We start from the raw sequence: 144179 nt of genomic DNA, 5'->3' as shown, positions 1-144179 counted from the left end.
CCTTAATCTTGGCCTTTCAGACCCCAAGGATCTCAGGGCCACTGAGGTTGCCAACAACATTTTGAACCCAGGTTTTTTTTGCAGCACATTCTCGAACCAACCCACAACAAAGACAGAACGCTTGATTGGATTGGAGATTTAAACTGCAACACATCGATAAGCTCCCATTCCGCCTGCGCCTGGTCCGACCACCACATCATCATCTTTCATATACCGGCCAACAACCCTTACCCTAAACCTAATATAGCACCCCCTATTCCTACTAGAAACAAAAAGGACATCATTAGGGACAAATTACTCCCTCTCATCTTACCCATTTTCAACAAATGTGCCACACAGCACAATGACCCTACAGTCCTAGTGGACACCTTTAATCAAACACTGCTCAAAGCCATTAATACCATAGCACCCCCCACGGAAAACTAAACAACGAGCTCATTTGAATTCTTGGTTTACACTGCAACTGAGAGCACTATGCAAAGAAAAACGCAAGGCTGAAGCTGTATGGAAAAGCCTTCATTGCGTAACGAATAAAGACAACCTCTTCATCGCTTCCCTTAATTACAAGGAAGCGATCGTACAAGCTAAAAAAGAGACTTACAACCTACGCATCTCGCAAGCAGAATCTAACACGAATGAGTTATTCAAAATTCTTAAAGAATTAGAATCCCCCTCGCCCATCCTAGACACATGTAGTAAAGACAGGACATGGTGCAATAATATCCAAAATGCCCTCCTCTCTAAAATAACCACCTTACAATCCAAAATTAATGCCAAACAAAACTGCCTTCTCACCTGTACCCAATCTAAACTCCTGACACCTAAGACGGACACCCCATTCTTCACTCACGCCACTTTCAGCTTTGTACCTCTCACCATCTCAGAGGTTGAAAAAATCATTAGCAAGCTTAAACCTTCCAACTGCCAAGGTGATTCTTGCACTGCACCCATCATTAAGTAATCAGCACATGACCTTGCCCCTTTCATCACCTCCTTTATCAAATCTTCATTTCATTCTGGCATTATCCCTGACAATCTCAAGGACTCATGGGTCATCCCCTTGCTGAAAAAACCTACTCTGGACCTGTTGATACCGTCCAACTACAGATCTATCACCACGGTCCTGTTCCTTCTAAAAATAATAGACAGAGCAGCATATTTACAGATCCAGAAGTATCTGGAAACTAACAATTTACTTGGCACGAGACAATCTGGCTTTAGACTGAAGCACGAGACAGAAACAGCCCTACGAGATCTCAAAACCCAAATTGAGGATTTAAAAGACAATGGCAAACTGGCCCTCCTACTTGATCTCTCAGCAGCTTTCGATTTGGTCAATCACCAAATCCTCTGCCATCATTTGAAAACAGCTGCCCACTTCTCCGAAAAAGCCACTAGTTGGATCAGCTCCTTCCTGTACAACAGACACATGAGAGTATTCTCACCCACCTCATCTGCAGATCCAACTCCGGTACCCTGTGGAGTGCCACAAGGGTCCTGTGTATCTCCCACACTTTAGAATGTATTTACCAGCCCTTGTTTGATGTGCTTGACTATCTGGGTGTTACCTACACCAATTACGCTGATGACACCCAGATACTCATTCCTATCACTGGTGATTACATGGCCGATTCCAAAGCTCTAAATGACATCTACCAAGTCATCCAAGCTTGGATGGCTCAACATGAGCTCTGTCTCAATGATGACAAGACAGAGCTTCTCATCTTGGGCACCCAACAGAGACTCAACAAGCTTGACCCTTCTTTCAACACCTTCAACATTGATGGCAATTCGATCAAACTGTCCAAAGATACAAAAACTCTGAGAATCTATCTTGACTCCACACTCTCCCTTAATAGACAAACTAATGCGGTGGTCGCTGCCTCTGCTTACACATGTATGATTATCACAGCCTGCCGCCCATTCCTTTCCACACAGAATTGCATCATTCTAGCCAGGACATTGGTCATGTCCAAACTCGATTACTGCTATGCACTTTATCAAGGCACTAACCAACGCAATCTCAACAAACTCCAGGTTATTCAAAATAATGCTATTAGAGCGGCCCTTAATATTCCCAGATCTGCACACATCTCCGAAACAAGGAAGAGTCTACACTGGCTCTCAGTGGCCCTAAGGATATCACTGAAATCCTTGGCCCTCACACACAAATGTGTAAAAAACCAGGCCCCCATCTACTTAGCCTCTCGGTTCACTCAGTATATACCTTCACGGTCACACAGATCTACCCAAGCACACTGCCTCACCAACCCAAGATACAAACTTCAGAAAGCCTGGAGGTGTTAGCTTCCCAGTTCTAGCCACTAAACTCTGGAACTCATTGCCACTCACCATCAGATCCTTGCCGTCACCAATTTTATTCAAACAAAAAGCTAAGCTCTGGCTATCCGCCACATGTGAATAAACTGCCACCACCTCAAATTCTGACTCTTGCCGCCCTATCACTTGAAAACTTCCGCCTTGCCTTGCACTGCTATGTACTTTCTCTAACTTGCCCTCTGTATGATTGTAACTGTAACCATCGCATTTTATGTACCTATTGTTCTAAGATACGCGCCTGGTTGCCCTCGGGTCTGGTGCGCTATACAAATGCGCTATACAAATAAATAAAATACAAATACAAATGAAGAATTTTCAGTATAAACGATGTGCTTTGTATGAAGTTCAGTGGCGTTGAAGTGAGACGGACTATTGCATCACTGCTGATTGCCATGACTCCCCATTTTTTGTACTTGTCATTAAACAGACTCCCTTTGCCAAACCATTGAGTTGTCCTTATTGATTGGTATTGGAGTAACAAATCTGCACCCCCATCCTTCTCAAGGTGCAGCTATCTTGTCTCAAAGTACCTTTGGAGCAAACCCCGACTCTATAGGCAGGCCGGGGGTCTCCTCAGTACACTTGGTAGCAGAGGATGGTTATCAATTATCGATTATTGATTTGAAAAAGACACCCATTGACCGTTGACATAAAGTATCTCTAGGTCTTCGGCAATTTCACGAGTTCTTTGCCATTCGGCCGAGTAGACCATGAAGCTCCACGTAGACAGTGGTAGATTAAAGAGAAGTACTGCAGACGTGGGCCAGAAGGGACCCGTGTTCCCAAAACATCCCTTCCCATTCCTACAGGCAGCTGAGCGGGCGAAAAGTCAAAGAAGGCAGTAACAAAGGCGGTGATCCTGAGGGTCCAGAGAGGAACCATGCGAACGGTGAGTGAAAAAGACTAATGTTCTGGCAAAAGTGCATCCTTTAGAACAAGTAACGGGAAAAGGTAATGGAGGGAGGTGGGAAAAAACGAAATATAGTTAAAATTAAAGAAGACTATATATATATATATATATATATATATATATATATATATATATATATATATATATATATATGAAGGGATAATGACTCGAGAGTAATAAAAGTAAACAAAAGGTTACCGGGGTAGACACCCAAGAAGAGAGAGGATACAGGGGCAGACACCCAGGAAGAGAGAGGAAACCGGGGCAGAAACCCGAGAAGTTAGAGGATTTGCCTTATAACTACGCTTTTAATACAAGCGGCTAGAAGAAATGTGCACCCAGAGTCCCACACAATAGGGAACAGATAGACTACCACAACGTTTAAAGAGGTTGTGAAAGGGATATCTTTACACCCCATGAAGTGGTAATAATTAGAGGCAGAGATATCTATGTCCAGCAGGTGCCTGTCTAGTCTTTCAAGCACGTCTGTCTTACATGTTTTGTTGTGACGTCATATGTTAAAAAATAATTAAGAAAACAGATTTGAATTTTGTGCGATTGGATAGCTGAGATAGAATCACATATGAATTGATGTTTTTTAAATAAATCAGAAAGTTTAAAATTTTGTGAACATTTGGATTGGAGCTCATATTGTTAGAAGTTGGTTAAACCACACGGAAACGTTGACAAGTGTTATATAAAAAGAAAGGGAACAGATTTAAGCATGGAAGACATGACTCCATTGGCACACTTATGCAAGCAGTTGCCAAAAACCGCCCCAAGCTAAAGAAATACAGTAGCGAGTGGGTTACGGGTATTGCTCACAAAATGTTTATGCCATGGCCACAAAATGGGTCTTTATCTAAAGCCGTTTTACAACATATGACGACATATTTTCATGCCACATATACAGGCAAGAAGTTAGAAAAACACCTTGCTGTTCTCAAGTTGTGGAAAATGTATGAACAGGGAAAGGAGGAAAAGCTGCCAACAGATTGGATACTTAATGTATGCACAGAGGGGGGTGATACGCCTACCGTGCCACCTGCCCCACCCAAAACGAAAGTTGAAGAAATTAAGGAAAAGGGATTATATCCGCTAAGAGAGCTTAAAGCAGCCACGAGGTATAGCAACCCCGCATATGAGTCACCTACACATAGTAGTGACGAAAATCAATGGAAGGATAAGGATAAGAATATTACCTCTGCAGTCCCAAGGGACAAGGAGAGATGCAATGACAAAAGAAGAGATGGGGCACAGACAAGTGCATCTCTCGACAACACTAGAGAAGGGAAGCGATGGAAGGGAAGCGAATATAGAACTGATGATAACTTAAAAGACGAATGGATGGGAGGACACATTTTGTTGAAACTCAATGGCAAATGCATTGATGACACAAACCAAAAGGAGAGGTTAGATGAGACACGAAGAAAAGGAAAGAGAAGGAGTTTAGAGATGAAAGGATAAGAAAGAAAGACAGACTAAGGCGAGAACAGCTATATCACAAAGAGCAAGGTAGACAGCTCGATCGCTCCCAAGAACAGCCAAGGATCAAGACAGACAGAAACAGCAAAGGTTAGAGCAAGAGCAAAGGATACGTGAGAAAATAATTAAAAGATGAAGAGATGAGGAAATGCGAAGGGCAGATGAACGTAGAAATAAAAAGAGAAAGTAAGAAGATAGGGTCAGAGTAGAGGCGAGAATTTGATGATGACGTGCAATGCAAGCGAAGACAGAGAGCATACGTTCTTCAATATTTAGGGAAAGAGGTTAAAATACCCGCTCCAGTTGTAGTCTGGGAAGACATTGAAGAATTCTTTCCCGAGTACGATTCACTACCAGGCACGTCTAGGGCAAATATTGATGATGACTTCCACACAGGAGCATCGGAGAAACGATCGATAGAATATATGATGAAATGGGGCTAGAACAAATACCCCAAGGGGAGGGGGAAGACGAGTGCCTAGAGAGCACTCAACTGTATGACTCTGAGGATGTCTCCCGAGGTAGTGGGAACAGGAAGCTATCCCTGGATAGATTAGAAATAAGTAGGAACAAAGAGGACACGAGAAGTTGCACTAGTTGGGGACAGACAATGTCCGACTCCGAAAGGGAGGAGTGTGAAGAACATGAGGAAGAAGGAAGGAACAAAAGACGACTCCCGAGGGAAAAAGGATTAAGGTGGTAAGACAATAGCCAATCTGCACCAAGAGCATCAGAGTCCACCATGCAGCCTGACCGATATGAAGAATTATCTCACAGTCACGGGGTGTGTCTTCGCCGCCCTATGTGGACAGACTATGGGCATTACCAGGTAGACAGCGATGCAGAAATGTTACCCCTGCAATAGACAGGATAACAATGAGAGAAGAGAGAGAGGGCTACATGTTCCAATTTCCGTTGCTCGAGAAGGGGGGAGTAAGACCACAATATATACCATGGCTACACTTGGATCGAGAAAATTTGAAAAACAAGCTTCCAATGCTGACATCGGGAGCTGGAAAGTCGGTACATGAGTTAGAAAACATGACAGGAGGAAACAGTTAGCTATAGGGGATATCAAAGGTCTCTTAATCGCCATACTTGGTGAGAGAGAAGACAACGTGTGGGTACGAGCAGGCTACCCTGGTGTAACCACAATTAATACCGTGCATGACGGAGCTCTATTTATCAATTGTAGAGCCACAGTATGGAAAGCGCTGCGAGTACTATAACCAGACTCTTCTTATATGGGAGCTATAATGCCGCGAAAGATGAAGGAGTCTGAAGATCTGTTAATTTACATACAGAATTTTCAAGACGCATGGGTGATCGAGACTCATGAATCTTGGATGAAATCTATAACTGTGTTTTACCATATATTGTGCCAAGGGTTGCTAGAGCCGATACAGAAACAACTCAAGAAATACAGTTGACCATTGCACATTACTGTAGATTACTTCAGGAAAAGTATCGCAAAAAGGAAGCAACTCAAAAGGGTGAGGAAGTGAAACTGGTGCAAAGGAAATTGTCAAAGTATGCTCTTGAGGGAGCCATGATAACTAGCACAGCTGAATCAAGCATGCAGCATGTGGCTAGTCCACAGCAAAATAATCAAGGCAATACAGGGTTTTATTCCAGGGGAAGAGGATTTAGGGAAAGAGGATGACAGAGCAATCAAGGAGGTTCCCAAAACAATCAAGGAGGTTTTCAAAATACGCAAAATGCTAACCAAGATATGTCAAATGGGCAAATGATCCGACCACCGCCAGTATGTTGGCTGTGTGGAATGACAGGTTTTAGCGCGCACATACAGAAATCAAGGCTTGATGCAAAGCGGCCAAGGAACAGGAACAGGCATGGCAAATCCACCTGTAGTTTTACAGCAAGGTGGTGCACAGAATCACACGGTACAGCAACAAGCGCCAGGAACACAACAAGGAAAAGCATGGGGAATTTTCCACAAGGACAATCCCAACAGGAACTGCTGCAACTATCGCAGACAATGAGCACAGAGCAAACCATGAACCCTGGAATGGGGGGTAACAGTGGGAATGGGGGAAATGCACCGGCACATGGTGGGCTAAAGCTGTAGATGGACTAGAACAGCTCACTGGGAACCCTGATGTATTCTATCCTATCAGTGACACCAGACCCTCACAGGGAACCTAGGGTGGATGTCATTATAGGGGATAAAGAATATGCCTTCTTAGTTGACATGGGTGCAACACGCTCGTGCATACGTGAAGGCAAGTTTTTCTTGTCCGGCGAGGGCATAAATACTCAGAGTTTCACAGGAGCGACAAGTTGTGTTCTCTTTACAAATGCACTCCCAGTCTCTATAGGAGAGTTCAAAATGAATGTGCCCTTACTATACACGCATCAGACACCAGTAAACATTTTGGGTCAAGACTTGATGACGAAGTTACACATGACCTTCTCATTTACGAAGGAGGGCATAGTATGTTCAAATCCAGGAATGCACATAATCAGAGCATACGCCGGACACCCAGCCATGAGGTCTATACCGCTAGAGCCAGAAATATTTACATATGGTATGAATGTGCTTATGGCAGGGCTGCCAGGCCTTGCAGACAGAATCATGACAACCCCTGATGAGTTCCTATTTAGACCAAGAATACCCATGAACGAGGAGGAAGAACAAGTATTTCCCTTGATGATACACACGGCTGCAGTGAAAGGGACAGTGGCCTTGATTGATGGTTATGACGACGAGGGCCGACAATGGTGCGCAGTAATCGCCATCGAAGAGGGATATCGATTGAATGACGTCACCAATTACGAGCTGTTTGAACAACAAACAGATATGGGAGAGACAAGGGTGGAAGTGAGTCTCAACTGTTGGGTAAAGATGATTAAAAGAAAAGTACCTCAGAGAATGATGTTGGCACAAACCCGTCCTGAATATTTTGATGACAACATGGCCAAGGTGCCTGTCTCAGTATGGACTACAGGACCCTATGACTTAGGCCTCTTGAAGGGGGTTGGAGAAGTGAAGATTAGGTTGAAACCAGGAGCAATTTTACCCAAGGCAAGGCAATACCCCATGTCCAGAGAGGCAGATGAGGGTATTTTTAAGACAATTTCTGCCATGATAGAGCAATGCATCTTAGTGACATCAGAGTCGTCATGTAATACGTCACTGTACCCTATGAAAAAAAGTAAAGGGGGGTCGTGGAGGCTAATTCAAGACCTTAGGCCAATAAACAATATTGTTGAGGCCGAGTTCCCTCTAGTCCTGAACCCGGCTACAATTCTATGTAATTTACCTGTTGAGGCAAAATATTTCACAGTGATTGACCTGAAAAATGCATTGTTCTCAATCCCATTGCACCGTGACTCACAAGATCTGACGTCATTCACGTTCAGAGAAATGTGTCTGAAAAGCACAAGGCTGCCACAGTCTCCATCTATCTTTAACAGGGTCCTGCAGATGGACTTGAGCAATATTGCACTAGAACGTGCTGTCCTGCAATACGTGGATGATATCTTAATTTGCAGCACCACAGAAGAGCAATGCAGGCACAATTCTGTTCAGCTATTGACTATACTGGCTGAGAAAGGATACAAAGTTGAAAAGGAAAAGTTACAATATTGTCAACATGAAGAGCTTTACATAGGCCAGTTGATCTCACATGAAGAAAAGAAAGTGACCCCAGAAAGAGCTGAAGCCATATTTAATATGGCAAAGCCACACACAATAAAGCAGATGCAGAGCTTTTTAGGCCTATGCAACTATGTCAGGGCATGGGTCTTCGACTACAGCTCTTACACCAAGCCTTTACTTCAAGCCCTAAAGAAGGCCCAAGTGACGAAAGAAAAGATTGAATGGTCTGAGACCATGGAGAAAGGGTTTACTGAACTCAGAAGAGCCATCTGCACAGCACCAGTTCTAGGGATCCCCAATTATGCAGAGGAATTTTACCTGTTTTCACACACAAATGGCAGCGTCATGACAGCAGTGCTCGCTCAAAGAACCTTGTTGGGGTACAAGCCCTTGGCATATTACAGCTGGAATCTGGACCCAGTGATGAGAGGCCACTTCTCGTGCGAATAAAGTTTAGCTACCGCAGAGTTCGCCATCGAGAAGGTGATAACCATTGTAATGGGATGCTCAATGACGTTGTATGTTGAGCACTCGCTATTTGCCATTCTGGAGAAACCAAAGGGCACATTGACATCTCAGAGAGCTTCGGCTTATGAAGTGATCTTATCAAATCCATTGATTAAAATAGTTTGATGTAAGATAGTGAACCCAGCTATGTTTATAGCAGAGCCAGTCACTGAAGGAAAGCCCATACATGATTGCACAAATTCTGAAGAATTCTATGATGAAATCCCCAGGGTAAAAGAAAATGCCTTGGCAGGAGGAGAGATCGTCTTTATCGATGGTCTTCGCAAATTGACCAAAATGATGGGCAAAGATACACAGGTGTTGCTGTAATGAAGCACACAATGAATGGAGAGTTTCGAGTGCTTCTTAGTGCACGAATACCCTCTGAGTATTCAGCACAGGCTGCAGAATTATTGGCCTTGATACTCGCCATTGAGAATCACGCAGACCAGGAAGTAACAGTGTACAGTGACTCTGCCTATGTGACGTCGACAGTGCACGCAGGCTTAGCGAGCTGGAAAAGGAGGGGCTACCTCCGAGTAGACGGTACGCCAGTGCAGCACGCAGCCTTATTGGACAGGCTGATCAAGGCACTACAACTCCTAGTGGGCATAGCAGTCGTGAAATGCGCCGCCCACACGAAAGGGACGGATTTTATCTCACGCGGAAAATCAAGCAGCAGACACGGAAGCCAAGCGTATGGCATCCAAAAGTGAGACGATCATGGAAGTGGAAGTTATCCATTCCAACGAACGAATGATGGTTACACGAAATGCACCTAAAAGTTACAGTGATTTGGAGCAAACAAAGCTAATGGAACTCCAAGGGGAGGCACCGCAGGAAGAGAAGAATATGTGGAAACGTCAAGGTTGTTCTTTAAACCCCCCTAACAGCTTGTGGTGAGAAGACAACACTGGTAAACCAGTAATGCCTGTAGCCCTATTAAAAATAGAGCTGGAGAAGTTACATTACCCGGTGCACATGACAAAAGAGAACCTAGCACCAACACTTGCAGAAGACTGGTTTATACCCAATTTAACCAAGCATGTTGCATTGTTTATAGTGAACTGTATAATTTGCCAGCAATTTACGGTGGGGCACACATTAAAAGTAACGAGAGGAATCATCCCAAGGCCATATGGACCTTTTGAACACCTGCATGTCGATTACATCAACATGATTCAAGTATGTAATGGGTACAGATACTTAATTTCTGTAGTGTGTCCATTTTCTAGATGGATTAAGGCAGGTCCATGTACACACCCAGACTCTACCTGTGCTGCCAAATTCTTAGTGAGAGAAGTGTTCCCCAGATGAAGGGTATTTGAGGTCATGAGGTCAGACAATGACCCTCATTTTGTCAACGCAGTGTTCGAGCAGATTAGCTTGATGCTTGGTATAAAGCACAAGTTCTCGTCGGCGTATCATAAACAAGGTAATGGGATCTGTGAGAAGCTCAACAGATTGTTAAAGGAAAGGATAGCCAAGTTGAAGCTTACTCTAAAGAAGGGATGGTTGCACTGCCTTCCACTGGCACTGTATGCTCTTCGGAACCAACCTGGTCCCGACCATCATCTTACGCCATATGAGATAGCTACAAGAAGGAGAATGAGAACTCCTCTGACACCCCAAAATAGAACTAGATGTGATGCCCAGTCAACAGGAGAGGTTTTAGGATCTGAAATGCAAAACTATCTGAACTGCATGACATCTTGCCTCACTGTAATTTCAGATCATCTGCAGCAATGATGAAAAGGGTGCAGTGAAGCACAGAACACACAAGGAGACACTACAACAGACCAAGTTCAAGGTCTACGTGTTCCACCCGTCTTCCATGGAGATGCCGTCCTTGTAAGGAATCACACAAGGAAAAAGTGGGACGAGCCAAGGTTCAAGGTCCTTTTGCAGTGGAGGACTGCACTCCGTCTACCGTGAAACTACAAGGCAGGAGAGCTAGGATTTTTCACAGTGATATAAAACCCTACATCGGAGAAGGCCCCTTGCCTGCACCCCAACAAGAGGAATCGACGAGCTGCGGGGAAGAACCACAGCACGTACAGACGAGATGCATGACGAGGAAGAAGGACGCATGACCAGCCAGACAAAGACAAAGAACTTTTTGCAAGTTGTGGCTTTTATTGGACACTCCTCTAAGCAAAAAAGGGGATAAGGACATAAAAAACAGGCACTCTGTGCATCCTAGTCACAGGGTGAAGATGAAAATTGCATGCACAAGCCACAACCCAGTCGGATGACTTTGAATTTTGGACTAAGAAACACTTAAGCCTTGAGAAAAGAGCATGCACAATTTTGAACAAGGGAACTTACATTTGAAGCAAATAAAGTAGCCCAACTCGTTTAATGCTGAGACACTCTTCGGAATCACTTATGGTGTCCCACAGAAGAGACATCACGAAGGACATAATAATTTACCTTGATCTAGTGCTAAGATCATACCCGTCATTGGTAGGGAGGCTAACCAGTGTCACTGACTTCCTACAAGATTCTGAAAACGAATTGCTGAACAATTTATCCTACTCCCTGAGTACAGTGAGCAAGAATCAAATGATCCCAACAGAGACGGAAATAGATGATCATCAACACACTGTTCTTTTGCATAATTGAAGACTGTCCAACTCTTATCGGGAGAACAACAGACACACTCCCATTTCTTCGAGATCCAGCAAATACAGAACATTTGAATCATCTTTTAAATAAGATAATCATTCTGGTTGCACTCCATGTGACCGGACAGTGCAGACATTGTTCACATTTGGGAGAAAACAAATAATCCTGAACCTCAGCAGGGCAGGACGGTTGTCCCTGTCACCAGAAGACACAAGGTTGGCCAATAATGTTCTCTTTTGCCTAGTCACTGACTTTCCAGAGCTAGTGGGGAGACCAATCGATGTTGATGCCCTCACCTTCATCAGAGTCCCAGTTAATATTGCACAGATGGGAATGCTCTTACACAGAATCGTACTCCAAGCGGAACTTTCTAACCATCAGAGGAGCTATCTGAGGAGATTCTAGGAACTTTTCACCGAGGGACAGATCAAGGAAGTGGTGCCGAGAACTGAAATTTGTTGTTATTTTTGTCCCTAATCCTTCATATTTACCGGCATACACCATGTCCTCAGGATTGAAGCAAATAAGAGGAGTGGATTGGGAGCTTACCTATTTTGAACATGCACAGTAAAAGGACTCACTAAAATGTTATAAGTTTGATTTTTCCCATAGTCTAGCAAAGAAACGGTATCCTAATAAAAAGAGACAATTCGAAACTCACGAGAGGGAGGACACTTGTGAAATACTGAACACTCTTAAAACACAGAAACAATAAACACTGACATTTGCTGAATGATCGAGATGGGGGTCCAGAACAGCAATCTGGTCCTCCCACAAGAAGGGAGCCAACCCCGCATCTCTGGAAGAAAATGCTGTCGCCTGACCTACAGGGGCATAATGTACCTATGCATCGTATTCATTATTGTTTTACTGTCACTAACAATCAGAACTGCATTCTTTATTGGTGCACAAAGCGTCCCAATTTCAGTACACCCACCTAATGATGCACACATAAAACCCACATAGGCACCCAGACCTTATATAGTCATTCCAGTCCCTAGAAGATCTGACGATGGAGTGAATGAACTTGAAATGGATGTGATTAGCAATGATACACACACACTTGTGGTAATGAATGAAATAAAAAGCCAGAGACAGGATCAACAAGGGATGAATGAAGTAACATTATTGACAACTACACGCACGCAAACACTGAATGCACACGAAACAGGCCTAGTGTCAATGACTGCAGAACCACACACCAAATCAGCAGAGAAGGAGAGACTGCCTGCCACAAGAAATTCCACAGAAGATGTTGTAAGAAAACAAGAAGTAAAACAAAAACCAACAGGAGCAGTTATATCAGGAACTGAGAAACACTCTGTACAGACCTAAATGATAGTAGATTCATTAGTTCTGCACATAGCCGAGCTAGGGAACTACAAGAGGAACTGAAGAACAAAATTGCGGAGATTGTATCACTGAGGTTGATCCCAACGCAAGGGACAAGTACTAGTTCCACAGTACAACCATATACTAGACCAATTCCAGAATGGATACAAACATTTATAACCCGGCAGAGTAAGATGTGAGCTGCCAGACTCTTGTCCACTCAAATGGCGCAGATGAGAAGGCCTGCACCATGGACCAGAATACCTGAGAATCCTCCAGCAAGGAAAAGCCATACTGATGCCTTTAGGGATGTGGTCTTAGCCAACTAAAGGAAAACACTAAGAATGAAGAGATGTATGCATGGAGATGACAATGAGCTCCACCACTAGCTGGACAGCACAGCTCATCTGGGAAACAACATTTGGTACCAGAACATGAAAGAAGTTGGAAGATGAAGTTCAGAAGGGGAATGGTTTGTTTGCGCTCTCCAACCATACAGCATGGGGAAGTCTAAGATCTTCATAGCTGTAGAAATCGATGACCAGACAGCATACTGTATGTCACACGTAGCAATGTGCAAAACCAGAGGCAAGTTCATGGGTAGTGATGGCTCTCTGAAATGGGCAACTGAAGCAACTGATCCAAATGAAGACGATTATGTCCAGGACATACAGACAAGAAACAATGGAAAGACAAAACATATTGTGATAAGATATGAGAAGCCTGGAGTTAAAGGAGCAGAGATTAGAAGAGAAGAAAATCAGAAGCTAAATGTCCAAGGAAAAACTCCAGAATAAGCTTGGAGATGGAAGAATAGAGGCCAAATGCAAATTTGGGGAACAGTGCTTTCACCAGCCGGATGGGAAAAAGGAGTAGTGATTTGCAGAGCATGGATGGTCTTCGGTCACTACGAGCCAACCATCAACATAGTACGAAATGGATGCAAGCCATTATGGTGAAAACTTGCAAAACCACTCACATTGGTCAAAGACAGAAGAGGACCCTTGCAGATAGTGCCTCTAGAAAGCCCAAAGTTTTGCTTCAGGAACAATGGCACAAGGAAAATGAGAGAGAATCAGAACTGTTGACAAGTTTTTGACGCTCCAGGAATGGTACATGGAACTGCAGTGATTATGGATCATTATTGGGCGTGTGGATCCAAAGCATACATCAGACTGCCAAGAGACTGGGGAGGCATATGCACGATAGTGAACGTCCACGTTCCAGCATTGGTGATCCCAAAAAGTGACCTGAATATTGACAGTTTCCCAAAAGCAGATGCTAACCTGAGGAAGAAGAGATCTGTGGAACTGATAACTCGAATGAAGAGAGAGAACTACTTCTCTGCCGAATCAGAAGAAGCTTTTCATGCAATCCCATACGAACACAGGCTGTTCAGCCTCACCTCATCAGTGTTCGCAACAATTTTCATGCCAAGATTCCAAGTTGGAGCAAATACTAAATGGTTACAGATAACCACACAGGAGTTACTGCAGACCATCAACACGACAATAAAAGGATTCAATTAAATTAAGGAAGAATTAAGAGCCATCCGACTGATGACTCTCCAGAACAGGTATGTATGTGCTTGACATGATCACAGCTATGGATGGAGGAGTTTGTGCAAAAATAGGAGAATCATGTTGCACATTTATACCCTCTCACAACGAGGAAAATGGAACCTTAACAGAAGCCATAGGTATGCTGACGAAGCTGCAAAATCAGATGATCGACGAAACTGTTGAGGTTGATGATGACAGCTGGTTCAGATCACTATTCTCTTGGATCCCACAATGGATGGCAGACATATTCAAATTTTTAGGAGCACTGCTAGCAATGATATTACTAGGATTTTGTGTTATCAAGATAATAATCTTGTTATGCCAGAAAACTGGGAAGAAAGCTATAGGGATGAAGATCATGATTGATGTCAAGCCAGAATGGAAGCCCAAAGACCTGACTGATGAAGAAATAAGAGACTTTGTGAAGGACAGCAGGCACACACCAGAAGGTACAAAGTTCCTCTATCCCAGGAAGCACAGAAACTATGTGGGAAGGGTGGTTTACTGTAGCCCAAATGGACAATGCCAACTAATGACATGGAATAAAGACGAACATGTAAGGATAGCAGGAAGCCTGAAAGGAGTAATAAAAATATGGAATCCAAAGAGACACTTCTTCAAACCATCATGCATAGATCCAGAAGATGAAGAAGGAATGAACCCATGCGATGGAGTGAAGATAAATATAGAAGAATTGAGTGAATTGCATCCAAAGGAGGAGGTGAAAGAGGCTGATGAATCGCCCAGAGGGGGGAGTGTAGAGGAGGTCCCAAATAAAGCCTGCACTCCCATCACCCATTTTGAAGTACCAGGAACATTCACACCAAAATATGTGAGGGATGATGAACAAATAAATCAGCAGAGAGCTGCAGTAGGGCCTATGCCCAGTACCCATCAGAAGAGCAACACCTAGTGAAGCACTAATAACCAGACAACCATAGACAGGTTGGTATCCATTGAGAAAGCCCTACCAACAAATGAAACAAAATGAAGATTGCCTAAGTAACATCCCGGAAGAAAGCAAAAAGGTCTTAATGGAACACGAATGGTGACAACTTAAGAGCCCGGACGGACTCACAGATAGAACAAATAACGAACCAAGAATGACACAAGGAGATGAAACGCCAAGAGAAAAGAGATTGTGAGCTTCTAGTGAAAGGAAGCTGTCAAGATGTAAGAGAGTTAAGCTGTAAGCAAAATGACTACAGTCGATCAGTTTATGCCTGAATATATACTTGAAATGCAAGAAAGCTAAGAAAACTGTACGGCATGCTATGCTCAGTAGAAGAATAGCGCGGCAAGTGCCATGTTTACATAATTTACCTCAAAACGAAGCACAGTATTATAAGTGCAAGTCCACTTTACATGAAAAGCAGAATCATCTTAGGTTACTTTAGGCCAAACAAGACAAGATTCATATTCTAGCAAAATAAGAAGAGATGGCTGAATCGAAACTCAGCAGATGCAACTCATGCCAAAGGAGCCAAGGAAGGAATGAACAGTAGCTACGTCTAATTGAAAATTAAGAACAGAATATCCTGCCTCTGAAAGGTCAAGATAAGGAAGCATAAGCAGGTGGCAAGCCGAATAAGAATCAGAATCAAATACAGAAATTGCGAGAAACTAGACAAATTCATGGTGTCTACATCACGTGATAAGCCAAGCGAGGAGAAGCGTGTGCATCTGCCCAAGCAAGAGAACTTTTCCAGACAGAAGATGCAGTTTTGATGCTAACCACAGTAACATAATTGACATATTGTTGCTGACGTGATGATTGCTTGTAACCTTAATTGGACGATGGCCGGGTAGCTAAGCAGGCACTCTGCACCTGGCTGTCCATTATGCGTGTTGCTAAGCTTAGAGGAAATGTATGCATGGGGTTTGTGCCACCATGGACCAAATAGTCTAGGGTCCTATAGGTAGTAGAACCAATGGTACATCGTACTTTTGGTGACGTCCACAATAGTCATTTTGAAGGAAGGGCTTAGATGCCCACCTGACAGTGTTTTACCCAATCCCTCACTCCGTTACCATATACAGATATAGCACCTATATTAAAGTTACCTTTTCCTAACCAATAGAAATGCTTATTATCTTTTGAGTGTTACACATCAGTTAGGATGAATTTTCAGTATAAACTATGTGTTTTGTATGAAGTTCACTGGAGTTGAAGGGAGACTATCACATCATTGCTGATTGCCATGACTCCCCGTTTTTTGTACTTGTCATTAAACTGACTCCCTTTGCCAAACCATTGAGTTTTCCTTATTGATTGATGTTGGAATAATAAATATGCTCCCCTATCCATCTCAAGGTGCGGCTATCTCGTCTTAAAGTACCCTTGGAGCAAACCCTGACTCTATGGGCCGGCCGGGGGTCTCCTCAGTACAAGGAGTTTAAATACCACATGACCTATCCATTGACTCTCAGATTGAGTGGCTCACAGGGTGGTAGATTATTCACTGACCCAACTGGGGCATGGGACTGGTTGGAAACTGTCAGCCCAAACCATAAGGGGAAAGCGATGGGGAAGAACAGTGATCCAATCCAAGGGAAGATAAGTCTCCAATCAACAAAATGCAGTCAAAAGATGCGGGAAGAAACAAAACATTAGACATGCAAACCAAGAAACATGAAGAAGTTGAACATTGAAGATCTGACAGCACTGGAAAGAATGTACAGAATAATGTGTCCAGCAGCTGTAACACATATGATTTAAGTAGCTGTGACTGACTGAAGGGAATCAGAGCAGAGTGGCCATTAGCACAGCCCCACACATGTTGCAAGTCCCTTGTCAAGGACAAGGACAAATATTTTTGAGGTGTTGTGGTCGACAGATGCTTCATGGTGGGGGAAGCATGGGGTGGGATGAGTTCAAGGAATTTGGGGGCAATATTTGTTCACGGTTTATTAATGTTGGGTTTGTTGGTAGGGTATGGTAGATACACCAGGGGGGTTACAAACTACGGCACACAACAACGATCTAAGCCTTCATATAAAGCAGTTAGCACAAGGGATACACAGATTCAAAAGCAGGGTCATGGGTGAGGAATGTAGAGTATTGAAATGTCTCACATGGAATATAAATGGATTGAACGATGAGATTAAGAGAGGGCTGGTCACTAAGTATCTCAATATATAAAGCAGATGCAGTGCTCCTGCAGTAGACACATCTGATGGGTTCTGAGTGCATATTCCTGTGAAGGGGTCAGTATGAAACTGGTGAGACATGCAGGATACTATAAGGGCTCCAGGAGAGTGGCAATCTTCATGAAACGCACCATTACAATCAGTGTAAGACCAGTGAAGAGAGATACAGATGGAAGGTACATTCTGGTGACAGGCGACCTTTGGGGGGAAACAATTGCCATATTAAGTGTCTATGCACCAGTACCCTTACAGTGGGAGTTACTGTAAACAGTTCAGTCATTACTTGCCATGCACAGGGAAGACCTGACGATAGTGGGCAGGGACTTTAATGATGTTATTCAGGGAGACTTACACAGTTGTTCGCAGAGGGATGGCCTCCTCGAGATATAACTTGTACTAAACTAGTGACATTCTTTGATGCAACTGGACTGAGGGATGTATGGAGAGGGCTGCACCCCGGGGAGTGACATTTCTCATTCTACTCTGGAGTACCCGTGTCACTGTCACGCTTATACTACATTTTCATACCATGCACCATCGTGTGAAAGGTCATAGTAGCGGAGTATCTACCGAGAGGCATTTTGCATCATGTTCCGCTGTATGTTTCGATCAAGGGGAAGGAACTGAGGGTCAAGGGGAATGGAGGCTCAATGAGTACTACCTGGGCACTGAGCCAATGCTGGAGGAGTTGGGGGAATGTAGGGATGAATACTGGTGTACTCTTTGGGTGGCGTATGCAAAGGTCTTCAGGGGAAGGACGAGGGCAACAATTGGTCACTATCAGAAATAAAGAAAAGCCAAATAAGAGGCTCTTGAAATAGAGGTAGAACAGAGAGAAAGAATATACACAGAGGAATATGTGACAGAAATGAAGGGGGCACTGCTGAAAGCTATTGCCCAGTACAGGTTTGTGGTCACAGATGAGGCTAAACAGGCATACTGGTCTATGAAGGCCAAAGTGTACGAAATAGTGGACACAGGTGTGAAGATGCTAGCATGGCTAGAAAAGAGAGAAGAAGAGTCCAGATGGGTTAGGGGTATAAGCAGTGATGGGGAGAAACATACACTCAGGGCAAACAAACCGCCAACGATGGTGGTTAACTCTGATCAATACGTTGATGTTTGTTATAATGAAGCCCAATAAAAATGTATTTATAAAATAAAGAATGACATATCAGGGCTTGCAGTAGAATTAATCCGGGGGCCCTGGCATTGAGAACGAAGGCCACTAAGCATTTTACTTCCCCCTGACATGAAATATTTTACTCACCGGTGTTGCCCAATCAATACCTTCTGCTGGATCCATTAGTCATCGTCAAATGTGTTCATCTGCTGAGTCGATGTAATCCACATTAAACTGAGCGGGTGGCTTTGGCTCCATCTGCTTTGTCATTGCAGCTTCTGGACCGCACTTCTGTGGTGCTGCGCCTTAGGGTGTGGGCACTGTTTTTTGCTTTGGCCCCTGTGCAGCATCCGATGTAGCTCTAATGGCTCCTGTTGCATAAGAGGCAGCATAGTGCCCTACTTGGATGCTGACACACTTGTTGAATTTTAGTGGAGTTCTCAATGGCGCATGTATGTATCAAGGCAATTATTACTAGCTAACAGTGTTTAACCATTCTTAGAACCTGACTCAATGCAACATATTACCATATACTTTATTGTCAAGGTAAATGTCTCATCATTTTCATACAATGCAAGTCATCACTATTATTGTATGCTAGATTCTTGACTTATATATGGTTGGGCAGAATTTTAAGAATAGTGCTTATTTTTCTATTTTCTACATGCTTTGATTACAAGACTTGGCACAGTGTATGTTTGTGCCTGCTATATAATGACCTAATGAACATTTCCCAAAATATTTTGTTGTGTAAGGAGACTTCTACCTCTTCCACCTCCAACTTAAAACGTTCCAAAAGAGATTATCTATCTCCCTCCCAATCAAAAATGGACCCAGGTAGAGAAACAATTTTGATGGAATTGAAGGCTTTGAAACCCTTCATGGCAAAAACTAATGCCAAGCTTCAACAATTAGGCAATAGGTCGCCTTCCTTCTAGTCTAGAATAGGAGAGGTGGAGAGAACAAATACTGATGCTGAGAATGTAGTTTAGAAAGTTTCTAACTTAGAGACGCCATTCATTGTCATCCAGAAACACACTGAGGAGTTGGAAAATAGGAATCGATGGAACAATTTACACCCTTTTGGCCTTCCAGAAGGATAAGACCCTAAAATATTCTTTCATTTTTTTTTTTACCAAAGCTTCTCAATATTAAACTTTCCATGGTAATTAATAGTGAGCTACACACACACAGGGTGCAGGTTATCCAACGTTCTGCCCACCCCGCACCTTGATTTTCCTACTTCTCAAATACACCCAGCTACAAATGATTATGTGCAAATTAAAAGAGAGTAAACATCTCATCTGTAATGGTCACAATATTTCCAAAAGTTTTTTGAAAGCAAAAGCTACATTCAGAAAATAATTCCTGTCTTTCCAGCCTGTACTGAAACTGTTAAGTGCTAGATACAGATTAGTTCACCCATGCACTTTCAAGGTTACCATCAAAGAGAAAACTTTGGTTTTTGATGGTCCCTCTGACCTAAACAATGTGATTAGGTTATGCAAAGTGGAAGGTATGGACACATCTCTGCAGTGGTTGGGCTAGCATCCTTTTATGTCTAGATCAATTAATTACTGGAATGTTTCCTAATTGCCACTGTTTAGCTTGGTAATAACGTCTTGTTATCTTATCTAGCAGGCGGGTTAGAGAACTGAGTCAATCTTTCTTTTAGTTTAGGCATTTTTTCTTCCTGGTGACTTTCTCTAATATGGGATCTCTCTGTATAGCGCTTGACTTATTTCTTATGTTTTTATATTTTGGTATATTTTTGTCTGTGTTATTACCTCAAGTGTTGCAGTCTTGCATTCCCTTAATTTTCCCTGCTGTTCTGTACCCTTTATTTCTCTTTAAATGGGCATATATACTATATTGTTAGCTCATCCTTACTTTTTCACACTGGATACTAAATAACACTGATAAACTATAGTAATTATGAATGAACTGTTTTAATGTGGTATCTATTCATATTCTATTTATTAGAACATTACTTGGATTATTAAGGGGTTTAATGAGCCTATCAAGAGGCAAAGAGTATTATAATATCTCAAAAGATGTAAGCCATCTATTTCATGTCTACAGGAGACTCATTTATCATCATAGAAATTTATGAAACTAAAATAAATCTGGGTGGGTGAGCTAATTCCAAGTAATGCAGGGTGAAAAGAATGGTGTTTCATCCTGATTAACAAGATTATAAAATATGACAGAAAGCTTTGGATGATGAAGGCTGATGGGTGGTGATCAAATTAAGAATTCATACTCAAATCATGTGCGTTCTTTATATATAGTCCCACAATTGGGGATTCTGAATTGTGGGCTAATATTGAGACATTTGTATTAGAATCAGATTTCCCGAATCTAATAGTTTGCAGTGATTTTAACCTAATTAATGATTTTCTTGACAGAAGATCGAAATGTATATTTAAAAGCTGTAAAAAGCATAAACAGTTTTTACATTGCTTTCTCAGTTAGGTTAAGTAGACACATGGAATTTTGCCCACCCATCAGATATTGATTTCACTTCCCATTCAGTGCCACATAATACATTATCCTATATTGATTAGATTGGCATAGCTAAGTGTCTTTCAGTAGAAGCAGCAGATTCTAAAATAGGAATATTATTATTTCTGACCATGCCCCTCTCATCAGTAATCTTGACTCAGAAGATCTAAAGAATATGCTAGGAGATGGAGGTTTAATAACTCCATTCTTTGCAATAACTTATTTAAATAATCTTTTTAGCACCATTTAAAAAAAAATATTGGTGAAGCTATTGCTCCATTTAACAATTGGGGTGCATATAAGGCTGCATTAAAGGGGCATATAATGTGGTTAATTGCAAGAATACAAGACGTCTATAACAAAATGATTCTAGGACTCTTATAATAGTTGTCTAAATGTTCTAGAGGAAAGATACAATGATAAACCAAATTATATTATATTCAAACATATTATTTCCTTATGGGTTGATTTTAATAAAAGTTTAACCCAACAAGTGTGTGGTGTATTACTAAAATACAAAATCAATGTGTATCAGACCTTCAACAAAGCAAGTAAAGCAATTGTATCATATTTAAAAGTGACAAAAGAAATACACAAAATCACCTCAATCAAGCATAAACACTGTGTTATGACTTCATCGGATAAGGACATATTAAATGTGTTAATGGAATTTCTTAAAGACTTATACTCTTCAGAACATGCTTACATTCATATTGATTTCAGGACCTTTTCTCATAAAATAAATAGGACTTCACAATCTGAGCTCATTATACACTCCTATTAATATTAACACAATTGATAAGACTATAACAGTCTGAAAGAAAGGTGAAGCTCTGGGCTTTGATGGGAGTTCTGTTAGTTTATATTCTCACTTCCTGCAGTACTGACTCCTACATTTCTTGGATTGTTATATCACGTTTCTAAGGTCAGTACTGTATCTTTGAATACTATACACTGTAATATCTTTGCAAATTGTTCAAACATAAAAGCCAACTGAAGTGATCTGATTTTAAATAAATTGCTGTAGTCTGATTGGGTGGGCTTGGTGTGGTAGAGATTTTTGTCCTCCAGTACTAGACCTTTCGTTCATTTAATCCATTTGGTTAATAGAAATAGAGATTGATTGCACTGAAAATGCCTTTGAAAGAATGGAACATGACGATCTATTTGTATCACTAAATTGGCATGGATTTGGAGAATATTTTATATCCCTTATTAGACTGTTATTCTCTTGTCCCAAAAGTTCAATTTTTATTCGTGCTCTTTTTTTTCTCCCTTCTTTTTGTTGATGTGTGGCACTCACCAGGATTGCCCGATATCACCCATTCTCTTCTTGATATTTTTTGACCATTTTTGGAGCTCATCAAGCGTGATGACAACATAGCCAGTGTTATATTTGGGAATAAAGGGATCACATTTCCGGCATATGCAAAAACATATTTTAATCTTCATGAGCAATCCAGGTTTCAATGTTCAACAGTGAATTGACTCCATTATGCTTTTCTCCCCAGTCTCAGGATACATACAAGGATAAATCAGAAACATTTCCTCTCAACTCATTTTCAATCAAACATAAATTAGACACATGCGTGCTGAAGTGGAGCCAATATGTCACACACATACTTGTGGATTTCAATTTCTTTTTCACTTACAGATACAAAAAAGCCTAACATGGAAACTCTATTAATTAGTCTTCAAGATGCTGCTGTATCTTGGACCCCATTATCTTGGACCTCATACCATCATCTTGGACCCCATGCCATTTTACTTATGACACGGTAGATTATCATTCTTTAAAATTATGCTTTCCCTATTTTCCTGTACAATTAAAGTATGCTCCCTTTCCCACTTCCTACTTCTTTATTAACATCAATCAACACAATTGTGTTGTATTTTCTATGGGGAAATAAGAGAAAAAGAATTTCTCCTAGTACATTTTAAGAAATATAGTAGTATTGGTGAAATGAAATTCCCTGACTTCGAAGGCTATCATAAAGCTTTTATTATTAAATCAGCACAAAGTTGGTTCCTTCACGAAGAATGCATAGATATGCCAATATGGCTCCATGTTGACAGAGAATTGGTGTTTCCTTTTTCTACTAATTATTTATCCTATATTTTATAGGGCCAGGTGTTTTTCATCATATTTATGGGGCAACAAATACATGCAATAAATGGGAGGGTGGTGCTGTGGAAACCGTGGCTATGATAAGGAATTTCATTTATATTTCAATTCTTTTCTGGCACTGAGGTGTTGCCCTTTGAGGAATTACAAACATTTTCTTCTCTCTCAAACTCTGCTTTCAGTAAGTATTTGAAGTTATTAAATGTGTGTCTTGATCACCTAGATTATTTTACAGATAACACATTGATTGTGGAACCTGCTAGATTAGGCTCTAAGAGCACAACTACTTCATGCAAAGCATCTAGCTATTATACAATAATATCTAGTCAACTATTAATGGATATAAAGTGGTCATCTAAACTGCAATGGCAGACTAATTGTGAAAAGATATTTGACAAACCTACCTGGACCTCAATTTGGAAAAAATTTAAACATATTTCAGTGTCTACTAATATTTCTCAGACTCTTTTCTTTTTCATGCATAGAGATTTTTCAATCCTGCTAACCATTTTAAATGTTAATATTGTGGTTGATAGGTATTGTGGGTGTGCCATACCAATGTTGTTTTGTTTAAACATATGTTCTTTGAATGCTTTTTTGTTTTTACATTTTGGCCTCAGGTATGGAAAACTCCAAATCACATATTAAACATCAATGTATCTCTTACTTTATTTAATATACTATTTGGCACCCCCTCCTTGAACTTAATGCATGTCAAGTATTCCTACATATGTTTGATCATTTCATTCTGGTAGTTATCTGCAACTGACTGGAAAGATTTTTTTTAGAAAATGTATATTTATGGTTGGTGAGTAATATTTGAAATATCCACATATTAGAAACATGTGTCACTAATTTACCTACTTCTTTTAAGAAATATGAAATGAAATGGCATTTAGTGATACATTATTTATCTTCTCACAATTCTGCCAACTCAGATCTAACAAGTGACCATTCACGTATGTTCATACTGTATTGTAATACTCCTTGTTATAAGTATTCCTCTTTTTGGTTACAGTATTTATTGCCAAACGTTTGTCGCTGGATTCATATTGCAACATCTCGACCACCTTTCCTACTGTTTCTTACATTCCTGTGTTTTGTATGTGTTGGTGTTGCTATAGTTTTCATCTATTTTTCTCAGTTTTACCCTCATGGTTAATTCATCATTTCATCAATAGTACATTTATGTGTTGTGGTTTATTGAATGTTCACCTGTTTACTTGTTAAATTACAATTTACAATAATTCTTGTTGTAATGAAATGTAACCTGTAAATCGCATGAACTTAATAAAAATCAGTTAACAAAAAAAAAGAAATTAACATCTAGGCTTGTTGGGCTTTAGAGAACATCTTCTCTGTTAAGGTTAGAAAGTCAGAAACCTGTCACCCATTACACATCCATCAACATATAATTAACTTCCACTTTACACTCATTTGATAAACTGGGTATTTCGATGAAATAAGACAAAATTAGTTGCATGTTTTCCTGCATGTGACAAAAGTCACCAGTAAAAGACTGGAGAACAAAACGGAGAACACAAGCAGTAGTATTGCTGTATCATTAATATAGCCTACCTTTCAGTTTTTGTGACTAATCAAATACAACTGTATATTGGGTCAGATCCTTGCACGCCTCACAGTTTGAAAAGAACGAAACGTGAAGGGAATGGAAGCTACTGCCAGTGCATAAGGAAGCAGTCGGTGGGGCACATGCAAAAAGGCACTCTGGGGTATCTAGTTGTGGTAACTAATGCTGATGGGAGTGGAAATGGAGGGCACATGGTGAGTAAATGAGGGAAGCCCCCCTGAAGCATGTCCAGTGGGTAGGACTGCTGAGGAAGGAATGGCAAAGTGGATCAGATAAAGTTCCAGAGGGTGCCATGGGGAAAGGAAGACTCAGCAGTATTGTTGAAGCCAGTAAGGTGGCACGTTGAAGTGGAATGGATGTGGAGAGTGTTGTATGGACAGTGTGTGGGGTAGGGTGTCCCTGGGAAGTGGATATGTTGGTAGGGAATGTGATTGTAGCATGAAAGAATGCAATGAAAAGATGAGTCACATTGTTGGCACTATGCAAAGGCTGCATTTACACTTCCAATACGTAACTGATCCCTATTGTGAGAACCAGATCCCGGATATAGACCTTATGACACTATACTTGGGTCTCTCGAATCTAGTGAGCTTTCATGCTGAAGATTATAAAGTGAAAAAGCAAACTTTGTTCCCCAGGTGTAACATTGTAACATAGTTGATACATTGTGAAAATATGAATCTGAAAGGAAGATGATCCTGATGGAATTCCAAGCTCTCTAACATGCTCTATTGCCCATGCCATTGAACATGCATTTATGGAAGCTCTCTCCAGGGCAGTATGTCTGCTTGACACTGGATATAATGTCTATATAATGTATTCCTTGAAAGAGAGTAGTGGTGGAAGGCCATACTTCAACTCCCTTCTTAATTAGGAGTAGGAGTGTGGAAGGCAGTTTGTTGGATTTCTCTCTTCTTGCTATGTAAACCATGAAACAGGTGACAGAAAAATGAAGAACTAATTCCTTGTTTACATTGATGCCATTTTCAGTAAAGTCTAAACTCTAAACTACACCGATTAAATTAAAAAGAAAACTGTTCAATTGAGCGTGAGCTTCATGTTGATGCTGTATTCATTTAATCAACTGATTCAGAAGTGGTATTTTAATATTAAGAAATATAATGCATCAGAAATTGAGAAATAATCCATTGACGTTTTCACTGCCACCCAACTGGTACCGCAGTGTGACTGGGTGAAAAACATACGTTTGTGCCAGTGGTGTGCTACCCGTAGCTGGCAGGTAGGTCAGGGCTTCCAGCTGCCTATATAAATTTAGCATATAATACACATGTGATTGCTTAGGATGAAGTGGTTAGCCTACTGGGGCTTCTTTGTATTGCTCACTGGTGCATGAGAGCACTCAATGTATTCCCAGCTAGGTGTGTGCTGTGTAAATCCCACACATAGATGCATGCATATGCTTTCCATGCTATACTGAAAAGGTCAATTATATGGACTTGCTGTATAATTACCATCATTGTATGGGCTTGAACAACTCAGAGACTGGCTTCGAAACAAATATGTATTTGTTAAACAGAGGCGGTTGAACTCTGCAAGAAGTTAAAAGCCAGTTAAACAGGATGAAGACCTCCTTGTGTATTCAGGATTCAGGATTTGGACTTTATCTCTGTCACTGCTACTGATACACTTCTCTCACATATGGAGGGGTTCCTCCCTAGATCATTAAATCCAAAATGGGATCTTTATATGATTTAAGATCTCACTTAATTGCTATAGGATTTGTCAGGTAATTGGGAGAACTGTGTAGGTTTCTTGGATTTGCTTTTTCGCTGTTGTGGAGCTAGTCACCTGAAGTGTCAATTTTTTCAGACAAACATTACAGCCTTTTGCAAGTGGTGGGCTTTGTTCTAATCAAAGAACTTTATCGGTCAAAAAGTGATATTTAAAATAATGACTTCCTTTAAGCGTAATAGCCAAGTTGGAATTTCAAATAGTACCACCCTCAATACTCAGGTTAAAAGAAATATCGAATGGATTATGCCTGCCTATAAACAGGTGATAATGGCCACATTTTTCTGACAAACATTTTTGAGAGCAGCACATTACAAGTAGGATAATTGTTGCTTCTATTTCACACCTGCGAGATTAGCATTGTGGTCAGGAGAACTGAGCCTGTCCCTCAGATGCAGTTGCTAAAACTCCCACACAAAACCATAAGAAAGTATCGTGTAGAGACTGTTGAACTTCTTTCCCTCCCTCCCTCCCTCCCTCCCTCCCTCCCTCCCTCCCTCCCTCCCTCCCTCCCTCCCTCCCTTCCTTCCTTCCTTCCTTCCTTCCTTCCTTCCTTCCTTCCTTCCTTCCTTCCTTCCTTCCTTCCTTCCTTCCTTCCTTCCTTCCTTCCTTCCTTCCTTCCTTCCTTCCTTCCTTCCTTCCTTCCTTCCTTCCTTCCTTCCTTCCTTCCTTCCTTCCTTCCTTCCTTCCTTCCCTCACTCTACTTTGCACATGTACCTGCCCAGTTGTGGCGAACTGGATCTTTTGCCAGTGTGAAGAATCTTTCAAACAATATTGGCTGCTGCTAAATCACAAAATCACAGAAATCTGCCATCAGGGGCCGCTCTAATTTGTGGAATCGTAAGGGTTGGAGCAAAGAAGTGCTGTGCGCAAGGGTGGCCACTTTTGGTTCCCAGTCCACTCCTGGCCGTGTCCTCCATTTGTGAGTGGAATACCAGCAGATGGATAGGACACTTTGCAGGACGTGCACATTCAACTGGATTTTCAAAGAGTTAGGTAGTTTTCCCTACCACAACTATAATGTCCTCTGATTCCAAAAGTCACACAGCTCCCTGCTGCAGTGGACACAGGTGCTATATGTAACATACTGTAAAGTACACAGAACCTGCACAATACTTACCTAACAGAACAGAATCACTGAACATCACACACTGCCAGTGTATCACATGTCACACAGGCATGGCATACTACTGTACAGGTTGTAGATCTTTCACATCACATATGGTACAGGTCACATACACGGTATGATACTGTATAAAACACACCTTGCACTTCATATACTGCACACGAAGGAGATCTTGTCAAATGCATACTGCAAAAGCCATCATCCTTATATATCATAGACTGTATACATCATATAAGGCCCAGGTCACATGCCCAGCATATTGCATACTTTTATTTATTATTCATTTATTATTCATTTGTGTTGGTTATATTTTAACCATAACATTGTTAAGATAACACATTAATAATTTGATGTAATACAGAGGAATAAAAATGCATTAAAATGCATACAAATATATACAAAAAAACAGGGAGTAAAACGATACTATATACAATTACGACCTAAAGATAATCTCGGAATTCCTTATACAACAAACAGGACACATTGCAAGTTACACACGTATCTGAAGGAAATCGTACCACGGCGAGAGCGAGATGTAATGAGACTGATCCATTGTGTAACATTTCCCATCACAGAATGTCTAAATCAACTCTTTGTAAATTCATAATGAATTTGTTAAAACAGCAAAAATGTGGCATGCTATTTTTGCAAGTCTGTGCAAAAAAGGACAAGCATACTCGCCGTACAGTCTATCAACAAATGCTGAAACGTTACTTTACAATCGACCAAATGACAGAATCTACAAGTGGACGATCCTGGGCTCAACCCACCCCTTATGTCATTGATATCCCCCGTTTTTTGGACGTTAAAGAAGAACCTCATTAAATCACATCTTCGGCTCTTATCCGGAAACTGCATGAGGTAGGGTTCAAGACATCCCCTTTTTTTGCAATGAGATACCAGTTGAAAGTATAACTTCATGTTCAACACAGCCTCCATTGTTTTGGCCCAATCATCATATTGAAGACATTTCTTAACTATTATTGGATTGGATATAAGAGCATCAATTGTTAAGCCCAGTTTTCCTAGTATGTCACAACATTCCTCTTTTAAATTGGACAAGAAGCCTAACTCTAAGGACCCCTGACTTAAGCCTTTCCCTAATATTGCGTATAAAGTAATGTTGCACACGTGAAGTTTCCTACTTATGGAAAGCTGTCTCCATTCTACAAGACTTTCCACTGACTGTATGCCCAATTCATATGGAATAGCTACTTAAGGGACGGATTTAGACAAACACTATAACATAGACTGCCAAATCAGCGCAACAACCTTGCCCAGAATGGGAACAATTCTAGGCCATAACACAATTCGGGAATGGCCTTGGAGTTATAAAAGTGAAGTATTGGAAGCAGTGAACATTTCTCATATTTACAGTCAACTTTTTTTTATTTGTGTTATGTACTTGCCCCCTTTCCCCTTTAAGAAATGGCGATAATGCAGTTTTTTAGAATTCTCGAAAATAGGAAACCCTAAATATCTCATAGTGGTCCTAGTGGCTAACTTCTCATGGTTCAAAACACATGCATAGGCCATAACGGTTGTATGACTACTTAGCATCATTAAAACCAGCCTTGGCATTCATTTTCAAGCCATTCCTCACAATGTATTCACTAAAGGCAGTTAGCAAGTGCTGCAGGCTTCTTGGGGTATGGTCGAGAAGCAGAAAATAGTCCACATACGCTATCCAGCAGAGTTCAACTCATTCAGTTTTGGGGGCGTGAATGTAGATTTCTCCAAAGAACTCCCAGTGTCTGCCAAATATAAATTAAAAACGATCAGTGAGAAGATACACCCTTGTCAAGGGCCATTTTAGATGCCTTTGTAATGATAAATAAGAACTTCTCTATTAAGACGTACTTGAACTCGAGATCCCTCATGGAGATTAAACAAAATAGAGGCAAGCCCTAATGGGATCCCTAGATCAATTAATTTCAAACATAGCATAGTTCTATCAACTAGGTCATTCACCAAAGAGAGGTCCATGGCCGCGATAGAGATAGGGGAACAATTCTCCTTCCAAGATTTCTCCTGCATGATTGTCAATAACATACCTCCGGCATCTGTAACCACTTCTTTCCTAAACCCAATTTGTTGGGACAGCAAGATGTTGTGCCTCTCCGACTGATCCTCTATGTATTTTAATACTAGACCTGCAAAGATCTTTGAATCAGAATTTAAATGCAAAATGGGTCTATAGTTTGTGGGACTGGACCTTTTCCCTTTTTAATAAATAGGCACAACATAGGAAATGTGCCCTGAAGTGGGTATGGACCTAGTGGAGATGATGTCGGTGAACGATATATACAAAGCCTTTGCCCGTAAATCCGAATTCCCCTTCAAGATCGCATTAGAGAGTAGGTAGGGTTGGCAGCTCCAGAAGGGCTTGCTCTCTCAATTCGAGATTTGATCTCTGCAATGTAAATTTGAAAGTCCCATGAATGATCTTTTAGACAATGTGATCCCAGCGTAACACGTGGGTTTGCCACAAAAAGGAAACAAAAATGGCCCTCACAGACCTCTTCTGAGATAGCCGTGGTTTGAGACGAAACTTAGAAGAATTCCATGGCATTCATCAAAATCTAGAATTGTCTCAACCTACCGTCTTTCCGAGCCTTGCACATATGTTCACTGTTTAGTTTAGTTTAGTTTAGTTTAGTTTAGTTTAGTTTAGTTCCTTTATTTGTACCGCACACTGAACCCTCAGTGCACTTAAAGCTTATAGAGGAGTTACAGATTTTGAACAAAAAGATAAACAGATAATAAAGATTTTTGTGAAGCAAGGATATACACAAAGTACAACAACAGAGATAAGTGTAGGTTGACCATGGTTACAAGGTGGTCGTGGATGGGAGAAGCAAAATACAGCGTCAGGCAGGGGAGTTACAATAGGTGGGGGTTCCAGATGGGCCAGAAGCTGAGCATTCTTGGAGTTTCCCGAAAAGCCAACTCTTTACTTTAGCTCTGATGTTCCAGAATGCAGGTTTCGTCCTGAGGCTGAGAGGAAGGGCATTCCACTGTTTGGCAGCTAGAAATGGGAAGCTCTCTCCCCCTGCTCTTTTTAGTGGAAATCTTGGGACGGTTAGACAGTACGAGTATATGGCTCCAGTTGGTCTAAAAGTTTGGTGTATGTTGAATTTATCTGCTAGGTCTTTGAGGGCGGTGTTAGGTAGACACTTGTGGGTGATGACAAGGGTGCAGAGGGCGATTCTGTCCCGTACTGGGAGCCAGTGGGCGTCCTGCCTGAAGTTAGTGATGTGTGTGGATCTCAGTATACTTAGAGATGCTCTTAGGGCCTTAGTGCTGAACCCCTGAAATACACGTAGCCCGCTCCCCCAGGCCCGATCGCGTGAGAAACTTCACGCGAACCCCTGAAATACACGTAGCACGCTTCCCCAGGCCCGATCGCGTGAGAAACTTCACGGGAACCCCTGAAATACACGTAGCCCGCTCCCCCAGGCCCGATCGCGTGAGAAACTTCACGCGAACCCCTGAAATACACGTAGCACGCTCCCCCAGGCCCGATCGCGTGAAAAAGTTCACGCGAATCCCTGAAATACACGTAGCCTGCTCCCCCAGGCCCGATCGCGTGAAAAAGTTCACGCGAACCCCTGAAATACACGTAGCACGCTCCCCCAGGCCCGATCGCGTGAAAAAGTTCACGCGAACCCCTGAAATACACATAGCACGCTCCCCCAGGCCCGATCGCGTGAAAAAGTTCACGCGAACTCCTGAAATACACGTAGCACGCTCCCCCAGGCCCGATCGCATGAGAAACTTCACGCGAACCCCTGAAATACACGTAGCCCGCTCCCCCAGGCCCGATCGTGTGAGAAAGTTCACGCGCACCCCCGGAATACACGTACCCCGCTCAATCGCGTGTGTAACTTCCCGCGCAACCCCGAAATACACGTGCCCCGCTCGCACAGGCACTATTGCTGTATGTTGCCACTTTTGTAATGCGCGTGTCTTTCGCTGTGCGTGGCTTTGCCCTATTCGATTCCATGAATACGTGTGGTTCGGGTGCGTGTGGGCGTTCCGTCTGCTTCCCTGCAGTACATCCCAGTTACGCCCTTGTTTTCGCGAGTTGTTCCACATTCCGCGCATTACGCCCCGTATTCCGCCCACTTTCTAGTGTATGCGCAGAGGTTGTGCGCTTTCACTGTGCGCGTCGCGCACGTCTTTCGGGATGTTGCAGTGACGTGTGCGCCATGCACGGGTTTGGCGCACATCCCGAGGAAGACACGCGCAGGGACTTCCATGAATCCACTTCAAAATCTGTAACTCCTGCTTGCGCCTGCTTGCGCGTAGATTTTCGGCGTACGTTTGTTCCATGAATCAGCCCCTTAATAGCTTGGGCCAGCCTTAGCCACACGCTGGGGGTTTGGCATTTCAGTTAACATGATAATATTGCTCACAATAGAAATTGGGCCCCTCCCCACATTGCCCGGCACATTATTATTTGGGTGATTGTTAGTAGAGTCAAGAGAAACCATGACTGTCGCCTCCTTGTCTTGTTTTTTGGTAAAAAGGTGATACATGGGCAATCCCTTCTTTACTATTGAGATGTTATCGCCTAAATCATTTCTCTTCTGATTTTTTTTTATTATTCTTGTTTTCCCCTTATGTTTCAATGCTTCGGTTAAGGTACTGGAAACATCGAAACCCTCACCCATACAGGGGTTATCACTGACTGCAAGACAGTCCACTCCTTCCCCATCAGACACCAAGACAGGCTCATAATCCTGCGAATCACCCATTTCCTCCCTTACTATGTTCCTCCATGATTTACGGGAAGGCCTATTGGAACCTTTCCCAGACATCAATTTTTGTATTTGATTCCTTTTCCAGCCTTTTTTAGATAAAGCAATAGGGACCGGCAGAGCGGCCTCAACATGCACAGGGCTCTTTGTCCCACACCCACTCCCTGTTTTGCACCTAATTCGGCCAGATCCTGCTTTCCCGTTTTTTATTTTCAGCGAGGGCTATTTACCATAATATCTCTGGGAGCTTCCAAGAAGCCCTCCCGCGTTAATTTGTCGGTGGCCTCATACCCATTGTTTACTTTCTTGGTACATGGGCACACACATGATCTTACGACCCCCGCACTCTGGAAGTTAATCAAAAGTATAACAATTGCTCTTAGTTTGCTTGATGAGTTCATTCATAATCGAGTCCAATGTAGCGCACCCCCCACCGCTCCCATCTACCACCCCTGCGCCAGAAGGGGCTTGGGTTGATGGAAGCTCTTCCTCCACCCTTCCCCCCATTCCAGTACATGTTCTGACATGGGCAACAGGGACGCTTCCCTTCTAGAAAAATGGGATGTGTATCCAAGAAAGAAAAATGGTTCCCTATAGCCTGCTGTTCTAACAACTGCAGACTATCAATATCAACATCCCTCTCTCACCCCTGCTCAGGCGGAGAACTGCCCAAGCCCATTAGGAGTGGCAATGACACGTCCCTTCCAAGCTCATATAAAGTTGTATCTGTAACTGGGGGGGGTGGACGAAGGGGGAGGGGGAGGGGCATTGTCGTTCGCATCATGTTCTTTACAGGAGTGAAAACCAGAGGAGCGGACAAAATATTGTTGTACATCCCAATTGATTTCCCTTTCCTTGTGCAGAGATATGGCTTCATACTCATTGAGGATTAACTGTACTACACCACTGACATGACCACACGCACCCTGCCGAGCAGTAAGAGGCCAATACCAGGATCAAAAAACAACAAAAATAAAGTGGCTCACCCTTTCAGTCCACTAGCCCGCTAGCAGGTACTCTGCGGCACTCTGGGTTCCAAGCGCGTGGTTGCCCCTGACCCCGTGCCTTTATAGGAGGTGGAACAGCAAGGTGGGCATGGCTTCATGCCGTATTAGTTTTACACAAATATTTTTTAGTCCACAATAGAATAGATTCTGAAGGCAATCCAGCGACGATCCAAACAGCGTGTCCAGGCTAACAGGCACTCTGGGGAACTCCGGGTTGTGCGTGCGTGGTTGCCCGTCACATTGCCTTTATCGGAGGTGGAACAGCAAAGTAGGTGTGGCTTCACGCCATATCAATTTTATACGCATATTTCTTAGTACACAATATAATAGATTATGAAGGCAATCCAGCAGCGATCTGAACAGCGTGTCCACGCTAACAGGCACTCTGGGCAACTTCGGGTTGCACACGGATGCACGCAGCCCTGTGCCTTTATGGAAGGTGGAACGGCAAAGTGGGCTTGGCGTCAAGCCGTATTAGCTGTACATGAATATTTTTTAATTCACAATAGAGTACATTCTGAAGGCAATCCAGTAACGTGTCGAGGCTACAAACACTCTAGGGCACTCCAGGTTGAGCACCCAGATATCGCAAACTGCATGAGACATAGGCCTAACACAGCACATACTTCACAGGACATAGACCCTGTGTACTGCGTATGGCACAGAACATAGGCTGGGAATGTATAACACAATGCAAAGCAAAGATACCTAATACATCACCTGCTAAACTCGACACTTGCACCACATACTGGGGTGTGACATGTATGCCAATTAACCTTTCAGGGGGAGTTCCATATAAAAACGTTTTTGATGACCAGGTTTATATTACAGCATTTAGTATGGGCACTCATGGGACATTGAAGCAACACATGCAGCTTTGTAGCCCTATCTAAGATGAACTATCCCTACATTATAAGCACTGAAACTAAGTCTGACTCAGTAAACTAAGTACTTACAGCGTTAACTTTCCCAATCCTGAATCTAATATAATCAACTTTGATAAGGTCACCCAGATATTTATTGATGGGCTATTTATATTTGTTCACTGAGAGGTACATTCAGTTTGAGGACACATTATAATCGAATGTCTTCATTATCAGTGCTACTGCCAGTTTCACCTCAGTGGTGCCCATCATCAATGAGACCACACAATCAGTATAGTGTGACCACCCGAAAAAAAGGGATGGTTATCTATTTCTGTTGAAATAAACAATGTAGCACTCAAACATGTCCAGTTGTATGATTTTCTTCTAGCTTTCGTATGCCTTCTAAATCCTGGCGACAGTAGTGTTGGTCCAACTGCAATATTTTATTGAGCCAAACTACATGCTGATCACTGATCAGGCAGGTTTTAGGTCATTTGTTAATAAAAACTGTGTGTTCTTTTGAAGCATTACAGCCAGCAACAGCAGGATCAATTGCAGTAGTTGACAGCCACTCAATATGGTATCGAATATGGTATTGTCTTCCAAATTGAAGATGTAGACCTACATGAGGGTGATTGTCACCTAGCACATAATGGAGATCTATGTTACAGACTTTAACTTGATTAATTATTATAAAATGTGCAGCAGTGGCGCTTCACCTGGAGTGTCCTCTGACATAGCTTGTCCTTGTCTCCTTGACTATTGCCCAATGTGTGTACATCAGAAGGGGAAACTTGGAATCAACCCTTTAAAGGCGTTTGTCAAGATCACTGATTGCTAGAGATCTGGAAGCTGTAAGTAGGAGAACAATGAAATGCAACCTCCTGCTTTGGTTAAATCCTGGAGCCAACATTTTGGGAGCTATTTGGCTGTTGCTTGTAGCTTAGACGGGCCTGGTTACCTTGACACATTTAGCAACAAGGAGCTGTTTTTTTTTGTTTTGTTTTTTGCCAGGCCAACTGATGCAGAATACACACATCTATGTGAATTGCCCTCTGTGTTTGGGACAATCAAGAATGAAACATTAGTACTCATCTATACAACATTTAGAGCATAAGAGGTCATACATAATGGACACAATTATATATTTACATCTTATGTGGAAATTACAAACTCTTTGACCTGCCAAGATAACTCCTGGTAACTGGTTAATGCTAGATACGCAGGAGCTGCTTTTAGCTCCTGCTAATCCAATCTAAATTTCGATTACTGTAATAATAATAATAATAATAATAATAATAATAATAATAATAATAATAATTATGCAACCCATGTGGGGTATCTCAGTGCAGACTAATCTCCACTGTAATCCACTCAGGAGAGAATTCCGCCTGGTAATCTAATCTGCTTGAACGGGGTTATTTCTGTCTTAAACTCAGCAGATTTCCTTTGAATGTACCAGTTCCTCCCAAAATAACTTGGTGACATTTTCAGACTAAATAGATACGCATGCCATACCTTAAGCAATCATAAAACAAACGTCAACGCCATCATTAAAAGCCTTTGTGTGACATCATGTCAGTGCATGTTACACGATTCTTAAAATGTGCACACTTCACGTAAAATCAATGTATCTTTCATTCTGCATGATTTCTCTAGAACATTGCTTCCCAGAGCTAGATCTCAATAAATACCCTAATAATACTACAACTGATAATGATAATCACAATAATAATTATATTAATAATCAGAATAATCACAGGACATGTTTGACATCTTGGATTATAGTTTACTTTTTAAACAGAAGATTAGAATTCGAGATATTCACAATTCCACAGAGTAAGGAAGAACATGTTGAACATTCTCTTCCTGTAATTGTATTTGTCTGTCCACTTTATAGATATTGATTTCTTAGTCAGTTCAAATTGCACAGCTGACCCTTTTCAATTGGGTATAAAGAAATGCAATCAAAGGCTTCTCTCGCTTCAAATCCTTACATGTGTTACTGGAAGGGAAAAGGCTGCATCAGTTTGGTGTATGCATTTTTGCTGCTGCTTGCAGACAGTGAATTATCCGGAAACTACATTAATGCTGAAAGTGTAAATTGGTCATAAATAATTAGAACATTGTATTCACTTCTGACTAGCAAACTCCCAAATTAACCATACAACTTAGTATTAGGTATGGCTAGATAGCTTAAATAGGGCCTCATTACGACCCAGGCAGTAAGTTACCGCCTGGGTCGTACCCTTACCACCATGGTGTAAACTATGTTTACACCATGGTGGATGGCGGATTTACCGCCCCATTCCAAGGTGAGTGGGCGGTAAATCCCCATTTCCCATTTACCCTTCCCCATTCCCATTTTTGCCCATAGGGCATAATGGGAGTGGGGAAGGCGCTAATTACGCCACCGTAAATTACGGTGTCGTAATAAGCACCATGGCCCCTTAGCGCCATGGATTTTAACGCCTGGAAAAAGCAGGCGTTAAACTCACCATGGCGCAAAGGGACCTCGGAATCAGGCGTTAAGGGTCGGCGCCGTTTACGGCGCCATTAACCCCTTAACGCCTGACTCGTAATGAGGCCCATAGTTTGAGTACTCACTGCTGTGAACTGTGTTCAGCACGAAGGTCACAGATTTGAATTCTAGCAGGTTGAAACAGTATGTAATCTATCCATGGTTAAAATGGACAATATAAACACATGCTATTTACGGTGTTATGAATCAATCAAGGGCGAGCTCCCATATTTTCCAAGGGATGTCAAACATGGACACTCTCACAAACTCGGCAAACACTAACCAATTAGACTACACAGACATGCTGTTCTTTGAACCAAGACTACCCAATACCCACGACTTCATCGGAAAGAATCCGAAAAAAGACACAGATCTTCCAATCAGTCCTCTAACCCTGCAGCTATCATTCACAACCTTCAACCCAACCCTCTTGAAAATTGTTATTATTCCAGCTCTACAAATGAAACTGTGAAATCATCGAACATCACCCATCTGCTCGCATGAAGCAATTTTCATTGCCCTTGCTGAAGGCATCATAAACTGCTAACATGCCCCCTTCTCCCTCTATCCCACTCTCTCTCTCTCTCTCTCTCTCCCTCTCTCTCTCTCTCTCTCTCTCAAGTGGACCCTGGCCCTTTGATAGGGGCCTCCATCACAAGCCTTCTAACATAACCATGTTAAACTCCCAGATGTCTGTCCACTATTGACTAATAAGTAATCTACTTTATGCTTTTAACATCTCGAATAGATTGCTGAACGGACAACTACAAGCAGCCCTACAGATGAGGGGTGTATCAGTCAAGTTTACTCCCTAAAAAAGGCAAATACTCCCAAAAAATTAAAATGGGGAGTAAAAATACCCCCAACAAAAAATAGGGCACCGACAGGTTAAAGAACCTTGTACACCTGCTTTTACCCACAAAGCTCCAAAGATATGTTTTGACCACTAGTGCACATGGTACCACAGAAATAACCGACTAATATTACTGCGTGATCAGAAGTAAAAATGTATCATTAGTGTGCGTAAATAACTAGATGCAAAGAAATAATTACTACAAAAACATGTCTGTTTTCCAGTTAAAACATATTTTTACTTGCTTGTAAAATACTCTCATTGGGAATTGGACTTACTTTTGTCCTCCCTCAAAATCATTTTAGTCCCAACATTAAAAAATAGGGAGTAAAATACTCCCTCTTCCATATCGTATCTGGAGCACTGACCTCAAGAGTACATAGGGCAAACCAATATCCTACACATTCCTCAGCCTGGTGCAACGCAATGAATGGTGAGAGATAGAAAAAATGCTGACCAGTATCTGGTAGGGGCAGCTCAACTCCCTAATGTGGGATCAGAAGCTGCCCTCATCTTCCTCAACCTTTCAGCTCTGTACATTGGACTACTCAACATTGATGAACACACTAAATAATTTGCTAGGGTTGATTTGCACCACACTTGCATGGACACACTCTTTCCTTCTTTACCAAAGGCCATCAGGTTTGAATTGAGATTTCAGAATCTTCACTGTTGTCTTGCAGAGTGCCCCGATTGGCCCTCTCTTTCTCTTCGCATATATGCTGTTTTTTATATAGAAAAACCTAGCAGTGAAGCAAGAGCGTTCTGTTCAACAAGGTAACACAGTAATAGGGTACAATGACATGCATACAATCAGAAGGATGTACTATCACAGGTACACTTGGGAGGAGCAGAGCTTTTTAGCAAAGTTTAGCTATGCTCAGTCCATGTTGCCTGTCTCGTGGCAGTGCTGTATCCACTATGCTGTATCGACTGCGGTGTGGGATTTTAACTGCATCTATGGTTGGCATGGGGTGGGGTGCAGTAGCCGTTGTGGAGGCGGGATAGGTGGTTAGGTGCAGTGCAGACCAGTAAAGGGGGCTAGACGTACCCTCAAAAAAACGTTGGTATCAATGATCCCCTTTTGGTGTCTTTCTTCTGGCCGCTACACTCCACAACACAGATGACAATAGGGGAGGACCCTTTCCAGGCACGGACAAAGCGACGCAGTGGCCTAAAATAAGGCACCCTCTGGCGACCGCTGGTGGCATCGCACAGTCATGAGATGAATGAGAGGAGAAAAACCAAGCAAAGTTTGTGAAATATACTGCATTACATGGGGAGAGAAAAAAACAAAGTGAAAGGGAAGTTGTTTCTCTCCAGACTCGTGGTGACAGTGCATGAACTGGTCGATGATGAGTTGTTGCTGAACACTAGAATACAGTTGTGGAGCCGCATCGCAGCAAGTCTGTGCCCTGCTGTATTTGTTTTAACTTATTATTTTAGCTTGTTTTTTTTAACTTGTGTCCTATCCTCGAACATGGAAGCAACCATCCAGTCCCCACCGCCTTTTCAGACCATGACTGCTGAACCTGGGATTGTGCGGGTGCAATGGAACAAGAGCTTCAAGACCTACCTAATTGCCATAGGGGTAAGTCATTTGACCCAAAGAGGAAACATGCAATATTGCTTAACAGTCTAGGTGTGGAAGGAAGGGGAATCTTTGAAACTTTGCCCTGGTGCATATAGGAGAAGGAATAGAAGATGCACAGGATTTTTATCAGCCAACATAGCGTACATTGATTGAACAACATGGTCCTTGCATAAACATGGTGATGGTGCTTCATCTATTTTTTTCATGCTTGCAATAAACAATGAGAACGTGAGTTCTTATGTGGAAGATCTACGTGGGATGGTGAAGAACTGTCTCAATGGGATCAATATGTAAGGTGCACCACTGATTATTGATGATAAAATAACTCGCCGTAGAACAAGCTATCACAATGGAGAAACTAACTGAGGAATCAGCCCCCTGTTCAGTGACAATGACAAATGCGCCCAAAGAGGAAGTTAACAGTTTGAGGAACATGACTGTGAGAGCATCCAGAGAATTGGAGAACATTCAGAAGAGTTCCAAGACTGCTGAACAACCCATGAACAGGCCTCCACGTAGACATGGCAAAATCCTTTGTTTTACATGTGGCAATAGCAATCATATCTCGATGAATGATCATTGTCCAGTGATGAATGTGACATGTGGTAAGTGCAGGAGATTTGGACACCTGACTAAAATGTGTAGGAGTGGGATAAGTGGTGATGTGAGGTGTGTGAATAATGATTTGCACTTTCTCCAAGATGACATGAATGATCTTCTGATTGCAAATGTAGAAGAAGACATAGATGCTCCTTCGTGCAGAGGAAAACTTAATGGTCATGACCTGAGAATGATGCCAGATTTAGAGTCCAAATATGCAGTGATGGACGCTGAGATGTTCCACAAACTGGGGTACAGTCTGTCGGATCTGCTGAACCTGATATAAACCCAATATATGGGCGAATGCCAATAAAAATGTTAAGCTCACAAGAAGTGAAGATTGGATTCAATGACAGGAAAGCCCAAGGAACCTTGTGTGAAGCAGAGACAAGTGGATCACTGCCAAGTTGTAAACACCAGAAATGTTTATGAAATATTAGTCCGGAATGTCTTCGAACCAGTGATTCTTGTGGGAGATGATGTTTGTGAAGAATTTAAAGATGTTTTTACCAGAAACATAGGGTGTTTAAAAAACGATAGCCACAAGATAATTCCAAAGAAAGCAGTGAGAAAGGTAGCCCATAAGGAAGAGCACTACCTAGATGTTGAGGGGTAAACTTAAAGAGGAGCTGAAAAGGCTTTGCAAAGGATGGATGATAGAACCAATTGAAGCAGCAGAGTTGGGGTCTCCAGTTGTAATTGCTAAAAAGCCAGATGATGCAATGTCGATGTGTTTAGACCTGAGGTCCCTAATAATATATGTGTATATCATTATCCACTTCCCCAGGTGCAAGAAATGATATCTCATTTACATAGTGTAAAGTTATCTCAACTATAGATTTGTCAAGCGCTGATCACTGGATTGAACTACCTCATTCATGACACCTTTTGGGGCTTACAGATTAAGAAGAATGCCTTTTGGGTTGGCATCAGTGGCAGCTGTTTTTCAGAGAGTGATGGAAATTTGGCTTGGTTAGATGGTGAATGTTAGGTGTTTCCGGCATGACATCTTGATTTTACCTTCAGATTAAAATCACCATGATGTATGTGTGAGGAATGTATTAAGCATACTCAAGCAGCCAGGGCTTACCTTGAAGAAAGAAAAGTGTATGGCTAAGCTCAGAGATCGGTCGTATTTAGGGCATGTTATAAACATCCATGGTATCAGACCAAAAACGCGCTTGGTGGAAGGTGTGTTGGAGGTGCCGCTGCTTCATGACAAAGATATACTGAGGCATTCTTGGGACTTTCTGAAAATTACTCCAAATTTCGAAGAAGGATTTGCTACTTTGAGTACCCCTTTGAGAGAATTGGTAAGAAAGAATTTACCTTTTGATTGGACAGAGGGTCATGCAAAGGTGTTTGCACAGATAAAAAAATAGCCAAAGCCCCAACTTTGATCATGTTTGATCCGTGCAACAGAACTGTGTTAACGACTAATTTGAGTGCTGTGGGATTAGGAGCAGTTCTCACGTAAGTAAGAGATGGGCATGAAGTGGTGATTGTGTTTGCTTCCAGAGCTTTGCAGGGAGCAGAGAAGAATTATTTGACTATTAAACATGAGGCATTGTCATGTCATTTGGCAATGAGTCATTTTAAGTTCTTCTTGTTGGGTGTACAGTTTGTGATAAAGACAGATCCCAAGCCCTTGGTTCATGCACTGATAGGACAAAACATGTGTGTGTCACCCAGGATATTTATTATTTTTTTATACATTTTCTGCGGCCTGCTGCAGGGGAGCCTGCAGCCGCTGAGCTGGCCCATCTTTCAATGCCACCCCCAGAGGGGCTTGTTTTTGACATGATTCGACATCCATCACACTGGAAGATGGTGCCCACGGTGAGTTTTGCCCCCAGATGGCCCCACAACCATTTCAAACACTGTAAAAGTGTTTGAAAATGGCTTTTAGCGCGCTCAGTGCTCCAGTCCCCTTCCTCCCTCCCTCCCACCATCCTTACCCAGCCCAATCCTGCCTCCCAACCCTCCCCCGGCACCCTGATTGGTCTCTTGGGCACATATCATAAACCCACCCAGGGCAGCCCTCTGCCCAGCAGCCCCTGTGGCTAAGGACCCCAAGGCCAAGGACCGCTCCTACATTGGCGGCTCCAAGATGTGTCTGCAGGTGTCCGCAGGGGAAGCCAGTGAAGTCAGCAGTCAACAGACACCAACAAAAACTGGTGGCATGGGTGGGGAGTGGAGCAATTACTCTACTCCAGAAAACCACTGCCACTCTATCTTACCTCCCAATGATATAGAGTGCCATAATATTAGCCTGTCCCCACTTAGCTAGAATTGTGAATATTAGCATGTCCACACTTAGAAAGAATTGTGAATATTGGCATGCCCACACTTAGACAGATTGGTAAATATTAGCATGTCCACACTTAGCTAGAATTGTGAATATTATCATGTCCACACTTAGCTAGAATTGTGAATATTAGCATGTCCACACTTAGCTAGAATTGTGAATATTAGCATGTCCACACTTAGATAGAATTGTGAATATTGGCATGCCTACACTTGGCTAGAATTGTGAATATTAGCCTGAGTCGCATCTAGATGGAATTGTGAATATTGGCATGTCCACACTTAGACAGATTGGTAAATATTAGCATGTCCACACTTAGATAGAATTGTGAATATTAGCATGTCCACACTTAGATAGAATTGTAAATATTAGCATGTTCACACTTAGCTAGAATTTTGAATATTAGCATGTCCACACTTAGATAGAATTGTGAATATTAGCATGCGTCGCATCTAGATAGAAATGTGAATATTGGCATGTACACACTTAAACAGATTGGTAAATATTTGCATGTCCACACTTAGATAGAATTGTGAATATTGGCATGCCCACACTTGGCTAGAATTGTGAATATTAGCATGTCCACACTTAGATAGAATTGTGAATATTAGCATGTCCACACTTAGCTAGAATTGTGAATATTAGCCTGCTTCACATCTAGATGGAATTGTGAATATTGACATGTCCACACTTAGACAGATTGGTAAATATTAGCATGTCCACACTTAGATAGAATTGTGAATATTGGCATGCCACACTTGGCTAGAATTGTGAATATTAACCTGCGTCGCATCTAGATGGAATTGTGAATATTGGCATGTCCACACTTAAACAGATTGGTAAATATTAGCATGTCCACACTTAGATAGAATTGTGAATATTAGCATGTCCACACTTATATAGAATTGTGAATATTAGCATGTCCACACTTAGCTAGAATTGTGAATATTGGCATGCCACACTTGGCTAGAATTGTGAATATTAGCCTGCGTCGCATCTAGATGGAATTGTGAATATTGGCATGTCCACACTTAAACAGATTGGTAAATATTAGCATGTCCACACTTAGATAGAATTGTGAATATCGGCATGCCTACACTTGGCTAGAATTGTGAATATTAGCCTGAGTCGCATCTAGATGGAATTGTGAATATTGGCATGTCCACACTTAGACAGATTGGTAAATATTAGCATGTCCACACTTAGATAGAATTGTGAATATTAGCATGTCCACACTTAGATAGAATTGTAAATATTAGCATGTTCACACTTAGCTAGAATTTTGAATATTAGCATGTCCACACTTAGATAGAATTGTGAATATTAGCATGCGTCGCATCTAGATAGAAATGTGAATATTGGCATGTCCACACTTAAACAGATTGGTAAATATTAGCATGTCCACACTTAGATAGAATTGTGAATATTGGCATGCCCACACTTGGCTAGAATTGTGAATATTAGCATGTCCACACTTAGATAGAATTGTGAATATTAGCATGTCCACACTTAGCTAGAATTGTGAATATTAGCCTGCTTCACATCTAGATGGAATTGTGAATATTGGCATGTCCACACTTAGACAGATTGGTAAATATTAGCATGTCCACACTTAGATAGAATTGTGAAGATTGGCATGCCACACTTGGCTAGAATTGTGAATATTAGCCTGCGTCGCATCTAGATGGAATTGTGAATATTGGCATGTCCACACTTAAACAGATTGGTAAATATTAGCATGTCCACACTTAGATAGAATTGTGAATATTAGCTTGTCCACACTTATATAGAATTGTGAATATTAGCATGTCCACACTTAGCTAGAATTATGAATATTGGCATGCCACACTTGGCTAGAATTGTGAATATTAGCCTGCGTCGCATCTAGATGGAATTGTGAATATTGGCATGTCCACACTTAAACAGATTGGTAAATATTAGCATGTCCACACTTAGATAGAATTGTGAATATTAGCATGTCCACACTTAGATAGAATTGTAAATATTAGCATGTTCACACTTAGCTAGAATTGTGAATATTAGCATGTCCACACTTAGATAGAATTGTGAATATTAGCATGTCCACACTTATATAGAATTGTGAATATTAGCATGTCCACACTTAGCTAGAATTGTGAATATTGGCATGCCACACTTGGCTAGAATTGTGAATATTAGCCTGCGTCGCATCTAGATGGAATTGTGAATATTGGCATGTCCACACTTAAACAGATTGGTAAATATTAGCATGTCCACACTTAGATAGAATTGTGAATATTGGCATGCCCACACTTGGCTAGAATTGTGAATATTAGCATGTCCACACTTAGATAGAATTGTGAATATTAGCATGTCCACACTTAGCTAGAATTGTGAATATTAGCCTGCTTCACATCTAGATGGAATTGTGAATATTGGCATGTCCACACTTAGACAGATTGGTAAATATTAGCATGTCCACACTTAGATAGAATTGTGAATTGTGAAGATTGGCATGCCACACTTGGCTAGAATTGTGAATATTAGCCTGCGTCGCATCTAGATGGAATTGTGAATATTGGCATGTCCACACTTAAACAGATTGGTAAATATTAGCATGTCCACACTTAGATAGAACTGTGAATATTGGCATGCCCACACTTGGCTAGAATTGTGAATATTAGCATGTCCACACTTAGATAGAATTGTGAATATTAGCATGTCCACACTTAGCTAGAATTGTGAATATTAGCCTGCTTCACATCTAGATGGAATTGTGAATATTGGCATGTCCACACTTAGACAGATTGGTAAATATTAGCATGTCCACACTTAGATAGAATTGTGAAGATTGGCATGCCACACTTGGCTAGAATTGTGAATATTAGCCTGCGTCGCATCTAGATGGAATTGTGAATATTGGCATGTCCACACTTAAACAGATTGGTAAATATTAGCATGTCCACACTTAGATAGAATTGTGAATATTGGCATGCCCACACTTGGCTAGAATTGTGAATATTAGCATGTCCACAATTATATAGAATTGTGAATATTAGCATGTCCACACTTAGCTAGAATTGTGAATATTGTCATGCCATACTTGGCTAGAATTGTGAATATTAGCCTGCGTCACATCTAGATGGAATTGTGAATATTGGCATGTCCACACGTAAACAGATTGGTAAATATTAGCATGTCAACACTTAGATAGAATTGTGAATATTGGCATGCCCACACTTGGCTAGAATTGTGAATATTAGCATGTCCACACTTATATAGAATTGTGAATATTAGCATGTCCACACTTAGCTAGAATTGTGAATATTGGCATGCCATACTTGGCTAGAATTGTGAATATTAGCCTGCGTCACATCTAGATGGAATTGTGAATATTGGCATGTCCACACTTAGACAGATTGGTAAATATTAGCATGTCCACACTTAGATAGAATTGTGAATATTGGCATGCCACACTTGGCTAGAATTGTGAATATTAGCCTGCGTCGCATCTAGATGGAATTGTGAATATTGGTATGTCCACACTTAAACAGATTGGTAAATATTAGCATGTCCACACTTAGATAGAATTGTGAATATTGGCATGCCCACACTTGGCTAGAATTGTGATTAATAGCATGTCCACACTTATATAGAATTGTGAATATTAGCATGTCCACACTTAGCTAGAATTGTGAATATTGGCATGCCACACTTGGCTAGAATTGTGAATATTAGCCTGCGTCGCATCTAGATGGAATTGTGAATATTGGCATGTCCACACTTAAACAGATTGGTAAATATTAGCATGTCCACACTTAGATAGAATTGTGAATATCGGCATGCCTACACTTGGCTAGAATTGTGAATATTAGCCTGAGTCGCATCTAGATGGAATTGTGAATATTGGCATGTCCACACTTAGACAGATTGGTAAATATTAGCATGTCCACACTTAGATAGAATTGTGAATATTAGCATGTCCACACTTAGATAGAATTGTAAATATTAGCATGTTCACACTTAGCTAGAATTGTGAATATTAGCATGTCCACACTTAGATAGAATTGTGAATATTGGCATGCCCACACTTGGCTAGAATTGGGAATATTAGCCTGCATCACATCTAGATGGATTTGTGAATATTGGCATGTCCACACTTAGACAGATTGGTAAATAGTAGCATGTCCACAGTTAGATAGAATTGTGAATATTAGCATGTCCACACTTAGCTAGAATTGTGAATATTAGCATGTCCCCATTTAGCTAGAATTGTGAATATTAGCATGTCCACACTTAGATAGAATTGTGAATATTAGCATGCGTCGCATCTAGATGGAAATGTGATTATTGGCATGTCCACACTTAAACAGATTGGTAAATATTAGCATGTCCACACTTAGATAGAATTGTGAATATTGGCATGCCCACACTTGGCTAGAATTGTGAATATTAGCATGTCCACACTTAGATATAATTGTGAATATTAGCATGTCCACACTTAGCTAGAATTGTGAATATTAGCCTGCTTCACATCTAGATGGAATTGTGAATATTGGCATGTCCACACTTAGACAGATTGGTAAATATTAGCATGTCCACACTTAGATAGAATTGTGAAGATTGGCATGCCACACTTGGCTAGAATTGTGAATATTAGCCTGCGTCGCATCTAGATGGAATTGTGAATATTGGCATGTCCACATTTAAACAGATTGGTAAATATTAGCATGTCCACACTTAGATAGAATTGTGAATATTGGCATGCCCACACTTGGCTAGAATTGTGAATATTAGCATGTCCACACTTAGATAGAATTGTGAATATTAGCATGTCCACACTTAGCTAGAATTGTGAATATTAGCCTGCTTCACATCTAGATGGAATTGTGAATATTGGCATGTCCACACTTAGACAGATTGGTAAATATTAGCATGTCCACACTTAGATAGAATTGTGAAGATTGGCATGCCACACTTGGCTAGAATTGTGAATATTAGCCTGCGTCGCATCTAGATGGAATTGTGAATATTGGCATGTCCACACTTAAACAGATTGGTAAATATTAGCATGTCCACACTTAGATAGAATTGTGAATATTGGCATGCCCACACTTGGCTAGAATTGTGAATATTAGCATGTCCACACTTATATAGAATTGTGAATATTAGCATGTCCACACTTAGCTAGAATTGTGAATATTGGCATGCCATACTTGGCTAGAATTGTGAATATTAGCCTGCATCACATCTAGATGGAATTGTGAATATTGGCATGTCCACACTTAGACAGATTGGTAAATATTAGCATGTCCACACTTAGATAAAATTGTGAATATTGGCATGCCACACTTGGCTAGAATTGTGAATATTAGCCTGCGTCGCATCTAGATGGAATTGTCAATATTGGCATGTCCACACTTAAACAGATTGGTAAATATTAGCATGTCCACACTTAGATAGAATTGTGAATATTGGCATGCCACACTTGGCTAGAATTGTGAATATTAGCCTGCGTCGCATCTAGATGGAATTGTGAATATTGGCATGTCCACACTTAAACACATTGGTAAATATTAGCATGTCCACACTTAGATAGAATTGTGAATATCGGCATGCCTACACTTGGCTAGAATTGTGAATATTAGCCTGAGTCGCATCTAGATGGAATTGTGAATATTGGCATGTCCACACTTAAACAGATTGGTAAATATTAGCATGTCCACACTTAGATAGAATTGTGAATATTGGCATGCCCACACTTGGCTAGAATTGTGAATATTAGCATGTCCACACTTAGATAGAATTGTGAATATTAGCATGTCCACACTTAGCTAGAATTGTGAATATTAGCCTGCTTCACATCTAGATGGAATTGTGAATATTGGCATGTCCACACTTAGACAGATTGGTAAATATTAGCATGTCCACACTTAGATAGAATTGTGAAGATTGGCATGCCACACTTGGCTAGAATTGTGAATATTAGCCTGCGTCGCATCTAGATGGAATTGTGAATATTGGCATGTCCACATTTAAACAGATTGGTAAATATTAGCATGTCCACACTTAGATAGAATTGTGAATATTGGCATGCCCACACTTGGCTAGCATTGTGAATATTAGCATGTCCACACTTAGATAGAATAGTGAATATTAGCATGTCCACACTTAGCTAGAATTGTGAATATTAGCCTGCTTCACATCTAGATGGAATTGTGAATATTGGCATGTCCACACTTAGACAGATTGGTAAATATTAGCATGTCCACACTTAGATAGAATTGTGAAGATTGGCATGCCACACTTGGCTAGAATTGTGAATATTAGCCTGCGTCGCATCTAGATGGAATTGTGAATATTGGCATGTCCACACTTAAACAGATTGGTAAATATTAGCATGTCCACACTTAGATAAAATTGTGAATATTGGCATGCCCACACTTGGCTAGAATTGTGAATATTAGCATGTCCACACTTATATAGAATTGTGAATATTAGCATGTCCACACTTAGCTAGAATTATGAATATTGGCATGCCATACTTGGCTAGAATTGTGAATATTAGCCTGCGTCACATCTAGATGGAATTGTGAATATTGGCATGTCCACACTTAAACAGATTGGTAAATATTAGCATGTCCACACTTAGATATAATTGTGAATATTGGCATGCCCACACTTGGCTAGAATTGTGAATATTAGCATGTCCACACTTATATAGAATTGTGAATATTAGCATGTCCACACTTAGCTAGAATTGTGAATATTGGCATGCCAAACTTGGCTAGAATTGTGAATATTAGCCTGCGTCGCATCTAGATGGAATTGTGAATATTGGCATGTCCACACTTAAACAGATTGGTAAATATTAGCATGTCCACACTTAGATAGAATTGTGAATATCTGCATGCCTACACTTGGCTAGAATTGTGAATATTAGCCTGAGTCGCATCTAGATGGATTTGTGAATATTGGCATGTCCACACTTAGACAGATTGGTAAATATTAGCATGTCCACACTTAGATAGAATTGTGAATATTAGCATGTCCACACTTAGATAGAATTGTAAATATTAGCATGTTCACACTTAGCTAGAACTGTGAATATTAGCATGTCCACACTTAGATAGAATTGTGAATATTGGCATGCCCACACTTGGCTAGAATTGTGAATATTAGCCTGCATCACATCTAGATGGATTCGTGAATATTGGCATGTCCACACTTAGACAGATTGGTAAATAGTAGCATGTCCACAGTTAGATAGAATTGTGAATATTAGCATGTCCACACTTAGCTAGAATTGTGAATATTAGCATGTCCCCATTTAGCTAGAATTGTGAATATTAGCATGTCCACACTTAGATAGAATTGTGAATATTAGCATGCGTCGCATCTAGATGGAAATGTGAATATTGGCATTTCCACACTTAAACAGATTGGTAAATATTAGCATGTCCACACTTATATAGAATTGTGAATATTGGCATGCCCACACTTGGCTAGAATTGTGAATATTAGCATGTCCACACTTAGCTAGAATTGTGAATATTAGCCTGCTTCACATCTAGATCGAATTGTGAATATTGGCATGCCCACACTTGGCTAGAATTGTGAATATTAGCATGTCCACACTTAGATAGAATTGTGAATATTAGCATGTCCACACTTAGCTAGAATTGTGAATATTAGCCTGCTTCACATCTAGATGGAATTGTGAATATTGGCATGTCCACACTTAGACAGATTGGTAAATATTAGCATGTCCACACTTAGATAGAATTGTGAAGATTGGCATGCCACACTTGGCTAGAATTGTGAATATTAGCCTGCGTCGCATCTAGATGGAATTGTGAATATTGGCATGTCCACACTTAAACAGATTGGTAAATATTAGCATGTCCACACTTAGATAGAATTGTGAATATTGGCATGCCCACACTTGGCTAGAATTGTGAATATTAGCATGTCCACACTTATATAGAATTGTGAATATTAGCATGTCCACACTTAGCTAGAATTGTGAATATTGGCATGCCATACTTGGCTAGAATTGTGAATATTAGCCTGCGTCACATCTAGATGGAATTGTGAATATTGGCATGTCCACACTTAAACAGATTGGTAAATATTAGCATGTCCACACTTAGATAGAATTGTGAATATTGGCATGCCCACACTTGGCTAGAATTGTGAATATTAGCATGTCCACGCTTAGCTAGAATTGTGAATATTGGCATGCCCACACTTGGCTAGAATTGTGAATATTAGCCTGCGTCGCATCTAGTTGGAATTGAGAATATTGGCATGTCCACACTTAGACAGATTGGTAAACATTAGCATGTCCACACTTAGATAGAATTGTGAACGTCGGCCTGTGTTTTGATTGAAGGATAGCATGCCCGCGCCCAGATGAAACTTGAAGGTTAGCATGTGCCACAATTAAAACTGTGAACACCAGCCTGCGCCGCTCCTGGATAAGATTGTGAAGAACTCTGAACATTGGCCTGCGCCGCTTCTAGATAAGACTGTGAAGGCCAACATGCTAAAGGTCAGGTAACCCACTAACCAATATAACCTCAAACTCTGCATACTTATCTCACTCAAAAACTCACACAACCATCTCTCGCACCGCAAGCCGCATGCACTTCACAACACTGCAACAACACATAAGCCAGAGCAACCACACACGCGGACTGACACCGATCCAATACCTGCACCAAAGCACAGTATCTGGTGTATACCGAGTTGAAGCTGCCAACAGAACACCACTCCTCTCACGATCCTACTCCCTCTTCTCCTTACTAACCCATCCCACCTTATGATTTACAGATCCATCAGAGCGCCTGGTGACCAATTCCGTTGGTGACGGTGCGTGGTACAAATACCTTTAACATTTAACATTTAACATTATCAAACTTTTGTTACATTAAATTAAATAAAATCCACCTCCCGGGACCAATCAAATCCAAGATCAATAGTCTCAAGAAGAAAAAAGAAGAAAAGAAAAAGGAACAGGATCGTCAGTTTCCTTGAGACAGAGTTTAAAGCTCAGGTTGAGGCATATTGCAAAATTGGATCGAGAAAATTGATTAAGCCACAGGAGAGCTTGATGTTTTGACCTGCTACGACATGTTCCCACCATTCATCAGGGTCATAAATTTGAGGTTTGAATTCATTGAGATGCAATTTGCGTTGGTCAGTCAGCATTGGACACGCCGTTACAAGGTGTTTTGAAGACTCAACTTCGGATGATTTGCAAAACCGACAAGTGTTGTTTGTGGTTTTGTTGTTTTTAAGTAGCCATAACATTTCATTGGTGTTTAAGGCGTTCAGTCAAAATCTTAAGAACTGCTTCCTATGGTGACGTGATGGACAGTTCGTAAGGTATTTTGGTTGATGATGCAGTTTCACCAGACCTCTAGAAGTAGGCAGAGTAGATTTAAGGGCAAGCCGATCGTTGTATGTTGATATCCAGTCCCATGTGGCTAGCTTTTTTTTAGCATGTTGGGGACACATGAGAAGCTCTTCTTCACATATATTTGCATCAGCCATGATTGCGTTTAGTTTGGTCTTCCATGATTGTAGGAGAGATGAGGCAGTACCATCATTTTCATTCCTGAAGATTTTATACTCAGGAATTTTGTCACCAAGCAGCATTTTACGTAGGGCAGATAACGATTTCCAAACAGCCATCATATAAATTGAGTTTAGAGCTAATTCATATCTCAAAGCAGAAATTGAGATATAATTGTGAAGGCCCAAAACACGCCTCCAAAACTTGCCTTCCAATCTATGCCATAGGTTATAGTTGACATTCCAAGCTGATTCACCGCCGAAAGTAAGCGTTGGAATTACCTTCTGGAGGTAGAACATTACTACAGGGGTGATTAAAAATGTTCCTGTAGTCCTTGTTGATTTTTGCTCATTGTAGCTTAGGTTTTTTTGTTCTATCAATTAGATTGCTGATCCAGGCGGCTTCGCAGATGGAGTCGTTTATCATTACGCCCAGATAGCGAATGGATTTAACGACATTTAAGGACTTTTTTTTTATAAACCATCTGAAACACTTTCCTTGGAGTGCATTGCCCTATACACATGATCTTAGTTTTTTCAGTGTTTAAGAGAAAATCGTTTTCACTTAGGTACTCGTTCAGACGGAGTATGAGGTGTTGAAGCCCAATTTGTGTTTGATCTATTAACACACTGTCGTCAGCGTAGACCAGGCAATTCAGATGAATTCCATTAAACTTTGGTGGAAAGCAGTGGGCTGAGACCAGCCAGTCTGGTAGGTCGGCAAGAAAAAGTTTGAAGAGGTCGACAGCGAGGGGGGCATCCCTGCTTGACCCCTTTGTATGTTCTTATTGGCAGAGTAAGATTGCCTTGTGAGTTCACTCTTATTTGAATAGAGGTGTTAGTATGTAAGGCGATAATGGGGTCTAACAGCTGCTCCGGGCATTTCCAAGATCGTAATTTAGCCCATAATTTGCTGCGATTGATTGCATCAAAGGCTTGCCGCAGATCGACAAAGGCAAAAAAGATTGTTTTCTTTGCCTCCAGTGCTGACAATTTTAGAATAGTCAGAATTGTAAGATTAACATCTACTCCTACTTGACTCGTGAAACCAGTTTGACGACAATCAGATTTGCCAACCGAAAGGGCCCATTGCACCAGTCTTTGGCGCAAGAAGGAGCCAAATATTTTGGCGATTGTATGAAGAAGGGCAATCGGGCGGTAGTTTGCCGGGTCGGCTCAACTGCTTCTTGTATATTGGCATCACGATTGCTTTTGACCATGAAGTAGGTAGTTTCATGCTGTGGGCGATCGGAAAGAATAGCCCGTTGATGAATTTTGCCCATTGAACTTTGTGCTTTTTGAGCATAAGGTTGGAAATTTGGTCAGGGCCAGCGGCTCTCGAGTTCTTTAGCTTGGAGATCGAAGTTTCAAGCTCTGTACATGATGGTGTTATCTCCAAAGCAGTGATTGTAGATTTGGTCGACGTAGATTCTTCAATTGCTGGCTTTTCGTAGATTAATGTGAAATATTCGCGCCATTTGGTGCTTGTAATTTCGTTGGAAATTGAAGTTGTGGATTTAGAGCAACCATGGTTCAGGATTGCCCACATTTCACAAGTGTTTTTAGTTACAAGATGCTTTAGCATTGTTTCCGCTTGACTTTGGTCAATTATTGTTGAATGAGATCTTAGCCAATTCTGGTAGATCTGGCGCCATTCTTTAACTTTCCTTGTTTTGACACACGGATTGCAGGACTCTTTCTTGATCGACCGAAGATCTTTCCTTAGAGTTTTTTTTGCTGAAGCTATAGTTGCGGAGTATAGATGTTTAGGAGTAGACCCAAGAGTTCTTTAATTTGAGGTTTTCAGAGTGAAGTCCGCCAACAAGGGCATATATTCAACGATTTGCAGCGCTTTTAGACTATTGCTTAAGGATGCAATTAAGGGGCCATTTGTTACTAGCCTGTTACCAGCGGCATTCATTGACAATTGGAAGGGATATTTTTCCGGTGCACTGCAGCTGTCTTCTTTCCATACTAGCCGTAGCATATCATGATCACTATGTATCATTGGCTGCACGTTGAGAGATGTTGCTTTGTCGAAAAAGTTCAGCGAGGCCCAGATGTAATCGAGGGTGTTGTTTCTTGCCATGCCAGGTTGATTTTGAGGGGTGATCACCATTGATGGATCCATTCATCATTTGACAATGGCATAAGGAAAGAGCATGCGACCAGGTTTGACCTCTTAAGATGACTTCATTGTCAGGAAGCCGAGTGTTTGTCTTCGTGTGTGGGTCATATTTGAACCAGCTACAATTGAAGTCGCCACATACGATCACAGAAACGTTGTTGTAGGCAAGAAAAGTATCGTCAATTAAGGTTGACACAGTTTGAATAAAGGACGTTGCCGAGATCATCGTGAGATTCCAATATCCATTGATTATTAGCAGGTTGGACGTGTTGTTAGTCAATGATAGTCGAACCAAGGTCCTTTGAACAAACAGATTTGGATTGACGGAGGCCACAAGTGTCCACCAGTTCTGTATTTTCAATAGAGTTATCAATCCAGCAAAAGGACAACCTTTTCTGTTCTTTCCAGAGGGATTGATAAGAATAGTAAATCCTTCATGGGTCGGTGGATCCCAAGCCATGTTTCCTGTAAACAGATGGCAAAAACGTCCTGCAGGAGTTCAGAGAAGGTGTTGAAAAGATGAGTGAATCCTTGGGTGTTCCATAAGAGTAGTGTTAACTCATGTTGAGGAATGTTGAATCATTGTTACTTGTCAGGTCCCTTAGGTACCCTTTTCACATTGATGGTTCTACCTTCAAGAGCCTGATGTGTCACATCTTGGTAGTTTGCTTGAGGAGGAGCAAGAGATTGTCGCAGAGCGGTTAGCTGGTCGGCCCTGCGGAGCTCGTCCCTTTCATGGTTTTTCTGAGAGTTTATGGGGGATCTCGTAGTGGGGGGTTCAACAGTGAGATCGAAGCCATAGAGCAAGATATGTTCGTTCACCTGTAGCAGCAGATTTTTCACAGCAGCAGAAGATATGTGGAGTAATACTTGATCGGAAGACAGTTCAGTTATGTATTCAACAATTTTGATGTCGTCTGATGAGATGGATCGTAGTTGGGGAATACAAGCAAATAATTTTAGTATATTTGCTCGATTTAAATTGACGTCGTTCCCATCTGAATGAATACTTTGGAGCCGGAGTTTCCACAGGCAGGATGTTTTTTCCGGATTTGTAATCCCACATACTCCGGACGCTTGAAGCGAACTAGATTTCCGCTGGTTCATGGTTTGTTTGGGATTTAGCCTTGAACTTGACATTGGCAGTTTTGGCCTTTTGATGATGGCATGAGGCTGGTTTGCAGCAACCCCAGATTGCAGCTTCCGCGCGACTGCATTTGCAGAGGAAATTCTCTCCTCTGATTGCTCGATCAAAGCTGTCTCATTGGCCTCGGTGGAACCATCGATGATGCCATCAGTGTCGACCGAATAAGTTGATAGGTTACATAGGTCGATGGATGATCGGCAGCAGCACTGGAAATGGAGATATCACTAGAGGCCACTCGCCAACGTTTAGCCAAGTTCTTTGAAGGCTGCGAGGGGATTCCTGAGTCTCGCGTAAAACGAATGGGAGCTGTGGAGGCTGATTGAATAGAATTTGATTTCCAATCAAATAGGCTCTTTTTCTTTGGAGTCGTGATGTTTCTTATGAATTTTTTCACGTTTTGTTGAGCGTTTTTCTGTGGAATCGTTTTTTTCAGATGCTCTTTGCAGCTTGATTTCTATACTTGTCGTTTAGTTTTGGCAGGACCTTTAAATATGTTGAAGGTGTTAGCTGACGAAAGGTCATGATCAACTGCTTTGTCTTGAACAGGAGGAGCGTTCAATAGTGGACTAATGTCTTGAATCAAAGGGGCCTCGACATTCAATTTACTTTGAGTGCTTTCAGATCGGGTTAATGAGGTGCCCATCGTGGGAGGGGTTTGAGCTGCCTCTTTGACAGGTACTGTGGGTGGAGCCATGCCATGTGAGAGAAGAGTTCTAAATGGAGTATCTCGCATGTCAGTTGGGCCCGTTGGAATAGATTTGGCATTTTATGCATCCATTTCACTGCTTCAAGCAAACTTTCAATTAGAGTATCATTTTGGCAGTGATGGCGAGTGGCCAAGTCGCTCAGTCTACCTTGCCACCTCAGAGATTTTTCAGCATCCTTCTCCATCTGGGCTTGCAAGAAGCCTGAGAATTGCTCAATTTTGTCAATTTTTGCAGTCAGGTTTGAAATTGCAGCCCCTTGGTTGTGTATTGTCCCTATCAGGGATTCAAATATTTTGGTGAACGGAGCAAGTGCAACGGCAGAGGCAGCAAGAACGTTGTTGTGAAACTGAGAGAGGGCTTCAACAGAGATACTGAGAGGGGATGGAACAAAGTCATGGGACATCGAAGAAGATAATGAGCTATCCAAATTAAATTGTGGATTTGAGTGAGAAATGTTTCTGGTGAGGTTTGAAGATTGGATGTCTTCTCAAGGATGAGTAAGAATAGCATGTGGAGTAGTTGCGTTCAGCAAATGATTGACGCTCATGGGTATTGTTGGGGGATTGCCTTTAGCTTTTAACTCGGCAATGCGTTGCAGGCGACAAGCCCGGGTGATGGCGCTCCGATCTAGGTGAGTTTGAAGGGGTTGAAGCACCTTTGCATGGGTTGGAGCAAGTGAGAGCGAGGGATCAGCAGAGGGCAGTTCGTTGGGGCCCTTCAAAGAATGTCCAAGGGCCTCAGGAGCTTGGCATGCCAAGGCGCTATCATTGCCAAATTCGGTAGCATCAATAGCCAACCCAGAAAGGCTTCTGCCGCATTTCGTCTTCAGAGTGGGTTCATTTAATGAACGGGGGAGAGCAGTTGAGAGCAATGAACTTGAGGCAGACTCGGGTGCCCTCATAGGATTTTCTCTCTGGGTATTGAATTATTGTTTGGAGGGAAATTTGAAAGTGATGAAGGCGATTTCGTAGTCGCTGGAAGATGTTGTGAGAGAACATGAGTGAGAGTCCCCAACGATGAAGATGAAATGTAGATTTCATTTTGTGAAGGATATCGCTGTCAAAAGGTGGACAATTTGAGACAGCATTTAGAGGAAGGAGCTGTGTTGTCATGGAGGGTTGCCTACATGGCATAGGGGCAAACAACTGAGTTGACCCATCGGAGTTTGGGATCCTTAAGAGTTCCTCGTCGCTGATTAAAAAAGGCGAGATCTTTTTTTTAGTAAAGGTAGCTGAATTTTGCAGGAGAGCAGTTACCAAGGCTGGCCGGGGCGGTGAAGAGGCAATTGATGCTGATTCGAGAGGATTTGCTTTGTGGTTGCATACGAAAGACTTTGAGGCCATCGAAATATTAGAAGGAAGGCATGAATACTTCTTAAAGAGTGTCGTACGTCCGTCTGTGGAAGTTGGCGAACATGTCACAGGGTCATCAAGGGGGCCTGGAGGAAGGAGAAGAGCACTGCTTGTATCGGCCCCTCCGCAAACTGAAATGTTAATAGTCATGACAGGCTCGCAAAAGAGTTGTTTGTTGTTGGTAATTGAATGTGAGACCTGTGTAGAGTCAGCTTGGTCCGCAGGGCATGTAGCAAGGAGTGGACTGGGTGAGTCTAAGACAGGACTCGGGAGGCCAGGCAACAACAAAGATGCTAAAGTCAATGAAGATGCCACCGGAGCCAGGGCATGCGAAGAAAGTGAGACAAGGATCGCGTGACCAGCAGCTTTGCTTACCTTTTCTCTGGTGGCTGCCTTCATCGTGGACCACGGGTTCAGCATACGTCGATGTTGAGAGGATTTCTTACGTGTCTGCGGGCCTTGGGCTGATAAATCATTTCTCACAGTTAGAGTGAACAGGCAGTGAACGGGTAGGCAAGGCAGCGGACTGACAGCGGACTAGGAGCGGACTGGGGCAGACTGGGACAATGCTCCTTGAATCCGCGCCGCGCTCTGCACGGGAATGGAGTTTTTAAGCACGTAGTTTAGCAGAAACAGAAACAGGACTGGAAGGTTGTGCAGCTCCTCTCAGGACAGCAGAACAGGGAGACTGGGGAAGACTGGGACTCTGCTCCTTGACTCCATGTCACGCTCCGCGCAAGAATGGAGTTTTTAAGCGTGTAGTTTAGCAGAAACAGAAACAGGACTGGAAGGTCATGCAGCTCCTCTCAGGACAGCAGAACAGGGAGACTGGGGCAGACTGGGACTCTGCTCCTTGACTCCACCCATAAACCACTGAGCCTTATCTTTATAGGAGTACAGTTTTTCAGTAGTATATACGCCGGGTCTAGGCAATGTTCTTGCAGACTGTTTTTTGTGACCTCTTATTGAGAGTATGGGCAAATTGCCCACAGTGCAGGAGACCATAATTGCACAGGTGATGAAAAGGGGTGTTTTGTATTTAGCAAAATGGCAAACAAGTCTAATGTTGATGTTGAGCTCATCAAAGTATGTCAAATACTAGAAAGAGGATGGCCCAAGAATTCATCAGGACTGATTGCACAATTCGCCCAAGTTCAGAACAAATTGGGGGTGGACGGTGATATGTTGTGCAGAGGTGGAAAATGTGTCCCCCCTAAGGGCATAAGGCTTGTCATTCTAGAACTTGCTCGTAAAGGTTGCTTAGGAGGAAATATGACCAAAAGGAGAATTAGAGAAACATTTTGGTGGCCTAATATGGATACTGAAGCAGAACATATGGTAGCTCATTGTCTGCTGAGTGCAGCGAGTGAAAAATGGCATGTTGCCGTAGAGCTGGCTTTGTGAACTGTCAAAATACCAGCACAGCCGTGAGAGGAGGTAGCACTAGATATTGTTGGCTGCTACCAAGATGTTATCAGGGAAAGAGATTCATGTTTGTACTGATGGATTATCATATCAAATGCCTACAAATAGAATGGTCAGATGATGTAACAGCCACGTTCGGTAGTGGAATCTTTGAATGTAGCATTTAGAAATCAAAGTTTTCTCTCTGGGTGTTGGCTGACAATGGTGTTCAGTTTCAGACAAATGTGTTTGCTGATTACCTAGGGAGTGCGGTAGTACGACATGAAACAACAGCTCTATTTTGTCATAGGCAGAATGGAATGGTGGAAAGACTTAATTGGGTCATTAAAGTAACACTTCAATTGGCACTTATGTCGAAAGTATTGCTGAAACAACAGTAAGATATGTGCAGTGGGCGTAAAGGGCCACATCACACTCTACCACAAAGTGATCTCCATGTATGTCATTAAAAGGGGGGAACAGGCACTGGAATGGATAGGTAGCTCAGGCCCAGTTAAGGTGAACAGAGAAGAACTAATCAAAAGGGCAAAACAGTGCCAAGAGAAGTATAAGAGGTTGTTTGAGGAGAAGAAACTGGTATATACAGTACTGTATCGAGGGGGTGATAAGATGCTTGCCAGGAATCCTAGAGTAAGAGGGGAAAAGCGTTCCATATTTATCAGCTTCAAAGATAATAGTGAAAGTGATGCACACAGTTCTGATATTGGATGATGGAACAAAATGGAGTGAAAGGCAACTGGTTCAGTGTCACAAAGCGGAATGGAGAATTTGTGAGAGAAGAAGAAGCATGGACAGATTGTTGAGTGGTATGGCTGGAACTTTAGTTGAGGGAAATGTCAGTGGTGAGGTCATCTCAGGGGCAGGAGAGGCTTCAGGAGGAATTTCCAATGGGGAAAGAGATGTATGGGTTGGTGCGACAACAGAGGCAAGTGTGGAATCAGGTGAAGAGGCAGGAGGAGTAACAAATAATGAAAGTATTATGTCCAGGACTGAGGAGGAAAGTGCAGGAAGAGTGCTAGAGAAGGCAGTATATGAACAACAATAGCAAGGAGAAGAAATAAAGGGGAGTGTGCAGTTGCGGAGTATTCTTTCCAAGTTAAAAGACTTTGGGCCTCATTCCGAGTATGGAGGTAATCATTGCGCTATTTGCGCCATGACTACCTCCAATACCGGTACCAAGTCCGTCTTGATTCAATGGGGACTTACCAGTCTATTCTGACCTTTGCGGGACTGGTAATTTCCCATTGAAAAAGCCATTTCCCATTCCCATTTGAGCCCCCAAAGGGCTTAATGGGAAGGCGCTAATAATGGTACCGCAAATTGCAGTAACGTTATTAGCTCTAAAGTCCCTTTATGGGTACCATCCGTAATGCCTGGTAAAACCAGGCGTTAAGGAAGGGACCCGGTAAGGGAACTCGGAATGGGGCGCAAAGGGATTACCGGCACCGGTGTCCTTGCTGGTGCCCGGTATCCCTTTGCGCCCAACTCGTAATGAGGCACTTTGTGTTGAATTTGTTGTCTAAGGGGCAGGTGTGTAGCAGAGTTGAGCTATGCTCAGTCCGCGTCACCTGTCTTGCCACGGTACTGCATTCTCCCTATGTCGACCGTGGGGTAGGATTTGAACCACAGCTGTGGTTGGCACAGGATGGGGTCAAGTAGCCGACGCAGAGACAGGAGAGCTGGTCGGGCACGGCACAGATCTGGCCAGCTCTGTGAGGGAGACTTATAGCAAATAAAGAATGGTATCAAGAATCCCCTTGCTGTCTCTTTCTTCTGGCCATTACACTCCACAACAAACTTCTTTTGCACATTTGCCCCACTTACCTAGGATGCAAATTAATACCAAACGTCTTCCTTGGCCTCTCCGTCGGGTCCTCCATTTTTTTTTCATGTGCTTGCAGACCCTAATTCCCGCTCACCCAACATGCACTTCCTGAAACCCTGCACCTCTAATCCACCCTCACAATTCATACCCTTACTTACTGACGTCCTGAAGCCTTCCTGCTTTGCTTCCGCCTCCACTCCACTGGGCCTCTCCAGTAGAAAATTAAAAGGAGAGATTGTCCCTTTTCTAAGTTGTGAGTGGGCATTATACGTTTGTATTTTTTATGTGAAACGTGGAACGCATTGTGAGCAATTGCCATCTGGCAAAGGTCTAGAAGCCCTGGCTATTTTATTTATATTAATTAACACATTCATATGGGTTATTCTATCTTAGAAAGTGAAATCTGCTGATCATATTTCCCTTTCAAAAGCTCCATGCCCAAAGCAAAGTGTGCATCGGTGCCCTGCTGCATCAGTATCATGATCTGCAATACCTGCTCTACCCGGTGCATGGAGCAGGTTCAGAGGACACAATTTCCTATTTGACAGTTGCAGTGACAGCCAGGTCTCTTCAGGGGAGTGACTGCATTTAAGACATGGACCCATGTACCAAAACCCGTTAATTATGAAGATTCGATTAATACAAACTGTGCGCTGTTGACCACTCTAAAGATTGTTCTAAAGTTTGTTCAACAGGAGGTTGGACGTAAAAGAGTGTTTGGCAGCGATCACACTAAACCCTCCAACTCATCCACCAGGGTTGGAAAATAAGAATAAAAGGATTATGTATGTGGATAGGTGATTCACGCTCAAAACCGTGGTTATAGTACTAAGAATTTGTATCAATAGAAGTCACAGATCCTATAGTTTGTATAGTTTTCATTCAAATCGCAAACAGCCAACAGGCTGTACTTATTAGTGATCATAATCATAGTCATCATTGTGATAATCATTATAATGTTAGTAAATCAAATAAACCAACATATTGATTAATTATTGTAAACAACATCAAATTGTCAAAATTATGCATTTACAAATACATTATTGACAATGAGACATTCAGGATGAGGACGGGGCAGTCAGTCAAAGTTGGATTCAGATGATTGTGAGAGAAAACAATAAAGAATGAAATAAATAAGAGACTAACACACAGAATAATTAAACCATAAAGTGTATTGTCTTACTGGTCCTCAAAATAACCTAAGTGATTTGATTAGTGATATGCTCTGTTAGCGACCTTGAAAATGTGAGTTAGAGGATTCAGTGAATTAGAAATCAATCTGTGAGCATGAAATTCCATGCAAATTAAAGTTTCTCCTTTTGTGGGCAGAGTCATTTGTGATTAAGTACATTGTCATAAGAATGATGGAGTCCTAAAAATATACCCTCTGTGAGTATAAGGTAATGCTTACCCTGGCTCTTGATTCCAGCATGAAATGTTCTGAAAAATGATATGTGAAAAAACTGATCAATATCCGGTTAAGATTGGACATAACATTTTTGGCCAGACACAACCAGCCAATTGTTGAGATTTAGGGATATAAAATGAGCACCTGAAAGGACACAAATGTCCAGAGAAAGTGATGTCTCCTTGTAAGTGTGTTGGCAGAAAATATGGAGTTACAAATGAGCGATTAGTTCTACAAAGGAAATTATGTGAATTTATTAAATGGTTCAAAAGACATAAACAGGGATCAGTCCTAGTAATGAAGATAAATGATTGATGGTCCATACCTGAAAATTATATTTAAGTGGTCCTAATGGCAGATAAACGTGATCATTGGACAGATAATATCGCTTCAAGATTAAGTATGAGTTACAGCAGTCCATAAGAAAAATTCAACACCTGCAACCAAAGTAACATTCTTTGTGTAAATATTATGGTCAGACTGTGATAGACCACAGCTCATTGTTGTTAATGGGGCTTGAGAGTAGTAAAAAAGGAATAAAACGTTGACAATTATCTTACCCATAATAGGAGAACAGAATTATAAAAGGGGCCAAATCCCCATGCAGTCGGACGGCATTCAGTCGGGAATAGCAATGAAAGTTAACGTTGATAAGTCTGTGTCAAGAAATGTCACATAAGTGACGTATCAACGTGATGATGTCAAACACCTTGATGTGTGATGTCAGAGGTAAAAGAGTGGGCGAAGCCAAGCTAAAGATTATCACAGTCCCACAGAGAATATTTTCCTGAGGATCCATGTTGCATGGAAGTCCAAGAGCAGATATATCAATTTGATGAAACTAAAATTCTGAAATTGTGCAGAATGATTCAACTAAGTACATAGAATTCATTGGATATAACTACATGTAACAGACTAGTGAGTCTAAGTGAACCAATCATTAACTTTGTCTCAACAGTCAAAATTGAATTATGCAAGCGAATAACTCTATGTCAGGAGTAAGCTGAAGCTATTAGTAATATCAATCGGAATTATATATATCGAATGATAAGTTCCACACGAAAGCTTATACAGAGAACAAAGCGAGCAATGTGCTATGATACATAACGTTTTTTTTCCATACAAATACAGCATACCCCGGAAAAAGTTTTTGTAGTCTATCAGTTAAAGCCTGATATTAAAGATTAGACTCAAGAAAAATTAGAGAAACACATTCATTTTGTGATCCGTGTTCAAGCCCCTCATAGTACACCTAAGAAAGCAAATACATTTTGCTTCTATCTGTTTTAACTTACGTTGGGTATTGCCCCCTCTTTTACCCCTCTTTTACCCCCTTTGGCTTTCATAAGTCCGATGAATCTAAGATCAGCCTTATCATTGCATTGATGTTCTTAGGCTGGATAAATGTTCCATAGTTCTGATTCTCAATTGACGGGTCCCTGGGTTGGGAATCACAGTATCTTGAGAGCCAAGGCAGCCAAGACCCCTGTTTTCATTGGATAAAAATGGTTTAACTGATTTTAAGCCTGTCGAACCTCATCAGGAATAGCACTTTTTCGGTGGCCTATAACTCTGCCCCCGTGGACAACTCCTCACAAAAATTTGCAGAAAAAGTATATGGCCCTGTCAGATTGATTCTGCAAAGTTTATTGAAGATCCGTGGGGGGGCAAAGTTAGAGGGCAGGTCCCAAAATGTGTGGTTTTTCCCATAGATGCAATGGAAAAAATAATTTGCTCACCTATACAGCCCCAACCGCTGGAAGGATTTTCAACAAATTTGCGCCAGGATCGGCAGCTTGGTCCCGTAACTGTGCTTTGGTAAATTTGATGTAAATCCGTCCAGTATGTCTCTATAAAAAGCCCAAAAAGTAGGTACAAAAATGAGAGATATCTGGGTTCAGTCCCCGGACTCGCTTCCCTGTTCGGTCCGCACTCAGGACTCCGATTGGTCCAGATGATGGTATTATGCCCACAAACATCGGACGTTGATTGGATGGTGAAAAGCATGAGGTGTGTCCGATTTTTGGAAAAGCCTGCCATGTTGGATTAACGGACAGCTGGAAAAAACATATTTAAAAACACAATATTGCACTTGTCAAACTAATGAAACAATCTCTGGGAGGCGAGGGGTAATAAGGATGGGATATGGCCTTAACAAGCCCAAAAAACTTGTATTTTTTCAACTCAAATGTCCGCAAACAGTCCAGATGTCCAGCACAGTCTTGTGAAGTTCACAAACATTTGAGATGTTCGGTGTCATCTATGTCTATTTCTGCAGTACAGGGTTGGTGAAAAGCAGTTTGTGGATCGCTTATTATTTTGGCGGCAATCAATGAAACTGCATGACATTTTGGAATTTAATTCTAGACCTGTCTCTGAATGGTTCTTTGGTGCTGTTTTGCCCAGAGGGAACAGAATTAGAGGGGGCTCTCAAAATATTTTAAAGGCTTATAAATGTGTATACATGTGTATACATGTGGTGCCATTTGACGAATCTGGACAATATTTGCAAAAATATTTTAGACTAGGATATGAATGTTAGATATGGTGGGATTTTGTCATGAGGGGGCAAAATTAGAGGGGGGTCTTAACATTTTTAGATAGCTTATAACTTTGTTGCCATTTGACAAATTTGGACAAAAGTGTTCAAACAGATTATAGACCCAACCTTGAATGTTTGTGCAAAGTCTGAATGGATTTTGTGAAGTGGTGGCTAAGTTGTATAACAATTTTTTGTATGTACATTTTGACACTTATCAATAAATAAAACATGGGCGGATTTGCAGCAAACTCAGGCAAGGAGCATTGGCAAGGGTGTGAAAGCATGATTTTACAAATGTGTCTGTGTTTTATGTTTTGAAAAGTGTCATAATGTAGGTGCAATACACTGTGATATACCTTTGGTGAGTGAGGTATAGCCTATGGCCATGGGCAGTGACCAGATTGTCCTGGTTATGGCCATACCACGAGGGACCAGAAATGGGGTTAAAGTGGGCATGGCCACCAGGGACCTGCTATGTGGTAAAGTTTTTAGAAATTGGGATAGGTTTGAATGGGAAATAAAATTCTGCTCATGGGTAGAGGTTGAAATGCTGGATGGGATTGCAGCAAATATGCATTAGGAGGGTCAGCAAGAACTTCAAAGCATGGCTTTGCAAATATGTCCTGTATTTAATTTTTTGGAAAGTGTGAAAAAGTAAGAACACTACACAGTGATATGGCATTGGTGTCTGGGCAATGGGCCTGGCCGTCAGCAAGGAGACATTTATACTGTAATTTGCGTATTGGGGCATGTGGCATGGCCTTAAGTGGTAGGTTTGAATGGGAAAAAATAGTTTGCTTGCGGTTATAGTGTTCACTGGTGGACTAGATTACAACAAACTTGCGCGATGATCATTAGCAAGGACCTGAAAGCATGTTTTTGGAAATATGTCTTGTGTTTTATTTTTCCAAAGGTTAAGAATGTAAGTAGAAAAACTAGTGTTTTCCTTTTTGTGCCTGGGTAGTGGGACTGGCCCTCTGCAAACGTTTAAGTGTACTCTGATTTGCTTATTGGTGAATGTGGCATGGCCAAAGCCCATGCCCCATGGATTTGGAGACTGGCCATGGCTGCAAGTAGTAATATTCATTTGGTGTCTGGGTAGTGGGCCTGGCCCTTGGCAAATGCAAATGTGTACTCTGATTTGCTTATTGGGGAATGCAGCAAGGCCGAAGCCCATACCCCATGGGTTTGGAGACTGGCCATGGCTGCAAGCCATGAGCACTGGCCACTGGTTACATTATTAGGCTATAGTGGACAGTGAGCTGGGATGCTGGGTAGGTGCAATGAATAATAGGGGTAGTTTGTGTCGGTTTGGGTCATGGTTGAGCCTTATACTGTAGGAAATTGAACGATGATTTGCATCCCCAGCATGTGCTGCTGATAACAAGAGACATAAGTATGTGTTGCAAAGAATATGTTGTAGAGGTGCATAGTTCTTTAATATGTATGGAAAGAGTAATCATTAATAACTTACATACAGTGATGTAACACCATGAAAAATGTTCACTTATAAAAACCTATTAAATTGACAGACAACTCTTTGTTAAGTGGATGTAACAGATAATATGCAGCCCACCCTTGGGCTCCTCTGCTGAGAGTAGTTAGCTAGCGGCATCCCACCTTGGCATCCGTTGGCATTCCTCTGCTGAGTTCTCATGAGCACTTGCCCATCCGTACTGCCCCGTCTATTTATGCACTTGTCTCACTGCACAATGAATATGTGCATTTATAGCCGCACTGTGTACAATGCATTTGTATAAGTAAGGGAAATACAGATGCAAAAGATTTGTAAAAGATTGTTAAGTGGCAGTTGGTGTCTGGAAGCTTAATATGGGCATAGGGTTAGATGTACAGTTTTTAGAAGTGATTGGCGGATGTATGTGTGACTGTTTGAAAGCAAATATACAATTACGAAGGGAAGAAGGGCAGCCCTGTGCGATGTTGTGCAAGTGCCATTGGGTCTTTTAATGATCCAGGGCTTGGAAAGTGGACTGTGGAGACCACAGATAGTTATAAAGTGAGTATGGTCCTTATTGTTTGCTAGAGAAAGTTATTTGGGATAGAAAGTTGTTTCTGTCCTTTTATATTTTTCTCTAGTATACAATTGTCCATTATTCCCATTAGCATAACAGAAAATGCTAAAGGAAATGTTGGAGAATCTTATTGAGTCTACCTACTGAGAAATGTAAAGTAGATGGAGTCTATAAGATCATTATTTTTGTTCTATTTTTTAACTGTAAAAGGTGGTTTCTAAAGGAATTTGTTTTTTGTTTTGTTATTTTTCTTTTTTTTTCAGGAGAGGTCAGAAAGTAAGGTGGGGAGGGAAATGAGGGAAGAGGCACCAACCACAAATATGGAGGGGCAGGTGGACAGGGGAAGATGTTGCATGTGTGTTAGACGTAGGGTAGGGGGCAGTCTTTCTCATGCTCCTTGATTACAGTTTCAAAAGCAGTTCAAAAGGGCTCCCCCCTGCGGAGTGGTGTGTTGCAGTATATACAGAGTACTGTTGTCTTTGAATTATATCGATCAACAGCCTCTTTCATCACTTGCAAGGTAGCTGGTGGGATTTTGAGTCCCACAGAAGTAGGCTGTGTGGTTACAGTATTGGTTGAGGAAGATGAGGTGGAGGAAGACAGCCTACTACTCCCTAAGAAAGGAGCAACCTGTCTGAGAGCATTGCAGTGGCCGGATTTGATGTGGCGGTGCATGGAGGTGGTTCCGTTCGGAGTACTGTCCAGGTAGTCCGTGAATGAGTAGATTTCACTTTGGTGAGTTTAGCTTTGGTACATTCCCAAGAGTGGTAAAGAACTGCTACACCCATGATTCTCTCTGGGTGCTAGAGGAAGGCACTTTCTCTATCTCTTCTTCTTTGTCCTCTTCATTGTCTTTTGAAGTATTATGTTTCTTTTGTGGTGTAGGTCCTCCAGCTGGTGGTGGTGGTGGTCTCTCTTGAAGAGGAGGGATGGCAATAGCTAATGCCATTTTAAAGATAAATAGCAGTTTTGCTAATATTCTTCCAGTTATGTGCTGTGTGCTAGATTTTTAATGGATAATGAGTATGAATAGGTGTAGGAGCACTGAAGTCATCTTTCATGTCCTGGGTGTTAGTTTTGGCAGTGCACAGCGGTGGCACGAGTTATGGTTGCTTAGCCTACCATAACTGGCAAATTTCCGGGGTTGTTCGGTTTTACTTGCAACCATAATGTCCCTTTAAAAACTTTTTTTCATTGAATTTCATAGGTTTTTATTAGTGGAACTTAACCATAACGTCCCTTTAACATTGTTTTTTCAGTGAATATATATTTACTTATACATTCATTTACAGAACCTTGATTGGACATTCCTTGATTTTGAACTGTTGTACTTGGCTGTTTGTGTTGCTACTGGACCACATTCACACCCCTCTTGAGAGTAAAGCCTTCTCTCGGCCCATGTTACAACAAAACACAAAGAAGGTAAATCGTTGTGCCTGTTTTACCTTTATGATTGTATTGGCTCTTGGTTTTTAGAAGTATGAGTGCTGAGTGGGTGCTTTAGCCTCTACTAATCCTTGTACTACTGCGAGGAATACGTCAATTTGTCACATACATGAAATGAACTGTCCGTTTTGCCTTAAAAAAGAATCCTATTAGCACAGCTGGACAACAGCCCAGGGGTGCTAAAAGCTTTGACAACCTCCTAGTGGGTGGGGACCGGGCATGGGCCATAATGTCCCTGAACCCTCACAAGGCTCTTTCTGCATTTGATCGTAATTGATGCATGCTGATTGGCTGTTACCAATCATGTCCGACCCTGAATGGTAGGTAACACTGTAGTGTTGCACACTGATTCATCTTCACTATAGGTTCCATAATGAACTGATGTGTATACCCTTTCACTCACTATTAAATAATTTCCAATGGTCAATTCTTAATCTTTAGTCGAGGTTGTAATATTCAGAGGTTGTCTTTTAGCTTCTCACAATGTCCACTGGAGCTGATTAGTTGTTTGGGAACCTTACCTCCAGGGTTCAGTGTGCTGTATGGTTAGTGTCATGCTGTAGCATTTCTCTGTTTTTCCCTGGGACCATGGGTCTCTGCTGCTTATCTCAGCCTGAACATATCTTCTTCCTGCTTCATAAGCCTCTCCATCTCTCTTACAACCTTGGCAACATGGTGCCTCTCACACGTCTTCCCCTTTTCATGGGTGCTCTCCAGTTGTCATTTTGTTCTCTGTAATATGGAGTCTCATTCACTCCTCAAAGGTGTACAGCACCTTTCTCCTTCCACCTCCATCGTTTGTTCTTTTTCAATTCTGCTACTCATGACTTTGGTGTCAGATGTGCAGCTGTGTGTCCTTCCAGCGGTTTACAGCATCCTCTTTAGATGACAGCTCTTACTTATGAAGTTTCTTTCTGCCCCACAGTGGGTTCCCATACGATTTGTTTCTCTTCCATTGTGACAGGGTCTCCTTTCCCATCACCATACAATGCTCACTCTCCCACTTCCAATCTCTCTGTGTCACAGGCTGCAATTGAAAACACTCACACATTATTCTTTCTCATGGATTTAAACTGTGTTTCTGGTACATAAAGGTGCAATCTGTGACCCTATCCCATGTGACTGACCGACTAATCTGGTGACAAGCCAACTATCTTTGAAGATAAAACATTTTGAGTAATTTTTGATGCAGATCTGGGGTGTCAACATCCAACTCGCCCTGCACAATCAAGTCGACAAGCTTTGCCTAACTTATCAACATGTGGAACTGATGAGAACCATTGTGACAGAATGCCTAGACTACTGCAACATAAATTACACAAGCAGGCCCCAAATGAATCACCAACAAGTTTGAAAGATTGCAAAAACAGTCTGCCAAATTGTGTCTTACCCTTTGGAAACAATAGCCCATGATTTTGGGGGTCATTACGAGATGGGCGGTAGCCATGGTGCCATTAGCACCATGGCTGCCTCCCATACCGTGTCCGAGTCCGGTCATGTTCAATGGGGATTTACCGGTGCATTCCGACCCTGGAGGGACCGGTAAGTCCCCATTGAACAAACCATTCCCCATTCCCATTGAGCCCCCTTAGGGCTCAATGGAAATGGGGAGGGTGCTAATAACGAGCTTGCGACTAGCAAGCCCGTTATTAGCGCCCTGGTCCCTTAGCGGGACCCGTAAGGGACGTGTGTTCAGACCACACGTTCCTCACGGTTCCTGCTAAGGGACCTCGGAATTGGGCGGTAAGGGATTACCGGTACCGGTCTCCTTACCGGTGCGGTAATCCCTTACCGCCCAACTCATAATGACCCCCTTTGTCCTTGAATTTACTCCACTGGCTCTCAGTAGAATTATTAATTACATTTAAGACACTCCACTGCATACACAAGACATTTTGGTGAAAAAGAATGGGTTGCCTTCCGAAACTGGTGCCCCCCTACACACCAGCCAGGCAATCTCTGGCAACAAATGCACACTAGATCAATCAATGTTCATTTAAGCAACTCAAATATGGATGTACACATTGGGATTGGTATCACCCAGACTCCGGAATGCCCTCAGACCCCGCCTAAAGGCATAACACAACTATATGGGCTTCAGAAAGCTCTCAAAAACAGAGTTTTCATTCTGGCTTTAAACTGAGATCTTTCTTTGAAATGTGTAGAGACTTAAGAAAGCTGGATAGTGGGTGTTTCTCGAAATGTTGTTGGTTCTAATTAGCAGCATCATGTTGGTACTTTCCTTCATGCTTTGCAAGGTGATCACTATGGTGATGTACGGTTCCTGACAAAACTTTGCAGTAAATACATGTTATTAATAATATTATTGCTAATTTTCTTTGTTTTATTATTAGTAGTTTGTTCTACAAAATCATATGGAAGACCCCAATGCCGACTTTAAGAGATTAACTGGAAGGTTTTGAGGTACACCATGCATCATTGCATGAACAACCTTCTGTGATGCATGAACAATTCCAGGTCATTCTAATCTGCCCAGGAAAGATATATTTTGAAGACACGTGATAATGAGCTTCGGACCACATCCATTACGGAGCCATTCGTGTGGAGTGATTCATAGCCAAAGTTAGTTGGGAATTTCAACATGCAATTAATGAAAATTAACCTTTTAATAAAGTTATTAAAATACACTAGTTTCAAGAAGGGTTGTCAAATTATTCATGTGTAATGTGTGAGTGTGTGCAAGGGAACCCTGGGTTTGTCATGTGGCATTGTCACTTAACTTGGGATGGGAAAACGGACATACCACAAGGACTCCTGACTCCCCTTTGTCCTACCCACCTATGGTAGTGTCCAAAGCGGGAAGAACGCAGAACTGGGCTAAACTATTACCAGCTCGTATTTCGCAAGCCATAGTCAATGACACCTTCAGTTAGACCTTGTGTTGTCTGCAGGAGAATTGTAACCCTAGTTCTGTTAGACTAAACTTTCAGAAATGTGCGGAGCCTGATGGCTTTCATCTAAGATCTACACCTTCAAAAGTAAGGAAAAATATACTTCACATTAAGGCGGAGGGTTCTCAGGGGCATTCAGGCTAGCAAAACGGGACTTAATAATTGCTGTTAAAATAATTCTTTGCAGCCCAAACAGGGTGAAATTGAGGAGACTTGTGTACCAAAACATCTCTGAGGAACTAGTGTACAGAGTATTCCAACATAGATAGGGTTGTGAAACAGGGGTGTGTCTTGGCTCCACTCCTGTTTATCTTCTACACCAATGCTTTAGCATTTCAGTGGAAGCCTACACTCACCAAAATCACCAAAATCACTTTGTTTGGAGGCTCACACATTTCAGTACTGAGATATGCAGATGATGCAGTATTAGCTGACAGCACACCTAGAGCTTTGCAGGCACTTATTAATAAAAATACTGAATGAATTACAGCAAGAGATCTTAAGGTCAATGCTACTAAATCCAAGGTGATGATGTTCGGGGGAAATGGATCACCCACCCCCTTGGTTATGTTATGTCAACTTCGAATAGGTGGATAATTTCAGCTATTTGGGAGTGGTATTCTCCAATAAATGGCTGTAGAGGAACCACTCACATAAACAAACTCAATATGTGGTGCCAATATTGTAAACTCTTTAGGTTACCAGTCCATGGCAACACGCTTGAAAATCTACATGGGAAAACCATGTGTGATAGCAGTGTATGGTGCTGAGCTTTGGGGATTTGAGGACACCCATTTAATTCAACTAAAAGAGCATGCCTTTATTAGACATCTCCTCAATCACCCACGCATGGGCCCACTCTTTGCCATGCACACTGATTTAAACTATCCTTTCATAAGTGACAAGCTTAGTTGAAGGCCTTTTGGTATGTGCCTAGGCCTATGGACTCATCCAGAAGCTGTCCTTTAACAAAAATGTTTACGGACCTCACTGCCAGAGAGAACATATGTAGGATCCCCTCTCTAAACTATGTGTTTGCGGCCCTACTGAAAAGGAAAAATGGAAACCTTTTTACGAATCCGGGTATTATCTCCCAAAAAGATGTTGGGCTGATCAGTGGGAAATTAAAACTTATAGGGGACACAGAGAGGAGGGAAACATAACTGCTCAAACACTCCCATACGAAGCAGGCCACTATTTGTATCCCAGGCCGAAGGATAGAATATTTGGACCAGATTGCTCTTCTCAGTGGCAGGTCTCTTATAATGCATTTCAGGTTTGGATTGTTGCCAATTGGTAAGGTATACAACTGGAGAACTCACTCCCCCCTCCAAAGGTCTACCTGCCCACATTGCCCTCAAGTAGAGGAGGACACTAAGCACTTTGTGCTGCTATGCAAGTTATACACAAATATTAGGCAGAAGACGCTTTTCCCTCAGTTTAGGCAAATGTCTATCAGAACCACTAAGTTGGCAATACTCAATAGTTGCCACATAGTCGACAGTTTGAGCAGCTTTACAAAGCTACATTTGCATTGCGCTAAGGCTGAGAAAACGCTACCTAAACAGGTCCTTGGCTTCCTCATAAGTTTGAGGAACAACTCTTAAATATTTTGCCTTGTATTGCATTATGCTAATCTTTTAGTGTATTTTATCCGTTTACATATGTTAAATATATGTTTCTCTTAAATGTGATGTACTGTATGCAGAAATAAATATATATTTATAACTAAATCCTTGAGTGTATGTGTTACGTGGATACTTGTATTGACTGATTTCATCTGTACAGCTCTACAACTCACATTTACCCCTCTTGAGACCCCTCTGAGCAGGCCTGGCTGCTCAGTCACACTACCAAATAACTGCACCAATTCTTACAAAACAAAAGGTATTAGCCACTAGGACAACTGTATCACCCATACTTCAAGCAGATGCGCATCCTGTAACCAAAGAGGACAAGAGCAAAGTGAAAGCACATTTAGGCTGACACAAATAGCTGCATGAGACATGAAGAAGACATATATGCATTCATCATGATGATACATAGACACTAGGTCAAACATGTCTTTAGACATGAAGAATGTTACCCACATCTAATAGACACTAGAAAACACATCATAAACCAAGTATAGGTGGAATGCATCACTGGCCTGTTGCAAATGCAGCTCATTGGCATAGAAATATAGCAGTGGTTAGGAGCCATTTTGTCCAAAATGAAAAGCTACAGGCAAGCTCGTAATGTACAACAGTTCCACAGATTTTCAGGTAGCACAACAGGGTGAATTAATTAAATAATAGATCCATGTAGAGTGCAAGCAGTTAAATGAAGGCTTCAGCCAAGGTTGATAATGAAATTAGGGAGGGGTTGTTTAAAGGACGCACACCTGGTGCAGATGTTGGCAGAGAAAATATAACAGAAAATAGAATTAAATGGTACGAAAATATGATTTCAGCAGTGCAACGGCATGAAGGGAGTTCTCCCTAAAACCTAGTACAAGCATATAATAGATAACAGTGTTAGGACATCCAATCAGAGGGAAGCAAGATTATGAACTGGCCTTGGCACACAGTGCTGTCTTGGTTTCATTTTCAGCAAGAAATGTCTGGTATGCCAATGTTTCGGCAAGCTAAGGTTCTCCCGGTCAGAAAGAAATTACTTCAGTGAGAAGAGGGCGTTTGAGTGTGTGTGTTTTCAATGGCTGTCCGCCCCTTTCGGGCAGAGCCATGCATTTTAATTCACAATGACCTGACCAATCAGAATCCTGGCCCCTTATAGAATCTATACTTAGCTAAGTTACTCACCCAATCCTTTCCCACCTTAAGGTTTTGTGTTTTGACACGTCACTCATGTTGCAGCCCTTCAAAATGCCTTTCTGAGTTTAGAACTGCGAGAGACATGGAGGTTTTTGTCTAATGTTCATGTTGTCCCTGTTTTATGTGGGTTTTGTTAAATAATACAGTAGTTTGTCAAGTTTTTGGTCTCCTTCATTGTTGGTGAAGGGGATTTCCCCTGGCCTGACTCTGCTTCTCCCATGGGGTATTTTTTCCATTTCACAACATATGGATCGGTGGGATGGTTAGCCAATGCCCCCAGTGCTGCCGCTTTTTCCTGCTGCAAGCCTGAAGGACTGCGCTGTGGACCATGGTGATCGGACACCTAATCACGTGTCCCCCCTTGGGGAGATTACAGCCGACTCAACTGAGGTACGCCTCGCAAGCCAGAAGGCAGAATGGTGAAGGAGAAGTGATTTCCGGAGGCTTTGCCTGATAGATGGCTATAGGTATGAGAGCTATGAGAGCACAGATTTGACAAACAAAAGTGGTGGAGTGTATATAAGCTTACGCATACTAAGGGGTACGAAAGGGGACACACTAAACATTGGAATGGGGTATTAAAGATAAAGAGATAAAGAGTCATTGAAGAGGGCGTCTCAACCTCGCGAGGTGTTACCATAAAAGATAAGAGGAATACCCTGTCAGAGTAGGAAAGTATGGCAACTCTATTGTATTGTGTTGTAATTTATTGGAGGAGAACCTATTTGTGTAGGGAGATTATTGGGGTGTTATAAGTATGATTATTTATATATATAGTGCAGTGAGCTTGTGTTGTTTTTGTAGCAGATTAGTGAGGATAGAGGAATGAGATAGAAGTGCATTGGGTTGCTTTTACGTGCACAGTTTGGCTAGCACAGGAGCAGTGAATGTATTGGGTATTTTCTAAAGCTCGTATATGGATAATTTGCATGCAATTATTTCACATAATACATTGCTGATTTGTATACCCTCACCTGATGTGATGCATGGTTCATTTTCACAATTCTATTTAACTAATTATTAACAAGTGTATTCGATGATTTTTTTTCATTTTAAGCTGAAAAATGAAGGACTTTGGAAGGCACAGTGTTTTGCTGTGCCACGGGTCCGGTGGCTCAGTTGCAAAATCTGCAGTCTTTTGCTGGCCTGCAGATGCCTGTGCCACATTCCTCTGTTATGTTCACATAAGCCTACACGTGAAAGAGGAGGGGTTGTGGGCAAGGCAGGCGGGCTTGTTCAGAGACAGAGACAGCTAATAGGCAGATAGCACAGTGGGTGAAGGCATTGACAGGTGAGTTCTTTATATTTTGAAGCAACAAGCATTTTGAAGAATGATAAGGTTGTGTTGGATATTTTAAAACAAATGTGAAATTTTAACATTTTAATCAGGCTGACAAAGTGACTTGTTTTGTATAGGTGCACATTTTTGTGGGATGTTTTTTTTTCCCTATATAGAAAGACAATTAGGTATTTGTAAAATAACACAGCCGCATAGATTGAACGGCTCATCCATGTGTGCTTGCTTGTGTTCAATGTGCAAAGCTCAGTTTGGTAGAGAGATCCCAAAAGGGAGGAGGAGTTGACTAGGAGTCAGTCATTGTATAAGCTATTGTTTTGGAGAGGCTGATAGAGATTGGGGTGAAGTCAGTCAAATGTGGTTCTGCTTGGTTTTAAGTATCTTTGAAATAACACATGAGAGGAAGCTGGCATGCTTCTAGTCAGTGTTATAATGACCAGTAGGGTCTCCTGAGAAGCCACACACATGTATACACAGTGACACATAAGAGAAGTTTTTCACAGTATTGAATTTGTCTAATATCACGACTGTTGGACATTGCTCTACCCTTATTTCATTACCATGGGCCTCATTACGACCCTGGCGGAAAGTGACTGACCGGACCGCAACAGCGTAAATAGCGTTTCCGCCATTGCACGAAGGAGCAAAGTGCGGCTAATTACGACCCATCGGGCACGAGCATTACGCCATGGCGGAATCCGAAAGGCTGCGATGGCGGAAATGACCCCAAAACGGCCCTTACCGCCGCCGTACGCTGCACCAGGTGCAATACCGCCACCCATCTTAGCGGTCACCGTAATGAGCGGTCACCGTAACGAGCGGGCACCGCAAATTACGGGCACCGTAAATATACGGAAACGGAAGTAAAAGCATGTGGCCGGAACGGGAAACAGCACGCCGCACAACTATAAAATCCGAATCCCAACACAACCATTAAAAATCCGACCCTGACACACATCCCAACCCGTTAGCAACCCCAGTTAAAAAAATAAATATGGGAAAGGTAGCCAAGAAAGCGTGTGATCGCAAGCGGCAGGTACACTTCTCCCGAGAGGAACTGACCGTGCTCACCGAGACCCTCCAGGAAAATGCCGCCGTCGTCTTCTCCAGTCAAATGACCAGGACGGCCCTTGCCAACAAGAAGGCCATATGGGCCCTGGTGGCACAGCGCGTAAGTGCGGTGGGGACAACACCCCGCACGCCACAGCAATGTCGCAAGCGGTGGGACGACCTGCGGATCCGCGTACGCAGCATACTTTCTGCGAACAGGAACATCGCCACAGCTACCGGGGGGGGTTCAGAGTCGCCCATCAAGTTGACCCCCTGGGAGGATATCTGCGCCTCCACCATAGGAATGGAGAGCATAGAGGGAGTCGGAGGGATGGAGAAAGGAGTGCCGACATCCGGAGAATCAGGTAGGTTGGCCAAGAGAAACAATGCGAAATCCACAAACCACGAACATGTGCAGTACCATGTGACCCCATAGTGCAATACATACTTTGCCCTGACAGCGCCCTCTAAAAGTCAGAATGAATAAACAAATCAATCAAGATGCCATAAACAACCCCTACATGTGCAGCATGCACCCCCTAACTGCAGGCAGCCAAATGAATGCATCCTCAATCCACACGAAAATGAGACCACCTCCAAGGCCCAGTCCCAAATCAGCCTCATGTACCACCCCAATGCATTTGATACGTTGCCATTCCAAATCCGACAGACCCATAACTAACGCTCGCCCCTCTTTACTCCACCACAGGGTCCGATACCAACGACGAGCTGCAGGACACCCCTACCAGCACGCCTGCAAAGAGGGCCAGGACCAACGTCCCAAGAGCCTCCACCTCAGGTGCAAGGATCAAGACACGGCAGCAGCAGGAATCAAGTGGCAGCACACTGGAGGGGACTGCAACAGGCACCCCAGCAGCCAGCAAGTCCACAACCCCAGCACCACAGGTCCCCCCAAAGAACGTATCTGATGGCACTGCCTCTGGTGGTAGCAGCACCATAGGTGACACAGCTGTCATGCCAGCATGCTCCGACACGGAAAACAGTGCTGGCGACGTAGGTACCATCCATGACCTTTCCCAATCCCCCTGCATGTTCCATCCCCTACACCATGACGAAACCACGCAGGGGCACCCTGAAGACGACGACTGGCCAACCCCCACAAGTCCTGTGCCAAGGCAACATGTGTTGAGCAGCCCCCCTGTCACACCACCGCAAATGTCCATGGCCCAGCAGAGGCAACAGTCCCTCGACCTGCTGATCGAGCAACAGCAGGAAGTGTCCACGCTACTCAAGGACCATGCAAATGAATGCGGGGGTTCCAGGGCAGCCATGGAAACATCCACCGAGACACTCAGGGCACAAATAGAGAAAAGTAGTGAGAGCCTCAGGGGAGAAATGGAGAGAAGCACCGAGAGCCTGAGAGCACAAATGGAGAAAAGCACCGAGAGCCTGAGGGGGGAACTGCATGCGACGTCCAAAGACGTTTGTGCTGAACTTGCTGCTGTGCGCCGTGTGCTCTCGGAGCTCTCACAAACCCTCAGAGACATGCATGGACGCGAGCAGGCAGAGACATCATCCGTGGCAAGTTCCGTCCAGGGCAGCCCCCAACGCAGATCTGGCAGGAACCTGCGCTCCACGGGCAGGGGTGCCCCTGATACCCGTAGAGGGGGCTTGCAATAGCGTCTACCCACGGACAGCATGCATATTTGGACACTGGTGTTGGGGGGGGAGGTAGTAGGGTGGAGGGGGTGTGTTGGGCTTCACTGGGTGGCGGGTCCATAGGGTGTATGAATCAAATCACATTAACAATACAGCACCTCATTATCATCCAATGACATGTGTGGACATTGATATTTGCGTACGAGGCCTTCATAGGCGTACAGTCCACAATGTGCCTGTACTACACACACACAGTGCCACAGGTCCCCTTTCCGTGTAATAGGCACCATGCGTGGTTGCTAGAAGCATGCATCTATGATGCTCTGTCGGATTGCACGTGCATCCTGTGCCTCATGGACTCCTTGAGGTGCCTCCACATCCCCACCCTCATCATCATCATCATCTTCAGGTGCATGCAGTACAGCGTCAGGGGGCATGGGCACATTCCTACGTATGCACATGTTGTGCAGCATGACACATGCCATGACCATCTTAGAAACCTTCTCATGGCTGTACATGAGTGCCCCGCCAGACCTGCTGAGGCTGCGGAAACGAGCCTTCAGTCGGCCGAATGCCTGTTCAATGACCACACGGGTACGTGAGTGGGCATGGTTGTAGTCCTCCTCATGCTCGTTCTGTGGGTTCCGGATTGGTGTAAGGAGCCATCTCTTCAGTGGATACCCGGCATCACCTGTATGAGACGAATAAAGGGTGTCAGTGGAATGATAGTGCTAAGTAGCCCCCCCCCCCTCCTGCAAGGTCATTGACGCATCAAATGGGCCACGATGTCATGCATGGAATGAGACTCACCGAGTAGCCAGGATCTGTGCCCTGCGTGTCGCTCCATGTAGCGTGGTATTCTTGTGTTCCTCAGGACCATAGAATCATGGGTAGATCCTGGAAATCTGGCACAACAATGCGTAAAGATCTTGTTGGAGTCACACACCATTTGCACATTGATTGAATGAAATTGTTTCCGGTTGCGGTACTGGACCTCCATGGCATGTGGGACAACCAATTCAACATGGGTGCAGTCGATGGCACCAATGCAACCCGGGATGCCGCCAAGTGCATGGAATCCCACTTTTGCGTTGGTAATCTCCTGGTACGTGCGTGGTAGTGTGATGTGGTCGTCGGCGTGCTTCAGGAGGGCATCGTGCACTTGGAAGAGTGTCCGTGAGAACAGTGGCTGTGAAATGCCATGCAACTGTCCCACTGTGTGCTGGTAGGTGCCTGTGGCCAGGAAGTGGAGTACAGACACCACCTTCAGTAGGGGTGGGATGGCGGTTGGGCTATCTATCATGCTCACAAGGTCAGCATGTGTCATGTCCACAATGGCGATTATGGTGTCCCGGTCCAAACGGTAGAGGGTGTGGATCTGCTCAGCAGTGAGGTTGAACGGATCAGCTCGGAGGCGTGGGATTGCGGGCCGCCTGCGTGGTGGTAGTGGCAGTGCTTGTGGGCCTTGCTGACCCTGCCTTGCCCTCCTCCTCCTCCTTCTCCTCCGTCTCCCCTGTGCGCCCGGTTGTTGTACCTGTTGTTGTTCGTCGTCTTCTTGTAGTTGTAGCACTTGCAGTGCTATCTGGTCCCCCAGGCCCAACATCGCTAGTCCTGCCGGTAGCATTTTGGAGTGGGAGTGGTTGTGGGAGGGGTTTGGGTCTGCTATATATGTGCTGTCGGCCTGTATGGCCTCCACCTGTGCTGGTTGAATGAATCTGTGGCAGATGCAATCCCTTCTGGCCGAGCACGTCCCGCACGTAAGGCTGCATTTGGCCGCATGGCATCTTGGGATTGGAATCATGTATCAAATCCCGATGGCAGTGTGATGTACTTTGACTGATTTTCATGCTATGCTCCCATTGTTACACATGCTATGATTGCAGCCGCTTACATACCTGTGAAGAGTCAGTGGTATGTAGGGCTCGATCGATGGCCGACCCTCATGCAGCACAGTAACGTACTTCACCGACGGGCGTGGCGTCCCATTTGTGATTGCAGCCAGTTAGCATTATGACACACAGCCGCACTACATTGATGTAATTGTGAATGCAAGCGTTCACAGAAGCCTTTTCGACGTAATGTTGCAAGTGAGGAATTCGAAGGCCAGCATTTTTGGTTTTGAAGTAGCGGCGAGGATACGCCCACAGGTCTGGCTGGAAATGTAACGTTCTATTGTAGAATGTCCTTGGGACATGGCCCATAACGAGCAAGCAATGAATGATATGAATTGAATGGGATGCGCAATAGCGTAGTGGACGATAAGGCAGGACGTTCCCAAATCCATCTTGCTTCACAACACTACAGATCCGGCCAGGAGCACAGTGGTTTTTGCAGACTGCATTACGCACAGACGCGATGGAAGTTTCACATATTATGTGAGTGAATATTCATGCGTTTTCATTGCGGGATGAGGGAATGATGAATGGATGCATGGACAGATGATTCCGTTTAGGGTCTGCCATGTACATGGGTTTTTTGAATCACTCCCCTTCCCCTGCGCTATGTGATGCAAGGCTGCCATAGTGGGACTTACGTCTATCTGCCCTTGTCGGATCCTCCCTGTCTCGACGCGCCTTCATACACTTGTGTCTAGGCACGTTACTAATCCCATGTCATGGGTTCTATCTTGACGGACGCATGCACAGTAACCGACGTTGCCAATGGTGTATTTACCTCGATTGATTTCGTTATGAATCGATACTGATTTAGGGGTGTGTATATTCCTTTGGAGTGGGCTAGCATGCATATGGGTGTGGATTTGGTGTGTTGAATGAAGATTGTAATGCATCATGAGTCCCGTAATGCAATCGGTTAATTTGTGTTTCATTTGGGTGACAGGTATCTCCTGCCCTATTGCAGATGCCATCTCTACGCCACTCCTCCAGATGGGTTTTACTCTCGACACCTGCAGCTTCGGGTGAATCAGTGGAGCACCATTTCGATCTTATGGGACGATCGCCAATGGGCCACATGCCCTTACGCTGTACTGGTGGCTAGGTGCAACATTTCGGCCTTTCAGCTCGACTAGTGCCTGCCTCATGGGACGGACCTGCGGTTCTTGCCGCTTCCATGTTGCCTTTTGGAACGTTGATGTAGGCCCTGTGTGCCATGATGGTACAGGGCGTCACACAAGTGGAAGCTGGTCAATTATTGCAGATGCAGCCCTCGGTGATGATGGATGTTTTGGTGTTATTTTGCAAATTGCTGTGGGGCCTTTGTCATTTGGATGTGCATTTAAATTGTATTCCGATATTTGTCGTGTTGCGTTATTCTTTGCAGGTGAGGTGGCGATTTTCGATTTGTGGCGGTATGTATTGCGAGATGATCTGCATTGTGTTCCGCCTTCTGAGTTGAGTTGTGTGGTACAGTACTGGCCGCGTTTGCCTACGTAGCACAGTATGGTCACGGATAGGGGCTGCCATTGTGACTGTTTACATGATGTGCTGTTCAGGGGCGGGGGATTGGCTTTTGGCCGACTGGTGCCTGTCAGCCAGGTCGATTGGTGGAATGATGGGATGTTCAGAATGTGGCTGGTCACAGGTGCCTGTGTTTGCGTGCGTTTGTTGGAGGGGGACTGGGGTCATGTCCATTGGAATAGCTTCTGTATTCATGCCATCTGTGCCCTGCAGCTCCCATCGGCCCCTCTTGGGATGAGCCTGGCTGCTCAGTCACTCTGCCAACTTGTGTGGTACATGCTTCTGCTGATGGTTGGTTTGTTTACTGGCAAGAGTACAGGGCTGGTGCAATCCCCCTCAGGATGCTGTTTTGGATGTTGCCTTGCGCTGGTGGCAAGCGATGGGGGACTACTGTTGTTTTGTGTCATGTGTTCTTGATTTTCATTTTGATGTATTGTACCTTCACATGCCTGTGCTGCATCAGTACGGCTATGGTGACATGCCGTACATGGATGCCCACTCACGGGGCGCTTTGAGCCCCTGCATGCATTTCTACGTTGGCATGCATGGGTGAATTGTAGATTTCACTGGTTGCATAGTGTGAGTACATTGCGCCTGCCAGGAGTTGTGCAATGTGGCCAGGGAGTGGAGTACAGGCACTCAGTGGGCCATTTACGGTTGGTTCACGATGCCGTATTTCTCGCCATGGCGGAATGGTACTTTACGACGTGCTTGATGGCGTTCAGTACATGTCCGCTAGGGTCAGAATTCGCGTACCGTTGCGCCATGGCGGTGATTCCGGTTTTGCAAGGCGCGCGTGCGCGTACTTGGTGCAGTTAGCGTTGCCGTTCACTGCGGTGTCGCTAATGGCATCGTACTTTACGGTGACGGGTCATAATCGCAACGAGCGGTGTTCGATGGCGGTATTGCATTTCCGCCATCATTTTTCCATTTCCGCCAGGGTCGTAATGAGGCCCCATGTCTGTTCTCAGTATTCTCTTGTGTTGGACGTTGTCCTCAGTCGTTGGTATTTCTATCACACATCCCTCTACGCATGACACTTTCTTTAACATTTTGTGACAATATGCCTCACTCAAGAATGCTTCTGACAGTTTTGTATGAGCTGCTATCCCACACCATACCCATGCGGGCATTCCATTGATGCTGGTTCCATTTGCCTGGGGCGATTGGTGCCATTATTGAAGTGTCAATATGACTACCACTATCACTTGAGCCTCATATCATTAATGCAAAATGTGTCTATTTCCTTGGGTTCCACCCGCTCCACTTATTATAACCTTACTAATATCACTTTGCATGTGAGACAATACAATTTCTCCTTTAATAAATGTTCAGGTAACTTCAAAAACAAAACTGATATATATATATTCACTAACAAAAACATTGTTGAAAGGACGTAAGGACGTTATGATTAAGTTGCGCTACTAAAAACCTATCACCTTTACTGAAAAAACGATGCTAAAGGAACGTTCTGGTTACAGTGCCCTACTAAAAACCTATGCTAATTCACTGACAAAAAACGTTGTTAAAGGGACGTTATGGTTAAGCTGCACTAGTAAAAACCTATGCAATTCAATGGACAAACGTTATTTCAGGGATGTTATGGTTACAGGTAAAACCGAAAACCCCCAGAAATTTGCCAGCTATGGTAAGCTAAGCAACCATAACTCGTGCTACCACTGTGCGCTGCAAGTACTAACACCCATGACATCAAAAATGACATCACAAATGTGATTGATAACATGACTGATGACATCACATGTCTGGCTCCCTCTTTTTTTGTTCAGTGACGTATGTACAGCGGGTGCTTTTCTTCACTGGGAGTCAGAAACTAAAAATTCAAAAGGTACTACATTTGTTGACCATACCCTTCTCATACGGTCTTACACTACTTTTCTTAGGGTTCATGAACATTACATGATACATAAATATAGGGGAAGAAGGAAGCCTGAAACACAGCAATCATTTCTGTGCATGAAGATAATCAGTTAGTGTTTGACCACTTTATGGTAGTACTGCTACTGTTTTGTTAACTGTACTTTCCTTGTATATGCTCATATTTGTATGCATTGTCGTCTCTTTTTATGTTTTGTGTATAGTAGTAGTACCATTATGTAGTAAGTGAGGCATTCTTACCTACTTATTACATGTTTCACAGTACCGAACATTTCACTGTCCCACATGGGAAGATGTAGAATAGTGCACCTACATGATGCATGCTGCAGACAGTGGCTACGTTTCTACATGAGTTGGGTCATGTATTGGAACAAACTCTGTAATGCAATGCTGTTTATAGAAATGCATTGGTTAAGGAACTGTTTATCTCATAATAGTTCTTCCAATGATCTCTGATAGTTATCTGCCAACTTAACAATACCATTCCCTTGTGGAGGCTTTTCATAAAAAACTAAATACACATTTGATGTCATCAGTCATGTAATCAATGTCATTTGTGATGTCATCTTTGATGTCATAAGTGTTAGTCCTTGCAGTGCACAGTGGTAGCGCGGGTTATGGTTGCCTAGCTTACCATAACTGCCACATTTCTGGGGGGTTTTCGGTTTTGCCTGTAACCATAGCGCCACTGTAACAACGTTTGTCCATTGAATTGCATAGGTTTTTACTAGTGCAACTTAACCATGACGTCCCCTTAACAATGCTTTTGTTAGTGATTTGCATAGGTTTTTAGTAGGGCACTGTAACCAGAACGTTGCTTTAGTATAGTATGTTCAGTAAAGGTGATAGTTTTTTTGTAACACAACTTAACCATAACATCCCTTGAATAGTGTTTTCTGACAGTGAATTGCATAGGTTTTTAATAGGGCAATGTAAGCATAACATTCCTTTATCATAGTTTTTTCAGTGAAGGTGATAGGGTTTTAGTAGTGCAAGTTAACCATGACATCCCCTTAACAATGTTTTTCTTAGTGAATTTCATAGGTTTTTAGTAGGGCACTGTAACCAGAACGTTGCTTTAGTATAGTGTGTTCAGTAAAGGTGATAGTTTTTTTGTAGCACAACTTAACCATAACGTCCCTTGAATAATGTTTTTTGACAGTGAATTTCATAGGTTTTTAATAGGGCACTGTAAGCATAACATTCCTTTATCATAGTTTTTTTCAGTGAAGGTGATAGGGTTTTAGTAGTGCAAGTTAACCATAACATCCCTTTAACAACGTTTGTTTCACTGAATTTCATAGGTTTTTAAGAGGATACTCTTATTTTGTATAGATGTACTGGTCAGCATACTAAAGCCGGTTTCTCCATACTAATAGCCACAGTGGTTGCAAACAGTGCATCTGTTTGCGGACATCGGGTGGTGTCCAGCCTGCCAAGAAAGGGAGGAGAGGTTGCACAAAGTGGTAGCATGCAGCAAAGACAAGAAACATATACGAACAGCAGCAAGTGTGGGAATGGTAAGGAAAATGCAGAAGCTGCATGAAGTTGGTACTTTTGAATTATACAGTGGAAAGGCATAGGGTATGCAGTGCAATCTAATGCACCAACAAGAGAAGTAACATCTGGCTCCAAAATCTTACCACACACCTGATTAACATTCCAACAAAGGACGAAGAGGCAGAGTTAGGGACGCCAACTTCTGAGAGCAGATTGTAAGTGCAACGTACTAATTACACTAAAGTTTATGTTATAATTGCACAGGTCCTGTAGTGTACAATAGTAGGAAAGCATAATGTTTTCTTTTTGTGTGCAGCAATGGCAACAACCCTAGAATGGGTGGAAGCAAATTTTCTGCATGAAAAAATGAATGAGGATGATAACCCCATTGGTAGGCACCGCAGTTTCAAAAGGGAAAGAATTACTGCAAATGCAAGCACCGTAGAATGGCTGGAGGGTATTTGCCCGCATGACAAAATTAGTGACCATAGTAACACCATAGGTACGTAACGCAGTGTGAAAAGTAACACAATTTCAATATATTGCTTCATGTATACTAAAAACATTAGTTTTTCTTTAACAGAACATACAGAAATACAAAGGAGTAGACCAGAAGCGGCACCTCTTCAACAGCAACATACACCCACAGAAACCAAATAAATATGAAAGGACACGAAAATGGATGAATTGCTGAACAATGTTACCACCTTGCATAATTTTGTACAAGAACATGTTATGAAGAAAATAAAATACCACTGCCCCACATGCCCTCCTTCCCCATTTCCCAGCCCCACCCATCCTGGCAAATTGAATGTCATGAGAGACGCTTTGATGAGACATCAATCCCTTCCTCCACTCACCACCAACTTGTAGAAATGCCGAAATCTCCAGTATATGTATCCATTTCTGGTCCCCCTTCCAATTCAGAATAGTGGCTATGTGGAAATAAAGGTTGATATGTAAAGTGCTACTGAATTTAAATGTCCCTTTTCCTTTGTTTTAAGAAGCCCATTGAAACTCAAAAAGGCACATCAGTAAATGATTTGCCAACAGCACCACCAAAGAAATTGAAATGAGCTCATACTACATCAACTACCAAAATCACAGACAAAAGGAGTAAAAAAGACAAGACATACCCAACTCCACACACAAAAAGTGCCTCTTCAAACACACCACGTACCCTTCCATCAAAGTACTCAGGCACAGAAGGAAGTGGTCCATTCAAATTGGCTAATACAAGAGGTGTTAATTGCTATGCAAATGTCACAATAAATGTTCTATTCCAAATGCCAGCAATTGTACAAAACATGTATTTGAATGGCACAGACCAGTTGTGTTTACAAATGTTCGTCCTGCACAGAAATGCAGTAAGTTATCCTGCCAACATTTACAGTGTCTCAGGCGTAAGGCAAGAATTACACTACTGTGCTGAAATGGTGAAATTCACGTTAAACCGACAAGAAGATTCACAGGAATGTGTAATGTACTTACTACAAATACTGGAAAGGAAAAACATACTCATGAATGAAATCTTTCACATTTCCTAGATGTGGAAACATACATGCAGTCTCTGCAACCATCGCATTAAGGAGGAAGTCCCCAACCAATGCTTTGTGTAGGTACCATTCCTAACTGTGACTCCATTCCATTTCAGCAACTGGTGCACAATCCAAACTATAGCATATTTTGTACATTGTGCAATTCTGATAATCGGCCGATGCTGCATATACTCTCACATAGTCAATATGTAATTGTAATGCTCTTAAGGAACAATGGTGATGGAACCAAAAACAAATGCAAACGTACTGCATTCTCACATGGCCAGGTATCACTTGGCAAGAAAACCTTCACAACAGTAGCCATAATCTACCACACAGGCGACACAACGCATACATTAGAAAGAGATGTGCATGGTGAGAATGCATTTATACGTCCATCAATCCAAATCAGAGAGTACTTTCAAATCTTACAAATGCCTAATTAACATTCTTGAAGGCAAAATGTAGACATGGATGTAATAACTACTATACCTTACTCGCCAACATCAACCAGTACCCTCCTAAAGGCACAATTAAAGAAGTACCTTCCACACTGTTTCCCTAAAGCAAGTTACCATACAGCACACATTGTAGAAATGCATTAAAGTGTGTGTTGGATCATTTTATCCCCTTGAACCCAGTGAGTACACTCAGGCAAACAATACGTGTACACAAATGACAGTAGCACTATTTTCCACATTACACTTAAAAGGGAAAGTACTAATTATGAGGGTTCAAAAGTATCCTCAGTAACCTCTGAAACCACCAAGTACACAAATGAGTCACTGCCTCTCTAAGAATACGTATACTAATGCTATACATATGGAACTATCACTACGTAACCCCATAGTGGTACGCCTCACTTCAGAATGCACACAGATGTGTAAGTCGCAAAATGAATGCACAAGCTTGTAAACCTACCCTACAGGAATGGGACACTGCAAACAATTAGAATACACCACCTCCTATGTACCTTAAACCATAATATTACAATGTTATTTGCAGCATTACAACAAGCCAACTCAACCTTCAACAACCACTGTGATACAAACATATCCTCAAATACTTCCAAAGTATGAGCAGTTACAGTATGCCAAAAAGTACGTAACCGCCTGCACAATTCTGCAGAAGCACAGTACAATGCCAAAATACTTGCAAAAATGTAATGCTTACTTCTGGTACCCTGCTGTAGTGCCTGGTCCGGACTGTTCTGATGAGTTCTAATGCGTTTCCCCCTCACTCGGGTACACTGTTCACTGAAGAATACCCCAGCCACTCTCTTCCCCAGCGGTCTGCAGGTGGCTTAACCTCCAGAGGACCGTGAGGCGGGGAGGGACCTGGATGAACTTGGTTCTTCTGGAAAACGGTGGATAACCTAAAGGTAAGTGTATGTATTTAGTATTGGTTTCTATTGCTTTATCTCCCTCCCCCTGTCTCTCCCCTTCCCTGAGGTAGCTGGCTGGATGGCACGTTGCACCTTTTGCTCACTGTATTGAACAGAGGACTGAAGGCCAAGGTTAGCTGGTAGGTATCCGACTCCAGTTACTTCACTGAAGACTAGTGGTCCAGACCAGCAGCAATGCACTGGATACGGATGATGAGCAGGTATGTTCTGGTGAAGCCTTATTCTAGATCTTGGCCGCTTTTCAATGTGAAACATAGCTTGTATATACAATGTTTTTATGATGCATTGAATATTAATAGTCTCTTTATTTCGTCACTTCTAGGTGAAACACCGGCAAGCTGTCTGGACTCAGATTGGAGCGAAGAAGCTGGAACTTGTATGCAAGTGAGTCCAAGTTAAACCAGGTACGAGAACTGGGAAGTATGTGGTATTTCAGTCTCTTACTATTTTCATTTTCTGATTTCAGGTTCCCAGGAGCTGTGATTACTGTGGATGGCTGACGAAGGACCAGAGGCACCGGGTTAGCAGAATGGGAAGCCACAAGTCTACCAAGGGCAAGGTAAGGATCAAGACCGAACATGAAGCAGAAGCCCACGGGGCAAGTAGTTCTTGCATTGCAGGTGAGAATGCTAGAAACGTGCGTAGGTTCCGATTGCACATCCAAAATAAACATGAACGGTAACTGTAACTCTGCTCTGTTAGGAATCAGCCAAAACGCTAAGGGCATGGTGTGGTCCGGGGCATGGTTTTATAGCCACGGACCTTGCCCTGTCAGCACTAGAGCACCAAGGATGTCAGATCCATGTATCTATCCGGTGCCATGTTGGGTTCCACAGTTGGTTCCTCTTTGGCAGCCATGTTGGGATTGGTTGCCGCCTTGTTCCATATATGCCTCTGCTAGTCAGCCATCCCACAAACCCATCGCCTCCCTACACTGTCATGGGGGAGATCCTTCTGGCCCTGACCCATCTGCCTTGTATTTGCACTGCAATCCTGACAGCAATCCACTACAAAGCCCCACCAAGGAGGCCCGACCAAGGTCCTGCCTTCGTGAGATGATCATGGTTCATGAAGGGCTAACAAACGGGGTGCATGAATGTTTTCTACTGGTACCCAACTCCGATGTAATGCGCTGTACCCCTTCCAATCCACCAGGTAATGCCATTTTCGTCTAATAATCTTGGATTCTAAGATGTCCCGTACCTTGTACTATTTCTCCCCATTTACAATTTCTACGGGAGGAGGATTAAAGATTGAGTTTTGTGTGCCGGGGTGTACTAGTTTCAGTAACTATGCATGGAAGACAGAGTGGATCTTCAATGAGGGGGGTAGCGCCAGTTTAAGTACAACATGGTTAATGATGGCTGTTATGGGGTAGGGACCAATGAATTTAGGGTGAAACCTTTTGGGGCATTTTAACCAAATATGTTTGGTGGAGAGCCAGACTTAGTTGCAGATTTCATAAACTGGTGCGTTTCTTCTTTAGTTATCAGCAAAATGTTTCTGAGCAGCTTTGACATCATGCAGAGTTCTGGTGGCTTTGCTTAAAGTTTCTCTGATCGTAGTATGCAGAGATGTTACAGTTGGGATTTCCAAAGTGGGTAGTTGGATCAAGAGCTGTGGTATGTGGATCCCTTCCATGTAAAAAGTGGTAGAGTGAAAAACCTGTGGCACTATGAATACTGTTGTTGCATGCATATTCAACTGCCCACAGCAGATTATCCCAACTGGCCACATGGATAAACATGCAACGCAGGTATTGCTGAAGCGTTTGGTTAGTTCTCTCCATCTCACCATCGGTTTGTGGGTGATGGCTGGTGCTAAACCACCCACATAGTCTGATTTCAATTTGAGCCTTAGCACATGTAATCATACAATGTTTGTTAGGAAAACCTGAGCAACAGTCCTTGCATTTGATAACACTTTCTACGCAATTAAATGTGCCATCTTGGTTAGGAGGTCTACTATTACCAGGATGGTGTTGTACCCGTTTCAAGGAAGTAAATTGGTAATAAAGTCCAGTGATTTTGTATGGCATGGAGCATGAAGTATGGACAATGGTCTAAGTAATCCTGATGGTTTAGTTTTGGAAGTCTTGTTGCAGGCACACACATCAGTAGTCTTTACATATTGGATGACGTTCTTTCACCACTTAGGCTCCCAAAAATGTTGCTGAATTTGCACTAGAGTTTTGGGGAATCAAGGATGGGCAGCGGTTTTAGCATTGTGGTAGTTGTGTAAAACTGTGTCTTGCATGTTTGGCTCCAGTAAGTAATTGCAGCCTCGATAGTACAATAGGCCATCTTCTATGGTTCGTTGATGGTCTTGGGACACCCAAACCTGTAACTGTTCTGGTGTTAGATATTGCCTAATTTCAATTCACAGCTGATCTAAAGGAGGCAGTGTTCAACTTGTCAATCCCAATAATTTACTTCCTGGGAAAATAGCTACAGGGTCTGGAACTGCATAAACATATCTTCCCTCCAGATTCCATCCGATGCAGGATAGGGCATCCGCCTTTCTGTTTTTGACTCCTGGACAGAAGGTTATGACAAAGTCATATTCCAAAAAGAACTGGGTCCATTTAAGCTGACGAGGAGTATGTGCCTGTGCTGTTTGCAGATATTGGGCCTCATTACGACCCTGGCGGAAATGGAAAAATGATGGCGGAAATGCAATACCGCCATCGAACACCGCTCGTTGCGATTATGACCCGTCACCGTAAAGTACGATGCCATTAGCGACACCGCAGTGAACGGCAACGCTAACTGCACCAAGTACGCGCACGCGCGCCTTGCAAAACCGGAATCACCGCCATGGCGCAACGGTACGCGAATTCTGACCCTAGCGGACATGTACTGAACGCCATCAAGCACGTCGTAAAGTACCATTCCGCCATGGCGAGAAATACGGCATCGTGAACCAACCGTAAATGGCCCACTGAGTGCCTGTACTCCACTCCCTGGCCACATTGCACAACTCCTGGCAGGCGCAATGTACTCACACTATGCAACCAGTGAAATCTACAATTCACCCATGCATGCCAACGTAGAAAAGCATGCAGGGGCTCAAAGCGCCCCGTGAGTGGGCATCCATGTACGGCATGTCACCATAGCCGTACTGATGCAGCACAGGCATGTGAAGGTACAATACATCAAAATGAAAATCAAGAACACATGACACAAAACAACAGTAGTCCCCCATCGCTTGCCACCAGCGCAAGGCAACATCCAAAACAGCATCCTGAGGGGGATTGCACCAGCCCTGTACTCTTGCCAGTAAACAAACCAACCATCAGCAGAAGCATGTACCACACAAGTTGGCAGAGTGACTGAGCAGCCAGGCTCATCCCAAGAGGGGCCGATGGGAGCTGCAGGGCACAGATGGCATCAATACAGAAGCTATTCCAATGGACATGACCCCAGTCCCCCTCCAACAAACGCACGCAAACACAGTCACCTGTGACCAGCCACATTCTGAACATCCCATCATTCCACCAATCGACCTGGCTGACAGGCACCAGTCGGCCAAAAGCCAATCCCCCGCCCCTGAACAGCACATCATGTAAACAGTCACAATGGCAGCCCCTATCCGTGACCATACTGTGCTACGTAGGCAAACGCGGCCAGTACTGTACCACACAACTCAACTCAGAAGGCGGAACACAATGCAGATCATCTCGCAATACATACCGCCACAAATCGAAAATCGCCACATCACCTGCAAAGAACAACGCAACACGACAAATATCGGAATACAATTTAAATGCACATCCAAATGACAAAGGCCCCACAGCAATTTGCAAAATAACACCAAAACAACCATCATCACCGAGGGCTGCATCTGCAATAATTGACCAGCTTCCACTTGTGTGACGCCCTGTACCATCATGGCACACAGGGCCTACATCAACGTTCAAAAAGGCAACATGGAAGCGGCAAGAACCGCAGGTCCGTCCCATGAGGCAGGCACTAGTCGAGCTGAAAGGCCGAAATGTTGCACCTAGCCACCAGTACAGCGTAAGGGCATGTGGCCCATTGGCGATCGTCCCATAAGATCGAAATGGTGCTCCACTGATTCACCCGAAGCTGCAGGAGTCGAGAGTAAAAACCATCTGGAGGAGTGGCGTAGAGATGGCATCTGCAATAGGGCAGGAGATACCTGTCACCCAAAAGAAACACAAATTAACCGATTGCATTACGGGACTCATGATGCATTACAATCTTCATTCAACACACCAAATCCACACCCATATGCATGCTAGCCCACTCCAAAGGAATATACAGACCCCTAAATCAGTATCGAATCATAACGAAATCAATCGAGGTAAATACACCATTGGCAACGTCGGTTACTGTGCATGCGTCCGTCAAGATAGAACCCATGACATGGGATTAGTAACGTGCCTAGACACAAGTGTATGAAGGCGCGTCGAGACAGGGAGGATCCGACAAGGGCAGATAGACGTAAGTCCCACTATGGCAGCCTTGCATCACATAGCGCAGGGGAAGGGGAGTGATTCAAAAAACCCATGTACATGGCAGACCCTAAACGGAATAATCTGTCCATGCATCCATTCATCATTCCCTCATCCCGCAATGAAAACGCATGAATATTCACTCACATAATATGTGAAACTTCCATCGCGTCTGTGCGTAATGCAGTCTGCAAAAACCACTGTGCTCCTGGCCGGATCTGTAGTGTTGTGAAGCAAGATGGATTTGGGAACGTCCTGCCTTATCGTCCACTACGCTATTGCGCATCCCATTCAATTCATATCATTCATTGCCTGCTCGTTATGGGCCATGTCCCAAGGACATTCTACAATAGAACGTTACATTTCCAGCCAGACCTGTGGGCGTATCCTCGCCGCTACTTCAAAACCAAAAATGCTGGCCTTCGAATTCCTCACTTGCAACATTACGTCGAAAAGGCTTCTGTGAACGCTTGCATTCACAATTACATCAATGTAGTGCGGCTGTGTGTCATAATGCTAACTGGCTGCAATCACAAATGGGACGCCACGCCCGTCGGTGAAGTACGTTACTGTGCTGCATGAGGGTCGGCCATCGATCGAGCCCTACATACCACTGACTCTTCACAGGTATGTAAGCGGCTGCAATCATAGCATGTGTAACAATGGGAGCATAGCATGAAAATCAGTCAAAGTACATCACACTGCCATCGGGATTTGATACATGATTCCAATCCCAAGATGCCATGCGGCCAAATGCAGCCTTACGTGCGGGACGTGCTCGGCCAGAAGGGATTGCATCTGCCACAGATTCATTCAATCAGCACAGGTGGAGGCCATACAGGCCGACAGCACATATATAGCAGACCCAAACCCCTCCCACAACCACTCCCACTCCAAAATGCTACCGGCAGGACTAGCGATGTTGGGCCTGGGGGACCAGATAGCACTGCAAGTGCTACAACTACAAGAAGACGACGAACAACAACAGGTACAACAACCGGGCGCACAGGGGAGACGGAGGAGAAGGAGGAGGAGGAGGGCAAGGCAGGGTCAGCAAGGCCCACAAGCACTGCCACTACCACCACGCAGGCGGCCCGCAATCCCACGCCTCCGAGCCGATCCGTTCAACCTCACTGCTGAGCAGATCCACACCCTCTACCGTTTGGACCGGGACACCATAATCGCCATTGTGGACATGACACATGCTGACCTCGTGAGCATGATAGATAGCCCAACCGCCATCCCACCCCTACTGAAGGTGGTGTCTGCACTCCACTTCCTGGCCACAGGCACCTACCAGCACACAGTGGGACAGTTGCATGGCATTTCACAGCCACTGTTCTCACGGACACTCTTCCAAGTGCACGATGCCCTCCTGAAGCACGCCGACGACCACATCACACTACCACGCACGTACCAGGAGATTACCAACGCAAAAGTGGGATTCCATGCACTTGGCGGCATCCCGGGTTGCATTGGTGCCATCGACTGCACCCATGTTGAATTGGTTGTCCCACATGCCATGGAGGTCCAGTACCGCAACCGGAAACAGTTTCATTCAATCAATGTGCAAATGGTGTGTGACTCCAACAAGATATTTACGCATTGTTGTGCCAGATTTCCAGGATCTACCCATGATTCTATGGTCCTGAGGAACACAAGAATACCACGCTACATGGAGCGACACGCAGGGCACAGATCCTGGCTACTCGGTGAGTCTCATTCCATGCATGACATCGTGGCCCATTTGATGCGTCAATGACCTTGCAGGAGGGGGGGGGGGGCTACTTAGCACTATCATTCCACTGACACCCTTTATTCGTCTCATACAGGTGATGCCGGGTATCCACTGAAGAGATGGCTCCTTACACCAATCCGGAACCCACAGAACGAGCATGAGGAGGACTACAACCATGCCCACTCACGTACCCGTGTGGTCATTGAACAGGCATTCGGCCTACTGAAGGCTCGTTTCCGCAGCCTCAGCAGGTCTGGCGGGGCACTCATGTACAGCCATGAGAAGGTTTCTAAGATGGTCATGGCATGTGTCATGCTGCACAACATGTGCATACGTAGGAATGTGCCCATGCCCCCTGACGCTGTACTGCATGCACCTGAAGATGATGATGATGATGAGGGTGGGGATGTGGAGGCACCTCAAGGAGTCCATGAGGCACAGGATGCACGTGCAATCCGACAGAGCATCATAGATGCATGCTTCTAGCAACCACGCATGGTGCCTATTACACGGAAAGGGGACCTGTGGCACTGTGTGTGTGTAGTACAGGCACATTGTGGACTGTACGCCTATGAAGGCCTCGTACGCAAATATCAATGTCCACACATGTCATTGGATGATAATGAGATGCTGTATTGTTAATGTGATTTGATTTATACACCCTATGGACCCGCCACCCAGTGAAGCCCAACACACCCCCTCCACCCTACTACCTCCCCCCCCAACACCAGTGTCCAAATATGCATGCTGTCCGTGGTTGGACGCTATTGCAAGCCCCCTCTACGGGTATCAGGGGCACCCCTGCCCGTGGAGCGCAGGTTCCTGCCAGATCTGCGTTGGGGGCTGCCCTGGACGGAACTTGCCACGGATGATGTCTCTGCCTGCTCGCGTCCATGCATGTCTCTGAGGGTTTGTGAGAGCTCCGAGAGCACACGGCGCACAGCAGCGAGTTCAGCACAAACGTCTTTGGACGTCGCATGCAGTTCCCCCCTCAGGCTCTCGGTGCTTTTCTCCATTTGTGCTCTCAGGCTCTCGGTGCTTTTCTCCATTTGTGCTCTCAGGCTCTCGGTGCTTTTCTCCATTTGTGCTCTCAGGCTCTCTGTGCTTTTCTCCATTTCTCCCCTGAGGCTCTCACTACTTTTCTCTATTTGTGCCCTGAGTGTCTCGGTGGATGTTTCCATGGCTGCCCTGGAACCCCCGCATTCATTTGCATGGTCCTTGAGTAGCGTGGACACTTCCTGCTGTTGCTCGATCAGCAGGTCGAGGGACTGTTGCCTCTGCTGGGCCATGGACATTTGCGGTGGTGTGACAGGGGGGCTGCTCAACACATGTTGCCTTGGCACAGGACTTGTGGGGGTTGGCCAGTCGTCGTCTTCAGGGTGCCCCTGCGTGGTTTCGTCATGGTGTAGGGGATGGAACATGCAGGGGGATTGGGAAAGGTCATGGATGGTACCTACGTCGCCAGCACTGTTTTCCGTGTCGGAGCATGCTGGCATGACAGCTGTGTCACCTATGGTGCTGCTACCACCAGAGGCAGTGCCATCAGATACGTTCTTTGGGGGGACCTGTGGTGCTGGGGTTGTGGACTTGCTGGCTGCTGGGGTGCCTGTTGCAGTCCCCTCCAGTGTGCTGCCACTTGATTCCTGCTGCTGCCGTGTCTTGATCCTTGCACCTGAGGTGGAGGCTCTTGGGACGTTGGTCCTGGCCCTCTTTGCAGGCGTGCTGGTAGGGGTGTCCTGCAGCTCGTCGTTGGTATCGGACCCTGTGGTGGAGTAAAGAGGGGCGAGCGTTAGTTATGGGTCTGTCGGATTTGGAATGGCAACGTATCAAATGCATTGGGGTGGTACATGAGGCTGATTTGGGACTGGGCCTTGGAGGTGGTCTCATTTTCGTGTGGATTGAGGATGCATTCATTTGGCTGCCTGCAGTTAGGGGGTGCATGCTGCACATGTAGGGGTTGTTTATGGCATCTTGATTGATTTGTTTATTCATTCTGACTTTTAGAGGGCGCTGTCAGGGCAAAGTATGTATTGCACTATGGGGTCACATGGTACTGCACATGTTCGTGGTTTGTGGATTTCGCATTGTTTCTCTTGGCCAACCTACCTGATTCTCCGGATGTCGGCACTCCTTTCTCCATCCCTCCGACTCCCTCTATGCTCTCCATTCCTATGGTGGAGGCGCAGATATCCTCCCAGGGGGTCAACTTGATGGGCGACTCTGAACCCCCCCCGGTAGCTGTGGCGATGTTCCTGTTCGCAGAAAGTATGCTGCGTACGCGGATCCGCAGGTCGTCCCACCGCTTGCGACATTGCTGTGGCGTGCGGGGTGTTGTCCCCACCGCACTTACGCGCTGTGCCACCAGGGCCCATATGGCCTTCTTGTTGGCAAGGGCCGTCCTGGTCATTTGACTGGAGAAGACGACGGCGGCATTTTCCTGGAGGGTCTCGGTGAGCACGGTCAGTTCCTCTCGGGAGAAGTGTACCTGCCGCTTGCGGTCACACGCTTTCTTGGCTACCTTTCCCATATTTATTTTTTTAACTGGGGTTGCGAACGGGTTGGGATGTGTGTCAGGGTCGGATTTTTAATGGTTGTGTTGGGATTCGGATTTTATAGTTGTGCGGCGTGCTGTTTCCCGTTCCGGCCACATGCTTTTACTTCCGTTTCCGTATATTTACGGTGCCCGTAATTTGCGGTGCCCGCTCGTTACGGTGACCGCTCGTTACGGTGACCGCTAAGATGGGTGGCGGTATTGCACCTGGTGCAGCGTACGGCGGCGGTAAGGGCCGTTTTGGGGTCATTTCCGCCATCGCAGCCTTTCGGATTCCGCCATGGCGTAATGCTCGTGCCCGATGGGTCGTAATTAGCCGCACTTTGCTCCTTCGTGCAATGGCGGAAACGCTATTTACGCTGTTGCGGTCCGGTCAGTCACTTTCCGCCAGGGTCGTAATGAGGCCCATTGTAGATTGCGATGGTCGGTGTAGACAGTAACTGCATGTTTCGCGCCTAACAGATGATGACACCATTCTTTGAAAGCAGCTTTAATGGCAAGAAACTCTTTGTCACTTATTGTGTAGGTCAGTTCCGCAGGGGAGAATTTCTTTGACCAAAACGCCACAGGATGTAATTGATTAGTGGTCGGATCTTGTTGGGACAATACAGCTCCAATCGCCACGCTGGATGCATGAGTTTCAACGATGAATGGAAGTTCAGGATCTAGGTGTTTCAAAATTGGCGCCGAGGTAAACTATGCATTGAGTTGCTGAAATGCTTGTTCAATTTCACCGGTCCACTTGAAGGTTTTGTGCCTTTTCAGTAATGCTGTGATGGGGTGTGCAATGTTTGAAAAGTGGGGTATGAATCGCCTATAAAAGTTAGAGAATTCTCAGAAACTTTGAATGTTTTTCAAAGACGTAGGTGAGGGCTACATTAAGATTGCTTCCACCTTGCGATTGTCCATTTGGATGCCGTGCAGTGTTAAGAACATTCCTAAGTACTCCACTGTGGTCACGTGAAAGTAGGATTTCTCCAACTTTAATAGTCTGTTTATTTCTTCATGTCTAGGCTAAACACCGGCAAGCTGTCTGTACTCAGAGCAGAGTGAAGAAGCTGGCATTTGTATGCAAGTGAGTCCAAGTTAAACCGGGTACGGGAACTGGGAGGTACCTGGTATTGCAGTCTCTTACTATTGTCTTTTTCTGATTTCAGGTTCACAGGAGCTGTGATTACTGTGGACTGCAGATGAAGGCCCGGAGACACTGGGTTACCAGGATGGAACGCCACAAGTGTTCCGAGGTCAAGGTAAGGATCAAGACCGAACACCAAGCAGTAGACCACCGGGGCAGGTAGGTCTTCAATACCGGGTGAGAATGCAGCAAACTCGCGTACATGCCTTTCGCACGTGCAAAAGAAACAGGAGCGGTAGGCATAACATTGCTATGTTAGGAAGCAGGGGAAATGCTAAGCACAGGGTGTGGTTCGGGGCATGGCTTTATAGCCGCAGACCGCGCCCTGTCAGCAGTACACCACCAAGGATGTCAGTTCCATGTATCTATCCGGTGCCATCTTGAGTTCCATAGTGGGTTCCTCTTTGGCAGCCATGTTGGGAAGAGTTGCTCCCTTGTTCCATATACACCTCTGGCAACCAGCCATCCCACAAACCCATTGGCTCCCCACACTGTTGTGGAGGGAGATCCTCCTGGCCCTGACCCATCTGACTTGTGCCCACACTGGAATCGTGGGAAAAACACCAGCAGCAACCAAATGCATGAAGTGATGCAGAAAGTAAGCAGGTAAACATTTACAAAACACCAACTGTTATACAACGCCACCGATCCCACGCACATGCATATACCAGAAATCATAAGCCATTACAGTTGCTCCTACTTCAAGAGCACACCTTAAAAATTGCTGAAACTACTGCAGACGTTACTGTAAATCATTGTGCACCATAGCAGCAACAAAATTTGGAAGTTTTTATTTTAATGCAGCATGGATTTTTTTTCCCACATACCCAATGATTATGCACAGAAACACAAGAACTGCACACTTTGCACAGTCCACTGGTTCAACGTATAGTACTTATTAAGTACTAGTTATAAGGGTCCACAAACTAAACAAATATATGCAATGTTCTGCACAACAAAGTAACGCACTGCCTGCTCTAACATATTTGTTTCTTGTTCCCCACAGATAATGCAGCAACGAGTACTACAACATTTCACAATCCATACAGCAAAAACAACACAGGTCCTCCCCCACCCAACCAGTAAGCATGAAGTTATTGCTATCATATGTCTGTACAATGTCCACAGTGCAATGTGTGCACTTAGTTCTGCAATCCACATACCAATGCCACAATTTGCAATGTACCCCTATAAAACACAACACAGCTTGTGGCTACGCCCTACACGCTGCACTACACCCAGTATAGTGAACAGGTTCCAGCCATGCACTCAATATTGTACACCCTGTCTGCAACTAACTACAGTCCCAAATATGTTCATACTGCAAGGCACCAAACTGCATACGTTGGCCCAGCCACCCACGTGAACTGATACAGGGCACACACAGTCTGCCATTGTCCACACTGCACATATAAATCTTGCTTAGGGACTGAAAATGCACATTTTATGTATTTTGCCATGTGTGCATTCAGTGCAGCATGTGTACAGAACCAACATTTCTCCTTATATGTCATACTAACTTCACCGTAATGACACTACCAACATTCGGAAATGCATGGTACAATGGATACAGGTTGCTGCCTGGAGCCTTTTTTTTTGTCCAGCATCATCTCCGGAAAGCGAAAACTAACATACCTCTCGTTCAACAGGACAAATGCTCATTGTAAAACAGCCTTGAGTGGGAAGCATGATTAGCGCCAAGGGCAGAAATTGCAAGGAATTGTACAAAAAAAGGGAAGATAACTTATACTGTAGTCGCTCTGCCCATGTGCCCCAGAGGTAGACTGTAACGATTGAATATGCTGTACACTGCAATTGGCATGCACTCACTACAAGCATGGAAATTGCTGAAGTTATGTAAGTAGAATGTTACATTACATGTGTATTAGCATTAACATTTATGTGGCTGCAGTTCTGTGTGCATAATTATGAATTTACCTTACCGCACATTTTCTCGGTGTGCATTGTACGGAGCTTTGTGACAGCAGTATTCACGTGCAGCTACAGTGCCATGTCTCCACCACTCCGTGTGCATTGCAACTGTGATTGAACATTGTTTTCTTTCCAATCTTCCCCAGCCCCTGCGTATCCAGACACAAAAGGGAAGACGAAAAGGGAACACATTTTATGCTGTGAAACAGCACCCCTTATGCTCACTCGTGCAATGCTACATTCGCTGTTTTGCCTTCACTATGCCTTTTCTCGCAATCACCAGTTCTTCCCACCCTCATTGTAGTCAACGTAATAATGGCCAGAGGTCCACGAGGCAGCCACTTATGACAACATGCTTCCCGCAAACTCTTGTCCTGTACGCTGCTACTAATAATGCCTACTTACATCTATTCTTATTCCTGTTTCCTCTTAGATACCTGGTACCTTATTGTGCATCCCACGACTTCCACATTCCAGCAGACAGGTGGTGGACCAAGCATATCAAGATTACCATAAGCAATGTGTTTTCTGCCGTTATTATCTGGGCCGACCGATATGGCCCTGTTTGTCCATTTGCGGTTCCGACCATACGAACCAACTTGCAAATGTTTTGGATATAAGGCATCACAGAAGCAACAGCTGGTACTTTCTTTACCTTTCAAATAAAATGCCTTCTTCCACACAGTGCACCAAGGACCATACATAATTTTTTTTTCCACTGTGCTATACAACAACAAAAGGACAGAAGTGCACAGACGGCATTGCACACTGGTTTTTGTTTTCAAAATAAAAGAGCCATGATAGCTGCCACCTTACACGTTCTTGTGATCATTCTGTAGCAAAATGCAGTGTTGGTTGTGAAGTATGGGAACGTTCTGGAACAGTATGTTCTGTGTGCGTATGTGTTCTTTTGGTTTTGTTTATGTTGTTCCTTTCCAGAGCAGGGTGCTCACATGACAGAGAGCCTTAGGCTTGACACGCACGTTACAAAAATAACTGGAGTGCACACCATGAGCAACAAATCTCCACAACTGAAGTCAGCTATGTTTGTCCCTGTTACAATGGTGTATCATGCATATGTATATAGCAGAACATATTGGTGTACATGGTTTTGTTCAGTGCAAATGTATTTGAAATGGCCTATACATTATCCCTACTTAAAATGTGTGCTGCCTATTTACGCGTAACCAAAAAAACAAAAGAAAGACACTGGGGACACTTTTAACGGCAAGAAAGACACTGGGGCCACTTTTAACGGCACCGAGATTCAACCCTGGTTACCAGCTTGCAAAATGCTTCTAGACCAAAGAATCTCATTGCTTTCATGTTGAAATCCCTACAGATAGACAAGAACACTATCCCTCAGTCCTCTACCAAATATGGGACTGTAACTTCACAGACTGGATTAAATAATTAAACAATTTTATTAATTCAATAGTAAAAACAGATTCCAAACAATTTAAAAAGATAAAGCACAAAATGTCATCCATCATAAAAATGTTTTTTCTTTCTGTCTCATAAAGTACAAACATACATTTAAAAGAGTTAACAATATACTCATGCACTTTTTGAATTAAACATAGTTAGACCCCGTGCAACATTAAGCACATCCGTCGGATACAAAAATAAAGAACTTCTTACTTCCAGGTTTCTCTCTTAATACTTATAATCTAATCTATTTATTGGGCAAATCCTTGTGTTACCAACCACAAGCTTCTAATCAAATAAATAATTCATTAGAATGCGCTGTTATTGTATACAATGCCTAAAACACCCAACATGTTTCGTTTTTTTCCAACGATGTAAGAAATGTAGGAACTTCTTCAGGGGAACTCGACAAACAGGTCATAACACTTTTACACATTCTTCACATTAGTGTTCTTCTCAATCCTCTGAAAGTATTTGTTGCTTGCACATTCAACGGGTAAATAGACACGTCTTCAAAGTAGACTGCGATCCTAAATTAGGAATTGTCCATTGGCTGGGACGGTCGACCATCCTTCATTCAGCGTCGCCGTACCCCGCACACAATAGGGATGTTTTCTTCTGTTCAGTACTGAATAACGTTTACGATTCTTTCCTCACTTGCAAATGCATCATGGTCACGTGTCACAAATCACCTGAATCACCTAGTTACGCTTGTCATGTCGCAATGTCTTTTTTCACTCTCAAAGCACAGAGTATTATCAGGGGCCCATCACACCAAACAGAAATGGTGGCTTGTCAGTCCATGAATGGCAACAAGTCTGCAACCACTCTTGTGGTACTGGATATTTCTGCTCCTCCCTCAAGTACTCCTGTTTGCGCCCATTCCTGAAAAAACCTTCTGCAGTCTTGTCCGGCCAACTACTGCCCCATATCTATCACCCCCTTCTTTGGGAAACTCTTGGAGGAGCTGGTCTTCCCCCAACTGACCAAGCTCACTGAAGTTGTTGGTTGCCTACACAACCATCAATCTGGATTCTGAGCATCCAGAGGCATGGAAAATGCTCTTCTGAACACCCGTGAGGAACTGCTCCATCTCTTGACTCCAACTCTACAGATGTTTTCATTCTACTTGATCTCTCCCCTGCATTTGATACAGTCAACCACTCCATCCTCATAAAACAGCTCGACAATACCATAGGTATCTTGGAGCAGGCACTGGACTGGCTTAATTCCTTCCTCAATGACTTTCCATCCCAGGTTATTCTGGGCTCTTTCTCCTCCCCCACCTCTATCTCCACCTGCAGCGTCTCCCAAGGATCCAACATTTCCCCCTGACTCTTTAACATGTTATCTTGCTCTGATTGCACACCTCATTTCCACCTTCTCCCCAACATTTAGTATTATGCAGATGACACACAGCTCTTCTTCAAACTTCCCTCTGATCCTCTCCTTACTTCCCCCATGATTCCTGACTGCCTATCTGCCGACCAGTTCTGCTGTACTTCCAACGATCTCTGCCTCAACGCCAGATCATTCCTATTGGACTCCTGCTCCCTCTTTCTTCCCCTCAGTCTGACCATCTTCTTTGGGCTCTCCCCCTTCTCCTTCATCTAAAGCCAGGAACCTTGGGGTCATCTTCAACTCCTCTCTTTCCTTCCTCCCTCACATCAGGACCTTGCCAAGAAGGCCCACTTTCAACTCCACCTCCTCAAGGGAATTCATCCTTTCCTCACTTTCCCCCAGAAGCTCAATATCTTTAGAACTCTGATTTTCTCTATTCTAGATTAATAAAATAGCCTTTTTCCTTAATCTACCCTCTTCTTCTCTACAACCCCTCCAGCTAATCCAGGATATGGCTACAAGATTTATGATACACCTAGCACTTACCTCCAACTCCCTTATCCCTACTCTCTCTGCACTGCGTTCTGAATGGTCACAAGGCATAGTAGGTCTGCCTCTATATGTCATTGTTATATTTGCTCTTCTTTCCTGTGTTCCCTCCCTGTTCCCCTGTGGTACTTTGAAACACAATGTACTTGATGTATGAGCGACTTACAAATGCACAATAAATAAATAAACACATAAACTATCTATCAGTGTAAACAAAGATAATGTGTGAAATATTCTCCAAATAATATTCAACTTCTAATTATGGCTTCTTTTCTAATAGACATACTAGCGTGGCAACATCTCACCCAACCTGACACAAAACACAATCAAGCCCCATAGGTATCTTTACATACACAGGTGATTACAAAAAACCCACATACCTTTTTACAAAACTATCAACCTTACTAATACACACTCAACTTTCCACACATACACTTTAAAAACTTTACAAACAGATATACTTAATACAATAAAGTATTGTACATGTGCTGCAGTGAACGCCATATCCACATTACACTTATACTGAATGCTCAGTGAACACTACCTCTTTAAAACATTGCAATCAGTACATCATCTATGTCAGTGAAAAGTGGGCTTTGGGCCTGGCGATACCAACAAACATCTTTATAAATCTAGCAAATAACCTACCATTCATAAAGCACTCCACACACACACACACACACACACACACACACACGCACGCACGCACGCTTGCACGCACGCAGGCACACACACACACACACACACACACACTGCAGCCTCCAAAGTTTTAAAGACAAGAATCACTCCATAATCACTACCAAGGAAAATTGAGCCCACAGCCTCAAAATGTTCACCAACAGCAGTCACTGCATCATTGCTGGCAGGGAAAAGTGCACTCAAAATGTTAATTTATTTTCTCATCATGACTGCCAGACAACAATAACCTAGGGATTCAAACTATTACTGCATAAACACAGCCAGGGAAAAGTGAGGCAAGATCCTCAAAATATTCAAAGAAAAACAAAAATCACTTCAACATCTTTGACAATGAAAAGTGGGTCCAATTAGTTTGTGTCATTGTCAGTGCCAGCCAACAATGGGCCTGCCGATTCATATGCACACAGGAAGCAATCACTGCACTGCATCATCAGTGCCACAGAAAATTGTACGCAGTGTCTGGCGACAGGCGCTGGGACCACTTTTCTTAACTGGCACTGATGAAAACAAGACCCACAAACGTCTTCACCAAACTAGCAAACAATGTTATGTTATTATTGAGCATGTGTTTGGGGCCTATACAACAGAATTGTGTTTCAAAGTGCCGCAAGGCTAAATGGGAAGGTAGCCAGGGAAAATAACAATGGCAAAACAGTAAAAAATACATTTGTGGTCCTGCTAGGCCTTGTGGCATTCAGATGTGCAAGTGCATTCAGGCGAAGTGCAGGAGATAGGGATGGAAAGAGGGGTGGAGCAGAGGAGTGGGCAAGTGCTGGTGGGGGGTCCAAAATGGAAGTGCTAAGGGGACCCCGGAGGAAGAACATCAGGCTAAGTGCTAGAGCAGGCAACTCCCAAACGTGGGATGCAGAGCCGCCAAACAGGGGCTCGCAAGGCAGTGGGGAGCTGGGGATGCTGGTAATGACAGGACAGGCAATTCTGTGAGATTCATGAGGATCGAGCAACCGGTCACATCGGCACTGGGGGGACAACAATCCCTCTCTCTTCACTGCTAGGTAAAAGTGAAACCACAGCCTCAAAATGTTCTCAGACAGAAACTATTGCACCAATACTGTCATGGAAAAGTGAGTCCTGAGCCTCCATATGTTCACAGACAATAATAATAATAATAATAATAATAATAATAATAATAATAATAATAATAATAATAATAATATAATAATAATAATAATTTAGCATTTATATAGCGCTACGAACACTCAGGTATCTGAGCGCTGCTTATTAAAACCCACGGTGTGTGGTGCTCAATGACATCGTTAGTGCCCACATTATCTGTTCCGTAAGCCCACTTTATAGTGTAGTTGTTTTCCTGGCCAATATGCCCGTGGACAACAGGTGATGATTGCTGATAATGTGAGACTAAAGGCTGCTTATTTTCTACCTTTTCACGACTTTCACAGAGCCATGGTAAGTAGACCCACATCTTTCCGGACAGTATAAAACAGCAAGAGACTGTTTTGAAAATGAGATATCCGTGATGTTCCCATTGTGTTTGTGTGTAACGTCACAAAAGGGGCTTCTTCATCTGACCCATTGTAAACATATGCCATTAATGGTATTCCGTCAACCTGCCAGAACCTGCAGTGTACCCAAAGTCCCTTGAATATTATGTTTCTGCAAATTTCTTCACTGAGCTATCCATGAGCTACCCATGCTGTCCCTGATTATCAGTACAAAATGTGGTTCCTCAATTCACCCATTGTCATCTAATACTGATATCCCTGCACCCTCCAGAACTTGTAGTGTACATAAAGTTGCTTGAATGTTATGTTTCTGCATCTTTTCTCATTGCGTTGAGCGTGGGCAACATGCAGCGTATGCGGATCCAACATGGTGTTGCTTTCTGTAGGGATATATGAGATATATGACAGTGATTTTAAAAGCAGCCAGCAAAATGGGTGCAGATGACAGCAATTTTAAAAGCAGCCAGCAAAAGGTGTGCCGATGACAGTCATTTTAAAAGCAGCCAGTCAAATGGGTGCAAATCAGTAGTGGAAATGCAGACAAGAGATGGTAAGCTATATGAAACAGGTGAAATGCCACACTGATTCATTATAACAGTGAATTAGGCCTTTCGTGGCAAAGCAGAATGTTTGCAAAAAGTCAGTGAATTCAAAGTGCATTATATATATATATGGATTATGAGAATTCCCATCTTTGTAAAGTTTAATTGGAAAAATGACCTATACAAATTAACTAACTTCCCTATTATTAAAACCCCAATAATCTAATTAGTTCTCCTGATTAACATTGCAATGCAATGTCAGTGAACACGGATGGAAATTCTGTTTTACTTTTTCTCCATGGAAAAGAAATTTGCACTAGAAAAAAAAAAACACAATCAGAAATGAATGGCTGTTTTTTGTGCATTCTGGGAGTCCTTTGTGTGCGAAGGAAGCAGGAAAGCAAGTTGATACATATACCAATTCCAGTAGAGGATTGGTCAATGGGATCAGGAGCATAGGAGGTGTTTATATATGTTGGAGGGGAGGCAGTTCTGTTCTTGATTGACAGGCAAATTGATTAAATAGGGGTGAATCTAAGGGCTGGTTTCTTTTCTTTCCTGCGCTTCTGCTGGGAGCTCCTGCTTTGCTGCCGGCTGCCAAGGGGATTCAAAGGCCGCAGTCCTAGTCTGCTTGGGCGTCCAAGGCCACTTCTCGGGAGTGCCAGAGGTCGTATGGGGGCTTGGGAAGTCTTCCCCGCAGACGGACAGGATTAAAAAGGGGTCACGCAGAAAAGACACAGCTTCTTCAAGTCATTATGTAAGTGCTTGTGGAACTGAGGAGAGCGTTGGATGACTTTCAAATATCTCTGTGACTGTTTAGGCAAGAATAGGTCATTATTTTCAACTGGATCATTGTGGAATTTCGCACACTGGGACTAAAAGAAAAACAGTTTTGCAATGCACGTTAATATCTTGTCTCTTAGATAACTGCAGCAGATCAGATAACTGATCTGTTGGTAAGAGCTCATAACTGTGCTATTATGAAATGTAATGTTGTGTTTCTTGTTTCATAAATAGATGTACTGATGAAAAAATAACTGCAATAACAGAAACAAGTTAGTGTATATTTTTTTTTTTCTCATATGTCTGATGGTCACTATTTCAGTGGGGAAAAGTAACTGGGAAACACCTTGGGGATTATATCACAATGGTAAAAGTGCTTACCACCGAAGGTAAAAAGTAAGAAACAAATGTGGCAATACAAAGGCAAGCTGAAAAGTTTGTGTGTTGGTGTGAGTGTGTTCCACCATGCATGCTGAGGTGGAACAGAGCCCTCCAAGTGCATAAACTGGTGATGTAGATAAGTCTTTGGCACAATTCATGCACCACTTTTGACAATACATGTTCCCTTTAAATGTGCTAAGCTTGGGTGGATGCCTACAGTCAACCCAAGTACAGGACATAGTTATAAACGGGGAAGGTTTGTCTTATCATATAGGGCAGTGTATGAAAGGTATGCTCACCACTAAATTACCACCAAAATGAGGTAATGCCAATTTACCGCTAATATACCACAATACTAAAATACTGGCAGGTTAGGTAATAGCCCAAAGACAAAACCTCCTACATTTCAAATTTTTGATGTTTTCTCACTTTCTTTTTCTAATCAATCAGTGCTTTTATCTAATGTCAGTGAACAGGACAGTGCTTTCTGTTTAGCCGTGGATTGCCTGCTGATATCACATCAGGAAGTGAGTCTGCAAACTAGACCGAGAAATAACATTTTTTTTTACCCACTTTTCGGGCATTTTTAAACTGCAGGGAACAACACCACATTTTGGGACCAAGCCAGCACTCCTCATGCTAGCTTGGTGTGTCCTGCAGTTCGGAGCATAGGTATGACAGAAATCTTCTCCAATTCGAGTCAATCTTGAATTCAAACATTTTAGGATCTGTCCTATAACTTTACCCATGCCCTGATGAAACCGCACCAAACTTTCAAAAAATTGTGAGTCTGCTCTATATTTTTTTAAAAGTTTCATGCATATTTATCGAAGTGTTCTATGGTTATAAGCTACCGAAAAAGTGTCATTCCTATGGGGAGTGTAAGTTAACTATAACTAGAGGGTCACTATGACTGATCCTGTAAAGTATATGTGTTACACGCTGTTAGATACTATGGCTTTTCTTACTTTGAGCAGTTTAACAGTTGTAAAACAGAAAGGGCTAAACAAACTATACAAAGCAGCAGTGCTGGCGAATGGGCTGACTCTCGTCGGATCCGAGATCCGGCACCAGATGTGTAGCCTGATCTCGGAATCCGGCCAGAGCCAGTGCTGGGGGATAAAAAGAAAGAAAACACCCTTGAGCAAGCTGTAACTTCTACTGGTGACCCTGTGCAAGAGGTCACAAGAGGAAGTTACAGTCCTCAGTCAGGACCCGGTCCTCAGCCACAACCTGGTTTATTTATTTATTTGTGCAGTGTTTGTCGGATAAATGGACCCAAATTATATATTTATTTATGCAATGTTTTTCAGATACCTGTATCCGATAAACATTGCATAAATAAAAGTACAAGTATCCGATGTTTCTCGGATACCTGTATATTTATTTATTTACGGATACAGTTATTCGACAAACATTGCATAAATAAATAATCCGGGTCCATATCCACACATGCAGCCACCCAAATGCTTTCAGAGGGGAGCTGCAGGAGCTGTGCCGGGTGTGGTTCAAGTAAAAGAAAATGTTTTTTATAGCGAACAGAAATCACCCTGTTTGAATAGTACCCAAGGGGGATGCAAACTGTGTATTTTAAAGAATATTTACTCAGCAACACTGGTCAAAACTATTATCCGCATAGTGAAGTAACTCATCACCAGTGCCATGGAAGTGGTTTAAAGCAGAATTGGTATATAGTTTGGAAAAGAAGCTGCATGACAGAAATAGCACTGTTTGAAACTATTATTTTGGACATTTCCTTTGATCGGAGGTGAACTGCCAGCTCCACCCCCCTAAACCCTGCCTAAACCCTGCCTACTCGGGCAGCGCCCCGTCCAACTCCACCCCCACCCTGGCCATTGTGGGATTCCCCACTGATTATTTTCCATTACCACCACTGCAAAGCAGACAGTAAAGTTAAGTAATGTTAATGCTTGTTTGTCAGATGAATACAAACCATGAGATGTCTGAAGAAGTTGAGATTCTGAAACCATTGAGTCAAAGCTAGTGTTAGGCAGAATTATATGCAGTACCCTTTGGGGACACCCCACACAATTAGGACTACAAGTGACAGTACAAATTTACCTTTGGCACAAGCCCATACTACACAGTAAAGTGGTAGCAATGGCTGAGAAGCCAGACGTATCTCAAGAGTAAAGTGAGCAGTATAAATAGTTACACAAAGGTCAACAATTACTATGATTCAAACAAACACTGACTCAAAGTTTCTGAGTAAAAGAATATGCATTTATTTACACATCAGTTATTAAACTTTTCATTATTATCAAGCAGTTGAAAAATCATGATTCTAATATACTACACCACACCCAATAGATTCTGGACAAGTTAGGCTCAAAATGAAGTGTGAGCAAAATGGCACTCCAGTAATTTAAAAGGGAGGGAAAGACAAAGTTAGACAGAAGTTGAGCAGCACCAACAAGTAAGTAAGCAGGGCAATCTAGAAAAAGGAACTACAGTGAGGAAATCAAATCAAGAGGCCAGGGCCAAAGTCAATTCTTTAAAGTAACTTTTCATCCGACAACTTTGTTCTGAACTCTTGGCAAACACTTAACCGCAAACTACCCTGAACTATGTGATCCTAAACAAGTGAATTTAGAACATAAAGGTTTCCCTCACGCGGACATATGCGGCCCAATTTGTGTGTGTATTGTCCTTCTGCCATTGTTCAAAAAGTGTTCATTTTTTTAAATATGTACTTGATAAATCAGGGCACTGCTTGATCTGTGCTATCATTAGAGACCTTCCTGATCTAGGATTAACCCATATCATTTCCAAACAATTAATAACAGGGTTGGCGGTGTATTTTATTTCGCACATCGTTTTTCTTCATGCTGGTAGGTTACTAGAGCTCTTTGAAACAGTTTCGGTAGTAGTATAACGTAAGTTCAGACATACCATTCCATATATTAAAATAGCAGGGCCACTTCGGAAAAGTGCTCTCACTATGTATACTTCTGTCAATGCTTTCAACTGTGTCTCCGATTATCCCTCATCATTGACTATGATGTATACATCTGATGTGAGTTCTAGTCCAAAACATCTGGAGAGCCAAAGGTTTCAGACCCGTGATCCATGCATCTGCAACATGTGCAATACAGTGTGCACAAGACTCCAGGAAACACAACTTTCTTTTCTTCAACATCTCTGCATAGTATTTCTTTCTCTGCAAGGGGCCTTCAGTGGCTTTTCTTATCATGACATATTTGTACTTTGATCTTAATCAAGTACCTCAGAACGGCGTTGTTAAAGCATGTGAATCCTGATCTGTGATCCACACACCTTCCAGGGATACAACCTTCAAAATGAAACGAAGGGTGGGCTGCATTTCATGAAGACATCATGATGCATGTGTATTAGTGCTGAGCGGGTAGCAGTGTTCTCATCTCTTCAGCATGTCACTCAGTGCAGTGCAATTCCAGTTTCAGGCTCAGAAGCTAAGAATACTTGTCCAAATCATGTTTAGACTCTCTTCGCGGAAACGTATTCCCTAGTGTGTGAGTATTTGTCTCCCGTCACATAATAACTTATTTTACTTTAAAAGAGTTGTAGCTGATGGTATCCTATTGCTTTACAAGCAGCGCTGAGGGCGAAAAAAAAGAACATTTTTTACTGTGCTATCGCACCGATCACACTGATGGATAGTGGTGATCCTATGCTTCCTAGATGGCAAGAGGCGGGAACATGTAGCCAGAGACTCAATAAAGCCTGAAACCAATTTTATCAAATTGCACAGGTTGTGTATTGCAATTTTTAGTGGGGTGGTTGATGATTGTGGGCAGCACAGCACTGCTTGTTGTGATCCATACAGTACACCTATCCCTAGAAATAGATCCGTTGAAAAGGAACAGAAAACCTGCAAAGACTTTAGATTTGAGAAATGTGATTTACTGTGCATGTCAGGACATATTTCAATGCGCCACAACTGAGACGCATACAAACTGTTGTGCTATGTCTTGTGTATTATTTTTTTTGGGTACTATGCTTTGTTTCTGATGTATGTTTATGTTTTTTTTAACCCTGTTGACACTTGTATAGCAAGCATAACACAATGGTGTGGCTTTGTAATGCGTTGCATTTTCGATGCTGCTGAGTTCGTGCACGGCACATGGTTGCAGTAGGATGCAGTATTGGTGCATGGTTGCTGGAGTTTGGGTATTGAATCTGACCTAAAATGGAGGGAAGCAGCCTATTGTGCCTAGGATTGTGTTGCTGCATGTTCCTGTCCTGCAATGTATGCATGGGAAATGTTAGTGGCAATGAAGGTATTTATCTGACGGTTGTCAAATAGTCACTATCACCAGTGCCGGTAAGAGTTGTGGCACTGGTGAGCCGCGCATGGTAATGCATGGAGGAGGTTGAGCACACCCTCAATCTGTATTTGAATTCAGATTCTGGCATTGCTCCCGGAAAATCCTCGACTTTCAATAAGAAATTAGTGAGGATATGTGCATGCTATTTGTGTTGGCACGTGTGCTTCAGGTCCATGCCGGTCAGTGGGTTATAGTTGTTGTACGATGTCAGAAGCAGAGTTATGATTGTTTTAGAAACCCTATTTGGTGATTTTAGAGTCTTGTTGTTTTACATTATTACAAAATGCTTTTTTAAGAATGTTTTTTTTTTTAAATTTTGACTCAATGTAGGGAATCTAAACCATCATGTCCCTCGAGCCTATCTTTATTCACAGCATATAGGAATGTATACATGCTACACAATTGACAAATGGTACACAATCCAACACAGGGTTCAAGTCCTAAAAAAAGTGTTGGGGGCACTCATTAACATACCAATTGAATGTTGTGTCTCGAAAGAAAATTGTGCATATCAAGGTGCCCTCTGAAAAAAGTGGGGCACTCCCTCCACCCACGTGTACCATCGACTTTATCCCTGATAAAGCAGGAGATTTCAATAAAATTACATTGCGTACACTGATAGTAAAAATGTAAAAGTAGATAGAAGGCTGCATAATGACAGGACACAGGAGACTAAATAACTAGAGATACAATGGGACACAAACCTAGAACCACAGGTGTGATGAAATGGCTACTGTCCTGCAGGAGTAGTGGCTGAATTGCCTACTCAGCCCTACACTACTACTAAACCAGCACTAATCCCAATCATAAAGATGAAGCTGGTACATCCCAACAGGTGTACCTGCTTTGACTTCTTTGGTGCTGATAACAGTAGCAACCCAAAAACGTATTAATGCAATGGTTGCAAAATAAAAAAAAATGGCCAATCAAGGTTCTATAAAAATAAGGACTTTAATAAAACATTATATGCATTCAACTAATCAAAAAAAAAAACTAAACAACCACCCCTGTAAAAGAACGACAGAAAATGCAGACTTTTGATAAGAAAGGGAAACTCTGGGTTGATAAGCAGGGGTGTTCAGGGCAAGAAGACTCACCAACAATGTTACTGTTCATGAAGGGCAAATAAGGAGGGATTCAAAATCACTATGGTTCTTTAAAGTTGACCATGGGGACAGGGCCTTTACAACATGTTTTTAGTTCTTGTCTAAGGTACTCAACAGCATACATCCTGGCTTCTAGCAGCTTTTTCTGTGATCAAGCCAATGTCAGGACCTTCAAGTTGTGCAGTCCCACTACTGAGTGAAGTTGAGTCAGTTCTATGTGCGGACTCCTATTGGTTCATGTCAGTGTTCAAGTCGGTCGAGTTAATGGCTTCTGAAAGTTCCAGATGGTGGCTGAATAGGAGGCAAAACAATGCTTCTGCTGGTTCAACCCAGCATTTAGGTTGGAGGATTTGATGGCTTCTAGCAAGTTGAGTCAGCAAGCACACCAGTTGCTTCCACACAATTAAGCTAGCAATCAGTTTGATCAATGTCGTCTGAGGTAATGGCTTGAGCCGGCATCTGGATGGCTCAGGGTCAAGCAAGCAGTTCAAAGTTGTGTAACTTGACAACTGAAGGACTGCAGGACCAGTAGTGGCTCGAAGTACATCAAGAGCAGTTGAGCCAGCTCACACGTGTCTCAAGGTGATGAAACAGTGTCCAAACTCCTTCAGTACTTCTGGCTCGCTTTGAGGCTCAATCCAGGGTATCCAGGGGGAAGTGGAGTCCTCAGTTCTGCACTTCCAGTCGAGTAAGTCATCTAGCATCAACAGCGGGCCCTCACCTTCAGTGAACAGTATACTGGTTCCAGTGAAATAGCCAGCAGAGAGGCCTTGATCCACAGCAGTTCAACCCTACTGTTCCCTTCAGATTATTAGGGAGCAGCTCTCCATTGGTTGCCATCTGTCTTCTCCTCCCTGGCAGGGTACTTTAGAAAAACACTATATTTCCAACAAGAGTCAAGTGAATGCTTCTTCCAAAGTCCAAAGATGAAGCAAAGAAGCAGAGGATCCCTCCTCCTTACAAGTGTAATATATAACAGAGCATTGATCCAAAGCAAGCACGCTGTTGGGCTGTTGTGTCAAGTGCTCTTTGCCTTCTAGTATCATAACGAGTATACCTTGTTTTCAGGAAATTAAAGGAAGGCAGGATGTTTTAGAGAAACTTAGCAGAAACCAAGCTGTCTGCTCACTTCAAAGAGACTCCAATGATGCGCATCCTGATGTGAATGTGCCTTTGACATGTCAGTGCTGCTTTTTAAGCACTGATTCACTGGAGATATTCTGGGGAGGAATCCTATGCCCTGGGAGGAGGGTGTTTCCTTCCTTCAGGGGGATCAAAGAAACAGCCTCCTGGCATGTGTCCCAACTGGCAGTTATGGAGACATCCTGGTCAGGTGGCTAATACACATCAGTCCTAGTATAGCTGAAGCTGTACTAACAAAGCTGATGCTATGATATCAAACTCTGAGTCTGTATTATTGTGTGATACTGGCAACCACCATACCACAATCCGGCATGGCTCAGTGTTACAGTTTAAAGTCACACCAAGCTGACTAGGTTACACAATTATTATAATTTGAATCAGCGATGCAGACAATTAAAAAGCCACTTCTGCCTTCTGTCACTTTGTGTTCCACTAGATGGCAGTAAAGCACATGTGACCATTGAACCTACCCTGAGCCACTGTAGGGTTGGTGCTGCGGCTGTCAGAAGACTCTCACGGAAAACGCACATGTTTGCACTCTAATTTTGGCATGGAGCATTGGTGAAGGGGGAGGGTGTTTGGATTAGCAGAGCTTGCTTTCAGAATAATAATTACCTGCATCATTCTATTTACTAAAAGTAAAAAATAAAAAAGCTTAGGCTATCCTGCTCCCACCAAATGCCAGTCAGTCACAACAAGGGAAAGACCTCATGGGATTTACACCCTTTCACGTGACAAGACATGCAATTCATGTCCACTCGTATAACAAAACGTGATATTTAAACTCGATTGCCATGCAATCTCTTCAAACATGGGAATCCTGCCCATGCCCACCAACAAAACATGGATTTTCTCCATCGTAACCAATAGACGTTTGATTAGCACCCACTTACATTTATGAACACATAGAAATACAAAAGCACAATAACTTGAATCACAACCAATGTATAGCATATGCTAGGAGTAGTGAAGTCTAATTACAATCTAAATGGCAATATACAATAATAACTGAACAAATGTTGCAAGGCCAAGTGAAAACAGACATGTATAGCACAATTCTGAAACAGGAAATAATTTCTTGAACACTCTATGCAACACTGCAAGGAACCTCAGATGCAGGAAATGTACAATGCAGAAACACACTAAAGAAACGGCAGGCAGTAAAAACGCTAGACACATTATGTTAAAAACTATAACTGTCACCTTCCCTTCAAATAAATAAAGCAACCTCAAGAGGGATGCTGATACTAACAGGTACCCACCGAACATGGAAGCAGCACTGTACCTTGAAGGAAATAACACTTCAGTCACTGACCACATGGTTCAGTTCGCTAGAGAATAACACAACTATAACTCCAATTAGGTCGGGGCCTAATGGATGTGTTACAGGAAGGTGCAGTAATGCATGCACCCAAAAAACATGGCGGATGCTTTATTTCCTAACTTTCTGCAGCTGCAAAGAATGCAGTGTGATAAAAATTGCAGAACTCCTTGGAATACGTCCCAATTGTTGATAGGTATGCATCCACATTTCTGTTTTGCCCTGATAATATTTCCATATGTTTATAAAATAGACTAATTGTGATTCTGCCTACAATTATTTACTAAGCAAATTTTAAAAAGTGCATTTTATTCTTTATTATGCAAGCCTGTTTTGTCTTTATTATTATTAATATTATTTGAGTATTTATTGAGCACGGGCCTAGCTTCAGAAAGCAAAGGAGCACTTTACAATCATAGGGGGAAGAACATGGTAGCAGAGGAACAAGAGAGAAAGAAGCTAAAAACAGGGGAGGGGTACAGAGGGCAATTTGTTGGCAAGCGATCAAGAGGCGACCAGGGAAGGAAACAGTGGGGATCTGATCACCCAGTCTCAGATAGGGTGTGGAGAGGAGGATGTTTGTACTTAAGTCAGGGGCGTCATTTCGCCAAAATGCCACGGGTAGCAGAAGTGACAGTGACATCACACAAACCTTGACATTTGATGACATCACAGGAAGTGAAACACTTGTGTATAGGCGCCTTACAAATGCCATATCATATCATATCATGTGACCCCCACCCCTGATGTGACATCATGGTAAGCGATGGAACACGACCCTTCACACCTTGCCAAAACAGGAAGTGGCATCACATAGCATTGTTCCTAAGTACACTACGAAAAATATGGCTACAATATCATTGTAATGTGAGATACATTTCATACAAGAATGGACCACCATATGTATTGTTAATATCAGTGTGTATTTAGCCATATCACCAAATTTATGTGAATGCAAGCAGACGTCCAAGGTGAAATGATAATGATGTTTTATTATATAGCACATATGTTTATGCGCTCTATATAGAACAGATATGCATACAATATCATCCAACCTGTGTTGGTATTCATTTATCGACCTCAAAAGGATGAAAGGATGAGTTAGCCTTGCCAGGTTTCGAACTTGCAATTTGCAGATCACACAAACACATTGCACCAGTTAGTACTCAACCCACTGAACTATCTTACCAGCTATAGTAAAATGAGCATTTACATGTCTGAGTGTTCTCAATGTCAGAACTGAGATGTAATGTCTTGTGATGATCATAACAGAGACAACGGCAGACCAAACATGCTATCTGTGTCTTGCGAAAGGCAACATACATAGTCCAAAATGGATGCTTATTCTACTCTAAATGCTTTTTGGACGTTTTTGTCTGCGTTTGGAATTTGAGTTGTTTAAAAACAGATTAAATCAATGACTCAGACCCTGAGATGTGCTTGAATTAATGAGTCTAGCAATTATTTTATAGAATTCTGGAAAGACACATTATTTTTATTGCTATTGTTTCTTATTTAGGGTCACTGCTCAAAGTGTTACACTTGTGGAACCCTCTGTTTTTTAAGAGGCCTGAACAAGAAAGCCAGCCACTCCAGAAACAAAGAGCCACAAGAGGCTGGATACAGCCCATGAGCTTCCATTGTAAACAAACAAAAACATATTTTAGGGGTAGCAAGGCAGACCACAGGGTTCACAGCTGCGATCCCTGGCAACCCCCAAAAGACACGCCTGATTTAAGTATTAGGAGGTCTTCATATACCATGCTTTTAGTTTTAGACATTTAGCAAAGGAGTACCATGGTCACTGTAAATGGTAGATAGATTGTTGTTCAGACTAAAATCAAGGCCTACCACTCAGTTGCTTAAAACAAAGCCAACCCTATACATGTAGCCAGAGTGGGAGGACTTTTCCTCTTTCTGGTAATCGTTGTCTGTATTTAATCCAAACCAGATTCTGTATGCTGTGTGGGATATATTGACCCACTCAACGGCATTGCACAACATCACTAAGTTCCATTTGCGCAAGAAACCACAACCTGGCTGTGCTGGCTCCTGTGCCCAAAAGGACCTCAAAACTGCATTTGGAAGCAAAAAAAAAGATGCTGCACCATCCTGTCTAGCACACTTCAGGCAAGATGAAACAGGAGGACACACTGAAAAAGTATGCTAGTGTGTTCTGAAACATATAAATGGAATCAAGAGAAAAAGCAGCTTTGCTTTGCTGCTAAAGCCAATATTCCCTTCAAAATGAAACATTTCACCCTTTAAAAATGCTACTTTGATGCTAATTCCATCTGTTCATTTTGAAAACACTTTGAGAAAAAAGGCCCTGTCATGCCCAGGATATTTCATGGTGCTTCACCAAAACCAGGCATAATTGCTGAGTGACAGGCCCAGTCAAACGAACTCTGAGAGAAATCAATAAGAAACTTCACTTTCACTTGCACGGGAACACGCGTTTATTTCCTTCCAAATGTATCCAGGCTCAGCAGTTCAAAGAGACTTTAACTCTCTGAGCCAGGTCAGTGGCAAATGTAGATACAACTCCTGCAATAAAAGGAATGACTACAGCTGCAAAGACAGTGTGGGCAGCTGAGGGAGCTGCAAAACTAGTTTAAAGAAAGAAATGCTAGCCGTTTTTAACAAATGTGGAAAAATGGGCTTTCCTGACTGAAGAAAAAATTGGCCTGTTCAAACTTAATTGTTAATGAAAGCCTGCTTACTTAGCAATGTAAAGGGTTTCTGTTAGTGGTCATAATGCACACATAGGCTATCTTCTTTCACAGGTTTGTTTTAATTCCTAACCCAAAATAAGAAATTAAAGAGTTTAAAACACATGGGCTGGATTTGCAAGCTCTCAGAAAAACAGTTATTCCAGTTGCCAGCTATAACACTTCCCCAAGGAAGGGAGACACACCATAAAACCAGGACATGTAAGTGAAAATTGCCAGCTTGAAAAACTTTAAATGCGCTAGGACAAAGAAAGTTCACACGCTCATCAGCCATTCATCTGTGCTCCATGCTGGGACAATAGAAGTTCTGGGACACTAACCTGTCAAGTGTAAGGGGCAATACAACCTTCAATTAAGATTGGAAAACCCCCTTGCCTTGAAGGAAATTACAGTTGCTTGCAGTTGGAGGAAGAAAAAAAAAGATCTAGTAACAATGGACTGCCTTTTGGTTACAAAGACTATTTTATAAAGAAACTTTAAAAAAATACTTTTTATCTCTGCAGCAAGAATTAGTAAAAATGTAAAAAGTTTGCAGTTTCAAATCTAATTTTTTGGGCTTTCTTTTTAAACCTGGTAGAACACATTTCCACATGGGGAACAGAAGTTACAAAATATGACAGATTTCAAGGAAAGTATTAATGTAGCGAACATAAAATTGTGTACATACATCGCTGGGGATAATTTGCATCTGTGTATAAAATTGTAGAATTTTAGGCCAAATCTTTCATGTTTAAAATTACCAAAATGTATCAGAAATGCGAAACAAGGTCGCACAGACTGGAGGATTGGACTGATATGTACTGGACATAATTTGTAACCTGTGTGAATAATTTGCCAAGAGATTGCAATTGTAGAAATGTATGTTTTTCGCAAAATCAGATTTTCAGTAAAGTAAATGTGAGAGTTACTGGACATTGTAAAACTCACCTCATAAACCTGACATCATTCCCTTGGAAATCCAACCAGTTGAGGGCAAGGTGGAGAGTAGCACCACTGCCCAATCCAAGTAGTTTCGGGGCGTGTGTAGCTAACCCTGCCCTGCCTATACTGTGATGATGTCACTAGGCATTATAAATAAGGGTTCCTGACAAGACCCTAGACACACACTCTTCCTGATTTCCTGCACTGTGTTCCTGTACCTGTCATCTATCCAGACTCCAGATCCCAACTACAAGACCAAGCACTACTCATTGCATGCTGCAGCCATCCTGCTACCCTGATGACCTATATTATCCAGTGATCAGAATTGCCAGGCCTGAAGTGCTCCCCGGTATTCAGTCCCTGCCCAGCTGATCCTGTCCTGCTGATTTTGTATGGCCGTCCTTTGTTAGACCAGATCCGTGTGGTGACCAGAACACTGACTGTCCAGAATCCAAAAACTAAAAAGTGGATTGTGAGTATCAATTGCCACCCCACCTAAACCCATAGCCTATCTTGTTATTATCCTCATCCCACTCTCTAAGTCATCCTATCCTTATCCTGATACCTTGTTCAAAATGTCACAATCATTCTTGCCACCCTGCCTTTGATTTCTTGTGCTCGTGCCATCTTTCAGTAATTTTGTCTTGTGCAAATCCTAAGCTATTAATCCTATTTCGAGTGATCGGACTGGTTCCGCCAGAGCGGGTGCTGGGGAACTAGGGTTGAATTCGCGAATCAACCCTGGAGCTTACTGTGTCCCTGTTTGGTATCCTAGCCTGAATGCTCTAGTGTAGAGTAAAACTGTTCTTGTCAAAACTGATTTCCTTTCCTTTTTCACCGCTCCATTTTACTAAAAATTCACATTTCTAGATCTTGCATAACTCACTCAATTTAGAGACCTCATTTCACTTCCATATTGTACCTATGATCTATAGCTATACCCCAACACATAAACCGCATTGCGATTTACAATATTTCACCCATTTTGATTAAAAACCGTTTTGGTAATTTCAGGCAGGAATTGCAAATTGCTAAATTTCCAACGTGTTATTTGCTGCAACATGTTTTAAATCCTGCCACTCATTTTCAAATTGTATGCTCTTGGTTATACATTGCTTGTGATTGTATGTACTTCTACATGGTTGCTTTTGTGAAAAAAATTGTATTTGTTTCAAGGTTGGTGCACAGATTCATTAATTCATTCATCCATTTCCGAGTGTCAATTTTAGCATTGCCAGGGTTTGAAATCAGTTTTTCTCTCTTGTTTGCGGAGGAAAGGTCCGATTTCAATTCTGTTTTCCATTTGTCATTCCTGATTTCCTGCTGTTTCTGTTTATCCATTTAGAATTGAGGCTTTGTGGGTTTAGGGAACATTGCCGTGGGAAATTCTAACTCAAGTGCTATTTTACCCAAAATCCAAAAGTGCTCCTATTCCCTGGTGTTTCGTAGATGTGTCAATAGAAGATTAACTAAGTGCATTGCTTACATTCCTATAGTTCTTATCACCCCATTGGTGATTTCTGCCCCATATTAAAATGGTATGATTTCTTTTAATTTCCAAATAAATAAGTAAATATTATATTTTATCAACTAGCCTGGTTCATGGTCCATTGTGACCCGGGGCATTTGGAAAGGGGGTGTGATATGAGTGGTGTATCATCTCAGTATTTAATCTAACAAAAAACATAAGCATTTCAATTGTGCGCTGCATACTGGGCTGAGACTAAGGTGTATGTCACCTGATTGAAATCCTTAACAAATTTGGGGGCTCGTGCTGGGGATTGATTTGGTTACCACCCATGACAGTCTAACAAAGCAGACTAACCTGCAGGGTAGTAATACTTTGTGTGGTGGGAATACTGGGTTACACTGTACAAGCGCCACCCAAAACAAATACTCTAAGTACAAGGCCTATGTCTATAAAAGTAAAATAAATCAACCCCGAAATAATTTAATTAATAAAGAAAGAACATTCCCAAAATAGCTCTTCGAGTTGATATCAAAATGGCGAGAGAGCACCTTCTGCACAAGCTATTTGTCAGAGGTGAGTGGCCAGAACAGGATGAAAAAGTCTGGCTACAAGAAATAACCCAACAGGTCACCGCCATGGACCTGGCTATATGGCAGGACGGTGGCCTATTACACCAAGCTCTGAGCGAGCTATATATGACCCCAAATATTAAAGAGGAGCAAAGCAAAATTGCCAGAATCACGGCCTACCTGTATCTCCACATGGAAGCGATGCAGGAAAGGCAGGAGGAAAATGTAATTTTAACGCAGAATCAATCTGAACTGTTAAATAAAATCCAGATTGATTTAAGTTTAGCGGAACAAACATTACAAAAGAGCCAAGAGTTGGAGGTAGAATCTACAAACTTTATCATAAAATTAAAAGAGGATTTGGCTCTCCAAGAGCACAAGAATGAAGATCAACAGAGCCCCAATTAAAGGCATTGAAAGAGGAGTGTAAGGAAAAGGTTGACTCTCAGAGAAGTTAGATCAACAAATACATTTTAATAGAGACTGCACAGAGCAGGTAGTTACTCTCCAAAATCAGATAGACAAATTGAAAGAGGAAAATAATAAATTAATCATGAGAGACCTCCACTTCCAAGCAGAATTTGATGAAGAGTTCCAGAAATCCAATGCCATCAAAAATCATAGGGATGGCCTGGGGGAACAGAGGGGCACCCTAAATCAAGAGAAAGATACCCTAGGCCAGGAAATAAGCAAGTTAAAAACTGAGTTAGAGGGAAGAGAATTAGCCCTCCAGAAACCCAATGAACTAAAAACAGAGTATGGGAAGCTACTGGAGCATGCCAGACAGGTAGAGGGTGCTCTGGAATAGATCACCCAGACCAAAGATGCTAAAACTCAGGCGGTGAGTCTCCTGCAGCAGTAAGTGTCTCAGTATTCCCAGACCATACAGGAAGTACAGAGAGACAATGAGGCTCTCTGTGAAAAGAATGATCCGCTCAATAAACAAGTGGCAGCACAAGAGCAGGTCATAGAGGCCAGTAAGGCCTTGATAGCTGAACAAAAAGCTCAAATCTTTGCTTCTTGTCTACAAGCAGGGGCTGAAAAGGAAAAACTAGCACGGTTGGAGAAAAAGGGTGCTAGATTTAATCTCAACTGGAGAGACCCCAAACAGGTAGAGAGGGACAGGATAACCCCGGATCATAGTATAAGGACCTCTATGCTAAGGGACTCCAACCCATTTAATACTGTGAACACTGCCATCTTCATGTCTACCGTTTCACATGAGCCAGAAACCATGAGGCTGGCAGAATTCAATAGACCCAGCATGATGGAACTGACAGGTCAGCACCCCACATAAGTTGATGGAAGGTTGTCCCTGTATAGATACCCAAACATTCAGGCAGATGTCTCTGACAGGGAAGTCTTCTATGATGGGAGGGTGAGGGAATTAGATCCACCGAAATATTATTTTCCAAGGGCCCAGTTGGTCCAATTTCATGAAAAACCCAATGAAATGAGTCCCAAAAAGAGTATTCTGAAGACCTCTACCCAATTAGGGCAGTGGAGGGAATACTCTGCCAACCCTGATAGTGGGGAGGAATCAGAAGACTACTCTCCTGTGCCCCACAGGAGTGGAGAAACTAGGCCCACCATTCTGTGAGCCCCTCTCGAGCTCACAGAATCCAGGAGGGCCTACATGATTTATTTATTTATTTATTTATCTATAGAGCGCTTTACACCAAAGTGTGTAAGATGATCATGAGTGGACCTCAGCTAGTAGCTCCTCAGAGTCTGAAAGCGAGTGAACTCGGGTGACTTAGCCAAAGAAGGCAAACAAACTCAAGCGAGTTATGACCACAGACCCTTAGGAGTGTCCTAAACCCCTACCATAGAAATTCAAAATATTCTGTTTGGGAACACTTGGAGCTCTATGAGCAGATGATGGACACTTTTCATATGAAAGACAACCAAAACTGTATTGAGTATGTAAAATGGACATTCTCCCCTGGATACTTCAGTTTCTTTGCTGGACTGGAGGACCAGAACCATTCAAGATGGTCCACCTACAGGGTGGCCATCTTGAAACACTTCTCCACCCACCAAAACCCCCAGGAGGCGCTCAAAGCGGCCTACAATAGGCACCCACGAGAGTTTACACAGGAACTCAAACGCACCTTTGCAAAGACATCTAGGAGTGTGCGCACAGATAGCAGGGAGTTTGTAACTACCTACTTTCATGCACTCCCCAAGTATATTGTGACCCAGCTGGTGAGGGACTTCCATGAGAAAAGAATGCTGGACTGGGTCCTAGAGCAGGAGACCCGCATTTATGAGGTCCAAAAACCAGCAGACAATAGAAATCTGAATAAAAACCCCAAACCAGCCAAGACACCTGCTGCTACTAAGGTGGCGGAGGTGAAGGTTGCCCCCATTTTAGATCTAGAAATGGGGGAGCCTAAAAATACACCTGCACAAAGCCAGCAGAATCAAAGAATCAGAAGGCCTTCAGGCCAGTCACAAACAGGTGGCAGTCAGGGAGGTAACCCACTAATGGGACCCCTAACACCCCTGATTATATTGGCCCCCGATGCAAGGGCAACCAACCAATCCTGCGGTATGTATGGACTCTCCCGGCCCAAGGGGGGGGATCCAACCAGGTAAGTGCTACCCCTGGAAACTTCCCTCTTCCTCAGGAGGGCAGGAATTCCCCAAATGCTGGGTTAAGCTTCTTTCCCTGATACCCACAAAATCCCAACCTGTAGGACAACCCTCCTTTCATTCCCCGCTTTAAGGAACCCAGACAACCCATTCCGGGAGAGGGGAAGCCAAGGGTGGAGGGTTACCAGAATTCGCCATAGCCAGGTTACTATGGGAGAAGGGATAGTTTCTTTTTCTGTGATCCACCTAGGGTTGACCAGAGACCCGCGTAGCAGCCCGAACGGGTTTCCCAACTGGAGCGCCAGGTCCAGAACCTAACCAAGGATCTGCGTTGCATGTTGAGGGCTCAACAGAACCCTCAAACAAATATGGCGGCTCAGAGCCCCACAAACCAAGGACTGGCACCCCAGAACAATGACAGGGCGAGAACCCAGACAACTCACCGGTTCCAGAGGAGGAAGCACGGGGGGAGGGGGTGTAAAGCCTTAGAGGAAGCTTCCTTCCTTATTCGTGAAAAGCCCTTGGACACCCAGAATCCAGAACCATAATCTCCTGCCCCTAAAAACCTGCCACCCAAGGAACAGATGGTGGGTAGGAGAAATAAAGAACCCAAAAGACCCATTTTGTATAGGAAGTTAGTGTCCTCCAATTTGAAGGAGAGGAATCCTCAGAGGATTCTGGGAAAAAGATCTTCTCCTTCAGGGAAGGGGGGACTCACCCCAAAGAAAAATGGGTCCCAAGGGATTTAAATGGGGTTTGGGACTGATGCTGTATCGCCCATCCTAGAACCCCAGAATGAGCATCAAGAAGACATACTCTTAAAAGGGGGTTCCCAAACTGCCCAAAGCAAGTCTGGTGACTGCCTCTAAAAAGGGGGGGGCAGCCCAGAATCAGAAATGGAGGAGCACGTAACTCCTCAAATCTCTGAGTGCAAAGTTTTTCTTTCAGATTCCCAAACTCCTACGCATACTTATGCCCAAACCATCCCTGTGTCGGAGTCAAAATAAGGAAATTGACTATCTAACTTGCCCAGAATGGCCATTACCTCTGCCCATTGGAGGAGGAAGAAGGTAGATTCTAAGTCTCTGTCCAAGTGCAAAGGCAATGTGCAATTCCAGCACTGGTGGACACAGGATCCCAAGCCACTCTTCTGTCAAAAAGGGCCTTTGAGCAGCTAAATTCAGGAAGGGGGGTGATATACCAGATCCCTCTCCCCCCTCTTCCTGGACAACTCCAGAACTTTGATGGGAATTAAATTCCTGTGAGGGGACTGTACATTTGGAAATAAAAATTGGGTGACATAAGGTGAAACACCCTGTCATAGTCGTAATTCCAGAGTGCACACCCTGTCTACTAGGAAATCACATCCTGCGAAGGTTGTCCCCCTTAATAGACTGTGTGACCAAGGTCCTCTCGGCACAGACTAGCAGGCCAATAAAATCGAAACAGAGTGTCAACCATGTTAGTTTAAATGGCACATGCCACATGGTTGAATAAAAACCAGATCAAATTAAGTTTCATCTTCAAAATAATGAAATACCCGACATCACAATAATTGCTGTGGGACAACAAACTGGTGATGGGAACTCCTCTCCATTCCTGAAAATCAACCTTTCTTCCAGTCTTAAGTAGCATTCCACACTGGACAGAAATACTTTGAAATTCCATACCAATTCACAATCTGAAAATCCCAATTCTATAGCCAAAATTGATAACAAACCAGCACAAAGTGTAACTAGCATTCAGAAGAAGGGCGAACAGCTCTTCTTACTGAATCAGTTAAATGACGGGAAGGAGTCTGTCCTCGCCCGAGTTTACTTGAAGAGCAAAGATAGCTTCATCAGCAAAGTATTATTCAGCAAACTCCCAAAAGACCAGACCCTGCCGCTGTTGAGTCAGTTTATCAATGGGTATGGGGCCTGGACAATTCCCAGTTCCCAACATCTTCTGCTTAGCAGTTGTATGATAAAAATGTCTAGAGGTGACAAAAGCATAGAACACAATTGTTGGGTCGTGCAAAGTGTTCCTTCCGCCTTTTACATGGGCAGTCACATCCTCAACCGACTCGAGATTCATTTGGATCCAAGTTATTGCCAAGCCCGGTCCCAACTGGAGAGTAAATCTTAGGGCCCTGGCAGTCCCAAAGAAAGCCTTCCGGTCAGCCCCAGTGCTACCTTAGGAAATTGAAGTTCAAAAATGGAGAAGAGGTCACCATCCCAGGTCACCTACAGAATCCGCATCCCCAAAGGAAAATGGACAGAAGAGAAATGGGGCCATATTAATCAGCTAAAGCGTTGTCACCTGAGGCACACTTTGCAACAAATTGAGAAAACCTGAGAGAATCAAACAGAGGAGACATCAGAAACCTGAGAATAAGGAAAAGAAGAACCAAAAGGGAGCCGATAGAAGTTATAAATATGATCATGTAACAGGGAGTATTTTCTTCATTATCCGCTGTGACCATTAAATGCCTGTGTATCCCACTGCTGTCAACCCAATTGGTGGGCAGTTAATGGGAAATTGTTGTAACCCGTTTGTGTTCTCTTTCATAGATTCGTACTGGTTGCACCTATCTAACAACCAAGGAGGACCGCCCCATCAACCTGGAAGGGAGAAACCAAAGGAGATCCGGAAGTGTTGCTCCACACCATGAAAGGAAGAGCCAAGAGAAAGCGAGGGGGGTGTCGTTCCACGCTCCGACCAGAGACAAATAGAGGAGCAGGACACACTGTTCTCGGATGGAAGAATGACTCATACCTGCCTGACCCTGTTGGAAGCCCATGGAGAAATCCCACTTGGCTGACTCTCCCTCGACTTGAAAGCCCAGGAGAAGTCTGGGGGGATGTGTGGGAAACCAAACCGCAACCTGGTTGCACTTGATCCTGTGTGCACCAGGACCTCAAAACTGCATTTTGGAAGCAACAAAAAGATGGCTGCACCGCCTGCCTAGCACACTTCAGGCAAGATGAAACAGGAGGACACACTGAAGAAGTACATCAGTGTGTTCTGAAATATATAAATGGAATCAAAAGAAAAAGCAGCGTTGCTTTGCTGCAAAAGCCAACATCCCCTTCAAAATGAAACATTTCACTCTTTAAAAATGCTGCTTTGATGCTAATTCCATCTGTTCATTCTGAAACCACTGTGTGTAAAAAGGCCCTGTCATGCCCAGGATATTTCACTGTGCTTCACCAAAAGCAGGCATAATTCCTGAATGACAGGCCCAGTCAAACCAACTCTGAGAGAAATCAATAAGCAACGTCACTTTCACTCACAACGGAACACGCATTTATTTCCTTCCAAATGTATGCAGGCTCAGCAGTTCAAAGAGACATTAACTCTCTGAGCCAGGTCAGTGGCAAATGTATCTATGCTTTAGATAAAACTCCTGCATTCAAGGAAATGACTACAGCTGCAAAGACAGTGTGGGCAGCTGAGGGAGCTGCAAAACCGAATTTAAAGAAAGAAATGCTAGCAGTTTTTAACACATGTGAAAAAATGGAAAAATGGGCTTTGCTGACGGAAGAAAAAATTGGCCTGCTTAAAATAAAGTTTTAATGAAAGCCTGCTTACTTAGCAATGTAAAGGGTTTATGTTAGTGGTGATAATGCACACATAGGCTATCTTCTTTCACAGGTTTGTTTTTATTCAGGACCCAAAATAAGAAATAAAAGAGTTTAAAACACATGGCTGGATTTGCAAGCTCTCAGAAAAAACATTTATTCCAGTTGCCAGCCATGAAACTTCCCCAAGGAAGGGAGACACACCATAAATCCAGGACACGCAAGCGGAAATTGCCAGCTTGAAAAACTTTGAATGGGCCAGGACAAAGATACTTCACATGCTTGTCAGCCATTCTTCTGTGCTCCAGTCTGGGACAATAGAAGTGCTGGGACATTAACCTGTCAAGTGTAATAAAACCTTCATTTAAGATGGGAAACCCCCCTTGCCTTGAAGGAAATGACAGTTACTTGCAGTTCGAGGAAGACGAAAAAAATGATCTAGTAACAATGGACTGCCTTTTGGTTACAAAGACTATTTTATAAAGAAACGTTAAAGACTTTTTGTCTCTGCAGCAAGAATTAGTAAAAATGTAAAAAGTTTGCAGTTTCAAATCTAATTTTATGGGCTTTCCTTTAAAACCTGGTAGAACACATTGCTGCATGGGGAACAGAAGTTACAAAATATGACAGATTTCAAGGGAAGTATTAATGTAGCAAACGTAAAATTGTGTACATACATCCCTGGGGATAATTCGCATCTGGGTATAAAATTGTAGAATTTTAGGCCATATTTTTCATGTTTAAAATTACCAAAATGTATCAGAAAGGCGAAACATGGTTGCACAGACTGGAGGATTGGACTGATATGTACTGGACATAATATGTAACCTGAGTGTATAATTTGCCAAGAGATTGCAATTGGAGAAATGTATGTTTTTGGCAAAATCGGATTTTCAGTAAAGTAAATGTGAGAGTTACTGGACATTGTAAAACTCACCTCATAAACCTGACATCATTCCCTTGGAAATACAACCAGTTGAGGGCAAGGTGGAGAGTAGCACCCCTGCCCAATCCAAGTAGTTTAGGGGCGTGCGTAGTTAACCCTGCCCAGCCTATACTGTGATGATGTCACTAGGCATTATTAATAAGGGTTCCTGACAAGACCCTAGACACACACTCTTTATGAGGCCAAGCATTGCTGTTCCTGCTCCAGCAAGGTATCCAATATAAAAAAAAACACTAATCTCCCATTAACCAGGAGAAAACTGTGGTACTTTTGGCATCCTGATCCAGATTGGCTTTCTGCCACTCATTGCATGCTGCAGCCATCCTGCTACCCTGATGACCTATATTATCCAGTGATCTGAATTGCCAGTCCTGAAGTGCTACCCGGTATCCAGTCCCTGCCCAGCTGATCCTGTCCCGCTGATTTTGTCCGGCTGTCCTTTGTTAGACCAGAACCGTGTGGTGACCAGAACACTGACTGTCCAGAATCCAAAAACGAAACATTGGACTGTATCAATTGCCACCCGACCTAAACCCATAGCCTATCTCGTCATTATCCTCATCCCACTCTCTATGTCATCCTATCCTTATCCTATTACCTTGTTCAAAATGTCACAAGCATTCTTGCCACCCTGCCTTTGATTTCTAGTGCTCTCGCCATCTTTCAGTAATGTTGTCTTGTGTAAATCCTAAGCTATTAATCCTATTTTGAGTGATCGATCTTGTTCCGCCAGGACAGGCGTTGGGGAACCAGGGTTGAATTTGCGAATCAACCCTGGAGCTTACTGTCTCCCTCTTTGGTATCCTAGCCTGAATGCTCTAGTGTGGAGTAAAACTGTTCTTGTCAAAACTGATTTCCTTTCCTTTTTCACTGCTCCATTTTACTAAAAATGCACCTTTATAGATCTTGCATAACTCACTCAATTTACCAGCTAAAAACCTAATTTCACTTCATATTGTACCTATGATCTATAGCTACACCCCAACACAAAAACCGCATCGCGATTTACAATATTTCACCCATTTAAAAAAAATAATAAACGTTTTGGTAAGTTCAGGCGGGAATTGCAAATTGCAAAATTTCCAAGGTGTTATTTGCTACAATATGTTTTAAAACCTGCCACTCATTTTCAAACAGTATGCTCTTGGTTATACATTGCTTGTGATTGTTTGTACTTCTACATGGTTGCTTTAATGAAACATTTTGTACTTGATGCATGGTTGTTGCACACATCCATTATTTCATTCATCCATTTCTGAGTGTCAATTTTAGCATTTCTAGGGTTTGAAATCCATTTTTCTCTCTTGTTTGGGGAGGGAAGGCCTGATTTCAATTCTGTTTTCCATTTGTCATTCCTGATTACCTGCTGTTTCTGTTTATCCATTTAGAATTGATTATTTTGGGTTGAGGGAACATTGCAGGGGGAAATTCTAACTGAAGTGCTATCTTACCTAACATCCCACAGTGCTCCTATTCCCTGGTGTTTCGTAGATGTGTCAATAGAAGGTTAACTAAGTGCATTGCTTACATTCCTATTGTTCTTATCTCCCCATTGGTGATTGCTGCCCCACATTAAAAAATGTATGATTTCTTTTAATGTCCAAATAAATAAGTAAATATTATATTTTACCAACAGCCTGGTTCTGGTCCATTGTGACCCGGGTATGTGAAAAGTGGTTGTGATATGAGTGGTGTATCATCGCAATATTGAATCTAACATAAAAAACATAAGCATTTCAATTGCGTGCTGCATACTGGGCTAAGACTAAGGTGTGCGTCGCCTGATTGAAATCCTTAATAGCTGAAGGTGCATGTGTGTTCTCAGTTGTGAGCCAGGTGGGACCAGAGAGTTGGCTGACCACCTAGTTCCCCAATTTCCTATCCAGGTGTACTTAGACTTACTTGTAAAGCAAGTCTAAATCATACTAAGTATCTGGGGGGCCAATCTAAGGGACAAGTCATATTTCAGCCATAGGCCCTCATTACGACCCTGGCGGAGGTCCATGGTGCAATTTGCACCATGGACCATGGCGCAGAGCTGCCAACTCCGCCATGGGGGTTGGCGGACTTACCGCCCCATTCCGACCTTGGCGGGGCGGTAAGTCCCCAATCCCCATTTACCCTTCCCCATTCCCATTTTTGCCCCATAGGGTATAATGGGAGTGGGGAAGGCGTTAATTACGCCACCGTAGAATACGGTGGCGTAATTAACGAGGGGACCCGTAGCGCCATGGATTTTTCCGCCCGGAAAATCCGGGCGTAAAAATCGCCATGGCGCTATGGAAAGTCCTAATCTGGCGGAGAGGTACGCCATGCATTACGCTGGCATAAACCCCTCTCCGCCAGGGTCGTAATGAGGGCCATAGACTTTTAACCATTAGGGATAGGCAGAGCTGTATATACTCTTCTGGAGTTTCTTCTGATGCAAAGGTACTTGGTGCAATAGACCATACACCTCAAATGTTGCAATATGTAGCTTAAAACATCTGAATCACATCCATCTATAAACAGACATCAGAAAATAGAAAAGTTGGTAGTAACCATATCCATATAATCCTGCAAACCAAAGTGATCAGGCTGTCATTCGTATACATATAAATATGAATATTGAAAAAATAAATCACTCATGAGGAGGTGGAAATCAAAATCTAAAGAGCACATGTCAAAATGCAAGTCTCTCTAGGCCTACACTGACCAGTCATCATGGGGAAAAACAGAAGAGAGGAAGGACTACCAGCTGTTCATGATCAGTCAAATAGGATTAAGTTCAGGATAGTGCTGTTTCTCTCGCCCTATATCAAAATGGCAAAGAAGGAGCTGCCACTGGTTGGTGATGTTAAATGCAGCATATATATGTATAATTATATCAGTAGGCCAACACAGCTGACATCAGACCCTCTGCAAATATCGGCTACCTCACTCAGAAGCACTGACTTGCTATGTGCACCCCCAAATCCCTAGTTTGAATGGAACATGGAGGTAAAACGTCCAGCATTTGGCAAGAGGTTTTTCCTGCTCTTTACCTCCAGGAAATGGCAGATTTTAATTCGGGTGTAATTTGTGCAAGTTTTAAATTCACCAAAACACCAGCAGAGTCCTAAGGACTCTTGAATAGATAATACAATTGCCTTACTACCACCCATAATATGGTGGATCTTTCACCATAATGAGTAATGAGGCCTTATGTAAACCGGCATGTACATTGCCAACATGCTATGCCAACATGCTGTGACCAAAAAGGGAAAGTGTAAACAAGTAGACTTATCACGGTAGCGTAAACCTAAATTCTTAAACCAAAATCTAAAGAAAATGATATAAGTAATATTAAAATCTAGTTTTAGGCCTAAAAACAAAAACTAAACGTATATGTATTCTTTCAAATCTAAGGTTGAAACACAGAATTCACAATTGACAAACCTAAAACTAATCATCAGAAAGTAAACACAGCCCTTGGCCCTAAAATTGCACTCCAGATAATACCTAAACAAACCTCAGTTAGGTCACTAATAAAATCCTAAATCTGAAAACCCAATGCCTAGTAGCTCTAATTGTATAACTAATCCGACAATCCAAAATGTACATCTAGAGGCATACACCTCTCGTTTCATACTGATGACTCTAAATCCATAAACTCTGACTAAATCTTCAAAGCGAACCCCCTAAATGTACATTTAGGCTTGCTTTCCCAACATAATCAGTTGAGCCGCATCCTGTGACTTTTTGAAACAGACGAAGTGCATGCCAACATCACCTTTGGAAATTACTCAAGAAACATTTCAGTGGCCCTTACAGCAATGTCTTCATTATTATAAGTATTATAAGAGCATTTATTGTGCACGGGCCTAGCTTCAGGAAACTACTGAGAAACAGGGTGTGAGGAGATAAAAACAGGGAAGGGGTGCAGAGGGCAATTTATCAGCAAGGGATCTGCAAGCAACCAGGGAAGGAAACGGTGGGGATGAGATCACCCACTCTCATATAGGGTGGGGAGAGGAGGGTGTTTGTACTTAAGTATTAGGGAGTCTTCACCTAGCATGCATTTAGTCTTAGACATTTAGCAAAGGTGTAAATGGTACATAGATGGTTGTTCAGACTGATATCCAGGTCTACCACTCAGCTGTTTAAAACAAACCTAACTTTATGCATGGAGCCAAAGCGGAATGACTTATCTTTCTGGTAATCACTTGGTCTGTATTTAATCCCAATCGAATGCTGTATGGTGAAAGTGCATTTGTGTTCTCAGTGGTAAACCAGGTGGGGCACAGCGTTGGCTGACCCCCTAATTCTCCAAATAACTTTCCGGGTCCACTTCCCACCCTGCCACCCACTTAAATGTGTGTGAGCCTGTGCTCAACTGAACTGTGTGCTGAAGGAGATGAGCCAAGCAGTGGCACATAGGCTCCACTTGCTGCAGCCCACAAATTGATATTCTAGGCAAAAAAGCTTTTGATTCTGGGGCTTTCCTGAGTTCATTCTGCTGCCTGCCATTGTCTTCATGAATCCTGCATTTTATTGGACCAGTGGGTGGGAAGACTGAAGGCACCTTCATTGTGTGAAAGTTACACTAACATAAAGTATTGCATGTATACATGTGTGTTTGTGTGTGAGCATGCATGCAAGGGAGTTTGAATCAGTGTGCATGTTTGCAAGTGAGTCTGTGTGTATGTGTGGGTTTGTGTGAGTGATGGAACGAGTGACTGTGTTTGTGTGCATGTTTCTTTAGTGAGGAAGAGGATGTTCACAGGCTGTAAGAAAGTGCCTAACAATGGCATGATAGCATATCTTGTAGAGACTGCATCGTGAAAGTGTTTTAGAGTGCCAACCCTGGCTTATATTGTGAGCACAGAGTTAGGCAGAATTGCATACAGTACCCTTTCGGACCACTACACACAATAGGACTACAGGTGTTAGACAAACCAACCTTTGGTATAAGTCTGTACCACATAGTTTTTGGTAGCGAGCTAAGCAGCCAGGCTTATCTCAAGAGTGAATGTGAGCTGTACAAGTAATTACACAGTGGACTTTCAATCACAGTGGTTCAAGTAGACACTTATATGCAAGGTTTCTTGGTAAAACACTTACAAATTTATTACACAACCATTTAGAAAACATTTCACTAGAAGGAGGCAACTTGATATTATATACAAATACACTTCAACACAAAACTCTAAGGTTTTGAGACAGTTTGAGCTCCCCTGAAATAGGAGCAAAATGCCAGTTCAGTTACTTTGAAGTGAGCAAAAGGAACAAGGTAAGTAGAACAGACCCCATATACTTGTTAGACAGTGCAAATCATTTCAGTTCACCAGAAGAGTTCAATTCAAGTCAATAGGCCAGGGCAAAGTCAATTTTTATAGTAATACTTTGTAACCGACTGATTTCCTGTTCTTTCGAGCTCTTTTGCTTCCTGTAATTATGTGGACAGGGCAGCAGAGAAGAAAAAAAAAATGGATGTGCGTTTAAAAGTTCACTTTCAGAATATGCCTAATTCTGCAGTGGAGACACATTTTTATTAGTGGATTATGTTTCATTAGTCAGGTTAGTTATAAGTAATGTTAGTTATTATTTTCAAATGTGTCTCTCGCACCATAGGCATTTCAGGTGAAAAATAGTGTGCATTTTTGAATGTGCACGTGTGCTTTTAACTGTAAAAATAGATTTGCATCTTATATGTTAAAATCGTTTTTGACTGAATGGCCTGTCTTTCCTTGTTAATCTGGTAACACATATAGCAATGCACCGCACCCTTGTGGTGGTGCTGCAAAAAAAAAAATTGCTACCTGTGCAGTAGTGCTGTACTCTGTGCTGTTTGCTACCTGTGCAGTAGTGCTGTACTCTGTGCTGTTTGCTACCTGTGCAGTAGTGCTGTACTCTGTGTTGTAACACGCCAAATATCCTTACATACCCTCCTTTTGTTTTTAGAATCTGGCTACGATCCAAGCCAATTCCTAAAAATAATTTGTTCTTTTTCTTCTTTTCACAATATAGCAATCCAATAAAATGAATATTCATGTGCATCAATGAAAAAGTTGCAATCAATACAGTATTCATCTGAGTTCATTAGTTTACAAAATGTTCTACATTTGCCTTCTCAGTGGAAGTGGCATTACTCTAAGTTTAGATTTTTCAAGTCAATTAAAACAATGAAATAAAACAACTAACCAAAACAAATAATTAATATAACAAATTAAAATAAATAATTAAAATAATAAATACGTGGAACTCCATATGTCAGCACTCTTGTCTGCTTCTGATATGTCCCGACCAGCGATGTTATTTGGTTCATTCGAGTACACTTTCATCTTGGCAATCTTAGATCCATAGGAGTCATCTTTTTCAGCATTCTGGTTATCTTGTCTTCACCTCCACCTGGAGGCAGGCATCTTTTGGTCTTCATCCAGGGGACTCCAGGACTCCATCGTCTCCCGTGGCCTCTGATCCCGGAACCTCCGACCAAATAATGTTAATTTTCTAAATTAAATAGAAAATAAACAAATTAAGTACATAGCACAATACTAACTTCACCCTTTTGCCAAAAATAAAACATGCTTGGTAAAAATATTTCGTTTTTCTTTTTCTGAAATTAAACACAAGTTAAAAGAAAACAAGCACACATAAACAGCATTCAATATTTAATACAATTTCTCTCTGCACACCAACCATGAGCTTCCGTTATATGTGCATTTATTTATTTATTTATTTATTTATTTTATATTATATATTTTACATATACTACAGTGTTTATGTGCCATCATAACAATCAACTTTTTTAACTTCTTTGTCACTGCCTCCTGATTACACCCATTTATTTTCTCTTTTTGTGTTCAAGGGACTTTATCTGTTTCTACATGCTCAAGCTGCCTGATCTCATGTCTGGGATGGCATGGTTTGATTTGATTTACATGGACAAACTGCTCTATTGCTGTTTCACCTTCATTTTTCAAAATTTTATACACTACAGGAGAGACCTTATCTATAATTCGAAATGGCCCCTGCCAGGCTGCTAGAAATTTAGAATTTTTCTGTTTACTTTTTCCAAAATGAAACTTGTATACCTGATCCCCTACACTGTATTCCTTTACTGATGTCTTTTTATCATAATATGATTTTGCACTGTCAGCAGCTCTTTCCAGATTTCTCTGCACAAAAGCAAATGCATGTTGCAAATGCCTCCTCAGTTCATCAATATATTCATGAACTGTGGATGCACTCACAAGGGTTTGCTCATGTGTTCTGTATAGTAGGTGTTGTGGTAACACCATTTTCCTACCTGTTAAGACCTCATGGGGGCTAACACCTGTTGCTTTGGCAGGAGTCGACCTGATTGCCATCAAAACCAACGGTAAACGTAAATCCCAGCTCGAACCTGCTTCTGCCACAAATTTCTTTAAAATATCCACAACAGACCTATTGCTTCTTTCAACTGTACCTGAAGACGCCGCCCGATATGCGATATGTAGTTTCCTTTTCACACCTAGTATTTGCCATACCTTACTCATTAGAGTACTTGTGAAATGACTTCCTCTGCCTGACTCAATTCTTTGTGGCAACCCAAACCTTGAGAATACATGGTTCACCAGCAATGTGGCTGCTGTTTGCGCACTACAATCTGGTGCAGGAATGCATTCAATCCACTTCGACAACAAACATACCACACTCAAAATATAACGGTGTCCCCTGCTCGACCTTTTTAAAGGACCTACATAGTCTATTTGCAAATCTGACCATGGGAGAGTTAGGCCTCTTTTCATCAATGGTGCTCTATGCATTGGTGAAGCAGGTTTAAATTGGGCGCATACTAGACATCCTCTAGTATATAATTCCACATCTTGGGACATATGTGGCCAGTAAGCATAATCTTTTAGTATTTCTAATGTTTTTTGTGAACCTCTATGGCCTGCAGTTATGGCATCATGTGCATGGTGTAGCATTAGTCCTCTGAATGAAAGGGGTACTACCCACTGTATTTGCCCTGTTATGGACTCTCTAATCATGAGTCCATCCTGTAATCTAATTCGTGTTTTGTTCTTTAATAACACCCTCAACTCTTCTTTTCCCATACAATCATTTTCTGTTAAAGGATTTTGTTCAGGATCTATCAAATGATTATAATAGATTCCCAAAATTTGATCATTCTTTTGTGCCTCAATCAAATCTTGGTCTGGCGTGTCATGACTCCACTGCACCACCGGTTGATCTACCTCCTTTGGTGCTTTAGAACGTGTGACTGCATCAATTTGTATTTCACCCATTAAATAATCAATAGGTAGCAATTCTCCCATCACAGCCCCAATCTTAGCCAGGTGGTCTGCCTTATAATTTCCCTCCTTATCCTCTCCTGGTGTTTTTAAATGCCCACGAATATTTCTCCAGTATATTGTTAAATTATTTTCTGACACCAATTTGTCTATGGTTTGTATCATTTTTCCATGTTTAAGTGGCTTTTTGTTGTATGTAACCATGCCTCTTGCTTTCCAACCAGGCAAATACTCCACAAAGCTATTCCGTGCATAGTCAGAATCAGTCACCAGGACAATTTCACTGAACTTTGTATCAACTGCAGTAGCAATTGCTTTATAAATGGCTGCCAATTCCGCCACCTGACTGCTCCTATGTCCAATCCTCATCCCTATACTGGGAACGCCTTCACATTTCAACCAGACATTTCCTATTCCTGCCACTAATTGTTTATTATTGTCATTTTCAATGTGAAAAGCACAACCATCCACATATACAGTTGGCAAATCCTTGCATGTTTTTTCATCAAAAGCTTTGTGTGGTGATTGTTCAAATTCCTGCAAACTAGTTTCCACTTCCATTTCATTTGGTATTTGTTCAGCTGCACAGTCATGTAAGTCAGCTATCCCTTGAGCAATTGGGCTCTTTTTATTTTGTCCATATCTCACTTCTACGGGAAAACCTTGTAATGCCAGCGTCCATGAAGTGATTCTGGATTGCGCTAGATTGCCTGATCTAATTCTTTTACTCTCTAAAAATTGCAAAGGTTGATGATTTGTTTCAATAATCACCTTTTCTCCCTGAACAATGGGGCGGAAATGTTGTAGCGCCCACACAGTTGTTAATAGGGCCTTTTCACATTCATTAAATTTCATTTCAACTTGGGAAAATGCCTTACTTGCATATGGAATGGTTTTGTGATTCAAATCGTGTTTTTGTGATAACACTGCTGACATACAATGTTCAGAAAAACCTATTTCTATAAAGAAATCCCTGTCCTTTATGGGGTATGCTAAACATGGTGCCTTTACAAGACATTCCTTTAATTTAGCCACTGCATCAGACTGCCCTTTTTCCCATTTCCAGGGAGTATTCAGTTTAAGCAGTTTAGTCAATGGTTGAGTGATTTCTGCATAATTTTCAATGAACTTTCTGTTATAGCCTGTCATCCCTAATAAACTTTTTACTCCTTTCACATTTTTAGGATCTTTTAATCTTTGTATGGCCTCTATTTTCTTCTTTTGTGGATTTAGCCCATGTTCAGTGACTTCATGCCCTAGAAAGTTCACTTTTTTCTTGCACCATTGTGCTTTTTGCAAATATACTTTGGCGCCTGCTTTCTGCAATTGGCCAAGTACATGTCTTATTTCATCAAAATGGCTTTTCAAACTTTCATTTTTTATCAGGACATCGTCCACATAAACTATTGTTTCTCTTTCCGCTGCATCCGGCATGGCCTTTCTCAAAAATATGCCAAATTCACTCCCACTATTGATGTACCCGAACGGAGCTCTAAGCCAGGCATATTGAGTCCTGTCAAATGTAAAGGAAAATAAATTCTGTATCTCCTCTGCCAATGGCACGCACCAATATCCAGAGGTGAGATCTAATGTGGTAAATACATTTGAACCATGTATCTGAGCTAGGCCCTGATCAATGAATGGCAGTGGCCATCTAGATATTGGTACTCTTTTATTTAACTCTCTCAAGTCTGCACATAGCCGCCATTGACCATTTGGCTTCAATACACCTAAAATAGGTGTATTGGATGTGTAATGAATGGGCCTGATGATTCCCCGTGATTCCAAATTTTTAATAATCTCTGCCAATGATTCTAAACATGCCAGCGGTAGTCTATACTGGCGTACAAACACTGGGTTTCTGCTACACCCTTCTGGTAGTGTGGCCACATGTAAATCAGTTAAACCACAATCATAAGCATCTTTTGCAAATACATCCTTAAACTCCATAAATATCTCCCTCAGATTGTCCGGTCTCTTCATTGCTTTCACATGCATCCGCTAAGGAGATCTGCTCTTCTACCATTTTGGAAAATTCTGGAAAGTCTTCTGGTAAGGGAATCTCGAAGCTTTCTTCTAACTGTGTGGCTGTGTCTTTTTGTAAAGCTGCCACTTTTAAATATTTTGGCATATCAGCTTCCACTTCAATGGGCTGATTTTCTGTTTCATTTTCATTTAAATTAAATATTATGCAATCCTCTTGATGGCAGCACACCGTCTCATTTGAATCATAAGGATACACAGAATGAATTTTAAATATTCCTTTGGGCTGAGAGTCCAGGTGTTCTGGCAACTCGCCCTTGGCATCTACATATTTTTCAGGAATATTCCCAATCATCATGTTATTTAAATCTGCCGTATAATGTGATTTTTGTATGGCCATTCCTAATGGGGAGTTTTCCTCTAAATGAATATCCTGACAACCTTTATTATTTACCATGATTTTTACAGATCCCTCACCAATGTCTACCAATGGAATGTATTCATAATCCAGGCCTTGCTGTTTTATGGATTCATTCAGGCATACAAATGCATCAGAGCCTTTCATCTGCTGTCCATTTTTGCATTTCAGTGTTATTGCAAACTGTTTTGTAAATGCAGGAATAATAGTATTTTTCCTCATTTGTAATTCGATTGCATAAGGAACCAGTTGTGCACAATGATAAGCCCTTCTTTTGTCTTCAAACTCAGGTGCCGGACCACCTAGGCGTGACCATATTTTTTGATTAAGGAAATCTAACACCATACACATTCTGTGCATGATGTCATTTCCCATGTAAAATTCATTTTGTGCTCCACTCACTATCCATACATTATGGTAAATTGTTTTCTGCCCAATGCTAATTTTAAGCATGCATCTGCCTGCAATTCGGTTTTCAAAGTCTGGACTGTCCAACCCAGAAACATATTGGTTTTTAATCCTAAATTTCGGGATTTCTTCCCTCTCCATAATTTTTTGCAACAATTTCTCATTAATGAAACTCCTTTCATGTTCAAGCGCTAAAGTGGCTTTTATTGTTTTAAGATAATCATTTATACCAACATGAACCCATGGTTGCTCATCTTCCATGTGTATTTCTGCCAGAGTGGTAATGTGTTTTTCTGAATCTGTTTTAGGAGCAATATTCTGTTTGCACGTTTTCTCTTTTAGATAAAAACATAATGTGTGCTCATCTATGGCAGTCTGCCAATCTTTCCTTGGGTCCAAGTATATTTGTACAGGTAGTTTTTCATTGTCGCTCTGTATTTTTTCTTGACACATTAATATGACAGTGACACTAGGTATGCAGCTATTCTGGAGATATACCTCCACAGCATCATTTGTTTTGGCAACGGTGTGACATTCATTTATATTGCTGTTTTGTGATTTTAGTTTCTTAGGCCTCAATGGTTTTTTGGTTAAGGACCACAGCACTCCATTCACCCCATCTATGAGAGGAGACAATCTTTTCAGGCAATCTGTCCCCATCAGAAATGGAATTTCACAAATAGATGTGATCAATACCTCTTGTTTCATTCTGTGCTTTCCTATTTTTATGTCAACCCCAGTTACACCTATGATGGGCACCTCCTCCCCATTAAAGTTATGCACTGGGCCTTGATTTTCCTTCACTGTGATCTGACTCTGTGGAGGCCTCCCTTCATTGATACTCTTTACCAGCTCCTTGGACATAATTGTGGCCTGTGCGCCAGTGTCAATCATAGCAAAGGTGTGGCATTTTTCTTCTACAGTGATGGGTGCATAATATCTGTCCTCAACTTCCTCTAATACACATAAGAAATGTGAATTATTACTGATTTCAGGGCTCACCTTTCTCAGGTCTTTTTCACTTTTGGCTAAGCACATTGGTAAATGAAAAGACATTTTTCCCTCCTTTTTACCCATTTCTGTGCAAGAGATTTTATTCATTTCTCCATGTTCAGAGGTTTTTTGGAGTGTGGCCACTATTCGCCCATCCATCTGGGTAACATCAGAGACCACATTACAATCCTCCAACTGAACATGTGTAACAACATCATTCAGCAATTTGTCATTTTTTAATTCTGTGCATTTGTGATCATTTAGTGTAATACCAGCCCTTTCAGCCTCTTCAAAAATATGTGGCTCAAAGAATTCTTCAGGTGATTGACTTGTACCCTCCTTGTGAGTATTTCCTTTTTCTGTCTGTGTTTGGTCATTGTTTTGCTTGCCCAGGGAAGGAGCTATAGCATCCCCACCTACTCCCTGTTCACTGGTATTCCCCATGCATGAGTCATTTTTCTTAAATCTGTTCCTTTGTTCTTTTGGAATTCCTAATGTTTCTTTTTCATTTGTGCAAATCTTTACTGTTTTATTTAGCTCTAAGTTAAACCGTACCTCTTTTTTAGAAGTATTTGCACTTTCTGTCACAATTTCATTTACTGGTACTTTCATTTTTAATCCATTAGGCATCTCAGAGTCGTTATGCAAAATTATATCAGAGCAATCTGTCATTTTGGCACTGCAGTTATCATGAGTACTTAGTCACTTTTCGGAAGCCCCCCGGTCATTGCTATGGCCATCAGCCCCCTCTTTGGAAGGTTGTTTTTGCGCTGTATAGAGCTTTCCTATTTGCTCAGCTAACATTTTCACTTGGGCCTCAAGGCACTGGAACCTTTCCATTTCTCTAGGATCCTCTTTCTGTGGCCTAGGTCGATATTGGTTGTTTTCCCCCTGATTGGATCTATTCTGATACCTCTCAGGTGATTGATGTCGGTTGGGATGGTTTCTGAACTCTTGATTCATTTGTGGAGGGGAGCGGGTTGCACCCATCCTTTGATTATAGTCCCCTGGTGGGGAATCATTGTACTGGCGTGGACTGTAGTTCACGTTTTGCCTCATATCCTGTCTCTCAGATTGTGGGTACTGGCCCCTATGTTGATTTCCATTATCAGTAAATCGATCCACATATCGGGGCCTATCCTGATTACCATATATCATGGTGCTGGGATCAAATCTGCTCTGTGTCCCCAACGACTGGTAGGGACCATCATTTCTTTGATCTTGATTTTGTCTCTGGTTATTGTTCATACCTGCCATATCAGGCCGATATCCTACCCGGGGTCTGTCCCCTAAATACCTAGGGCTGATGTAGCTCTCTCTATTACTAGGATCATTTGATTGGAACATTGGTACAGGAAATGGCGATCTTTGTTGATTACCCCTTTGTTCAGGTGTCACACTATTTTTACCTTGGCTTTGAGCAGACTCAAGGGACATTTTGGCTGACCTGATTTCCATTACTGTGGCTGAGGGTTCTTTAGATTTAGGTCTAGTATCTTTCATTTTATCACTTTCTCTACCCTGACAATAGAGTACCTCATATAGTTTTGTGCTTTGATGTACAATCCATTCAAGGGACTTGTCACGGTCAAATTCACGGACCAATTGGGATATGATGTCTTTCTGTAGCCCATAGAAGTATGCAGTTTTAAACTCATTGGAATTTGAGTCAAAAGATACATAAAAAGCGAGAAAATGCTCTTTTTAAGTCTTGTAAAAATTGGCGAGGGGATATATTAGGTCCAGCAGTAATTGTGTACGCGACTTTCTTTGCCTCCTGCAATGATTGAAAAGGAGAAAAATGACGCCTAATTTCTTTTTCAAACTCCAACCATGTCATATTCTGCTGTTCATTTAATCCCCTTATGATGCTGGCCGTCGGGGCATCTAAAGTTAAATGAAAATATTGTCTGTACTGTTCCTTAGGTATCTGGAGTGCTTTAAAAATGTCATGTACCGCTTCTAAGTGATCCTCAATGCAGCATTCACCTCCCTTTTTAAATGGTTTGATCAGGGATTTAATGGATTTCATTATTTTTATGGGGCTACTTGTTGCAATGCATGGAATTGCACTATTTTGTGATTCAATCCTGTTTTCAGGTGTTGGAGATTGGTGGCTGCCCCCAATGGGAGTATCAAATCCCCCAAGGGCGCTGCAACCAAGTTCAGTCACCGGCCCAGTCACTGGAGCACTAGCTCTTTGGGCAGAGCTAGAATTCACCTCCACTCCATTGAAGGTGGTACCCTGCCGCCTCTCCTGGGACCTGGGAATGCACATTTGCTGTTCTAAGTCCTTACACTTTTTAAGGAGTCTGGTTGCTTCATTTTGCAAATAATTATTTTCATCACTCATCTTATTAATCACCTCCTGCATGTCGCACATTTGCATTTGGCATTCATTGAACTCTTTATTTCTCTTGTCTCTTTCTTGAATCATTTTAATCATTTCTTGTTCTGCACTCTGGAGATCACCTTCTTTTTCACAATGTTCTTTTTGTAAAATCTGCATTTCTGAAACAACCTCATCTTTATCCTGCCTAATGTGATCCACTAAGGCTTTTAAGTGTGCCAATTCTTGCTCACTATCTTCAAATTGTTTCTTGCTTTTGGATAACTGAGTATCAAAGTCTCTTCATTTTAATTGCATGTCTTTTTGGCATACATCCAATTCTGCTCTCAACATTTCCTGATTTTTACTTGCCCCCTCTAATTCAGTCTTTAACCTGTTAATTAGCTGAGTATCATTCTCTTGCATTCGCAGGGACTTGTTTAAAATAAACCATATTTTGCCGCATAGCCGTATTAAACAGTCTTTCTCTGCACTTTTATCGGCTGCATTCAATAATCTTGTAAGGCAGACCTGAATTATGCTGCCTTCTGCAAAAATATTGTCTAATTTTTCTTTCTGCACCTCACCCTGAATGCGGTTACTCCATTCCAACGTGCTATTCGATGACCAATTCCCATGTGCAAACAACTTTGCCTCTAAATATTGCACTAGATCTGAGAATGTGGTTTCCCTTTGTGACATTCTGAAATTCGTTTTTAGTGGCACACTGCTATTATAAAATGGGTTCCCTTTAATGTGCAAATGGCAGTGTGAGACACGCTTGCCACGCCCAGTAGGTACTCTATGATCACTTTCCCGGCCTGCAACGCACCATAAATATGTAGGGTATTTTGTGGAGATTTGGGGCCTGACGGTATTTTATTATCGCCGAAAAATAACTTAGCAATAATCACTCTTTGTATTCAGATTTGGCCATGTGCAACAATAATACAGTGGACATGCATTATTTCAGCACCCAGACATGCATATTTGGTATACATGGTTGGTGGTATTATGGTGAGCATAATTCCCTTGTTTTATTTGTGGCCCCAATGTCCAGAATCCCCTATCTTTGCCTAGATTTTTCGTGTAATCACTAGAGAGACCTCAGACCTACATTTTAGGAATACCACATTTTCAGTGTTAGTGTTAGTGTGCCACCATGGGCGATCTCACTGACTTATTTACGAAAGAGAGCTATATGTGGTAATTTTGTGGTAATTTCCACTACCTTATATACGGTAGGGAACTATGTTCAGAGAGTCTCTCTTCCCATTGGCTCATGTACCTCCAACGAGCTATGCTACAAACAATCACTCTCAACTCTCCATTCTGAATATGTCATGCACACATCTGTCTTAAAATGACAATTGTATTGTTTAAAAATCTCCCCTCATCATCAGCACTGTATTGGTAAATAGAAGACACACCACCTGTCTGCTTTCAAGTATTTTTCTGTATTATAAAAGTTGCATTTAAACACGATCTCACTCTTTACAGAAATAAATAAAACAGCACATTAACAGCATTGTCTGTAATACTCTGAAAAAAAACTTGGCGGAGAACAGAACACCATTTGCAACATTAACGTGCGATTAAGGCACCGGAATCTCCTTTCCTACTCTTACTGAACATTATCGTCTCGTACACACTCAGCTCCCACACTTATGTAATTACCTTATCTGTTCAGAGTTTTCTTTGGCTGTTCTCTTTCTGAATGTGGCTCCCTTGAAGATTAACCCCAGTAAAAAGGAACGCCTGCCTTCATAAAACGGGGTCATTGCCTGGAATTCTCAGCTTTTGCAGATAGGAATGCTCCAACCAGGAAAAGGTCTTTCTCCCAGCTCTGCCAAATCTTGACTGCCCTTCTCTCTCCTCCAACTCCCCCCAGCAAAACTCTGATCACTCCCTCTAGCATGATACTTGCTATGACGCTGCTCCAATCAGAATCAATCATACCATCTCCTCCTTCTCTACACAATGGCTCATTTTTATAGTAATACTTTGTAACCGACTGATTTCCTGTTCTTTCGAGCTCTTTTGCTTCCTGTAATTATGTGGACAGGGCAGCAGAGAAGAAAAAAAAATGGATGTGCGTTTAAAAGTTCACTTTCAGAATATGCCTAATTCTGCAGTGGAGACACATTTTTATTAGTGGATTATGTTTCATTAGTCAGGTTAGTTATAAGTAATGTTAGTTATTATTTTCAAATGTGTCTCTCGCACCATAGGCATTTCAGGTGAAAAATAGTGTGCATTTTTGAATGTGCACGTGTGCTTTTAACTGTAAAAATAGATTTGCATCTTATATGTTAAAATCGTTTTTGACTGAATGGCCTGTCTTTCCTTGTTAATCTGGTAACACATATAGCAATGCACCGCACCCTTGTGGTGGTGCTGCAAAAAAAAAATTGCTACCTGTGCAGTAGTGCTGTACTCTGTGCTGTTTGCTACCTGTGCAGTAGTGCTGTACTCTGTGGTGTTTGCTACCTGTGCAGTAGTGCTGTACTCTGTGTTGTAACACGCCAAATATCCTTACAGACCCCATATACTTGTTAGACAGTGCAAATCATTTCAGTTCACCAGAAGAGTTCAATTCAAGTCAATAGGCCAGGGCAAAGTCGATGGGCTAGTGTTCTGGATGGGAAAGACCAGTTCTGTTATCAAATGGTAAAGTCTTTGCAAAAGTTCTCAGAAGTAGTTTAGGCAAAAAAAGAATCCTATGTCGGGTCACAAGCTGATTAGACCTGCAAGTTAGGAAAGTTTC

Source organism: Ambystoma mexicanum, chromosome 5q (assembly GCF_040938575.1).
Source record: "Ambystoma mexicanum isolate Mex_15411 chromosome 5q, UKY_AmexF1_1, whole genome shotgun sequence".
Lineage (NCBI taxonomy): Eukaryota > Metazoa > Chordata > Amphibia > Caudata > Ambystomatidae > Ambystoma > Ambystoma mexicanum.
Note: the sequence above shows the minus strand (reverse complement) of the source record.